The following is a 137379-nucleotide window of genomic DNA, read 5'->3' as shown; positions in this document are numbered from 1 at the left end:
ATCCTCTCACCAAGAGCTTTTGCAAAATAATGAACAACTCGTTGAACTGAATTTCCTCTCTTGGAAGACAAGAAACCACACAAGTTAAGGGATTTGCTCGCATTATCAAATTGCTGATTTTCAATCTTGTCAGCCGAAGCTAGAAGAAGTAGTGCAAGTTCCATGTCTTTGATCTCCTTGCCAGAGGAGCCAAACTGAGCAACATGGCCATCAAAGAAATGGTTAAGCAAGGAGAGATCAATGTGCTGCTGGCAAGAAATTTGGATGAACCTTGCTCTTGCTACCCTCATGACTTCTTCAGTTGATAATCTACTGTCAGGAACCATAGTTCAAGGCTTCAAGTGTAGCAAAGCTTGGCTATTCTTGTTTTTCTTCGTTCCAACTCTTCAACTTGGTCCTTTAGCTTTTTTCTCTGGAGAGGTATTTAATGGCCTCCAATTTGTTATTTGTTATTTTTTAAAAAGTACTGCTTCATTTCTTCAGAACCAATAAAAAATTGGAAAGATTCCAATAAAGAAGATGATTCACATTCGGAAACAGGAATTAATTAACTTTCCTTTGAAGTATGTTATATCTGTATTACAAAGGTAGATGAGTGGAAGTGGATAGTTTCTTCTTGTCCCCATTAACAAGACAATTGATTCCAATTCTCTCTCTACCTTGTGAATTTTCTTTTGATGGAGAATAGTCTGACCAGAAAAATTCTTGAAGCTATCGGATCAGCCTGCAGTGACATTATGCAAGGATATTCTATGAATTACTAGAAAACAAAATACTTCTTTAGCTTATACAGGTTGTCTTCATGAGTCTAATAAGAATCTTAATTAATTAGAATGAAACCAACAAGGCTCGGGCAAAAAATTACCTGAGAGCATCAGCCGGCAGTACGTATGCAGCTTTATATGATCAGAAAAATGAACAAGTTAAACAATTAAACTACATGAACAGACAGAAAAAAGCGTTTCAGTTGAAGACAGATGGACCATTTCTTTCATAGCAAGTGACAACATTAAATCTTAGATATGACCATTGCTGTTATAACTTTGAAATATCATGGTTTTGTCCAAACCTTGGAGAGTGATAAGAAAATGGAAAAAAGTTATTTATATGAGAAACTTCCAGAAAACTTTGTGCCCTGCTTAAATTTATTTTTAGACATTTCTTGTGATTATATGAAGACACAAGGATCGGGCTCATTCAGAGAAAGTTTATGTTGGCTACTTTCTACATATCTTTTTCTTATAAGCCGAGAAAAGAGGCTTTGCATGTTAATTTAACTTGTATGGTTATTAAAATGTGGATGACTCAATCAAAGCTTGAACATATATATATTTTTTCATTTGGTGGCTAAAAGTAAAACATAACACTTTCCAGTTTCCACAAAGCCTGCAACATAGTTTTAGAGGCATGCTCTATAGCTGCTCACACAGGCAGGCATACCCACAAATCTATTAAGCATACTGGAAAAGGAGGAAAAAAAAACACTTCTGTTAACAGGAAATATCATTCATACAAATCTCAGTGAACAAAAAGTTAAAGAAGTACAAGCCTGCATCTAACAGAACTTCCAAACAGAAAGGGAATTAATTGGCGTTCCCTTCCATCCAGTAATTAGGCACTTGCCATTCATATCAAGGGTGCAGTAACTCCCACAAGCGAACTTCTTGACCACTTGAATTGCTTGATACAAGGACGTCATGCTTAGCTCTGTCTCTTCCATTCCAAATTCTGCTAAATAAGCCCTCCAGTAATCAATCTTTACACACTGAAATGTCCTCTCCTTCCCTTCCTTTGCAATACTATTTGTTATCGCATAACTTAAGTAAAGACCTTCTGCTCCCATTCTACTTGGATCAGACCGGTCCATGCATGCTTCCAGGCAATCAAAAATTGCACTAAAATAAAGGAGAGTTTCAACAAAACGATCTTTAAAAGCTTGTGAATTGTGGTTTGCCTCCGGTTCTGTGATCACCATTATTTGTGGTCGAAGATCTCTTATTACCCTCATTAAGGATTCCAAGCAATTAGGTTGTGCTAACAAGTTCTTAAGAAAGAGTGAGGAGTAGACGGCAATGAATTCTCCATCTTCTAACTCGAAGGACTCTTTCTTCAGATCATTTATGTTGAGAACCATAACTAGGTTGAATGAAAAGGGTAAGTTCACAGTTTCGGCAAACTGTGCCAGCCTCTTACCAGTCTCCTGAATTTTACTCATTGATGTTGTCCCAAAAGCAGTTATCTTAAGTAGTTCAGTGGGACAATCATTCCGAGCCGTAAGAGCCTGCATCAATGCTATCCATTGCACCCCAGAATCAATCTTTAGATCAATGACATGAAGCCTTTTTGAATCGGCTGCGCTTTCCACAATAGCTTGGATTCCGGTTAATTGTGCAATCTGACAAAAGGGCATTCTTTGGTGACATTCAAGAATGGCAGGGCTCAAGCTCACCATTGCCTCTTCCACATTTGCTGAAATAGTAAACAATCCTCTGGGTGTTATTTTTCCAGTTTCTCGATCTATTCTCTCTCGAAGTGCTCCAGTGAAATAGTAAACGATCCTTTGAACTGGATTCCCTGTAGCAGAAGACATTTGATCACACATACTGAGCATTTCACTCACGTGATCAAATTGCTGTTGGCCAACCTTCTCGGCTGCGGCTATAAGAAATTGAATGAGTTCCACGTATTTCACACCATCACTGGTGAGAACAAAAAGAGCACAACCAAAACACAAGCTGGAGAGATTGTCAGATCTTTGGAGATGGTATTCGAGAGAAGTTGTTGTTGCGACCTTTATGATTTCTTCTGTTGATAATGCCGGGACATCAGCGCTGTTGCGTTCTATGATATTGCTTGGTTCTTCCAATTTTTCCTTGTTTAGATGCTTCACTCGTTTTTCGTACTGTTTCAGGACTTGAAATGCTTCTAAAGAGAATGAAGCTTGATTGTCCTTCCCTTCCCCTAGGCTTTGAGGTTTCAGATGGGATTTTCCCTTGGTTTCAAGTCCTGGACAACGAAAACCCATGTCTCCTTCCTGTTCTTCTTAAGAAAAGGTCCGTTTCTTGCTAGACTATGTGCTAGATTTCCTTGAAATTGAATCTCAGGGCCAGAAAAATGCCATTTACAATCACAAAATGGAAACTGGTCTGCTGCTTTCCCTCTTATATCATAAACTAGATTGATTAAGTAGCCTGGGCACCATGTTTTATGGACGGATGATCGACATCAAATGTTTTGTTCCTATTCCAAAGTGAATGGAGATAACAACAACTTTGATATTGACATGTCGATTTCATCCATGCTGCCAGCTAATTTGTCTTGTGAGGTGAAAACAGAAACGGGTGATTGTTTCTAAAACTCTTCAAGAGACTGAAAATGTATCTGCATCCAAACAGCAGGAAAAGACAAAAAAGCAGAGGGGAAATTTTAAGTTTAAACTTAAATTTTCTCCGTAGAAGTTCAGGCTTCAGCAATAGAAACAAATATGAATATAGAACACGGCGAAACCAGCAAGAAATATGATATTGCTTTACAGCAGACATAAACCAACCAAGGGAGAAAGAAAACTTACAGCAGACATAAAAAAATAACATAGACTATCAACACGATACAAAACAGCCTTCCAACGCAAAGCAAAACTACGTGATGCGGAACAAAAAAAGATTTGAAGCCTAATGAAAAAGAAAAGAAAAGGCCAAAGAAAGAGAAGAAAAAGGCAGAAAAAAAAGAACGTAGGTTGGAAAAGTCTACAACTCTGCAATTTTTATTCAATTTATCAAAACTTCCCTTAATGTCAAGAAAATTACATATAAAAAATAAAAATCTAGCCTTTGCTTCCCCCCTGATTTCAATGAAATCTGAGAGAAGCATATCAACTTTAGGGTCAGAGCTAAGAGATTTACTTTTTACTATGAATGGAACACATTGAGGAGTTCGACGATGATGGGTTAGCACACTCTCTGTTTGGTATGTCCTCAACACTTGGGACAGATGTTGATAAAGAAACTTCATGCCGCTCAGCATGAGGAGATGATGGATGAGATTCAACTTCAATAGATCCTTGAAAATCGTTCTGCTCAGCTGCTATACCAGCCTCAACTTCCTCCCAAATTCGGAAAACCACACTGTCGAAATTATCACAATTGTTCTGCTTATTGAGACCAACACCTTCACTTCCTACATCAGAGTCTGTTGATTGTGGCGACAAAGATTTCCTAGCTAAAACTTTGTTTTTGGAAAACCAATTGTCAAGCATCTTATCGCAAGTCTCTTCCCTAACACTTACTTTATGAACCTCTCCATTAACACTGATCGTTATAGCCTGCTCTATGAAATCATGATCACAAGTAGTGATGAGAACTCTGCTCACATCAACTATTCAAATCTAATTAATGTCCGCGGCAACTGAGTGATACTTGTCAAAAAGCATCCAACCTGCAATGTATAATATTAATATTAAATCATAATTTACAAGAAGCAGAATGATATTTGCATATTAAGATAATTCCATACTGCAGACTATTAGAGTATCTCCTCTAGGAGTTAGCTTAATTCAATAGGTTTTTATATACTTGCTCAACTTTCAGTATTTTATTTTGCGAACTGATTCAATTAACAGCTTAGCATGGAAAACTTTTAAAATTACCATGTAAAAAGTGATCTTTGATGAAGCTGAGGCTCGTATTGCTGTAGAAGAAAAGTTTCTGGAGCCATGTTCTGAAAACATGTGGTGTTTAAAGCCATGGCATACTGCTAGCAGGAACATCTCAACTGGAGCATGTCAAATATTTATTTTTTCAGTTTTCTATCTGATAATTGTTAGGAGTAGCTGATTCCTTTTTTCAAAGTTTTGAATTCTTCATACAGATATCCATGCCACAAGGAAATAATGGAAAACTACCATTACAAATTCTTAAAAATTACGGTTGGTTCTGCTCCAATAATTATTAAACATTTGGTGAAGAGCTTAAGAGTTTAAAACAGCAATTAATAACTAGAAATCCATGGTAAATGATCTCTGGTAGGCATGGACATGGCTACTGTGTAGGAAATTCACATCCCTCACTCCTTTGATTTCTTGTCAAGCAAACTTCCAAACAGAAAGACAATGGATTGGTGTACCCTTCCACCCAATAATTAGGCTTTTTCCATCCATATTAAGTGTACAAGCCTTCCCACAAGCTAATTTCTTGGCCATGATGTTTGCTTGGCATGTAGATGACATGCTCATTTCTGCCTCTACCATCTCAAAACGCGCAAAGCATGCCCTCCATACATCGATCTTCACATTCCGAATATTCCTCTCCTCTCCCTCTGCGACCAAGATTTTCCTTATTCCCTCACCAAAGTAAATTGATTCCGAAATCACCCTGTTTGGATCATCCCGTTCCATACAAGTGTCGAGGCAATCAAAAAATGCACTGAGGTAGAAAAGTGTTTCAACAAAACGGTCTACAAAAACTGGGGAGTTGTGATTTGCCTCAACTTCAATGATAACCATTACACGTGGATTGATGTTTCTGATCACTTTCATTAAGGAATCCAACCGGTTTGGAGATGCAATTAGGCTTGCTAGGTAAAATTCAGAAAATACAGCCACTGTTTCATCATCATCCAGCTGAAAGTGATCTTCTCTGAGATCCAGTATGTCTGATACCATAACCACATTAAACGAAAAGGGCAGGTTCATGGTCTGAGCAAAACTTAACAACCTCTTGCCTGTATCCTCGATCAACTGCTTTGAGGTAGTCCCAATGGCAGTTATCTTGAGAAGTTCAAGGGGCCATGCTTCTTGAGACACCAAAGCTTGCATGAAAATTGTCCATTGCAGTCCACTCCTGATTTCAAGATCAATTATGTGAATCCTCTTTGACTCGATCGTATTTTCCACAATGGCTTGAATTCCAGCGAAGTGTGAAACCTGGTTGAATGGATTTTGTTTGTAAAATGCCATGTTGCTGAGACTTGGAGTCATAATTGCCTCGTATATATTGAATGACTGCTCCTTCGACGTGGATCTTCTTGTTTCTTGATTAATTCTCTCTCGAAGAGCTCTAGAAAAATAGTAAACTAGTCGTTGAACTGGATTCCCAGTGTTGGAAGACAAGAAATCACATAGGTCCAGCATTCTGCTTGCACTGTTGAATTGTTGATTGCTTAATTTCTCAGCAGAAGAAAAGAGAAGTTCGGCAAGTTCCATATTTTTGGCCTCGCTAGCAGAAAGGCTAGAGAAAGAAAGATCAAATGGATGGTTGAAGTGAACATCGGTATTGGAAGACTGGATAAACCGTGCTCCAGCTATCTTCATGATTTCTTCAGTTGACAATTCTTGCTTTTTGACCTTCGGGGTTGATGGATCAATATTCGGCTCAATTCGTCTTTCTATATCGTTTAAACGTTTGAGGCCATTTCCATACTTTTGTAACAGCTGAAGTGAAGCTAATGAAAATGGGAGTTGCTTTTCCTTATTGTGTTCAAGAAGATCTCCAATTCCACTTTCAATTCCTCTTAACTTTGAGATTTCCTCCAAACATGTTTCAAGCGGTGGAGACATGAATGAACTTTGGGGATCATTTCTCCATGACTGTCCCAATTCTTCATCAGCTCCATAGAAACGAATTTCTTGTGTTTTCTCTCCTTCCTTACTATCAAAGCTTTTATGCGTTGAATTAAACGCATCTTGGACTTCACCAAAATTGCATTCCTCAAGAAAGAAACTTTCATTTGCCATCTCAAATTGGAAAGGAGCTCACAGTTTTCTTTCCCATAAGGAATGCTAGTTTTATTATAAGTAGATAAAATCAAAGGTACTATAATTGGACTGGAAGACATGAGGTTTCCTTTGGCTTTATAATATCCTCTCGGTGAGTGGACGTTTCCTATATTGTATTATACTCTAATACGTGACATATGTTGTTTCATCCCAAAGTCGTCAAGAACAGTCAGTTTGACATTGATGTAATCAAGGCAGCTTGCACTACAGATGGCAAGTATGTGGTAACTTGCAGCCAAATATTTTAAAGAAATATCGGTTCTAACGAGACTGGCAGAATGGACTGAAACTGAACAACATAATTCAAGCTGACATCATACTCAGAATCTTGCGAACAATATTCTCTGAAAGATTCATCAAGAAAGCACAAAAAGTAAACAACATAAGCATAAAACAGATAGATGTTAATTACAAGAACTAAAAGCAAAACCAATAATGTTTGGAGGCTCAATCAGGCCGTTCCAATATCATACTTTAAGTACTCACTAGTTACTCGGTTACCAAATCTCATTGGATCTTTGGGATTTCAGCCAAGAATTATCCAAAAAGAACTTGCCTTTTTTTTATTTCAGCCAATAATGCTAAATTGATTTTATTTTCCTTATTTGATATGATATTTATTTCTGAATTATTTTATTTTATTGTCGCTATGCCTTGATTTTTCCATCATACTTCATCAACATTTACCAGCCCAGAACTGGAAAGTTGTGGCCACTTTTATTCTGGAAGATGTGTGGAACAGTGCTATTTGTGCTTGCATTTTTATCCAAGTTTAAAGCACTATATATTAACCCAAACCCCGAGTAAACTTCTTCAAATTGCATTGCAGTCAACCTTTACCTTAAAGAATTACTTGCAAGAAATTATAAAACAAAGAAAGAAAGGGCATGAAAAGCAGAACTTGAACAAAATTCTTAGAAATGAAACAACCATTGACTTTGAGCAATTGGATAGTTAACAAATCACAATTTCTGTGATAAAAAATAATATAAATAATATTTTAGGATCTCACTAAACGATTTTAGTTTTTAAATTAAGATGATTTTTTGATATGGTATTAGAGTTTTGATAACTAAACAAGCACAAGTTTAAATCTTACCACTTTTATTTTATTTTTTAATTAAAAGAAATATGTTAAAGAATAATATAAATTATATATTGAGATTCCATTTAACAATTTAAGTTTTTAAACTGATTATTTAACGGTTAGGGCAACATTTATTGAACATTAGATGAACAACTTCAGTATTATGACCAACTAGTAATAGCTGGAAATGAAGCGGTAAACGATCTCCGGGACTAGGCATGGACAGGGCTGCTGTACAATGAATCAATGAATTTTATTGATACTGGGCCTGGTTAGAAATTATCCATTCAGTGCATTATTCGCTGAGTAGATGCTAATTTTAGCAAAAATTCTTCCAGAAACCCCTTTCACAAGAAGCTCATCCATTGAAAGAATGGGATCCCTGAAATCAAGCTTACTCTTATTCATATGTGGGCCTTGCCTTTGGAATTTGGGCAAAATCATTTTCATCTGTAAAGTGAATACAGCACATATTATAAATTTTTAATTCAGTTCAAAAGAAAATTCATTAAGAACTGCCTTTAAACAGTCTGTCCAAAAAATTAAAAATTCAGACAAATTCTTATGTAACAGGATTTTTCCACCAAAAAAGGAACAACTGCTAAAATCTGTTGGCAATTGAACAAACAAATCCTTACTAGTCTTGTGACATGAACTTCCAAGTGGAAAGTGAAAGAATTGGTGTGCCCTTCCACCCAATAAGCAGGCTTTTCCCATCTATATCAAATGTACAGCAGCTCCCAAAAGCAAATTTCTTGATAACAAAGTTTGCCTGATGCAAGGATGCCTCGCTCAGTTCTGTCTCTACCATTCCAAACTGTGCAAGGAATTTTCTCCACACATCAATCTTCACATTTCGAATCTTCCTTTCCTCTCCCTCACTAGCCACAATATTCCTGATTCCTTCGCCCAAGTAAATGGATTCTATAATCATCCTGCTAGATGGATCATTATGTTCCAGACATGCATCAACACAATCAAAATATGCACTGAAGTAAAAAAGAGTTTCAATGAAACGATGGACAAAGACCCTCGAGTTGTGATTTGCTTCTATTTCAATCATCACCAACACACACGGATTGATACTCCTGAAAACTTCCATTAAATGACCCAGCTGATTTGGCTGCACAATCAAGCTCTTTAGTGCATATTCAGAGTATACAGCTAGTTGTTCATCGGCATCTAACTCAAAGAGATCCTCTTTGAGATCAAGCATGCTTGATACCATAACTATCTTAAAAGAAAAGGGTATGTTAGTTGTCTGAGCAAAACTCTTTAAACGGTTACCTGTATCCTCAATATGTTGCTTTGAATTGGTCCCCACAGCAGTTATCTTGAGAAGCTCAAGAGGGCATTCATTTCGAGACGCTAAAGCATGCATCAAGACAGTCCATTGCAGCCCATTACTGATTTTCAGATCAATTACGTGAACCCTCTTTGCCTCGGCCATGTTCTCTAAAATGGCCTGGGTTCCAGCGAAGTGTGGAGCCTGGTAGAATGGAATTCCTTCATAGCATGCCTGGATAATGGGGTTTGGAATCATCACTGCTTCATAGACATCAAATAGGTCACTTTCCAGACTCTGAGATGCCACTTTTCCTGTTTCTCGATCAATTCTCTTTCGAAGAGCCTCGGAAAAATAATAAACTACTCTTTGAACAGGATTTCCAGTATTGGAAGACAAGAGATCGCATTGATTTAGCAATCTTCTGGCACTGTCATATTGTTGATTGCCTACTTTTTCAGCGGAAGCCAGCATGCATTCAGCAAGCTCTACATTTTTGGTCTCCTCGTCAGAGAGACCAGAGAAAGAAAGATCATAAGGATACTTAAGCAGGGAACCAACACCAGCCACTTGGATAGAAGACTGAATAAACTTCACTCCAGCAAATCTCATGATTTCTTCAGTTGACAACTTCTGGCCTGCCAAATTTGCATCGCTTGGTTCAACGTTCAAACGTCTACGACCCTTTGTATAATCCTTTAGCAGCTCAAGTGTGGATAAAGAAAACGGACGTTCATTTTGCGTCTTGGGGACTCCAATATCTTCAATTTCCTCCTGGATTTCTCGAAGCATTGCAATTTGATATGGACATGCTGGAAGCAGTGGACAAAGGACATCGAGCTCCAGATCTTCAAACTGTCTGTAATCCAAAAATGGCTCTTTCTGCTGTTCTAGCTGCTCAAACTTAGAGGACCTACATCCTCCTTCTGAGGAATCTTTGTGAGGGAGTACATAATCAGAAGAAAAACAATCATTACTCCCAGTTCCAAACTCTTCCCAGTCATCCGGTTCATATTTCCCTCTATTCATTCCTTAGTCACACACCACAAAAACTGGACTCCTAGAATGACAACATTGGATTCGCCTAGAAAACTAGCTCCCAGTTTTTTTTTATTTTCTTTGAGCAGAAGTAAACGCTTACAGTTTTGTTTCTCAATTCTAGTTGTGTATATCGATTATCACAAGGTACTAGCTTTATTGATTGATTAACGAAGCAATAGTTGGACAAGAAGACAGAACAATTTTACACGTCTCGCACCAAATGCCCCACTGAGGGAACAGTTCTCATTATAATATGGTGCATTCACTAGGTTCTTACTAAATGTAATCAAGCAAGGTTATTTGGAAGCTAACAGGTAGATGCAATCGGGGCAGCTAGCACCCTCTGTTCAATACTTTTGGGCCCCACTATGATGTGATCTTGCAAAACAACAATGGCTGAAATTCAAATTCAAGGATCCAAACCAGGGCAGCATCACATTCTCAGAACCTTTCAAACCATTCCAGGAAATACAGCCAGCAAATACAAAGGCTAAACAACATAGAGTAGAGGTTGATTAACTAAACGATCCAACAGTTTTGCTTAGATTTCTATCTCTGTTGTTGCAAGATAAATTTGTTCCGTTTTGACAACTAGAGAGGTTGGACAGAGTTATGGACGCAAAATATCTGGCCTCTAGCTGTTGGCTGCAAAGCTATTTTATGTAAAATACACGCACACACGCACCTGGATGCCATGATAAGGAATATAATAAAAGCAGTCTCACTAATGGCAAATCCTTTATTTTCTTCTCTGCCATGAGTGCCACTAGAAGATCCAGCTCTTCCACTTCATTATCATATACTTGATGAAGAGTTTCTATCATCTCTTGATCATTTGTGAGGAGGGTGATCATCTGTGAGGAGGGTGTTTGGAGGTTTGTAATGATTATTTTTTAAAGTATTTTTGTTTGAAAAAATATTAAAATAATATTTTTTATTTATTTTTTAAAATATATTTTTAATATTTATATATCAAAACGATTTAAAAATATTAAAATTAATTTAATTTAAAGTAAAAACAAAATTTAAATTTTAAAAAAAAAGTCGGAAAATCATCATTCCATTCTGAGATGGATATTAATAGAAGGGCCCTACGAAACTCATTGTATCTTTGCAATTTCTCTCCCTCTCCCTGTAAACTGAGTGACAATTCGTTCATGGAAAAAAAAAAAAAAAAGGTTCTATGAGCTCCGCGTTAGTTACAAGCATAATAATTCAGTATAAATTATAATGACTTTTCGAAAAATCATAAAATTATAAAAACCATTAAAAAATTTAAAAATATTACAGAATTTTCTTATATCCAAAACACACATGTTTGTCATTGATCCATTAATTTTAATTTATTAAATTCACTACAAGTATTACAGTGGTAATTTTTTTAAGTCGTTGTTTAAGCACCGAAAAATACCACCAAGGATTTCGAATATTCAATGTTCCGAAAAATACAACAATATTTTCTTTCTCTTGACAGATATATCGTTTATGTATTTTTTTTCAAAAAAAAAAAAAGGGATCCAGTGGGAAGTTCCTTTGTCTTGTAAAACTTGAAAGATTTAAGCGGACACTGACTTGCAACTTCCTTTGGTGCAACAAGCTCGATCTACAACATTAACGAAAAACATTCATGAAGATCTGATCTTTAATATTTTGATGTAAAAACCGATGTATATATATGAAATCATCCTTAATTAGAAGTATATATACTCATGAGGTTTCTGCTCTGTTTCTACTTACGTGTGTTAAAACTTTATTTGGAACTGTGGAAATTCCAAACAAAAGTCGTTCCCACCTGTGAGCTTGTGGCTGCCACGTATCCTGTTAATGGTCATCGAAATTGGAAAAAGATGAAGGTTCCTCTTGCTATAAACTTGTATGAAAGTATCAAACTATATCTTTGTGAGAAATGGCTGGCTGAACCAGATGACCGGTTCGCTTGATGGTTTCGGTCAACCGATTGGTTATTTAGATTGATCTATTAACCGGATAATAGAATTACTGGTTTTTTTATATTCGGTTAGCTTAGGACTGCTTGTTCGAGATCGAACAAATAAATATATTTCAGTTTTATATTTATGTTTTAGTCTTAAATCTTAGAGTTATAATCTTTTATGTTATCTGCTTTGAGTTGTTTTTTAATATATTTTTGTATTTGTTATAGGTTTTGTTGATATTCCTCTTAATAATCATCAGTAGTTTCCAATTCTATATTTGTTTGTTTTTTGCTTTCATTTTATGGGTGAGTGTGATAATCTTTAATATGCATATAATATAAATAAATTTTGTATGTTAATTATATAATGAGTATGGATGATATTGTTAAATATATATGTGTATATGTGTGTGTGTTGATTTATTTCCAAAACTCATCAGTTTCTTGAATAAATATTTGCATTATGCTGGATTAAATTATATTTGATATGACATTCAGTTGCTTTGATAATTATATAAATATCTGTTATGACTGGATATCGGACTTATCAGTAACTTCATACTAATAAAGCGTAATTAGTCTATAAGCACATAGTATTCTGTATATCTAACTGATAAGAGAGACATCATTCTTTGGCGACTGATCCTCTCATGATTATCAGGGCCGCAAAACTCATCTATTATTGAAATCTTAGGGTTTCGTCTGTTATCTAATCCAATGGCTTTGCCTGATCTCTCACATGTATTACATTACCATATGCTATTATACTTAATGTATATCTATATGTTTGTTTCAACCCTTATACTTATAAATAGCTAAAATGCATATTAAATGTTATTTTCTCGTTGAGTTGGTTGAACTCACCCTTTCATTTTAATACTATTTCAGATTATTAACTCTCGTTAGCAGATTGACCTTTAATTAAGAGTTCCTACTATTTTGTTTGTTGATATATCTTGATTGCTTTCTCAAGGTTTTTTTTATTTTTTGTGATTTGATGTCTTAGATATTTTATTATTATGTTATTTTCATTCAAGTTTAAATTTTTATTTCAAAGATTGAATTTTATTTAATGTAAAAGGTATTTTGAATTATAAATTATTTTTTTGATTTTGAGGAATATTTAAAATATTATAAAATACTGTCTAAATTATATATATATATGATATTTGTGTTCTGAAACTTAGTATAAATGAGGTGTTCCTGTAACGTCACTCTTGTCATGAACTTTGAATTCGGGTAGTGACAGTTCGGTTGACATGTTTGATGCACTCAAGGCGCCTCATATTGTCTACGATGTAAATGCCATTCGGATAACAGCAAAATACAGCATAGATAACATCTAAACTTCAATGGTAATTTTAAAGGAAGGGTTGGAATCCAAACAAAACCTTCACCGGTATTGATTTTAATGGTAATTTTAATCTTTTATTTGTTCTTGATGGAGAACAGTTTAAACACACAGCCTGCAGTTGAGGGATACAATGATATATGTGAAGGTATAAATTGTTTGTGAACAAAATTCATTTTAACCTGTATGCTTGTATGGATGACTATAACAAGGATATGGAAGAACTTCAATGTCAAAGAACGAATATCTGGGTTAAATTTACTAACACCGTCAGCAGGCAATACATGCAGATTAAAAGAAAAGAAGCTAGACAACTGCACAGCAGTCAGAAGATAGCCCTGACAGAAAGAAGGCTTTCTTCAGAAATAATTCTCAAAGCAATAGAGAGAGTCACAAAATTAGATAAAAAAAAATCCATTGCTTATACCTTCATCAACTGTACAGAGGACCAAAGACATGATTGGTACAGTGGTGATCTTAGACTGGCATGTGAAGTACGTTGGGTCGGAAAAAAAAGATTTTAAACACAAACAAATGTAAAATATAGTATAAGCATATGCATATGCAGTTTTTTTTGTTGCCAAAAGTTAATAGCCAGAAATAAGCTGTTTGATCAGTGAATGCATAACTTGGCTAATAAAAGAGGGCTATTTGGTGTATGAAAAGTCCGTATCATTTCAACCCTTTTCGATTCTTGTCGAATTTCCAAACAGAAAGAGAATGCATTGGTGTACCCTTCCACCCAATAACGAGACTTTTCTCATTCATGTCAAGTGTACAAGCACTCCAACGAGCAATTTTATTTAGCAACAGGCTTGCTTGGTACAAGGATGACTTGCTTAGTTCTGTTTCCACCATTGCAAAACGAGCAAAGAATGTCCTCCAAACATCAAGCTTCACGTGCCGAATCTTCCTTTCCTCCCCCTCAGTGGCCACAATATTTCTGATTTCTTGACGAATGTACTTTGATTCTGCAATCATCCTGTTTGGACTGTCACGCCCCATACAAGCATCAAAGCAATCAAAATAAGCACTGTAGAAGAAAAGGGCTTCAATGAAACGGTTCACAAATGATGGTGAATTGTTGTTGGCCTCAACTTCCATGACCACCACTATACGTGGGTTGATATTTCTGAACACTTTCATTATGGAATCCAGACGATTTGGCAGTGCAATCAGGCTCCTCAAAGAATTTTCAGCATAGACAGCAACTGCTTCCTCAGCACCTAGCTCAAACAGATCTTTCTTTAGATCTAACATGTCCGATACCATGACTACCTTGAAGGAGAAAGGTACATTCATGGTCTCGGCAAAACTCATTAACCTCTTACCTGTATCCTCAATCAACTCTTTTGAAGTAGACCCGATGGCACTTATCTTGAGAAGCTCAAGGGGAGATTCATGTTGAGACACTAGAGCTTGCATCAATACTGTCCATTGCACTCCGTTCCTAATTTCAAGATCAATTATGTGAATTCTCTTAGCCATGTTTACTTTCTCTACAATAGCTTGGATTCCAGCGAAATGTGCAACCTGGGAAAATGGAACATTTTGATAACATGCTAGGATGGCAGGATTCAGAGTCATCATTGCCCTATCAAGATCAAATGAATGCGATTTCTCAGGCCATTTTGGTGTGATTCTACCTGTTTCTCGGTCAATCCTTTCTCGAAGAGCTTCGGAAAAATAGTGAACTACTCGTTGAACTGGACTTTCTCCATTGGAAGACAAGTGCTCACAATAGTTTAGAAATCTGTTGGCGCGTTCAAACTGTTGATTACCTACTTTCTCAGCAGAAGCTAGAAGGAGTTCAGCAAGCTCCACATTTTTTGCTGCTTCCTCAGAAAGGCCAGAGAAAAAGAGATCAAACGGGTTGTTAAGCATGGAAGCAGTATCAACCATTCGGGAAAAGGATTGGATGAACTTTGCTCCAGCCATCTTCATGATTTCTTCAGTAGATAATTCTGTGCCAATCACTTTTGCGCGTGGTGCACCACTGCTTCTCTCAACTGTTCTTTCACCATCAAATTGCCGATCACCATGAAGCTCTAACGAGGCTAAGGAAAATGGGTACTGATTTTCCTTCCAGGGTTGTAAACCATCTTGAGTTACTGCTGGGATTTCATCAAGCTTTTCTATACCGTCCAGAGATGTTTGAAGCTGTGGAGAAAGGATATTGTAACTATGGTCGTCAAGAAGTCCGCAATCTAAGTATGATTGTTGCTTCTGTTCTTGATTCTGATACTTGGAGAAAAAGAATCCTTCCCCCGTTGACACATCTTGATAAAAACCATAAGCATCGCCCCCAGCCTCAGCCTCAAATCCATAGAAATGACTTTGTTTCCTTGTGTTCACTCCTTCCACACTCTCACGACTTCTACTTTTAGAGCTCAACAAATCTTGAATCCCATCAAAACTGTAATCCTGAAAAGAAAGCATGGCTTCTTCTATCTCAAATCAAAAACTAACTCACAGTTTTGTCTCTCAAATCTTGGTGGTATGTATTACTAGCATAGGCGAAGGTATGGCAAAGGCTGGGGTGGGCTTTAGCCTAGGTTAAGATTTTATCAATATTTTTTTACTAGTTTTATGTAAAACAAATTTGTAATTTTCAATTAAATTATCAAAAAATTCTGAAAATTTGCGTGGAGCCTTCTAATATGATGTTTTAGCTTGTGTTAAAATTTCATAATTTTTGGAGAAATTTAGAAATATGATGAAAAATCATAATTTGACAAGTTTTACGTTATTGAACGTAATTTTCAATCCAACCATCAGATCGAACTGAAATTTTTCAAGGGATCTTAAAATATGTTGAATAAAATCTGGTTAAAATTTTAGAATGAACGGAGCTTGGTAGTGCTAACAAAAAAAAAGACCGTCAAATAAAAGCAAAATGACTCATTAAGAGTAAAATAGTTATTTGTCATTAAAAAATAAAACAAATCAGCTCCTCCTTTCTTTTACATGTTGCCGACTGGGCAGAAGCATAATAGAAAAAAAAAAAAAAAAAAAAAAGGCGAGAGAGAAATAGAAAAAAGTAAGGGAAAAACATAAAAAAAAATCTAAGGAAAAAAATAAAAAAAATAAAAGAATAACCTCGTAAACTTACAAAGTTCAACTTATAAAACACTAATTTAGGGAAGAAACAAGTGAAGGAAGGAGGAAATGAAAGAGAGAAAAAATTTAATTACTTTGTTTTTCAGTTGACATAAGATTGTTATTTTATCCCGGTTGAGGGGTTGTTACAATATCGATTCAGATTCGATTATAGATGAATTATATTCCACAAAACATTAAAGGATGTAACTTTAATAGTAAATTTATTTTTACTTTCGCTTTAATTTTATGTATTTTTAAATTTATTTTTTAATATTTTGGGTAGTGTATTTGAATTAAAACTTTACTACTAACTTCAAAAATTCATGTATATAAGTTAATAATCAATCTTAAAAAATATTTATATATTTATTTAATAGCCTAGGATAAAAAAAATTCCTAGATCCGCCTTGATTACTAGCTTTGTAAAACAAGATTGTTGTTTCTGTAGTCTTCTGATTCTTGATTCTTTCTTCATCATGACGTACACTTTGTATTGCATATTATAAGTTGGACAAATGGACAAGTTCCCTGCTCTAAAAATCATCTATATAAACCAGGCGGGCAGCCTAAACCATGTCATTTGAATAACTTGATAATTCAAATGCCTACTGGATACCATTGCTTTGAAAATTAACAACACATTTTGTCCATTTATATGATAGAAACTCTTTTAAGAGCTTAATACAAGGATTAAAATCCAAAAAATGCATTCAAAGGCAAATTCAAGCTGATATCATACTCTCAAGAAAGCGTCAACAGCAAATTTTTTGAAAGGTTCAGCCAGGAATGGTACAAAAGCTAAAAGAACACAGGCGTAATTAATTAAGCAACAAGTATCACAGCTTGACAAATAATATGGTTCGCGTGTGTTTGTGTGCATATTTATATACAATTAGAAATATTAAATGGGAATACGGACAGGAAACTAACAACGTAGCCTGAATCAAAGAGATTTGCAAGAATTAACATTGAAATTGCCAATCTGACAGGTTTGTCTGCATTTTTCATTTGGTTAGTCCTCTGACTTCAAGAAAACTCACCTGGGTTGTCATTATCCAATGAAACAACCAGACAGGACCAGACCAGGTCAAGACGGGATATCACTATCAACATTTTTGGCCTTTGGCTATTTGCAAGGTGATTATATCATAGTGCAGCAATAAAAAATCATACTGGTATTAAAGAAACCTGTATTATGCTTGGTCTAGCAATTAGATGGAGTGCGGTATGAGCGCAGCAATGTTTTCTCGAATTTTTGGTCGGTACAACCCAATGTGTTCTCTTTCCTTGGTCTTCGAGATTGAATAATTATAGGTTGCATAACAGAAAAGAAAAAAAAAATTGGTTGGGAGGGGCTGGGCATGTCGCATATGTCTGCCGGTCTAACGCGTGACATTGGATTCGAGGCCTGTGGATTTCTTGGGGCTAAGTTTTTTTTTTAAAAAAAAAAAAAAAAACTCCTAGACATCCTATTAATCGGACATGAATGGCCTGCCGTTAATCAAACCAAATAACAACTAACAAATTTTATATATATATTATTTGCATTAAACCTAGCTTTCTTATGTTGATAGTTTAGGAATTTAGGTTTACCCTCTCTAAAAAAAACTGAACCTGCAACCTTGCTGATTTTCTTTTTGTTTCACGGACCTCCCCTCAAATTGATAGATATGGATTTGTTACGAATCTGGGATTGGTTGACAGAAGGAACACCAGGACAGTGGCAACAGTTACAGAAGAGGAAGAAGTGCAGTGAAGTTAGTTAGGAGCGGGGTGGTTGAGTTAGTTAGGATTGTGTTAGGTAGTTAGATGGGAGGGAAATTAGTTCTCTCTCCCCTTTCTTTCTTCTACGTCTCCCTAAATTTCTTTTCTTCTTCTAATTCTCTCTTCAATTCTCAAGTTCTTTAGCTTTGTTAAGGTGAGAACCTTGGTATCAGAGCCAAAGAGTCCTTCGCCGCTAATAGAATTTGACAGTAAACACATCTGATGTAATCCATGGTGAAAAACAATAGGATCAAAGCAGTGGAAGAACATGGTAGGAAGGTGGACAAACAGATACAACACTTGCATGAAAAACTATAAGAAATGGCAACAGGGAAAACCAAGAAGAATGAACAATTTAGCTTGCGGTTGGATACTATAATGGCTACTTTGAAGTCTTTCATGGCCAATAAGGCAGCAGAGAGGGAAGGACGCAACAACTCAGTTCCTGATGGGGCAGATCATATGGTGATAAACTTGAGATCATGAGGAGGAAGCAGTGATGGCTCACGTGGCACTAGATTCTTCACCCCTCTCTTTGACCATGCTTATGCTTCTCTTTCTAATGTTTCTCAATATTCTCCCTCCTTCAAGACTGGCGACTTGCAGCTTGAAGAGATAGAAAATATTCCAGAGGATATTCTGAAAATCAGATAAGAAATTGAGTCTGAGTTTGTTGGTGACCATCAAATTTGGAGCCACGAAGATGGCAGCCCTCAATCTCAAAGTCGTTATTATGAGCTAGACACTACCGTGATTGGCTTGGTAGGTCAGGACCTCTTGGATCAGAGGAGAGATCTTAGGGAGCAATTCAAGGAAATGAGTTTCCAAATAGGCAAGGCCAGTTAAACTTCGAGTTTGCAAGGGCTCAAATCAATGCTGATCAAGGGGTAGGGTCTGCTCCTGCTCTGATCAAGGCTGAAGTGTTATGGATAGCTCGAAGAGGGAATTTCTCTTAGAAGGAACCCATTTTGAAGACAGTGAAAGGATTAAACAAATTGACACCATAGAAGCTTGATTTTCTCCAAGGGCAACCGATCGATTCTGGAATTACAACACCACATATTTTAAAGGGTGTTAACTCACTAATATTTGACAAGGCAATCCTGGAGCCCACATTGTGTCCTATACCTGGTGCAGTGGGTATGATACCTGGAATGCCTGGGCTCGATGCTGACAACCGGAAAGTTCCTCGATCTCGAACAATGCCATGGGGCAATAATTTTGGCTCGAACCGGTCCCCACTAGGCGTATTCCCTCTTCTTGTTCTTACTTGAAAAAAAACGGAAGATCAGGAAGAAGGGTTCTTACTTAAAAAAATTGAAGATCAGGAAGGAGGGCAATAGAGTTGTGGCTATGGGGTTATCTAATGGTCTAACATGTCAAAGAAAATCCTATTTTGGAAGATTGGAAATAAATCACTAATCAATTTTTCAACTTTTGCAGGTTATTAGAAAGTGTTTTCTATTATTAAATTATTTTTAAGTTTATTTTTCAGCTAAATACTAGAAAATAGTTTCTAATACTTCAAACATTTCATAACCTCACGGCAACTTTCGCTGACACTTCATCAAGAATACCATATTCTCGAGCATATCCTTCGTATTAAAAGCGTGTTTGATATTAAGGTTGTTATTATAGTTATAATTTGAAAAAAAATATTTTATAAAAAATATTTTTAATTAAAGTTGGTTTGAAAAAATATATGTTTGGTTAAAACTGTGATTGAAATTGAAATTGAACAAAAAGTAGTTTAATATATTTGATTAAAAAAAATATTTTTCAAATTAAAGTTATAAAATAATTATAATTATATATATAGATGGTTTTTAATTTAAATATTATAGATTTAACTATTGTTATTACATCATAAAATAAATAATATTGATATCAAATATTTTTTTTATTATTCCATTAAACTACGTGCAATTTCATCACGTTCGAAATCTATCCAACAAGAACTACATTTTCCATAGTTTATTAAACGCACAACAACATCAGGTAAAAATATCATCAAAAATAAAATTAGGATTGCAATCAAATTCTGCAAATGCTACGTCATCAAACGATCTCCTTCTAATTTTTTGAATAAAACACAATTAAAAATAAAAATAAAAACTGAATTTTTTTAACTGGGTTGGACCCGGCAAGAACAAAATTTGGATTGCAATCAAATTCTGCAAATGTTATATCATCAAATGATCTCCTTCTAATTTTTTGAATAAAACTCAATTAAAAAAATAAAATAAAAACTGAATTTTTTTTAACTGGGTCGGACCCGGCAAGAACAAAATTGGAATTGCAATTAAATTCTGCAAATACTACGTCATCAAATGATCTCCTTTTAATTTTTTGAATAAAACACAATTAAAAAAATAATTTTTTTAACTAGGTCGAACCCAGTTCAATACATTTAGTTTTAAACCAGACCCGGTCAATCCGGAACAATAACAAGAACAGTGGAGAGTGAATCCACTGTTCGCGTGAACAGTGGAGTTCTTTCTCCACTGTATTCCGCATGTTTGCAAAAAGTAACAAAGAGCTGCTTTTTGCAAACAAGCGGTTTTAATTTATTTTAGCCAGCCCCACGTAAACAATAAGCATGGTTTTTATGTTACCAAACGCTTAACAGCTGCGGTTTGCTTAACCGCGCAGCAGCGTAAACAAACACCTAAAACTTCGAGGAAAAAAATCAATCCATGACCCCGTCCTTTCAGCGAGGCCCAATTCGAAGCAGCCCCAGCCCATAAACAATGCCTTCAAGCTATGGGATCCAATAACAGGAAGCCACGTGACCAGTTATGAATTGAATGACGTGTCAACAAAAATCGTCGTCTTCGTTGGCTCCAGCTCCACAACACATGCAAATATCTATTTAACTTCTCCTGTAAATCTCCGTTCTTATCAACGCACAGAACTTAAATAGTCTCTATACGACCGGTCTCTGGTCAGCTAATCGAACGGTAGTATTTGTAGATCGACCAGATCAGATTAGACGACCTAAAGGAAAGTAATGGCAGTGGACAAGTATAACCTCAAAAATCCGTCTGTGAAGAGGATTTTACAGGAAGTTAGAGAGATGCAATCGAGCCCATCTGATGATTTCATGAGCCTCCCTCTTGAGGTATGTTCAATTTGAAAATAAATTATTTATTAATTTTGTGTTTTTGTTATATTCTTTTTCATTTTTAATAGGAGAATATATTTGAGTGGCAATTCGCTATAAGAGGACCAGGAGAGACTGAATTTGAAGGAGGGATTTATCATGGGAGGATTCAATTGCCTGCTGAGTATCCATTTAAGCCTCCTTCTTTTATGTTGTTGACGGTAATACCTCATGAAGAATTTACCCTTGTTCTTTTTTATTTTATTTTTTTGAAATTTTTAATGGGTTGATGACTTTTTTTGTTCTTGTATTTGTTTTGACAGCCAAATGGGCGTTTCGAAACGCAGACGAAGATATGCTTAAGCATATCAAATCATCATCCTGAGCATTGGCAGCCATCGTGGAGTGGTAAGTTTTTAATTTCTATTGTTGGCTTTATCAAATTATGTTTATAGATAGCTAAATTATCAGGTTGCATTAATGACGATTTTATTAAATTTGGTATGCAAAGAGGATTTGGCGAATTCTCTTTAGAACTAAGTTAATTGAAGTGCGTGAATGAGTTCGATTTTGATTTGCCAATCCAATCATACACAGAAATGTGCCCTACGATTAGGCTATGTTTAGGCCTTGGTTGAAGAAGAACAATTTTGTTGGCCTCTATCTGTTTATCCAGTTTACTTGAAGAACTAATATTTCTCTGTTTGTTACTTCATGTTAACATATAACTGGCTGTGGCCATATTTTTTATGTTTACTAGGAAAAGGCTGACTTGGTGTACTGGAATGACAAGTCATTCCTGGTGTAAAATGTTAACCTTGAGCTTCCTTTTTCTTCACTTGCTTAGGTCTAACACTCAAGGACACAAGTCTCTGATACTTTTTAAAAGTTCAAAGGTGTTGATACTGTAGCCCTGCATTTGGCTAATGTTTCATGGTATTGGTTATTGTGGTTGGCAGTACGAACAGCTCTACTAGCACTTATTGCATTCATGCCTACCAGCCCAAATGGTGCATTGGGCTCACTAGACTACAAGAAAGAGGAAAGGCGTGTTTTGGCTGTTAAATCTCGTGAAGCAGCACCAAGATTTGGGACTCCTGAGCGTCAAAAACTCATTGATGAGGTTTGTCGGAGCTTATTTTTTTAATTGTGTTTTTCTTCATTTGTTACATTTTGTGCTAATGAACTGTTTGATGGCTCAGATTCATCAATACATGGTTGGTAAGGCACCATCTGTTCCTCAACAAAACTCAGTGCAGGGTTCTGAAGAACACCCTGGCAACAATGAGGGGGAAGCCCAGGCGCAAGATGCTGGAGTAGCAGCTGCTGCTGAAGAGCTTCCAAATCCAGCAGTTGGTGAAATTCAGGAAGAAGGTGAAAGGGTCATCGAAGAAGTGCATGAAGCTCCTGTTAATGTGAACCCTAGTCCTACAGGAACCAGTGTATCCAGAGAGATTCCTGCTAGAGACCCAAGTGATCAGCTACTGCAAAGGCCAGTGACCAGGGTTCAGAAACCAGCTGATGACCGGTTGTTCACATGGGCTGCTGTTGGACTAACCATTGCGATTGTGGTTCTTTTGCTGAAGAAGTTTATGAAATCTAGCGGATATGGCGCTCTCTTCATGGATGGATCTTAGAAGCAGTGATATTTCATTGAACGATTTGTAGAAAAAAGAAAGACGGGGAGAAAAACCCACAGCATTTTTATATCCAGAGAGCTTGTATTTCTTAGTATATATCATGATCTGTTTTACTTACTCCATTGTTGTAATTAATAATGTGGAGGCGCGTTACCTTTACATTGACAAATTTGTAAGTATTTTAGTTATCTTTATTTGATCGTTGTAAACGTCTCTAATAAACGTAATCCCCCATCGTGTGCACTTCACAGGACCCTAACCATCCAAGTTGTTGGACCTCGCAATTTTCCATCCTCGGCCATTTTTCTACTAGAGGAATGCAAGAGATGAACATGTGTGCATGCCGAAAGCAGAGAATCAGGGCTAGTCTGCAATGAACTGAATTTGGGTCTTAGCCATTCTCTTAGACGGCCATAATTAACTTATCTGTTGACATTCGGATCTCCCTCCTTGACCAAAGTCACCAAACAATCTATCGGGTAATGTAACTGGACAATCATACACATTTTTACCAGGAGAAACCGGACAATCATAGAATTCTCTTTCAATGACTGGGTGCATTCATATTTGAAAAGGAAAAATATATGACAAAGGAATGCTATAAATCATATTTGACTAAACCGACCTCACGCTGAGACTAATCATGCTGTCTTTGCAGCAACACAAGGTTACCAAATATACAGCCATCGATTTCTTTCAGTGACCTGGGAAGAACAGCTATGATATCAGCAGGCAATTAAAGGCTGCATCTTTTCATGTGTTGCGTTTTAACAATGGAGGCTACACAGGGGAAGCTTCGACATCAAGTCTCGATATTTCTAGGCATTTGTACAATTTGGACCTGCACATTTTTCACGTCGTGGAGGATAACTGCAAATCAAATCGCCACATTGTAAATCCCACAAAAAAGTTAAGGATAGTTATAATTAACAATCAACAAAATGCCAATGCTTACAGTCTGCAGAGCAAAATAAATTGCCAACATTTACGGTCTACAGAGCATTCTAGAGACAAAACTTGGGGGGATGAGAAGGTGAACTTGTACCTGCACGACACTGAATTAAATATGCGTGGCAGACCAATGTCATCAGAGAAAATAACCGTTGTTCCAGCCGGACCAATGACCCATCTAACAGTATTTGGTCCAAGCGATCCATCTTGGCAGCCTTTGCCTGAACCAGGTAAAATTTATTCTTGATTAGAATGCTGCTAAAGAACATGGGATGGAGAAGATAAAAGCTGCTTGTCTATTTTCCAAATACCTGAACCACTTCATCATGCCGCTTCTTAATCTTTTCTTCCTTCTTTCTTTCATAATCCAGGCAGCATATTTTTCTGATTGCCTCAGCCTAAAATATATGAAGTTAGACTGTTCTCCCATCCATTGCCAATAAGTTGTAAAACTACCATATGGCATGCTTAGCAAACCTCAGCCTCCCTAGCTGCCTTCGTTGATTGTATTATACGCCTCTGTGCAGCCTCAGCTTTCTTTAATTGCTGCTCTACTTCAGAGAGCTTAGTCTTTTGTTCTGCCATCAACAGACCAATAAAGGAAATAAAATAGGTTTAGCATCAAGCCACTGTTACTCAAGGTGTAAAATAATTGTATCTTATATCATTCCCTATCCAAGATGTAAAATGAGACTGATCCAAAGAACATAGAGACAGAGAAACACTCCCTTTTAGGAGGGGGTGAAGGTAAACCATTTGAGAACTCAAGAAGACTGGTGCCAGGAACAAGAAAACCATCTTTGGCTGTCTGAAGAGCCTGATTATGTGTTATTGTAGTTGATTCATTCCTTCCTCCAACGAATCCCAGCTTCTTGATTGTGTATCTAGGTTCATCAACTGATGTTGGTTCTTCTTCTTGCACGTAATCCTTATCCTCTTGCCTACCATCTGAAACCATTGATATCTCTCTTTTTCTCTCCTTATAAGCACTGAGTCTTCCAAGGTAACGTACTTCCTCGTCTATGTTATCATCTTCATCAAATTCCACATCCATTGCACGCCTCTTAGGAACTTAATTACTCTTGCGAACTGCTTCAAAATGGAATGTTCTGTTCACATCAACACTTTCACCAGACATCTTTCTTCCCGAAGAATTTCCCTTTTTAAAACTAGAATCCTAGAATCAGCGTCATCAAAACGTAAGCATCAACTAATGCACAGTTTACACCACAAAAACACGGTATAGATATTTATTGAAAAGGGGAATAGGGGTGGAGAAGTTTGAAGACTATATCAAGACCATTGCTCTTTTAAAGCCAAGGTATTAGTACATTCAACAAGCTATTGTGGCAAATGTAAGACTAGAATAACCCTAATGAGTAGCTTATGAATTATTATAGCACGGAATTTGAAAGAGGCCTCGTCAAGAGAGAAAGGGAGATAGAAGATTACAGCAATCATATATCAAGTCCTTCGAAGAATTGTAAAGGAGTTTCTTTTGATTATTTTTCAGATTCCATATGATTAAGCTTGGTATGTTGTGTTGGAATTTGGAACATTAGGTTTGTAGTTTGTAAAATCAGTGGAACAAGTGACAAGAAAAGGCGGTCCCTGAAATATTTTTCTGGATCAAAACTTGTAAAGAACATCTTAATATTCTTGAAAGAAGTGATACAAGTATACCGGAAGATAAATTAACTTCGTAAGCGAAAGTTGAAGTGGTTGTTTGCATCAAAGCCTCTGATTTAACCCCATATTCCCTTACATATTAAATACTATAACAAAAGAATAAAATCGTGAGAAATAAAATTTTTTGAATTCATGGCTTGAATAAGTTGATTTGCTGGAAGGAAACGAGCATTATTTCACGGAGTTTAACCATGGTTTGTCTTATATTTTCGAAACTACTTGTATTTTTTTAAAAAAAAAAAAAACTTGTAACCGAGCGTGCCCGATGGTATAATATTTAACCGAAAAATAGCCCTTCGACAAAACAACCTCAATTGTTTTGTCGATTAGAATATTGACTTGAAGCGATCCTCTCTGAATACTACGAAGGATTTAACCATCGCTCCTATCGATCTCGTTATTAACATGGTGGGTGAGCCTATCTATTAGCACCATCACACGTTGGATAATTCCGCTTAATGTATGTTTAGAATGCAGAGAGCTGTTAACATTTGATGGGGTCTGTGAGCTCTACACACTATTCGGAAATCTGTCCAACTTCAACAAGTAACAAACAACATTCAACATCCTTATTTGATACAGCAGAATTTCACATGCCATGCAAATTAAGCTCCTAGACAGCTAAAGAAATCCAAGCTCAATCCAAAGAGAACATAGCGATTATCCCTCTTGGAAAGGGTAAATGGGCTTACGGTTCGTGGTCCGACTGCTTCACGACAGTAATTGGGCAGGATCCATTATTCACCACATAGTTGCTTACACTACCCATGATGGCCCTGCAAAAGTACAAACAAACAACAATTAAAAAAAAAAATTCCATGCTCAGGTTAGGTCAGGCGGTCCAGCCAAGGGACCTCAATTATTGCCCAAACGAACTTAAACAACGCTAGCTGCTACAAGTTCAACACAGAATATCTACCTCCATCTCTTTCTATATCACTACCATTAGAGATCTGACCACAAGCACGAAAAAAGGAAAACAGCACTTGGGCCCATTGTTTAAAAGCAGTTTTCTTTTCAATACTAGACGTGGAAAAAGAAAAATTCGATGCGCCTCAGAAAATTCTTTCCGTCCATCACTGTGGATCATATGCAGTGAACAAACAGGATAGGAAAACCTTATCTAAAACATTCTTGCCTGCAAAGTCCAAATTGAAAAGGTCTAACATGCTTCATATCTTGGCTCATTGATTTCTCATCATTAGCCAATTGAAAGTATGCGACATCACAAGAATTAAATTGATTTCCATTGAAGACAAACACAGAAAATATAAAGAATCCACGTTACAGTTTAATGAATCAACGAATTGAAGCCAAATCTATGATGGGATTATTGTACCTCTTAACCTTGCCAAGTCCTCTGTTGCCAATTACAAGGCAACTCAAAGGGATCTTATCAATTGCTTCACATATCTTTTCACGAGGGTCTCCCCAGTAGATCTTCAGCACCACAACGATCTACTTACAATTCGACAACATGGTTAATACTCTATTTTAGGACTTGCAATATTATCACAATAATTAACTTAATTAATGATTAATCCATGATTTTGACGATGATTATGCTTATATACAAACCTCTTTCTGGTGAGCAACAGTGTTGAGAAGATCAAGAGTTTCAGGATCAGGCTTCAACCCGTATTTCTTCATGGTCACGGGATCAGAAAACTCTGATAGAGGGATCATAGCTGCAGAGAAAGCAAGTAAACGAACACCCTTTAGAATCAAGATAAATAACACAAGCACAAAATATGACCAACGGTCAACAGATATAACAATCACAAAACTCCCATTACATCAAACCCAGTAAAATGGCAGTCAAATTATCCAAATTAAATTGAAACTTTTCCTTTTTGTTAATTTGAAGAGTCAGAATTTCCAAGAAAATAACAAATATAAAAGGAAAAGGAAGAGATGAACATCAAAGGAAAGAAAAATACTAAGAACAAAACAACCGATGGAATATTCCATCCTTAGACGAATCGTCCTAATATCACACGACAACGCATTTTTCTTTCAAAAATGAAAGATTTTCCCGGAAAACAAACAGAAAGTAACATATTAAAAAAAAAACAGAAGAAGAGACAGAGAAGATACATACGTGATCCGGTGACTTCCCAGAGCTGCATCTCGCCATCTTCATAGTAACCTTCAGGTTGTACAATGACCAGGACAAGGTGATCCCCGTCACGGATAATGTTATCCGCGGCCCATTTTAGTGCTTTCCTGCTGCATGATGAGAAATCAACGGCTACACCCACTATCTTCTCTCCTGCCATCTCTCTCTCTCTCTCTCTCTCTCTCTCTCTCTCTCTCTCTCTCTCTCTGGTGGTCAGTTTTGGTTTTCTTTTTCTTCTCTCTCTTCTCAACCTCTTATGATATTCCAAAGACCACGGTAATGTTAATCAATTATTATTATTAACAGAGCACCAAAGAGGTGAACCTCCACGTTATTAGTTTTAATAGTTTTTTATCTGTATTCTTTTTTTAATGTTAATTATTAGTTAGCAGAACACTTAAGAAAATATTTTTTTTATTTATACACCACATCACAAAATTTTATTTTTTTTATTTTTATTTTTTATATTTTTTTTAATAATTAATTTGTTAGAAATTAAATTTTATAATTTTTTTCTATTTATTTTGTTACGAGGTTATCATAATCTCATAATATAAGTTATAAATTTAACTGTTTAACTTTTTTTTTTCAATTTTAATTATACCGTTCAACATTTAATTTGTTAAGAATTGATTTTCGCAATTTGTTTTGATTTACTTTTTAAAGGTTATCTAAGTCTTATAATTTATGTTATAAACTTAACAATTAACCCAATTGACTCATTTTGTTTTAATTATTTTTTTTAATTTTATCCTTTAATATTTCGTTGATTGTGAATCAGACTTCGTGATTTATTTTAATTTACTTTTTATGAGGTTATTCCAATTTTATAACTCAAATCACAAGTTTTGAAGGTTAACATAAGTTAATTTTAATCATTTTTCTAATTATTTTTTTTTAAATAATTTCACCACTCAAACATTTAGTTAATTGAAAATTGTGTGCACAATTTGTTTCAAATTGCTTATATGAATGAGGCTATCTCAACCTCATAACTCGGATTATAGATTTAACGGGTTAACCAAGGTTGACCTAAGTTATTATTTCGGTTTGTTTTCTACAAGATTATCTCAGTCTCATAACTTGTGTCATTGGTTTGGCAAGTTAACTCGAGTTGACTCGTATAGTTTCTTATAATGTTTTAATTGATTTTTTTTCATTCTTACCCTTCAATATTGGGTTGAAATAGAATTCTACTTCATAATTTATTTTGATTTGCTTTCTACGGGGGTATTCCAGTCTCATAACCTAGATCACGGGTTTCGCAGGTTAACCCTTGTTAACTTGGGTTGATTTTTCAATTTGCTTTCTATGAGATTATTCTAGTCTTGTGACCCATGACATGGATTTGCCGAGTTAACTTGAGTTTTTTATTTTTAAAAAAATTGATTTTTTTATTTTATTATGCAACACTAAGTTGATTATGAATTAAGTTTTATAATTTATTTTGATTTGCTTTATATGAGGTTATCTTGATCTTATAATCTGGGTTGCGGGTTGACAAGTTAACTTGAGGTTTTCTTTAGATTCTCTTTTTTATTGTTTTTTTTTTCAATCTCTTCCTTCAACATTTGATTGATTGTGAATTATGTTTTATAATTTGGTTCGACTTTTTTTTTATGGGGTTATCATTGTTTAATGACCATGGTTGTGGATTTGACAACCTAAACTCGAGTTAATCTAATATGTTGTCATTTCAATACTTAAAAAAAGATGATGTCCTAGAGTTTTTTTGTATCAAACTATGTTTTTATTGGTCATTCAAGTTATTTTGAACTCACCATGTCAATCAAGTTACATTGACTCTACCCCCACATGGAAAATTTTTTATTTTTCTGCCAGAGAAATACATTATCATTTACCTGAGATCTTTTTTTAACATTAAAAAGCTTTGATCTAACACGACAAAGCATGCACCAATGATCTAGTTTTAACTAAAAACAAGGCATCCATCCATGCATGACACTCACTAGTCCTGAACTATAAATTCTTGCAATTATCTCTCATTGTAACTGAACATGTTTGTTTTTATGTTTTAAAAATATTTTTGAGAGAAATTGAATTTTTTTTTTCATGTTTCAAACTATTTTTTAATATTTATAAATTGTTTTGATATACTGATATCAAAAATAAATTTTAAAAATAAAAGATATTATTTTAATATATTTTTAAATAAAAAATATTTTAAAAAACTATAAACAAGTTTGTCAGTAATTAATGGAGTTCACTTATGGTGACTAGTAATCCAACTGTGTTGAGTTGTGAATTTATAGAACCTGCAGGATTATTATTTTTCTAACGTTAACGACAGCAAGTTCAGCTAACTATGAATCGAACTTGATTTAAGTTTATTGATGTGAGTTTATCTTATATTAATTTATTTCCCGCCCTCTTACCATCAGTGAGTTGGATTAAAAAAAATTGAAATAAATTTTTTTTTAAATTATTTGAAAATTTTAGCCATTATTATTAAATTTGATATAATAATTCAAATTTGATAACTCTCCACCCAAGTCTTTACTTAATCAAGATTTAAAATTAAATTGTGTGAGAATTGTCTTAACATGATCTTTCTAGCTTGACAAGTTCAAAGTAAAAATGACAACAAAAAAAACAAAGAAATAAACTAGATTAACTCTAGTCAACCTGCAAAAGTTTTCACTAGAATTATGAATTTTACTGGTCAAATTATTTTTTTTAGCTTAATACATGATAAAAAAATATAAAAAATAATTTATTATTAATTCAATACTGAATAATAAAATCAAGAAAAAATACAAGTTTTTTTAAAAAAAATCACAAAAATGGAAATAGATTGATTTTTGCAACTTGTACTCACACCAACAAAATTATTGGGGACGAGTAGTGGTGTGTCGCCACTTCTCTGTGCCTCTTTAATAATATATTAATTAGAAACTAGATATTAAGTTCCACATAATACTATATGCTCTTATAATGGACCTCATTCTTATAATAACATTACACGTATAAGATATGAATAAAAAAAATCAATATTTGGTTTAATTGATAATTGGTTTTGATCAATATTTGGTATCCATGTCAATGGGCTTCCCTTCGGATACAGGCCCTCGACTCCAGCGACTTGTCCACTTTTTTTTTAATTAACTAGACTGGTAGGTGTTATGTCGCATGTCATTTATTTTTTCAAATGCAATAAAAATATTTAAATATTATTAATATATATATATATATTAAAAATAATTTATAAATTCAAAATCTGACATGTATTGAAAGAAAATTTTCAAAATATTAAAAAAACAACAGAATGAATATCGTTTTAAAATATTAAGAAATAATATAATAAATCAATCTAGATTAAAATTAATTAATCTAGGTTAGTTAGTCAAATACACAATTATCACCCGTAATTCGGTGCGAGACAACCGTGCACAGTTGCACGCTCTGTAAGCGGAAAATAAACAGATCATCTGGCCAAGTGGCAACTTTCACTCGGGGAGGGCCGGGAGTCTAGTCTTTTCTACGCCACGCGAGAATCGCGACTAACGTCGGAGAGCAGCCTCAGTGGAAACTCTAATCCACCCTGTCTTGGGTCCTCCTTCAACGTTCTTATCACTGTGTAGCCTCCACCTGACTTGTTTTTAAAATCTCTCATTTATTTATGGGCTTTGATTTATTTGTAATCAAGATATATGGAAGCTTTCTTCTGTTGGGATCTTCGTCGGTCGTGTAATGGGTTTTTGAAGTTTGCCTGTGTAAAATTTATGGCTATGTACAAGAGTGAAATGAAGGATAATTGAAAACACTTGAAAAGGAATTATTTTATTAACATTTTCATCAAATGGTAAATAGCAACATTTAAGCCATCAAATGGTAATTAGCAAGATTTAAGATGCTTAAGAAATTCTAAAAACGATGAAGAACAACAATAAGTACGGAAACTAAGGTTCCTACAAGGGCGAGACAGAAGGCCCAAATTGAAACAAGAACAACTAAACGTCGCATAGGATTTCTACGATAACTTCGCTTAAATTCCTCAAACCGTAGATGCCAAGTCGTCCTGGTGCTTTTATGCCCTTTCACTTGTTCAAACAACCCATCATAATAAGATTCACTCAAATTCACCTCCTCACATGACTTCTCAAACAGTTTAGCAACCTCTTTCTCGGTGACATCATAGTTTGTGAGAATGTCTTTTTTTTTAAGTAACTTCACATCTTCGTCACTTCCAATTAGGCTCTTCATGAGAAAAACGTAGGAGGTGATGTGTTGCACGCTGTCACCTGAACAATGCTCTAGCGCAATGAGATTCTTGAAGAGACTTTCCGTGTATTGATGGATTAGTACATTTGGGATTTCAAGGACTCCGCTGACAAACTTTATGTCCAATAAGTTTTTTGTTCTGGCCCTCTTGATCCTAATTCCTGCTGCTTGGAGTTCTGTTGCGCAACGAAAATGTTTCTGATCTGACTTGGTTCCCGGCACTCTTGGGTATCTTGGAAGCAGACAGTGGCAGATTAAGTCGAGTATATGGTTCCCTTCCTGGTTAAACTTCTGCTGATGGATTTGTGGATCTCCTGGAATCATATACTTGAAGAAATGAAAGGCGAGCGTGGCGAGGGAATGCGTGCATTGTTTAGGAGTTGGGACCACTTCAAATAGTCTTTGAAGAATGAATAAGGGAATTTGATTTTCTAGTAACATCAAATTGGATCTCAAATCGAAGAGCATTCCAGGAGTGGTGAATACAGGATCATTGCGGCGTCTTAAACTCTTTATAGAGTACTTCAGGAAGAGTTCAATGATGAAACAACCATCAACTAACATCATTTGCAGGAATTCATCATCTGTGACGTTGATCTCTTCTTCATAGCATGCACGTGCTCTATGTTCCACCTCCCTTAGAGCTGTGAGACAATCATCCAGGGATGCTTCCAGGTCTGGCTTTCGACTGAGGAGTGCATACATGTACCGCCACTTGTGCTCTTCCATGGTTTCCAATCCTTGCTTGCCATGGTGGTATGGACCAATTGAAACTTTGTCAGGGATGTATGCCTTCTCATTTGCATTGCGAATGTTTTCCTTGACCCTGCAAATGGAATGCGAACAAGAAATCGTCTCCATTTTTCTTCTGATAGAAGCTAAGAGATGGTCGCCATGCCTGATGTCAATTGAAATATGGTCTCCGTTTCGCGTCTGCCTTGCAGATGAATCGAAAATCTCCATGGTCAAATGAACTCAAAGCAACCTGCAATTGCAGCTTTGTGAAAATGTCTCCTCTACAACTGGTGAGATTATCGGTTTCTTGACAGGTAGCAGATTTTTTTTTTGATACTGCATTAGATGGAAAAAGATACTCAAAACAGAAATCTGGATCTTAAAACAATCCAGGTTCTTAAGTTCCTGTTTAATCCCCCCCGGGCCTTCTCAGCAGGTAAAAAAAAGTTTGCTTGCATGGGTTTGCTTGATATACTTTTTGGCAATTTAGACACGCTATGTGGAAGCAAAACCTCACAAGGAAAATGAAAAAAAGTATGTTTTAGGGCCACGTACCTTGCTGTTGTGGCTGTAGAGTTTCTCGAGGAATTACTTCCAACAAGGAGAAGCTGACCTAGCCCTTATGGTGTTTACTCGGCCACTACCAGATGCCAAAGTAAAAGGTATTCATTTGCTATAATGTTGAGTTTAGTAGATGTAGATATAAAAGAATCCAAGATGACTTGGTGAATGAAAGGAATAGATTATTAGTGTCTGCATTCCAAGCAGAAAGGCATCCTGGGAACTGTTGCAGAAAGCGTGTGGCTTCATTCAAAATAAAGTTAAACTGATTACTTAAGAGCAAATCCAAGAATTTAGTGACAGTTCTTTACCTTTTATTACAGAAATTTTGTCCCAAGGAAACGTGAGTGAAAATATAAAAAAAAATAAAAGAAAAGAAATCAAGACAAGCAGAAAGGCATCGATGCTGTTTAGAAGAGTTTGTTTAATAATAATTGTATCCACTTGATTGTTTTTAAAGAATGTAAAAACTCACAACATGGAAACCTGAGGTTCTGCTTTGTTGCCTGAACCAGGGGAGGGGGTGAAAGCAGAAACCTGCATAATCATGACATGCTGGAATTACTGATACTTTGACTTTTGGCTGTTAATAGTATCCTGTTGGGGAGAATGGCTTTGAGTTCCAGCAGTCTCTTGTGGAAGCTCTCTATGGCCTGAACATACGGGATAGGCTGCGAGCGCTGATCAGTGTTTTGAAGATCCTATCAGAACAAAACTCTAGCAGCAGTAGTGGTTAAAAGGACTGAGGGCGATCCTTTGAGGATCGCCACCACTTGTTCATCCGTTTCACCAATAACTATGATTTTTGTGATCTCGACTTCCCATTGTTCAGAACCGCAATTTTCTAGCATCCTTAACTCACAACTTTTATCTGATTGGAAATCAAGATGCATTTCAATCTCGTTTTCATGAAGATGCTCCATACTTTTTTAAGCTAAATTTTGTATACAAGAGAAACTTAATGATTCTGATTTAGACAGTGTTTGCGAGTACGGTAATATAATTTTTCAAATTGTTTTTTATTTAAAAACATTTTAAATTAATATTTTTTTATTTTTTAAAAATATTTTTGATATCCACATGTCAATATAATTTTGTTCACACTAAAGTATTTTTAATTTTATATTAAAATAATTTTTTTTATTTTTTAAAATTATTTTTAATATTAATATTAAAACGATCTAAAAATATAAAAAAAATATTTAAAAAAAATATATATATATTAAAATTAAATTTTTTGGAATTCTAAACACACCTAAACCTAAAGAGAGGAGATACGTTTCATGAACCTCATAAGCTACCTTGACAGGGAAACAGTATTTCGAGTTTCATACATGGTTTTTTAAAACTCGTTTTTGCATTCAATATGGTGTTGCATTACTAATTGAATTTTAGATTGGGATCGCTAAATGAAAATTATGCAAACAATGTCTCGATTAAGGAAAAATCCAGTTAATTTGCGTCTCGTTCTCCTGATTTTAAATGGTCAGATGTTTAAAAGTATATTATTGATTGATTTTTAAAATATTTTTTTATTTGAAAATATATTAAAATAATATTTTTTATTTTTAAAAAATTATTTTTAATATTAATACATCAAAATAATCTAAAAACATTAAAAAAATTAATTTAAAGTAAAAAGAATAAAAAATAAATAAATATTTTTCAGAAATACTTTTAAACGTGAAAGTAAACAAAAATAAGAATTTGCAAATTAATCACGTGCACTATGATGATGGAACAGCATCGTTTCAAAGCAGTAGGATGCTCTTAAAGATTAAAAAAAGAATGATGAATTTTTAAGGAAATAAAAATAAAAAAAGTTGCTGCACTTTTACACCTAACTGACAACCATGGCATGATTGCCTACTTGCCTTCTTATCTTGTTCAAGGATCACAGAGAAACCGCATCCATGCTGAGCGTGATTCTTGCCATATTTTCAGGAAATCTCAGTGCAAATTGTTTTCTGTCCAATACTATTCACACCTTAATGCACGAGTGATCTCCCACGGAATTGCATCAGCCTCCTGGGTTATACTCTGACTGGGTCCATAACCCTGCCCCTGGCAATTCACTAATGCAACTATGAAGCTCTCATTCTCTAGAGATGAAGGATACATGAATTGCTCATCCTGTAATACAGACGAATAATCAAGAATGAAGTGAGCAACTACAACCTTTCCAAATAAAAGAATTATAGTCCAAGAGATTCTTCGTAACTAGATTTTGAGATGGTCACTATGCTTACAATTACATTCAGCACTTCAGATTGTCATCTCCTGCTTAACTGTTCAAGTGTCATGGAAATAGGTTTGTCAACCGAGGAACCTAGGAAACAGCTGGAACCGTTCCTCGGTTGAGCATGGAGCAGCAAATTGGACAGCCATGAATTGCACCAAAAATGATTGGGAAATTTCTTTTAATATTTATTATTGTTCAAAAAATTACCATGCTTAATGCCTTAATCTATGCATGCATGAGTGGATGCAAATGTGCATGTCTAATATGCATTCATGCAAATGACATCATTTTGATACCATCACATACAGACAAGTTCGTAGAACAGAAGCAAGAAGCCGTCTTATGTTGTGTAATAAAATGAATCGGTGAGCTTGGTCCTTACCTCGGGAAGATCATAAAATTCATCAGGGGATATCTGAAGCAACTCTGTAGCAGTTTGACCGACGCACCAAGCAAACATCTTTCCAGTCTCATCTGCAAGAGTGATTTTCAGGTGGAATGTGCGCACAACTTCAGCATCACAACTACAATGACAGAAGCTGCATTCAACTTCCCCACTAGGCATCTTGTTAACAACATGACTGCAAAGAGAATGTGAAAATCTTGTATTCACATGACACTGATCAACTTGGTCAAGTCGAACTCGACAAATCTGTTAACATGTTTTTGGAAAAATAACAGCATTAGCAGCTGAAAGCATAAACACTCCCTTTTCATTCAAGACAAACATCCAACAGATGGTTTACTATATCAACAATACTGAACCTCAAGGTCCTTGAAACTTTAGTATAACAAAGGAAAGTTGAGATAGTCAAATATAGTTGTCAAATAATGGTTGTATTGCTAATGACTGCATAAATTTGAAATGGGGTCGGGAGATTCTCTGTCACCACTATGCATGCCATTACCACAATGAAATGATTACTTCTTTTACCCCTATTACATTTGGGCAAGCAATTTGTTGTATGTTGTGGTCATATCTAGGACATTAAAGTCATTCAAGCTGACTCAGAATAGACAACAATAAGCATATAGAAACATAAGTAAAAAGATCATTCAAGAATAGGAAACCCAAGCCACTAATGGTGAGAACCTACATATGTACAACTGGCTTCACTGGATAGATCAGAGAGGCATGACAACTTATGAAGACAAGACGAGTTCAGCAATGCTGGCAAGCAACTAAGGTTTACGAAGAATGCCCCTGCTGCATTATCATACCATGTTGCTTCAAGGCTGCAAGTGAAGTAAACAATGATGAAAAGAGATTCTTGTAAGACAATAAACAGCCAGAATGGACTAGAAACCACAGAAACTCATCCACCTAATTCACGTATGCTAATCAGCTTCAATTAACGAAGATAAGTGACTATATTTTCAACATACTCACTCCCTATGTTTTCTCAAATGGCACGACAATCCAGCTAAATATACTGTGTGACCAATACCCAATCTCCCAAATGACCTGAGAAGCAGGTTAGTATGTAAAAGAATTAACTTCTAGAGGGAATCAATTTGTCATATAGCCCACAGTATTGATTATGCTCGTTCTTGATACCAGGATCTACCAAAGTGTAGCTTTGCCCAAATTGCTCCCGTTGCATCTTCAATTTTTAAGGAGAAAATAACTTCTGGAGTGTTTCTTTCACGGAAAATGTCTGTAACAACACCATAGAGGCTGACGCTGGTCATCTTGTCATGAAGGTCAGTTACAAACGACTGCAGCACTTCGAAAAAGTGAGAAGAGTTACTAATAACAATCGAATTAATAAAAGATGGCATGTATGAAAAGGAAGCTACATAAAAGCATTATCTCTGAGGTCTACCATTTACATGCTTCAAGCAAGAAAATTATACTGAAACAAAAATGAGTGCAGATAGGAGGGCATTAAACTTGAAGCAGAGCAAAAATAAAAAAAAGGAGATAATATGTTTCCTCCTATTCACAACAAAAACAGCAATGGTGATATTCTACATAATTTATGCCCTAATGTTCTCTGGGTATAAGAAACCAGTGACAACTAGTTATAATGTCAGCACTTGGAGAACTAGAAACCAATCACATTCAAATTGATGCATTCTTCAATGGACACGTGCTGCTGACTCCCGAAAGATAAAGACATGTAGGCCATCTGCTTGAATGAGGAGTTAGAGATACTCACTTGAAAAGGATAGCTACTGAAGTCAACGGACCCCTGAGAATCACAGGGCAATGCCACTTGTGAAACCTTAAAACCCTGAGCAGGATCTACCGTACTCATCAGTCTTGAGCCCTGATATCGATTCTGTGTCGAAGGTATATATACCTGATAAACAAAGTAAGACAGAAGTTAGCTCTGAATTCCAAATGATAATATATCAATAAAAAATCACTGTTGACTTACCTGTTCCTCGTGTTGCAGGAAAGGTACCAAAAACAGTTGTGTTGCACTACCATATTCAAGACAAAGTTCATGGCTTGTTTCAATGGCACTCTCTGCAGAACTTGCAATATATGGTCTATCAAGTGCAAGCATACTTCCAACACTGCAAGGGCATAGCACCACAGCTTATAGGCATCAACAGAAGAAAATACAATATGAACACAGAAAAAGTCCAGTGGAAAGAGCTTACCTGAAAAGATTGGCAAGGAGAACCTGCTCTCCCCACAAGAGAAATTCTAGCCTGACACCATCGTTATCAACAAGAGTGATTTCTTTCCTCTTTACACTACCAGATATTCCTTGAATTTCCTTTGACTGAATAGATTCGATCCTGCATATAGAATGGAACAATGGTAAGAAATTTCTGAACTATATACTGTTTCTTGAAGCATTACAACAAATAACCCTGGTCGTCCTTGGTTATAACATTTATTGTTCAGGAAAGGAAAAAAAAACTTGTGTTCATTTAGCAGCTTTTCTGTCAGGAAACCGATTTTATCGTTTTCTTCGACTCTCATATAAACGAATAAGCATGAACTTTTGTGAACAGTTTGAGAACTTGAGACAAAATCAAACCCAATCTTGCAACAAGCCAGCACAAGGTTGAGCAATAAAAAACAAAAAACAAAACTTACCTTGCATATAATGAATACGGAACCCCGGTGCTTGCATCATTAAACGAAATGGAAGAGAAAGAATCTGAACAAAACTGAGCTGCTATCAGCATAGCATCATCATCCTGATCCTGCAATGTAGAAAATCAAGTTAAATGCTACAGAGGATCCCCGACACATTATCTATATATAAAAACAAAGGACAAAAGTTGGTTCTTGTTTGAATTTCCATTGAAAACAGAAGCTGAAGAGAAAACAGCAGAGAAGGACATCTTGGAAATTACATCATCTAACAATATCACAAGATATTCTGTCGGCAAAAGCCGGGTGGAACCAGCTCCTTCTCTGGCTGTTCGAAGATAGCATCCTGTGAGGAAAATTTCCCTCCCTCTTTTCAAAATCCCACTGTGAGGATCCACCAAGTCATAGTATCTACATAAAAAGGTAGCACAACCTAAGCTTCAGATAAAACTGTAGATTCACAAATAACAATAATCATCTGATGCCCAAGCAAACCACGATGGGGAAGACCAAAAAATTAAACCACCAAAAGCATATATTAGCAGTCTGTATAACTTGAAAATCCACACTAATCCAAGAATAGAAAAGTATGGTTTCTAACGAAAGAAGTCACAAATAGGGCATAAATTACAAAAATGTGACACCTACATAATTATATGAACCGTGTAAACCACATCACTAGAACAATTAAGGCACATAAACCATGATAAGGTACGCTAAATTGGGCAGTGATTTACCTTCGGTGGAGATAAAGTTCGATAGTATTCGAGCTCCAAAAATCCCCTAAAGTAAGCATATAAATATTCGTCCCTAAACAATAAACACCAAAATTAATTCCATAACAACATCTCTATCATCCTAAAACTAGATGCTCTAATTCTTTTTTTTCAGTACCTGGTAGAACAAAAGCATCGACAATAACAGCTTCCAAAACACTATTTAAAGACAGAAAATTCTTCTCATAAACAGAATCAATAGTCACGGTATTTGCTAACTTATTTCTCCTGTGTTTCTTCTTTAAATGACTGATGATTTCCGGTCTCTTCTTCGATGCGCCGCTCCGCCGTTGGTCGCTCCACGCCTTCAAAACAAATCGATCACATTATAATAATTAAAAGAACTCTTAAGTAACGAAAACAATATAGTAATAATTTATTAAAAGGAACCCTAATAATTACTTGAGAGAGATCTGAAAGGAGAATAGCAGAAGTGACACCACTTGAGTAAGCGATACAAGTTTTGAGGATCCGACTCGCTATCCAGCTCCAACCCGGTCCGGTGGACTCAGATCCGTTTGTACTCGGATCGTAAATTTCTTCATCTTCGTCGCCTTCAACGGGAGATAAAACGGACCTGGCGTGATCGATGAATGCGAGAAACGGGTCTTGATTTTCTATGTCCATTAGTGAGTCTTCGTTTGAGTTATTGAGTTGATTCGTGCCTTTAACTCGCTGATTTGCGATTTCAAAAACCTGGATTCTCCGTACTACTTGGGAGGGAATTTGCACTGTTACGTTGCGTTTTGGCGCGGGAATTGTTTTTTTTTTGGGGATGTTTCAAGGTTGGGTTTTTGGGCATAGCCTGCTTGCTTACAGGTCCAAATGGAGTGCTTTCAAATCACGAGACTTTTTAGTATAAAAAACTAGATTATATTAATGCATGTAGCTTATGGGTCAAATGAGTTTCTTTGACGTAATATATATTTATAATATCAATATATCAAAACAAAAAAATATATAATAAATAAAACTAAAAAAATATCAAAATTTCTAAAAATATGGTAAAATATCCATTATAGTTTTGAAACCTGGTCTGCCCTGACTGGTCGATCCGGAACCCGAGGCTGGAACTGGGCCGGATTGAAGAAAAAATAGAGGAAGGAAAAATCCGGTGTGACCTGCAAATTGACCAGGCAAAACTCAATAAAAAATCCAGTTGCAACTCGTTAATTTTTAATTTTTTTCTAAAACGACGTCGTTTTTATTTTTTAAAAAAATTGACCCGAGTGATCTGATGACCCGGTCAAAACTCTAAACCCAGACATTAAACCGAACCGGCCTCCAGGCCTGGTATGAAAACTATGATATCAATACACCCTTAGTAGCCAGAAACAAATATAAAATGAATAAAATAGCTTTTGATTGTAGACTGAAATGGAGATTTAAAAACCCCCCTTTTTTTTAATCTGAAGGCAGAAATGAAGTCAATTCTTATCCCTCAAAGAAAATAAAGTATAGCCGAGACATGTATTCATGGCATGAATAAATATTTTATTTTTCAAAAGCATACCTTTAAAACAATCTTGATTTTAACTTGTGCTGTTAACTTCAAATCCAAATCATTAAACTTCTAAGAGCTGATTTAAAAATAAAATAAAAAGGAGGGAGGAGAGAAGTTTTTGCCGAACAAAATTCGATGATTGCTCTCGTTACAAGGAATTAGTAAACACTAAAATTATAGAATTTCAACGAGATATTTGGAAGATGCATGGGTTAGAAGTTAGGAGGTTGATGAGCACATTTCCATGTAATTGTTTTTGTAACAAAGAAGACGATAACATGATATTTGAAAATAACTACAATACAAATTTAATTCCCCAAATTTACAAACACATGTTGAGCTGATTCCTAAAAAAAAAAAACTACACTACAAATTTATTCTGTATCCCATGCATGATAAAAACAATTAATTTACCGAAGTAATTTATAATTTATCTATTTATTTCGAAATTTACTTCAAAAATTAAAGGCATTCTCAAGCAGTAATAAACACTTGATAACTCAATTTGAAATGCTGTGACAGGATAATTTTTTTTTTTTAATACCAACTATACCTAGTGCCCAGCTCAATCTTTAAATTAAACCATATAAAAATCATAATGTAGCCCAATTAACTTAATAATTTAAAAAAACTTAAATAATTGAAAAAAAAACATATTTGATTTTAAAAATATTTTTAAGTTGATGTATTTTTTTGAAAAAAATATTAAAACAAAAATATATTAGATTAACTCAGGTTAAACTACTAAATTCTTAACCTGGATTATAAACTCCACATAACTTAATAAAAAAAAAAATTTAACTATTTTTTATTTAATTGCATGATAAAAAATAAAAATCATTGCAAAACCATACACTAACTAAAAATCAAGATATTTTTATAAGAACAGAATAACTCTATAAAAAATAAATCAAAATAAATTATAAAGCTTAATTTTTAATAATTATGTTTTTTATGGAATTATTTTTTATTTAATAATATAATAACAAAATAAAAGCTCAAAAAATTAAGCATCAATTTAAAGTCAACAAATTTTTCTAAGATAGCAATATTTCGATAGAAAATAAATAAATAAATTATTTTTTTCTCAACACCATTTTAACAATATAACAGACCATTTGTTATTTAATAATATGATAGGAAAACATAGAAGATCATTAAATGAAGCATCCATCTAATATCAAGATATTTTTTTTAAGACGTGATAACCCCATATAAAAAGAACCAAAATAAATAACAAATTTCAATTCCAGTAAACCCAATGTTAAAATATAGAAATGAAAAAAATTGAAAACATGCTACTATTCAAATAAACAAAACCATCCCAGGAAATAAATCAGTACAACCGTTGTTAACAACAAACTATCGGTAACAATAACAGGACCTGGTAAGGGTCGTGGTAGATGTCTCCAGTCTAAAAATGGAAAAATGGCCCTTTAATCCCCAAAATAAGTCGGGCCAATTTAAACCATTCTACACCCCCACTCACAAAAAAACTAGTAAATTATCAAAAGAGGCCTGCACAGTGAAAGTAGAAACAGAAGTATGTAGAGAAATGGCGTAGCACCCAGAAAACCTTGATAGAAATGTCAAATAATCAGTATCTCAGAGAGCAGCCACAGCACTTGCGAAAACTTTATGCTGAACTCAGTTAACACTGCTCAAATTTCACGTTTCAGTGTCACGCCAATGATCCCTACTGGAGACTTGGGCCGATAATGTTCATCTGTGTCCACCTCTTCAATTTCCTGATGGAACATTGCAGATAAAAGGTTACTAAAAAATGATGCAGCAAGAAGGCAGAGGAACAAATCACTAGTGAAGAACATGCTTTGTACCTGCACCACATCCTCTCCCTTTATGGCCCGTCCAAACACCAAAAGCTTGTCATTTAGATCTGGAATGGGTGCAGTTGTAATAAATAGCTCAAATTCTGTGTTGTCTCTAGTTTTTGAGGTTCCGATCATAAAAGCTTCGTGCTTCGGGCTGGTTATCACAATTAGAAATTATCATTGCAGGAAACAAAATCCAAATTCCGTAAAATGGTAGACATAAAATCTCAAGCAAGAAAACCTTGTAGCAAGCCTACTGTGAAGCTTTGCTTTAGTGGTCCAATCTTCAGCAGCACCAAGGCCTTGGCCATGCCCTGCTTGAATTACATAATGCTTGATCACGTGATGGAAAGGCATCCCTTTGAAGTACTCTTTTTGACTACAAAACCAAATTTGAAGATTTCAGAGTAAAACAAAGATAAATGAATATATAATTAAATCGAAACAAGAATGAAAAGAGAAAGAGCATCATCATAACTACATTACCAAACTAATAATTGATCAAATAACTGGTGTTCTGCCATTACAACAAATCATGAAAAAAAAACATTGTAAGTAAATAGAATGGAATTTCTAAGCAATCTCTCATTTTAAAATTTTCTAAGCAATCTCTCATTTTAAAATAAAAAAAAAAAAGCCAAATTCACCCAACACATTCTTGTTATTGCATGCTTAAAAATATCGGTTCAACGAACTATGTTTCTGTTTAATGGAACCAGTGGATGTAGCTAGAAGAATACCAACATATGTTGTTGCTTACCACAAGTCAAGGAATTTGTCCACTATCATTGGAGAACCATCTTTGTACAGTTCTACTGTTATATAACCTTTTGATGTATTCAGAATCTACAGAGGAATGAAAAATCAAGACTTAAATAACTGCAAGGAATTCCAATCACATTATGGCAACACAAGTACCATTTTATGCAAGTGATACAAACAATTAGTCATAAAGACATTAAGATAGAAGCAGAGATGTTAAGAAGGGCTCAAGAAGAAATAATAAATCAATTGCATCTAAAGGACTTCCTCAATCCTCAATGACAGTCAGAGATACATTCTATGTCTTTAAAATATCCGTTGTCTGTTGTAGTAGTTTATCTAATCATGCTTCATGCAGGAGGAGACTGTCCATCGGGCACACATTACATTTCAAATGCTGCTTGTTATTATAATAGTAGTATCCATATACCACGTGTTTTCACATGCCCACTCACACTCACACAAAAGTGGCTCTTCCAAATAGAGATTTAACCTTTCTTGTCAAGTAAATACACTGTGACCAGCACCTCAACCAACATCTGCTACAATCAACTATCACAGAATAAAAATTGCAGCAAGATAACGCAACAACTTACAGCATAACCAGGGAGATCATACTTCTTTGAATCTGCAAGTGAATTGGCAGTGTCCTGAATAACATAAAATGGTATCAGCTTTGAATAGGATGGATTTACTTCAATAAAAAGAAAAATTATGATTGTATCAACCACAGAACCCCTGAATTGCTAGATGACAAAGAAACTACCTGACGACCTTTTTTTAAAAAAAAAAAATAAGAAGAAAAAATCCTATTACATACCTCAAAAGTCGATAGACCACTTATTGGTTGGTTCCTTGACCTGCAAATAACATGTTAAATCAAAAGAATAATTTCTTAAGAAGATCCATAAGCAGATTCTCCTGAGAAAACTGATGACAATGATCCACAAAACAACAGGTGCCACTGAGAAAGGAAGGGACAGCAAACCTTTGTGACCAATGCTTATATGTTGCAACTACGGACAATACAATCACCACAACAACTAAGTTACAGAGAAATATAGTAGTGGCACTGATTCGAGCTGGCCCCTTCTTCCTTTTGCTCTGATTTAGCAATGCCTGAGGTTTTATCCTTGCCATGAAGTGTAACTTTGACTATATTTTTACAGACAAAAAAAGCCTGTAAATTGCAAGGACACTCAATACTGGGCCAGGTAAAAAATAAATCAAATCTATAGAATCTTTAAAAATGAAAACCAGTGCACCACTAATTCCAGTCAAATACTTTAATCCCGGTCCTAAAATAAAACTAGGTAGTGAGCAGCATCTGTAACCTGCCTCTGCATAACATGCAAGCATCTATAACACCACTTTCTTTTCTCGTCATTATTAGATCAAGTATATCAACTTGCATTTACAATCCTTAAAAAATTACTTCAATGTCAAGAACAAGTAATTCTATCAATCAAACCCGACTGTAAAATTACTGAAAAGGTAGCCTTACTATATACCTTGTATAAGTTTTCGTGTTTACCTAAAATCTATCTTCACTCTACCAACATATTCAGTTAAATATACACCCTTTAAAATAATAGTAAACTTCAATCCATTCCAGGGAAAGCAAATTCCAATATCTGAAAATCGAAGCCAAGGTGCAATTACCGAATTCCACATCCAATAGAAAATCCGTGTGTAATTCTTGCTTTGTAAGCTCAATTAATCAGATTAAACAATTTTCTTTTCTGCATGTCAACTAAATGCAGAACAACAAAATTAGAAAATCCGTGTGTAATTCTTGCTTTGTAAGCTCAATTAATCAGATTAAACAATTTTCTTTTCTGCATGTCAACTAAATGCAGAACAACAAAATTAGAAACAGCAAATCCCTCTCAAACTATCGAAAATAGGATTTCTCAGCTCAATAAAAGAGAATTAAAAGGCTACACGTTCAATTCCGATCCAAAATTTCTCTAAAAGGTTGGGAACCCTAACATTTCATGGACCATCAAAGCATAAAAGTAATAATCACGCAGTACATAAAGAGTGAAAATTAACGAGACCGTACCTGACTTCGATAGATAGAATTGGCAAGTTTAAAGCGTGCCACAGCCGGTGATGTTAATAACTTTTCTACCACTTGAAGAAGGAGATGATCGGAAACCTGAGAGTCCGTTGGGATTGATTAGCAAGAGATTAGATGATGGTGATTAGTTGGTTAAGTTTCCGGGTGGTGTGGGTTCCACGTCCAAGATTCAATTTCAAAAACTGACCGTAAGCGAAACGGACGGTTTTGATGAAATCGAGGTGGAGGACGATACACGCTTACGCTTCAGTCATGATGACATGGTTGTAATTTGGATATCACTTGGACCTGGCCTCCAGTACAGTACGGGTTTGTATACTTTCTGGCCTAACTTTAAAATAAGCCTCAGATTTTTACCCTTTCTTATGGGTTATCAAAAAAAAAAAAAAAACAAACAATTATAACAATAATCTTTGGTTGCTAAAGTTATATTCATTTGTATACTATTTGTTTTTGCGTGTTTTTCAAAAAAATTAGATTTTTTTTTAAATTATTTTTTTAAATTTAGATTGTTTTGATTTTAAAAAATAAAATATTATTTTAATATATTTAAAAATAAAAAATATTTTAAAAAATATCTATCAACATCTTTTACATAATCTACCGTAACTAATAATAAAAAAAATCTTCCTCCAAGCCTTCATAAAAAAATCTTTCTTCTCCTAGTTCAAACCCTCCCTCTAAACTACCGCTTCTCTCTAACAATTTCAATATTTAATATTTTCATTATTCTTCAAAGCCCGAAAACTTCTTCCAGTTGATTCAAGTCTTGCAATAACAACAATCTCTAGCTTTACAGTTCTCGAATTTGACAGTGAGCTCTAATGAATTTTATATCGATGATTCGCTTCTCTCGTCGTCATTAATTACCGCTTTCAAAACTTGCTTCCGAATTGAATTTATAATTAATCACTTCACTTGATATAACCGAGATCTACAACTGTTTTCCGATTCAAGCGGTACTATTCTGATAAAATCTAAATTTATTCATGACATTTCTTTATGTATTAGATATTAAAATACAAACTAAGAATTAAGAATCACTAACAGTGAGATTTCGACTTGTCTATCATCTGGGATTAGGGAATGGAATGGAGAATGAACGAGGATGGGAAAGGCAGAGGAAGAGGCGCGATTGCACAAAGCCAGTGCAATTAACTATGTGCGAATACAGATTCTGGATTGCAGTAGACGCCAAGGCAACATGGTCCCATTTATATATTTCAATCGTCACTGATTGAATCTGGATAAACTGCACAGAAAAGTGGCAGCGACCATGGAACGCTGGTCAGATCAATACCCCCACACTCCTCGAGAGAGATGGGATCGGAGTCTTTTTCTTGTAAAGATAAAAAAGATAACAAATTTATATGTTCTTCTGATCCGGCTCTCAGTCTCCAGCTACGGATTATAAGTGCCCCACTTGTTTTTCTGTCCTCTCTGCAAAAAGGTTCAGAGAATTGGACAATAAGTTGTTTGTGGGCCCATTTGCATAGTGGCGGGAAATGGACCTGCTTTGTTAATGGGTTTCAGATACTCTCTGGCCTTATACGAATCACCAGTCCAGGCTTCAAATGCAGAGTGTTGTTGATAGATAATCCATCCATGTTTTTCTCGTAATTAGCAAAAAAACTTTATAACATTTCTAATAATAATTTTGATGACTAAGATAAAAGCATAGTAGTTTTAGATTCTCAGCGCAAATAATCTATATCTAGTTTATTTAGCGTGGATAGTACTAAAAAAACAGGTAAAAAAATAGTTATTATAGCAGGTTTTCATTTAAATTAAGGTTGGTATTTATTTTTTTATTTTATTATAAAGGAGAGGAGAAAACATAGAGCTACATGTTTTCTGAGGGTAGTATTTATAGTTTGTATGGAAGTATAATTGTGGTTGTTTTTTAAAAAAATTTTTACTTATAAATATATTAAAATAATATTTTTTTTATTTTTTAAAAATTATTTTTTATATTAGTACATTAAAATGATTTAAAAACATCAAAAAATATTAATTTAAAATAAAAATATTATATTTTTAAAAAAATATTTTTAAAACACAAAAATTACATAGCTACCACATAACTTACAAATTCTCGTAATCCTGTGCTTATTTAAAGTTATTTACTGTCACATGCTAGCTAGGTTATAAATACTAATTTTAATTTGGATGGAAAAATAACATGACATATAAAATGAATAATTTTTTTCATTAGTTTTCATCAGAAACAGTCTGCATTCAATAAATTAAATAGATAAAAACTATTTACGCCTTGATCATTTAATAGTTTAGGAAAACATTTCCCTGATGTTTAAAAAATACGAAAAATACATGCAAATGAAAGGATGTAGTAGACTGGTTTTAATTTTGGATTATTTCGTCTCGAGAAAATAAAAAAAAATTGTGAATGTTTGTGTTTATTAACAGAAATTCCAAGTAGTTGTCAATAATCCCATAAATATGGGCCAAGGCGCCAAGCACACGAGAGCTGAGGATGAGGACAGAGGTGCATCGTGCTGGTAATTTTCCACCACAAAGAGGGATGAATCTGTTACAAGCCAACCAAAATCCCACGACCCCACCACACCCTCTCACTTCCCAGCTACAGTATCCACACAGTGAAAAGAAAACGAGTCAGTGAGAGAGAGTCCGAGCGTCAGCGATCAGAAACTTCCCAGGCAAAAGAAAACACTTTCACTTGAAGACCACGCCTTCTTCCTCGAAGATCCTTTCAATGATGATGCTTTAACCACTGCCCAGATTAATCAGGTATCAGGATCCTTCCATTTTCTCTCCACCTCTCACCCACCAAACAAAACCTTATTTATCTTCCTAATTATTTTTCTTTTATTTTTACGCAGATTATTCTGATGCATGGATTCAGAAGAACACACAAGCGTTCCAAGGCACGTCGTTTAACCTCTTCTCAATTGCTGCATTTTTCATTTTATTTTCTTAATTTTTAATTTTTAGAGCAACACGGCGATCGACACTGGAAGACAATTTCTCACCGTACGATGACGCATCACTCTCGCTCGGTGAAGCGAAACAAGACTTGGAATCTTTGAAATGGCAGGAGTGTTCAGACCAATCTATCGAGACCGTGCTTTACAATCACAAAACTAATGATGAAGTCAAATCCAACGGTCATGACGATGCTTTGAGGAGTTTTGTGCGGTTGTCGCAAGAAGAGGAGAGATCTAGGAGGATGAGAGGTGTGAGTAGCATTGTGGATTATCGGTGCGATGCCTGGGCGTCCTGGTGGCGGTACGGACGTGGCTATTGGCTGTGTAAAATGTAAATCAGTGGGGTCCGTCTTTGTACGTGGATACGGACGCTGGGAGTTCCGATTCGGTGTGGGCGAGAGCTAGTTGTCAATGTAAGTAAAAACTGAAAAAGATTAATGATTTGCATGATTAGAGTAGCGTTACAATATCATGGTCCCATAGGATTGGAGGGTTAGAGAGTAGCTGGGTGGTTGGTTTTTTACCTTGTTTGAAAATACGGTTGAATTATTTTTTTATTAAAAATTATTATTTTTTCATGTTTTTAGATTTTTTATGTGTTAATTTTAAAAATATTTTTTAAAAAATAAAAAAGTATTATTTTAATACATTTCCAAATCAAAAATATTTTTAACTATAATAATTATCACAATTCTAAAAAAAAATTTTTTTTTGCTATTATTCCAAAACTGAACATGAAATGAGTATCGTATTAATTTTAAAAAAAAACCAAACTAAAACGGACAAAGTGATTTTCATTAGTTTAAAATACTGTACATACACTCAAAGTGCACACTGTTGATCACAACTGATTTTTTTCATTTTGATTTCCAAACTTTTTTTTTATCAATTGAGTCCTGTAATTGTAAAATTGATAGCCAATTGTTTTTTGTTTGTTGAATAGAAGCAAGATTTAAAGAAAGAAAACCTGGTTGAAAAGGCATTAAAAATAAGTGATGTGATCGAAGGGAGTATGAGAAGTTCAATTTAATTCTCTAATTTTTTAAATTATATACTTTCAATCCTTTAATTTTTTTCAATTTTAATTTTAATACATAAAATTATTGTTTTTATTTTTTAATCTCTAATTTGTGAGATAAGAGGGGGAGCGTCACTAGATTCTAATGTAGGGAGTCATTGTTTTCGTTAAATTATAAAAATAGTTAATCTTAATGTCCTCAAGTTTTATTTGATAAAAGGAGTATGATAACGGTTATTTTAAACTTTAATATTATTTAAAAAGTAAATCCAAGTCGACCTAAATCTAAAAAGAGCAGCGACTTGTTTTCTACCTTGATAGACAATATATCATCTAATTATTTTTTTTAAAAAAAATAGAAGTAAGGAATAGGTTGTCTACTTCTTAAAAAGACTAAAGAATATATGTCAAACCTAAGCATGCCAGCCTTGGCTTGAAAATCATGCACTTGGGTTTTTCTTTCTAGAGATCTAAATGGTTGAACCTGAGATTTTCATGTGTTTATTTTTTTATGAGTTTAGCCATAGTATTTAATTGTTTTTTTATTGTTTAATATATTTTTTTATCCCTTGATTTCACCAGTGTTATTATCAATGGTGTATTTTTTTTATCTAAATTAAAAAATATATAATTTTATCATTTGTTATTATTTAGGTTTTTTTTAAAAAAACATGTTTGCTTTTATTATAGTCTCACTTGTCATGGTAAAGATTAAAATCAAAGAGTCTTTTTCACGGTAGAAAACACTTTACACGTGCAAATAAAATATTATGGACAATTATAGTGTTTTTTTATATTATTGCACAAATCTTAGAGATAAAGGCTGAAAAAAAAAATTGTCGTCAAAATCAAGTTAGGGGTTTGACATTGACAAGTGCCGCCCTAGTATAAAGAGCTTCACAAGACAATTTCGTCGACATTTAAAAAGACCACCATTGAGTCATGAACACACTAGTTCTTGAAACACACACGTGTGTTGCCTCTATTTCCTTTATATCAATTCAATTTAATCACAAAATTAAGCTTTTCTTTTTTTATTTAGTCTCTAATTTTTTATGTTTTTTTTTATCTAATCTTGAATTTCATCCAATTGGAGGCTAAAAAATAATTGATTAGGACCTAGCTAGAAAGAGAATAAATAATGAAAAAACAAAGAAACTCATTGCCCAAATGGATCACCTTGTTAGAATTATATTCATGACATGAATTGTTAATTTGATGGGTTAATTTATTTTTTATCGAGATTGATACAATATAGTATATTTTTTAAAATTATATCTTTATTTTTTTTTATAACTTTTCAATGTAGTTCCAAACTTAATCCAATACGAGTTCAATCAAAACTCATTCAAATCCTAACTAGAAAAGGAATAAGAAAAGAAAAAAAAAGACAAATTATGCAATTAAGTTAATTCATTGTTGTTGTGTCTATCACATGGATCATAAAATCTCATGTGCTAACTAAGGTCAATATAATATATCATTGTCTTTTTATTTTTCTTTTTTGATTTAATCACTTGATAGTTGTGACATTTAGGTTACGGTTAAATTAAAATAAATTTTAAGTAATGAAATTGAGAAAAAAATAAAATAAAAATTCAAAATAAAATATATAGTAATAAAAAATCAATGATCAACTTTTTATATTTTTTAAATGTAGTTTATCAAAAATAATAATAAAAAATTGTAGTATTTTTTTAGAAAGTATTACTTTTAAATGATAATGAAAAATTTTTCAAAATAATTTTTAAAAAACCCTTTTTTTTTTTGAAACAATCTATGATTGAATGAGTTCTTCGTTGGTACCTCGAAGTAATATAAGATCATATACCGAGAGAGGTTGTGATCCACGTTAATAAGTTTATAACCACTGAACTCACTTTTTTCAACGGTGTTTGACTCCGAGAGGAAAGAACGAACAATTCGAACATAAATTCCTACTGGCATCCCCGGCTGAACCACAATTCGGTATATCATGAGCAGTTAGCAAAATGTGTTCTGATAAAGTTTCGTCCGTGGATTCTCAAATTCAGTGGCGGTGAGATTGTTTGTCACAAAATCTTTTTTCTGTCTTCTCGTTTCTCTCCCTGCCTAAATCTTGGATCATGATAAAGAAAAAGAAGAATCTCGAAGTGTTGATGTAGATGCCCTTCTCGCTATTATCTTAAACTCGAATTTAAATGGAGAACGCATACACCGAACAAAGAAAAAAGTCCGGTAAATGCCGGAGATGAAAACTCTTAAAAACCGACGGAGAATATATATATAATAAAACTAATTAAAAATGAAAAAGAAAAACGAAGGCACCCTATGTCCACACGTGTCTTGGACATACATGTTTAACAATTTTGTTTCTATTGCTTAGGTGGCCTGCACAAGATTATACGAAGCCCAGACCACTTTTAACTCTCTCTCTCTTTTTTTTTAATCTTTCGGTCTGTGATAACAAGGGGGCCTCTCTCTAATAAAAAGGCGCGCCTCGCTTGTTTTCTTCCTTCTTGGAGATGGCCGTAAGAAACTAGCTCACGACACCAGTCAATTGAGTTGTATGAATTTCAAAACATATGTACTAAATGGATATGAATTTATTTTCAAGGAATAGGACACGTGTTGGAACTATAGTGAGCTAGAATTCCTGCTGTATCCACGCGTCCAAGACGTCAGTGTTGGGACAAAAAAGACCAGTACGTGTCATATACATCTTCTGCATAGCTCTTTTTTTTTTTTTTTTGACATGGATATCAAACAGTGTTGCCTTTTTATTCCTTCTTATCCCCACGTACCACCTTGCTAAAACTTGCTGGTAACTCTCCAGGGAGGGTGAAAAACGAGTATAACACACATTTTACTCCTACCCTTACCCTTTTCACAGAACTATCAGGTGTCCATGTTTGCTACACAGGGCACGAAGACGAAAAATCAAGATTTTAATTAGATTGTGCGAGTAAAGGGGAAAAAAAACAAATGAAAGCGTGCATGTTGGGATCTGGGAAATTTGCCATTCTGCATGATTTAGGATATGTATATATTAATATATAGAATCCTAAAATCATCGTATTAATTGTATTATCCAGAAAAGCAAATTACTATGTGTTAACGGTTTCTTCTCCACGACGACGTTTCAATCCACAATCAAACTTCAAGTTTAAAAGAAAGCCAAAGCGTGTTTAATCGTGTTGATAGGTTCAGTGTTTACAGTTTTAAAATTTATTTTTATAATGAAGTTTACATGCAATTATTTATTGACATTATAATAATTAGGATTTATTAAACCATCCTATTGGAAAAAAAGGATCTGTCACGGTTTCCAATCATCGACCGTGCTAGCGTCGAATAAATTTGAGATAACAAATTCATTGAAGGTTCAAGTAAAATAATAATAAAAATCTTAAAATATACGTAGAGGTAGGACTCCGATTGATGAGTATCATGATGCCTTTTCAAATTAGAATTGACTTAAAATTTTAGGACAACATACCAGATAACTTCCCATCAAATTTCAGTCTAATCCAACAATTAAATTAAAAATTATAACTATTACTGTAAACCTGAATAGTTTTACATTTTATATCAAATTAAATTGTCAATTTTTTTTAAATACATATCAACTATACATATAAATAAAGTCTACATAGCAAAAAAAAAAAAAAAAAAACCGAAAAAAACACGACGTCCTAGCTAGTTATGCATCCCGACTCCCCTTTTTCGGGGGGCTTTTTTTTTTTTTTTCCCTGTTGGCATATGCTAAAACATTGATAAAAGTTCAGTGTCATAGTATAAATTATATTTATACGTCTCCTCTCCATCACTCGTTTTCCTGACTTGCATATCAAGTGTTTCTGACAGAACATTCAGGTCTCTGAGACGTGGGACATGTACTTGACCATCCCTCACCTCTTTCTTTTCCTTCCTTCGTCTCCTCTCACATTATCTTTCCTGAAATATTACACATTACATAATGTCGCTGAAAAAGGAGTGGTACGAATAAATTGGAATCTCATAGATAAATAATAGAATTGTAATATTTAAACTCAGTTTCTAAGAATATAATATCATATTAAATAATTATTTAATTTATCTTAGAAATTTGAAATATTAAATAGTGTTTTAAAATAATTTCATATAACTCTATTGTATAAAGTGAAACATTTAATCATAATGTTTTTAAGAATAATATAGTGTAGTTAATTCATTGTTTTATGGGCTCGCATGAATTAAAACTAAAACAGATTATGTAAACAACACACGCGTATAATTAAACACGTCACATTGTCAAATTACAATATTTTTTTTACCATTTAAACAGAGCTAGACAAAAAAAAAGTGATGTAATTTGATGGTAAAATATTTTTACCTGAAATTGGGCACGAGGTTGCTCAAAATCTAAAAGAAATTGCTCATTTGGAGTAGGAAGCTCTCTGCTGAGAGCAAGAACACGTTTTCCGGTCTTGTTCTTGAAATAAAAGTAATTAAGTAATAATGATAAGAGAATAATCCTTGAATAAAATATAAATTTAAAAATCATAGCGGCTCGTGAAACTGAACCATCAGGTTCTTCGAGGCTGCTTCGCCGTCAAACGAGAATTAAAAAGTATTCATGACTAATATTTTCATTTTTTTTTTTGAAGGTGATTGATGGGATTGAGAAGAGTACTGAAAGAGATTATGTATGCCCAAATAGATACTGAAGAGATCGATAATGATAGCTCGAGCTCGGCGAAACTGGTAATCACACGGGGAGACATCAACTACTGCTAGCGGTGTCGTTGTTGTTACCGCCACAGCCACTACTAATCTTTGGTTTCGGTACATTTTATTATGCGCAGAGTGAGACGACTATGAGCGGGAGAGAATGAATCCTAAGCTCTCTCTCTCTCTCTCTCTCTCTCTCTCTCTCTCTCTCTCTCTCTCTAGTTTATCCTTTCGGGTTTTTTTTCCAGCCCCGACCCGAATATTAACTGGGTCTGTATGATTATTCCTATCCCTCTAATCATATGGATTCTTTAAACGAGCTAGAAAGTTACAAGACAAAAAACCAATCATAGAAGCGAGACTACTTTGCAACAACAGGTGGGATCTGAATGAAGTATCAAATCAGGGGGTCTGCAAAGACTTCATAAGTATGCCCTGAATGATTGATACATATTCCTTTCATGGCCTACCTGTTTCACATGGTTTTCTATTTGAATTTCTTAGGCTTTTTGGTGTTTGCTCCATCAATCAGTGTGGCAGCAGAGAATAAAACAGCAAAAACAACAAAATGAATAATAACAAATGAATAACACAATGCGCACATCATTGGTGGCACTGCCACTAAACCTAGCCGACATCTCGTTTGGAAACGCCAGGAAAGAAGAAGCTTTCTTATGTGTTTTCACACTCTTGACAGAACACCGCTTACCGAAAAGTATAATAAATTAATGATTCTATGCCCAGCAGGAAGATTTATCATGTTTTCATTTTTCTATACCGGGTTTAATTTAACGAAACAAATTGTTTCTATAGCTATTTTTTGAGACTGTCACAGCTAATATGTTTATGAGAATCGTTTCCAGAACTTCTCGCAATTCATGAAAGCTAACCTATGACACGACCTCCCTTCTTAGTTCTTACTATTTAAACCAAGCCTTTAAAATAAGTTATTGTTATTTAAAAGATCGTGATCTGATTTATTAACTAGATATATATATATATATATATATATATATATATATATATATATATATATATATATATATATATATATAATTCTACTTGCAAACGTCGAGGAAGTGGGTATACAACAAACCTACCACGCCATCATAAGAAGAAAAAAAGAGAGAAAATCCTCCCAACAGACGTTCCATTCAGCTTGTAATTTATCTATAATTTTTTGTGAGATAAAAGAGATTCGGACTCAAGTTCAACTTATAATTAACAACAGGTTGCTAATATTAATCATAACGATCAAACTATTGCAATTAAGATTTAAATAACCGAGAGGCCTGTGAGCAAAGAAAAAATAATGCATATATGGATTGCCAACTCCTATTTAAAACTCCATTACAATATTCTGTCTTTGTAATTATTAACAATTTGTTTTATAAGTGGAACTCGAACTTGAGTCCCGATCTCTCTTATTTTTCAAAACCATCGACAAATTACTTGGACAAAACTTTAAAAGGGCCCTGCATGCTTTTGAGCAGCAGCAAAAGCAAGATAATCATATATATATATATATATATAAGTGTAGGGTAATGCAATTATTCCCTTGTACCACAAAACAAAAACTCACATATCAGAAGTTCTTTTCATAAAGACATCTGCTGTCTATCTTTTGAGCTTCATACATATTATATATGCATGTGTGAATAGATCAATGGATGAATAAGCCCCTGAGCTGGTTTGATGACAACAGTACTAATTGTGCCTTTTGTGTGGATAGATTAATGGGATAAAGAAGACTAGTCTAGAAATTAAGCAGCCACCATATAATTGTGCCCGTGTTTCTGTTTGTTTTATGAAGGACTACAAATCTTATGTCCTCATTTCAACTGACATGGAAAAAGTAAATAGAACATAGAACGATTACAAAGATTCAGAGATTCTGGGAATCATTTTGGTAATATTACTGTTCCATTTTTGTGACACAGCATACATGCATATATTGATAGCTTACTACTTATCGCCCTAAATCTGAAGAGTAAATATTAACCTAACTAGTAAGAAAATTAACCATATAGGTGGATTTATGGCATCCCGATCACACCAACAGTGTACACAGTCATGGTTAAACTGGACGGTGTAACATTGACAGAGCCAGCTAGAAACAAACAAAAGGGCAAAAGGGCATAGATATATGTAAGAGAAAGAAGAAGTTAAATTAAATAAAGAAACAAATAGGACTTCTTCATTATATAAGAAAGTAATTGAAGAGGAGGTTGTGGCAGCTAGCCTATTCAAGAAAGATTCAAACCATTGAAACAATTTTATTTCCCATTTGAGATCGAGTAACAAGTTATATACTTGCTTTCTTTTTAGCCAAAGATCATGAGTGGCAGTATAGAGAACAAGGTTGTAATAAGGGAATACAATGAAGACAGGGATATTAAAGTGGTGGGGAAGCTTGAGAGGAAGTGCGAGATAGGATCTAATAAGGAAGTTTCCATTTTCACCAACATGATGGGCGACCCTCTATCTAGGATTAGGTTCTATCCTGTTCATGTTATGCTGGTGGGTGAACTACAGCTACGGATTCTCTCTCTCCATTACCAGCTTTCTCCAAATCAAATTATACGGAATATGATCTTGCTAACCTATAGTGAAATATTGATCATTTGTCTTTCTTCTGACTTTCTCTACAACTAAGGAAATTAACTCCCTTGTCCCCAATAAGACATATGTAGCTAGCTTTCTTGATTGCTAACTAGCTAGTCGACCACTGATATGCTTGAAATGGCCTACAGGTTGCCGAGCTGCGTGAAAATGGGGAGCTTGTCGGTGTAGTGAAAGGATGCATCAAATGTGTGGGGACTAGATTTGGAGCATCATATGTAAGGTTGGGCTGCATCCTAGGCCTTCGAGTTTCTCCTAGACATCGGTATCTTTCTCCCCCCCCCCCCCCCCCCCCTATTACTTGAGTATATTTGCAAGTTGACTGTTTTTTTCATGGTTAATTTCCTGAACAAGGGAACTTATGTTGAGCATGTTGAAAAAGCTAATTTGTTGCAAATATCATCGAAAAACTTATTTGTCATAAAACCATCATGATATATAGTTTATCATCTTCTTATTTGTTCAAATATCTTGATAAAGATAATCCCATCAATATTGAAAGCTAACGGAATACTAGCAGGCTTAAGTAATTAATAATCTTGAATAACGAAGAAGAATTTTTATTTTTTTATAAGCCAAGATGTAGAACACAAACACATGCTCGTGACTTGTGAGCATCCTCATGCATGGAGATATATAGGAAGTTCTAAGATGTTAGTTTGCGAAGAGTTACCATATATATATATATGGGCGGATTTAATTTAGCAGCTACTTGGCTTCTTTTTGTTCTTAATAAGGTGAAAAGAGCAGATTTGAAACGAAATTCTACTTTGTCTTTCCTGCTTTGTATGGATAGTCCCAGTTGATAACCCGTTTGCTTAGTTAATATAAAGATACTTTGAGAATAATCCATCTTTTTTTTCTCTCATAATGCCATACTTCCTTGCCTGTGTTTTGTTATAATGTTTATACTAACTAGACGAGATTACGTTTGAGAAATCAAAGACATTCGATGATGCATAAAAGTACTTGAGCATATAAATAGTATATGTTAATTTGCTTACATTATGCTAATTTATGAACGTGTACATTTGTGCAACCTAATTAATGTAGACGAATGGGGATCGGGCTGGAACTTGTCAAGTCAGTTGAAGAATGGCTGATAGGAAATGGGGCACACTATACTTTCCTAGCAACTGAAAAGAACAATGTGGCCTCTACGAATCTCTTCAATTCCAAGTGCAATTACATGAACTTTACCTCATTGGTCATATTTGTGCAACCAGCCAGTCTTCCTGTAAAGGGCCTGTCTCAAGACATAAAAATAGAGAAGCTGCAAACAGACCAGGCCATTTTTTTGTACAACAATAAGTTCAAGAGCAAGGACATATATCCAACCGACGTTGATGCTATCTTGAAGGAAAAGCTGAGCATTGGTACATGGGTATCTTATTTTAAAGAAGAAGAATGGATTACTTTGCACAGTAATGAAAGGAATGAAGACATCATCACTAGAACTCCAAGTTCTTGGGCTATGTTTAGCATATGGAATTCTTGTGAGGCGTACAAGCTTCATATAAGAAAGTCTCATCATCCGTTCAAGTTTTTTCACGCAACTTTAAGCCATGCAAGAGATAAGATTTTCCCTTGCCTTAAATTCCCAATATGTCACTCGCTACAGAAACCATTTGGGTTCCTCTTTCTGTTCGGGCTTTATGGAGAGGGAGAGAGGCTCCAAGAGCTCGTGAAATCCATATGGAGCTTTGCATCAAGATTGGCCGAAAATGTGAAGGACTGCAAGGTTATTATTAGTGAGCTAGGGGTCTCTGATCCTCTAATAGAGCATGTGCCCCAAGAATCCTCCATGTCTTTCATCAATGACCTCTGGTACCTGAAGAAAGTGAATGACATCGCTGATGACAGCGAGGAACCTGTGGTCATGGGGCAAGTAACAGGGAATGTATTTGTTGATCCAAGAGACTTTTAGCACACCGTATAAACCTTAATAATCTTAAAACTTAGAGTTGCATAACTTGTAGCTAGCTAGGTGCTAGAGCTTCGTGCTGTTGCTCTACATGTTTTTTCGTCGTGTTGAGTTTGTTTCTGTCATGCCTAGTACTTCACACTCTAGAAAACGGCATGTGTGCATGCTCGTGCTGAAGAAGTCTGTTTAAGTTAAATAATACTATCATCATGAATGAGCTCAAACATTATACTGGCAGGTTGATGAAGCTATGGGCGAGCAATTTGGTTTTAAATTGAATATTTTGGTTTCAAATTTTAATCTTGAAACTAAATCCATTCGAGTGGTTTGTTAATTAATAGCTTGTTTGATTTTGGTTATAGTGTTCTTGAGCCTTTAATTTTGGTTATAGTTCATGTGTCACTCCCCCAACACTAGTGCCATTATAAGTTCTATGGAGTACGAGGGGAGTAACATTAATTATAAATTAATATAATGCCGTCATCAGCACCCCAAATCAAACCCCGGACATCTATAATAATTTAATTTTGTCCATTATTTGAAATTTGTACTCTTTAAAGAAAAATTATTGAACTTTTGTACTATTTTTTGTATCCATCTACCTCTTGAACATGTATTTTATTTTGTTGCCGTCTCTTTATTATTATAGTATATATTTGAGACTCTAGTTGTGGTTATTTTTTAAAATATTTTTCACAAGAAAATATATCAAAATAATATATATTTTTTATTTTTTTAAAAAAATTATTTTTGACATCAGCACATCAAAATGATCTAAAAATATAAAAAATATTAATTTAAAGCAAAAAATAAATACAAAATTTTTAATATTTTTCAAAAACTTTTTTAAAACGCAAAAACAAATAGGATTATAATATCATTAGTTTGCGAGTTGACGTGGCACATTATCCTTTTGGATTTTCAAGTATGAGATTTCAAGCAAAACAATTTTAAGAGTACAAGGAGTAAATTATTATTTCTTAATTCTTACTTTTCATGTTATTATTTTTTAAAAAAAAACCTCATCCTAAATGCGTAAAATGTGTCATACAACCCCGGAGTTTTTTTTTTGTTATAAATATCGTTATGATAATTTTAAAATAATAATATACAAAAAAGAAAAAAAAACTAACATGCAATTAAAACAAAAACAAAATGGAGTAAAAATATGTTTTTGTCAAAATTAATATGAAAACAATAGTAATATATATCGAATCGGAACTAATTATTTCGGTCAAAGAAGAAAACATGGTGCAGTTCCTAGTTTTTCTTCGTTTTTTTCTTAAGAGAACACCCTAATTTTTCACTTTTAAATTGTTCAAAATATTAAGAATTTCTTAAAGACTAGACCCAATAACTAGGACGTCTATGGTTGATCAATATCACCCACCATCATGTTTTTGTTTTTATTAATGGCTTGTTAGGTTTCTTTTTTCCTTTATTTTATGTATTATTTTATTGTTTTTAACTTATCATAACAATTTAAGAGAAAAAACTCTTCACAATTTTACAACGCCACTAGTATATATTGTAACCTTGAGGACAATGTATATGTATTGCATGGTTGGATGCATGCATGATGCACGTGAGTTCAAATCCAACTCGGAGCTAGCTAGGTTGAATTATTAAGGGAGATGATCCATGTAATTAATCTCCTTGTCGTGATGATTATTACTTAAAAAAAATAATAATCCCAAAGCAGTTTTGGACGTTTACCTAGCTAGCTAGCTAGCTAGATTAAGTTTCTTAATTTTCTATAACCGGTTTTAAACTAATTAATTATTTACATTTAGATTCAAGTATGTTGTGTAATTTTAATACTCGATGAACGATGATACCAAAAAGTATTGAAATCATCACTTCAGTTAGGCTTACAAAATATATAAGACAATTTTGCATTCGCCAAAAGTCAAGGACTGGATTTTACAACCGTATATTAATTGATCCCATGAATTTTTAAAGCTAATTTCTAATTAATTATAAAATAATTAAAATAAATATTCGAAAGAGTATGGAAAGTTTAACATCCAGAGAAGAAAATGTATTTCTTGATTCCTAATTTATGCATTCTTTGTATTTGACAAAAATATCTTTTTTTATTATTAAAAGCATCATTTTTTTTTTAAATTCCAAGATAATTCAAATAAATATTCATAAAATAAATATATTTTTTTATATTCATAAGAAAAAAAATACTTTTGAAGACAAAAATCTCATTTATTAATTAACTAATTTTTTATATAAAAACATATAATTTTTTTTATCAGTAATATTAACTTGTTTTTTAAGCAAAAACTTATCATAATTTTTTTAAAATTAAAAAATAAAAACAATATCTTCATAAAAATTATGTAGTTCCATGAAAAAGATCAAATAATAATTAATTCATGAAAACCATATAAAAATAACAATATTTTTTTTAATTCTAATAGAATATTCATGTTCAATTTCCTTACAATTTATTGTGTAACATACATCTATAAAATTATTAAAAAATTTACTGAAAATATAATCATAAAAGCTCTTATCTCACATTTAAAAAGTATGGCATAATCAGATGAGTTCTTAATTGACATTTTAATTATTAATTTAAATAAAGATTTATCTCAATTAAAATTGGCACTTTCTAGGAGAGAGAAACCCAAGCTCTCACGCCTAGTACTTTTTTACATATTGAGCAAACGACGCGTCATGTGCTTGATATAAAAATATGGCAACACATAGCTGTCATCCACTACAATAATTTACTAGCTATCTCGGGTTAGCTGAAAAGGGAGTTTTTTTTTTTAATTCTAAAAGCTCTGTTTTTAGCTTTCTTTTTTACTAGAAAAGAAAACACCCAAAAACATCATAGAATCTTACAGCGGGAATCATGGCTTTTATAAAGTAAAGCCATTTCAATTCAATTATAATACAAGTCAAGTATTTTCCTGTCGAACAGCCAAAAACTTGCACGTGTTTTCTCCCTTTCAAAAAGGAAAAAACCTAGAAACCTTAACTTAGAAGTAGAACAGATTTTGGGCTTTCACGAGCTAGAATAAAAGAGGCATCGCGATAATCGTTTTTGAAGCAACAAACTCTGAAGATGATCAAGTTAGAGGCTGGAACAAAACGCCTAGTACCTATCTGGGGTCACTCTGAAATCTCCGCCCTAGAATTTGACTGGGATCATAAGGGGAGCACTGAAATCTCCCACATCTATATTTCTCACGATAATCATATCCGTTTTATTCAATTTCAGTATGTTGAAGAGAATGGAGTCCTGTCCAAGCTTTCTCCGATGCCCGTTAAGAATCCTTATGGTTGGAGATTCAATGTTGTAAGCCTCTCTTTGCTCACTCTATATATATTGTACATTGATTTGAACTTAGATCAAAGTTCCCTTCTCTTAAAATTTTATTTGCTCACTCTACGATGCATCATGCTTGTTTGTTAAATCAAATCAAAAGGGGTCTGGATTTGATATTTTGAATCACTACAAGATTTTTATTCGTTGAATTTGGAATATATATGTGAATGTTAAATTTGAATAGCAGGTTAAGCTTGATTATCCGCGTGAGTTTCTCAAGGGGATTAGTGGCGATTGGAGTAATGGAAATGTGAACTCATTGACATTTACTACGAACCGTGGGACCTATGGTCCTTTCGGTTGCAAGGCAGAAAATGGTACTGAATTCGATTTTCAAACAGGAGACGAGCCTCTATTTGCTGGATTGCATGGATCCTTTGATGACGACGGTCTTAGAACAATAGGAATCTATGTGAATCCAGAACAAGCCAGTCTCTGAAAGTTATCATAGATCTGGATTAGCTGATAACTGTCAATCTTAATGATTCGTATCTCTCTTTTCTCATGGACTTTTTACCCTCTCTATTGTTCTAATTACATCTTGCAGTGAAATATTCTCCCTTCCAGGAGTCCAAACTATGTAATAGCCCTTCATCATTCTTGAATTCTAATAAACCAAGTTTTAATGGGTATATCTTTATCAAAAAATGTTGGATTAAAAAAGATTTACAAATATAAATTTTCTAGAATATAAACATGCTTTGGTGAAGACATGATGGATTTGATGCTAGCCAGATCCAATCACAGTTGGGCATGGTAGTATATCAAGCCTCAGATACAATGGTCTTGGCAATGTACCAAGCCGCGGGCACGCCTAACACTGCCAAGTCCTAGGCACACCTAAGAGAATGATCATCCTCTCTTAGTACGCTAAAGGGAATGAACATCTTCCTTGAACATGCTGAAAAGAATGACCAGATCATCTTTTCTAGACACGCTGAAGTAAATGGCCATACCATCCTTCCTGGGTATGCCTAAAGGAATGTGCATCTTATTGGAACACTCATAAGACAATGACCATCCTCTATAAACACACTTAAAGAAATGATAAGACCTTTCTCCCTTGACACAATCAAAAGGATGATCTTTATTCTTTGGACTCACCCAAGTAACGGACCCGGCCTTCCTTAGGCTCACTAAGAAAAGGACCTTGTCTCCCTTTAAGTCTAGCGTAGGGGAAGAGCTTAATTTTCATGAGGTTAACTACATTTGATGTCTTGGATCATAATTCTCTTACACTTTTTAGGTGTATAAAAATCCTCCAGGACCCCCATTATATTTTCTTCAAATATCACTACCACAATATTTAGATTTACCGATAGAATTTTCCGTCGGTATTTGCACTATCATTGCGTTGATAATTAATTTACCAACGAAATCACTAACGAAAATGCTCCATCGATGAATCTTGCATCGGTAATTTTTTGTTCGTCGGTAAGTCCGTTGATAATAATAAAATATTATTACTGATGGATTTACGAATGAAAAAAGCGAGCAAAAAAAATTACCCGCTTCATTCTATTGGTATTTTCCTCGGCAAAATACCGTATGTAATTCCGTCGGTAATTATTTAAAAATATTTTTCAAAAAATCTATTTTACAAAACTATAAAATATTAAATTAATATAAATCAATACTCTATAATACTTAAAATGCTTGGAAAAAAAGAGAAAAAAATCAACTCAAAACAATTTGCAACAAATAAATTCAACTAAAAAAATTCATATGAAAAAAAAATTAAAATCCTATAAATAAATCAACTAAAAATTGATCTCATATGAAAAAAAAATCCTACAACAACATTCATACAATTAAAAATAAAATAAAAAACAAATATAGTGAAAAAACATGAAAAAAAAAAGAAATATTACCTTAATGTAGTTGCAACTGAAGCTAAGAAGAGAAAAAAAAATTCGTAAATTATACTAATTAAAAAAAATTGAGAAGAAAAAAAAAGAAATGAGAAGAAGACATATCTGAGTATGGAGAAGAAGAGAAGGAGTTGAGGAGAGAAGAGAAGAAAAAGAAATGGATATTGATGTTTTTTACATATGGAGGAAAAGAAAAAGAAGAAGAAAGGAGACGGGTCTGTAGTGAAATTAGGGATTCTAGGCTTTTTATTGGGGTGTTTTCCCGACGATTTTATCGACGGATAGTTAAATAATATTTAATTTTAATTTTAATTTAATCTAAATTTTTCAGAAAACCGCCAAATAACACCGATGACTTTTCAATCCATCAGTGATTTTGTTTATAAAAAACAGTAATTAACCGTGCAATTGAGAAGTGAACAGTTCCAGAGTTCTCTGGAAAATACTAACGAAATTTTCTGTCGGTGATTCCCTTTGTAATTAACATGATGAACAATGTTCACAGTTTACCAATGGTTTTGCCGACGGATTTTACCGATTGTAATTTCCTTGGTATATACCGAGGGAATATTGCCGCTGGTAAAATCTATCGGTATATTTCCGTTTGTATTTATCAATTTTCTGGTAGTGTATTAATACAAATGTAAGGGATAAATATCCCTCATTAAATGCTATAAGGATAAAACTACACTTCAAGCCCTCGTCTTCACAAAAAAATGACTCACGAGCTATAAATATATCATAAGACCTTTAAAACAATGGTTCACAATCTTAATTCTCTACTTTATATATATTTGCAGAATATCTATCTAGAATATTATTATATTTTTTCTTTCTAAAAAGATATTTATCTAAATATTAAAGAACTCCCACTTCCATTAAATAGAATCCTTTATAAGTATTGGTTACGAGCCACCTTGACTCATCAAACATCAAATATAAGCTATCAATTGCCATGATCAGAAAGAATAGATAGAATTACTAAAACTAATTAATTAACTAATTATTCAATTCAAAAATCTTATCCCAAAACTACCTGCATTTTTTTTTTGAAACTCCATCTAATTGCTGGCGAGGCGTTGTAATTGAAAACAAGACCATCCAACAGTTCTTGATATACACACCAAATTTACTAATCGTCCATGGAAAGGAACTTTCAACTTTATAGTGACCTGAAAACTTGCATTCGTTTTTCGAGATATTTAGCATCGAGGATGCATTTTTGACCACTTTGATCACCTGCCTGAAGCCCATTTATCCTATTGTTATAGTCCCACAGACAGATTCAATTGTGAAATTAAGATCGAAATATTGGTGTTTTGGTTATTGTGAAAAGGGGCATACCAAAATCTCCCCCATTTTTGTCTCATTAAGATGAGGAGGTCAACTCTGTTCAATTCCAATACCATGATAGCAAGGGAGCTTCGGTGCTTTTCCGCCATTCGGTGCAAGCAATTTGTCGTCGCACGCCCTTCTTCCTCTGAAAGTATTGTAGAATATTTAGACTGTTAAAATAATCACTTGCTTTTATAACAAAATATTTTTAAATTAAAAATATATCTTAATTAAACGTGGACCGTTAATTTCATTTGAAACAGGTTACACTACGTCATTCCGAATTTCTAACAGGGGAGAAGGGTAATTGCATAATTAATTCGTGTCTTAACTGGCATTTACTACACAAATCATGAAAATTATGGGCCGTTTTGTTGATATATATATATATATATATATATATATATATATATGATTTCAACCTTAAAAGAGGAGGGGCCGAAAGTTTGGGGGATTCTATGAAACGCGTGATGAGGCTCGGTTCGAGGTATTATAATTTTTATTTTTTTTTAAGAAGAACTTATAAAACCTTATTAATACTAAATAAATAAATAAATAAAATAGAAAAACCTAGTAATGATAAATAAGAATATAAAAATTGAAAAAAAAAACTTTCCAAACTAAAAAATCTAAAAACAATTAAAGAAAATGTTTTTTTTTCTTCAAAAAGCTCTTGCAATATATTTAAACAACTCACCATAAGCATCTTTATCCGGGTTTTTCTGCAGGAAAATGCTCTTCTAAGTTTTATCAGGGAATCTATTCTCATGTTTTAGGTTTTTTTTTTAAAAAAAATTTCTTCATCAATGTCGCTATGTTCAAGAAACGATTGCTATGTTTTTGGCACTGCAAACTGGTCTGAAAAGCATAGAAATGAGGATTACAATTTTTGTAATGAATGGACACTATCAGGCATTCTTCTTGAGCCAGATCTCCATGCAAATTATGACTGTAAGTCTTTCCCAATCTGCGCTCGCGCCACCATTATCTTGACGGGCACCACTTGATCACCGATGGGCATAAAATACGTGTCCTGTAGCAATATTCCTTTTTGCCCGGCCGCTTTCCTTTGTGTAAGAGCATTTTTAATGGGTGTGTTAAATGAAAAGTTAAATATTAAAAAATATTATTTTAATTATTTTATGTTTATTTTGCACGCTTTAAAGAAAGTACAAAATTATTATTTTAATTATTTTAATATTATTTTGCACTGAAGTTCAGAGTTTGTACACTTTATATGAAAAGTCGCGTAGCCATCAATATTTGTAGCTTGCATTCAACGTGTCACAATCCAATTAGGAGTCTGGAAAATATCTATTTTCTTCTTCTTCTTCTAATAACTGATATTTGATTCCCGCACACAAACTAAGAAGAGTTTGCCGCTCAGATGAGTGATGGTTATTTGGAGCATAATTTTCCCTCTTGCGGGGTAATCTCTCTTGAATTTATTTCAAATCGACGAAAATGTTGTTCATATGCCCTCGGAGTGCAAGGCATTTGAGTTTCGAGGTGGTGAAGCGGAAAATCAATCCAACACGGGACATGAATTCGGTGGATTTCATGGATCCAGTAGATCGAACCCAAAAAAACCAAAAACAAAAAATCGAAAAAAATACGGATTGAAAAAATGCATGAATTAGATTTTTTTTCATGTGCAAACTACTAGTGCCTGTAGTAACTCGGTTGTTGTTGTGACAAGGACGGGACATTGCATGGTAAATAACGCCTCTAGTTAGCATTATATAAAATAGATTGTTTGTGGCTGTTACATCTGTAATTTAGTATCAACAAATTTAATCTCGGATTATCTTTCCATGTGTTAGCAGTTTACAAATCACTGTGTTCTACGGAGACATTCTGCTATAGTTACAGCGATACTGTACTAAATAATATTTTCGATTTTCAGACTATAAGTTTCTTGAACCATGAACTTCAGTGCCACTTTAAACCTGCCTCTTTGAAACGACAGCTAGAATTTGGCACCGTTTTTGCGATTGCTTTTTACTGGTTTCCATATACTTCTTGGTGACTTGCCTCTCCATGGGGCCGGATTTGCAGCAGATGTTTCCAGGTTGACATCAAACTTGGTTGCATCAAGAGACAACCTTTCTTTAATGAAGGAATCCAAATCCAGTCCACTACCCCTTCCTTCTTTATCATTGCCAAAGCTGTTAGAGGATGGATTACCGGCTGAGTTGTCATCGACACCTTTTTCTTTACCTCTTGATATATTTCTCAAAGCTTCCTGTGCCTTCTTGTACGGGTCCTGATCCATGTTCAGGAGCTTCTTTATGCTGTCAACTGCTGGGTCAAGGATATCTAAAAATCCTGTAACCCATGAGACGTCATCTACAACTTCGGTACGCTGTGCCAAAGGATGAAAATATGTTAAATTGGCCTCCAATTATTCAGCATTAAAACAAATAAATGCAAGTTTACATCCAATCCAATTTCCCAAGCAGCATGCTTGGTTTACTGATGAAATGATAACAAAATGATGAGAACAGGACTGAAGGAAAGAACAATGATGATTTTGATTAGATGACCAGGTCATCCAAAATGCGGGTATATACAGCAGAAAAACGTCCTTCTGTGCTAGATCTTGTCATTTAGGGTACAGAAAGGCGATTACTGACCTGTTGAAAGTAGAGGTTCCGAATTTCCTCAGCACGCACACTGTTTCCTTGATCGTCCTCCAACTGTGCCCATGTCATCCATGTTACATAACTCTGAGAATTTATATTCAGGGATGATCTAAATAATCTTCGAGCTGCGGACAGGTTACCAGCTCTTTGTTCTAGGACACCCCAAGCCTGCAATGGATGACAATTGAATAAGACACTCAAGTTGAAATGGATAAAAGTCATTCCAACATTGTTGTTAACCATGCATGCATTTGAATTCATGCGAATTACCTGTAGACATCTAGCTGCACTTTCAGTGGTTGTGTTAATTGAAAGAGCCTTTTGATACAACTCCCTTGCAGTGGATATGTTGCCTTCTTTCCATTCCATCCATCCCCAAGCCTAAATTTGGAACATCAAACAGTCATATAAATTTTACAGTGATAGAGTGTATAAGTGTTTCAATAATGAGAAAAATAGAAACAAGAATAATTTGCTATTTATGTTTGCATCAACTATGCATGCAACAAGAAGGAATTTCGAAAGAAGAAGATATGACACAAAACTGATCAACTTTGATTGCTATATCTAAGTATTGTATGAAGAAACATCTTACAATCCAAACGGGTTGGTGCCTTGGGTCCAATTCAGATGCTTTCCTGAACAATACTCGCGCAAGATTTGCAGTAGAATGTCTATATTCCAATAAAGCAAGAGACTGAAGCAGAACAGCATCCCTTGGATTAAGTGCGTGGCCTATCGTTAAAAGTTTTCTTGCTTTCTCAATATTTCCAATATTAGCTTCAAAAACTCCCCATACGTGCCATGCAAATCTGTTCTTAGGACTTGCTTGTACTGCTTTCTGCAGATTAAATTAGAAACAAGAATATCACAGAATGAAAGACTGAAAAGGAAGCATGCTGCATGAAAACGTGGAAAAAATACAGCTTAAAGCAAGGAATACCTCAAAGAGTTTCCTTGCGACAAGATTGTTCTCCTGTTGCATTTCTAGTTGTGCCCATGCCTGAATCAGAAGATCTCAACAAATTGAGGACTAAATAATTTATGAAAGCAACATCACAAAATCTAAGAATGTTTAGGATGCCAAGTACTTACAAGCCAACTGGCACAGCTTTTTGGATTACACTTAGTTGCTTGCCTGAACAAGTATTGAGCCTGCTTATATCGATTTGCTTTAGCTTCCAAAAGTGCCAGTGTCTGGTAAACATACTCATTTCCACCACAAAACTTAAGGCCTTTAGCAAGTAATTGCCTTGCCTTCTTAACATTTCCCTGTTTTAGCTCTAGAATTGCCCAACCATGCCAAGCAGCTACGTGTCTTTTATCAGCAACTGTGGCGGCATCGAATAACTCTCTTGCTCTCCTAATATTACCCATTTTATTTTCCAAAACAGCCCAGCACTGTTCCAAGGACATGTGCTGGTTAAATCCAAATACGAGAAATGAAAGTAGAATAGGAATGCAGTTCATCCTATGATATGTTTACCAACGTTGAGCCAGCGCTACTAATTTTACAACATACATCACCATGCTATCATTCCATGAAAAAAACCAAAGAATGAACCAGCATCATATATATTGGCTATACCAATATTAGGCACCTGCAGGATGCTGATGTGATTGAGTCGACAAAATGCGCGACCACAAGTTTGGAATTAGGGAGTTTTACAACAGTTAAATCTACGCAACCTATTCAAGAAGCTAAATGATCATACAGTGACGTCATTTACTATTCTCTGTGTTACATGAGTAGATGGGATATTCACTGAATGCAGAAATCTATCAACAAATTTCGCAGAATTCAAACATTGCACGACTCAACTGTAAAATTACCGCAATTCCAAGGGGCCAGTGGCAGAACAATGTAAGAAATTAAAAAAAACCTTCAAGATTCCCTCTTTTTTTGACAGTTACTAGTGAATGGAAAATGGAAATCAATACCAAGATCAAACTCAGGTAACAATTGACCTTGCCACCTAGAACCAATAGCTTAAGAAATAAAACAAGAGTGAATGCCCTAGAACTTGCTTTGGGGACATAAATAAGGATCAAAGCATTTCATAAGCCCTCAACAATTACCAAATCGATCAAAAAAGATTAGCATTAAGAGTTGAATCTCGTTTGTAGTCGGAAAGAATAGTTACACGACTCTAACCTGCCAAACGTAAGGATTCTCTCCTTGAGTTGCCTGGCACCCTTTCTCATACACAGCTCTTGCTGCTTCTGTTTTTGATTGCTTCCCCAATATCTTCCCTAATGCCACATATGGCTTCCCATCTTCAGGCCAATAACTAATACACTTAAAAAACCACAAAGAGAAACCCATTTTTAACAGCACCAATATTTTCCTCAAAAAATCAACCAAAGTTAATCACAGCAAACAAAAACAAACCTTTTGCAGTATCTCCTCAGCTTCTTTATACTTAAAACGCCTAGCTAACACCTTGGCCTTATACAAAGCCAAGTCCAAATTCACATCAAGTGGCTTCTCCTGAGGACCGGAACCAGAGGACCCCACTCTCTCTGGCTCAAAAATTGGCATCTTTTTTGCAAACTCCTCAAGGCCCACATCAATGATTGTCAAGGATTTAGTGTTATCATCATCGCTCTCTTTCTCACTACTCTCGCCGGAATCCTCACCGGGAACCTCCATTTCCGGCCGGCGAACAACCAGCATTCCCTCCAAAGAATCTCTATTTGATTCAATAACAACATTGCTTTCCCGGTTGCTAAGCTCACTGGTTCTTGATGATTCTAAGGAGAGAGGTTTTGGGTCTAGAACAGGAGGGGATTCCTTAGAGGAACATGGTATAGTTGTTCTTGTTTTGGTATGGACTTTGAAGTAGAGTTTGGAATTGTTGTTGGGGTTTTGAGAGGGAGAGAAGAGAGTGAAAGCTGCTTTCGAAGTAGAAGTGGAAGAGGAAGGAGAGAAGAGGTGCATTTTCTTTTCTTTCAAATTTCTGTTTTTGTTAACGGATGGAAAGGAAAGTGGTCGAGAGAAGAGAATACTGGGCGGGCTTTGTGAAGGAGAAAGAGGTGTGGTGTGTAAATGACCACCGCGGCCTTTTGGACTTGAGGTGGCACACTAGCATTTTTTATTTTTTACAGTTATATGAAGTCTTTTTTTTTGTTTTTCGGGTAAGCACGAGACATGCAGTGACTTTGAGGGTACTTTAGTCTATGCAATCAAGGGACGTCACTGGCGTAAGAGCAGCCACGTCGCTCAACACATCGGGTGGCTTAGCTCTCTAATCTAGCTTGCAGATTTTTATGCCACGTGGACAGCTTCTGTTGGTGGGAAATCATAGTCTATCTCATGCTATCTCGGGACACAGTGATACGAGCGTTCAAGACAAAGGAATTAGTTTCTTTGGGACACGGTGATACGAGCGTTCATGACAAAGGATCTATTGTTTTTGTATTTTTTTAAAAAAATTTAAATTATTTTTTTTCTTCACTTCAATTTTTTTTTGAAATTGTTTTAATATTCTATATCAAAAATAAATTTTTCAAAATAAAAATAACCATAAGTAGCTTGATCTCACTGGTAGAACAAAGTGTGAAAAAATATTCCCACTGGTGAATGATGGAAAACAAAGTGTGAAAAAAATAAACAAGTGCGAACAGTGGCACAGTGCTATGCAACAGTTCACGCATCAACCTACAAACTCAACAGATAAGCATCATTTTGAGAGAATAAACACGCATCCTGACAGAAAGGGACTGAGAAAGACGAACAAAAAATATTCTACAACTAGAAGATTCAGCATCAACGCTTGTTACTATGCGTTAAGCATCAACGCTTGTTACTATGCGTTAAGCATCAAGTTTATCCTAATCAATAAATATTAACTTGAAAGAAAATAATGATCAAGCTCTGAATATCATACAACCGAGACTTGTCGTAGCCATCAATTAAATATGAAATTAACACTATGATGAGCATCATAGACGTGTATCAGCACAATTAAATAATGCATGGCATTTATTAAATCAAGAAAAATGAAATATTTCCACCGGACCTCCACATAATTTGTCAGTCATCGAGTAGTAATTTCCATGATAACTTGCCTGCTTCTATCCATCAATAGACAGTCTGAGGTAAACCTGGAGCCCCAGAATGGATGATTAAGAAAGGATAAATGCAATGTACCTGCGAACGCCTAAGTTCCACCCCATCGTCTTTTTCTGGCTGGCCTATCTTGGTTAGCTGGAACTGTATCGATTATCACTTCAACTTGGGGTTTGGAAGTCTTGTCCAGTTCCTTTTTCTGTGCAATTGGATCCTTAAAGCGCTCCCTACGTTTTTCCATCTTTGCTATCGTGTCCAGTATCCGTTTACTGTCAACTGCCCCATCATTCTTGTTTCTATTGGAAGCATTTTCACAGAGAAAATTTCTATTCTTCGCATTGCAAGTTGGAACCACACTTTTAAAAGCACATTTTTTTGCCAACTTGCTTTCCATGCTTGATTCTTCTGCCATTATCTGGCCGTCTTCAATGTTCAATTTTTCATTTTGCTCAGTAACTTGAGATTTACCGATCCATTTCTCTTTATCATCACCTCCAGTTTCAAGAACATCAGTTTGGATTCCTGTCTGGGATTCATTGAAATCCTTCGAACACATTGGCTCCTTGGCAAACTTCAGATCCATCCTTTTAAACATACTTTTCTGCATTAAACTTCGACCATTAGAACATCTTTCAGGGAACTTCATAATATATTGCCATAAGAAAATGTTAACCATGTATACCTAACTACGATATTGATAGAAAATAAAACAAAAAACTATGGAGAAAATTGAATGATTCAAAGAATATATCAAAATTGTAAAAATTCTAGATCACATTGCAGGAGAACCCAAATAAGCAAAATCCTGAAAACCATTAAGATAGCAAATCTGTGCAGATATTTTATAGCAAGTCCACAATCATATGAATTAGTCATCAACTCTGGCATCTTAAGAAACAAGCTACTAAAAATTATACATAGATTGGCAGGATATGTATGCTGTCTTCAGATGTAGTAAATTCCCTATCTTTACAAGACAGCATTAGACACCTTCTCAGCCTATGCTGAGTTAAATACCCATTTACAAACAGTCCATCAAAATGACTACTGCTACAACAAGAACCCAGTCGTTCCCAAAGCTTAATTAATATTAGCATTCCATGGGCTGACCTATATTTAGTTCTTTTCCAAACATATCGACTTTCCTAGAACCAAAGGCAAGCTCTTCACAAACACACTGAGGAAGTCTTGGCATTGAGAAGGTCAGATTCGTTAGAACCCTATCAAACAAATCCTCTCCTTGCAAAATAAATGTAATCCATTACAAATTCTTCACAAGAAGACAAAAAAAAAATTTAAACCATTCACATTATAAAACTGGTTATGCAACATTACGAGTGCTGCTTGTATTTAGTAGCTCTTCCCTCAGCGAAGACAAACCATGAAATAACAACAGAATTTGATAAAAAGAGATACTGGTTGCATACACAAGCAATAAATTAGCAAATAACCTCCATGGTGTCAAATCATGCAGCTAATAGGAAATGATAATCTACCACATAATACAGAGCTTAAAATCACAATGGACTTGGTGTATGAAAAAGAAAAAAAAAAGGATAATGAACAAATGGACAATATTTCACATGATAATGCAACAACATGCGCCTAGGACAGGATTGAATAGGATAATTGAACATCCAAGAGCAATGCATGAAACAATAAGTGCAAATTTGAACATTAGACAAATCTCAAAAAGAATTCACTTCACAACAACAATGCAACAAGAGATGATAACTCTTAGCAAGGAAAACAGTTTGCTAATGTCTCTATGCATCAAGACATACCAAATCATTATCTGAATCAACTAAAAAAGACAGATGATGAATAAGCAGAAAAGCAGGGGTATAGTAATCATAAGGATCAGTCACAAAATATATGAGATTGCATAACGGCGAGTGAAATGTAAATGCTGGAACATGCTGTCAAAGAGATGGCTAATTCAAAAACTCAAAGAAATAAAAATTATCAAGTAGAATTGTTACAATCTGCAACAACCATCAATCAGATAAATTTTCCCGATATTAAGTAAATCACAGATTCCCCACAAAATTCATAATTTAGGAAGCAATTATCATGCCATTGAGTTATCAAAAACAATATTCCTTTTATTGGAGTAAACTATACACCAGAGTATTAAGGGGGGCAGAGGGATGCAATGTTGATAACTTGATAAATATTTAAAAACTTCACCCGAGAGGGTAATCAATGCATCTAAGAAAAAAACTATAATTACATTGCCCTGTCGTTTTGGAGGTACTTTACATTCAAATTCACAATAACCTTCTTCAGTGCAAAAGAAACTATGTAATGGCTTTCTAAATTTCATTTGCCAATCTGCCCCTACTATTAACAAATCTTAAATATAAGATCCATGACGGAAGCATGCTAAATATACCAAAATATCTCACTTCGGAAGTGGCAAGTATATAAAGTGTAGAGGATATAAAATGTATGAATGATCACCAGAAGAGCATAGCATGCAAATCACATGCAAATATACTTTCAGAGGAGAATAACATGCAATATCAGGTACAAGCATTGTAATAGTGGTTTATCAAAATCTGATTCCTAGAAAACTAATATTTTCCCGACAAGCTTGTTTCATTTCTCAACCTTCTGACGTCTCTACAATAACAAACAAGGACATACTATTGAAAATTCCATACTAACATCAAATGGAAAGGTAGCATGTTAAATATCAATTCCATAGCCATAACAAGAAACATCACACTACACTTGCAGTGGGGAAATTGCAGAACACGATCAACTGCTTATTACTGAGTGTTTCTTTATCCTGAATGGCTTATTGACAATAGAGGATGGGAAGACATGAAAAAATTCTTAGTGAGCTTCACAAAGTGAATCACATGGAAATTTTAACATGAGAAGACATGTCGGATAAACACACAATGAGATAGCATTAACAAGAATAAAGACATGCTCAAAAGAAGAGCACTAATACATACAAGTACAGTTGTACAAGGTTTTGATCTCAGCTTCCCTAAGTTTACCTTTACTTCTCCAACATTCAAGTCAACTGGATCACAGCACCTCCTGACCATCTTCTCATGCCCCCTTCTATACATCCTACCAGGATTTCTATTGACACACCTAGCATTACTTCCTTCTCTGATCATTTTGTAGCTATGCCGGCTAAAATCCATACCATTAACCACCACCCCACCAGTGGCAGATCTATGTTTAGCATGAATTTTTTCATGTGTTGAAGTTACTCCATAGAAACATGGTTTCCTTTCAACATAAAAATCACCAACATGATGCCTTAAAATAGATTTATCCTGTTTCCACTTAAGTACTCTAGATCTCCTGCTATATTTTCTCCTCTCCAAATGAACCTGATCGTCAGGATAAATGATACCATCTTCAGCATCAATGGTATCGTTAAAACTACCATCCCAACCACGATCCTGGCCTTCCCTGATGCATATTCGTCTCTTTGGTCTCCTATATCTTTCAGTTAATCTGGAGTTGAACATAACACTTCTTGACGGCAACATCTCCTGCCACCTTCCATCATTGGATTCATAAGTTTCCCTCTGATACTTGGAGAAAAAATGTTGATGAAGTGGATCACAATAATCTTCTTCAGTTTCCATGTTCCATGAACTATTCAAATCCATACGGGGATCACAGCCATATTTAACCCTTCTACTGGAAGGATTCCCTTCTCTCCCAATAAAGTTGCGCCTTTCACATTTTTCATTCAAAGAAAACCTTTTCTGGTTGGCCAGTGGAACAGATCTTCCACAATTTTCTTGCATTAAGTCATCTTCATTTTCATGACCAAGCAAGTGCATACTGTGAGTGCTCTTCTGAAATTGGATGTTTCCACTCTTCCTTTTCCATAGAATTTCTCTCTCTTTGTGATTGTTGTACTTGGAAACCAAATGTCTTGGCCTCCAATAAGTGGGAGGAATCACGTCCTCCGGAAAGAGTCCTCTTCCAGAACTATACAAATCTTTGCACGTATCTTGATCATCTATTCTACAGCTTCGTTCATGGAAAAATTCCTTCTCATTCCAATCCCTTCTGTTCTGTGGAATCATCTCATCTTTAAAGCTATGATTATATTTTCTATGACAGTGTTTTTTGTAAACAGCCTGAGCATGGTCATCCCTGCACCTTTTACCATTGTAACCACAAGAAGGGTCTTTCTGCCGACTATAAGAGAAATCTTCTCCATTTCGATAATCAAAATCATGCAGATTTTCAATCTGTCTGCTACAATCAAGGGATGAGCGATCCCTAAGTGTGGGAGAGGTATAGCTATCATTATTAGGAAGGATCCTCCATTCAGGAACTCTATGGAGTCTCCGATTGTGATCCTTCCTTTCCTCCCAAACAGGTCTTTTATGACTTGAACAATTTTGGATACCTGATGTTCTTATAACACCATTTCTTTTAGGGCTCTTATGGTTAGATGTAACAGATTCCTGTAACTTGGTGCCCAAAGATGGCTTTCTTAAGGGACCAGGAGAATCTTTGAGAGGATGACAGATATTGTCTCTGGATGCTTCAGAATTACTGTCAGAGTAGGATAGACTTGGGCTAAAATAACTGTAATCACTCAGTGATAGTTCTGGCTCACTCAGAAATTGATCTGACTTACACTCCTTCCTGTCAATTTCTTCCTCTTCCTCGTCTACAGTTTCCATTTTTTCAGCAATGCCTTCTGAAGAATGGGCATTTTCCTTTTGATGGCGATACCCATCCGCATTAGAAATCTGGTTGGCTTCATAATTATCAGTATTCGGAGACATTTTATTGGACACCGACATTGACTGGAAACCCCTAATGATAACAAATTAAAACCATTAACATCATCAGTGGCTCAACAAAAGCACTGGAATATAAAGAAAGCTAAACTTCTAATGTAATAGCCCTTCAATATATGTCGCCTGAACGAACATGAAAATTAAACATCTTAGACAAAGCAACATCATCTTCTATCAACCAAGTCTCTGCTTCATTATATTACATTAAGCATAAAAGAAATGCTTATGAGACTTTTAGCCTCCGCTTAAAAAATAAGAGATTCAGTAGATGCAATATTACTAAACTGAGTATTTCTATTGAACTCCAGAACCATAATAATGAACATGAAAATTAATCTTAGACCAAGCAACATCATCTTCTATTAACCAAGTCTCTGCTTCATTATATTACATTAAGCATAAAAGCAATGCTTATGAGACTTTTAGCCTCTGCTTAAAAAATATGAGATTCATTAGATGCAATATTACTAAACTGAGTATTTCTATTGTTCGATTTTGATTGCCAAATCTATTTCTATTGTTCGAACTCCAGAAGCATAATAAAACTCTAACTCGCATCCAAGACGTGTACCATGTTAGATTTTGATTGCCATAAAGCCACCATATTCAACCAGGAAAACAAATCCAAGCCAAACCAATTGTACAGGAAATATGAAGATAATTCTAGATATTTAAATGGTTAAAACTTTTTCAGAGAGGAAGACCTGAGATTTCCTTCCAGAGACTCCGCAGAGGGTTCATCTCTACTGGCACTACCAGAAGAGCAGGCATCTCTTTTATCATCAACATTTAAATCCCTTCTTTTTGATGCTCCGGGTTCAATGCTATCTATATGGCGTGATTGCTCCATGCTGGACTGAGAGGAATTGTCATTGGAGTCCTGCACATTGATCTGTTCCAAATCATGCAAAGAATTAATCATTATATATAGAGTAAAAAAATGTTGTAAGAGAAGTCAAACATATTTAAAGTAAAATCCAACCTTTATAACAACATCAGAATCCCAAACACGTGGACGCCTTAGATCCATGGTTGGTTGACGTTCACCAGTGCTGTCTTCAACCTGAATTGCTCTGCCTTTTCGCTGAAGCAATCAAAACAATTCATTAAATAACAGCATACAAGAAAGCATACTAGACATTCATAGAAAAAATAAATGTAGTCAATGTGGTAATATCAAAATAAGGAATCCTTAATTTAGGGGTACCAATCCCAGCTGCTTCCCTCCCCTATCAGCATATTCTGATGAAGAATCAACTTGACTAATATGGTCAGCTATAGCTATACTATTCTGCTCAGGTCTGAATTCATAAGCCTGATTTCAGGCAAATAGAATATATTTGGAATTCCAGCATTCAACTATGATTTCACAATGGCCATGAAAAGACCCCTAAAAAATAAAAATAACTCACCTGGGTAGATTTTGAAGAATGAAGAATTGACATTGCACCATGCATGTAAGACTGTTGCCCATATTGCTCCTACAATGCATCTCACAGAGTTTCAATGATTAGTGGCCAATTGCCAGTTAACAAAAAAGTGGTAATGGCAATAATACCTATCATAAATCAGTTGGGCATATCTCTGTTCTTTTTTTTTCCTTTGCAAATGAGGTGTTAGAACTCTTTGATCATATGACTATAAGGTCAATTATCTGACCAAAATGAGTATAATGTTTCAAAAATTTACCAATGACATGCAGTACTGTTTCCAGCTATCCTCATTGAAACCAAAATTGAAGAAATTGGATATATCAACTCCAGGATACCTCCATTGCTTTTCTTCAAATGCATCAATATTTACATCTAGTATACTCCTGTTGAATACAAGGAAGCAAGATTTTACTTAGTATTACTGGAGAATTAGAACTCTTGCATTCAATACAAGAGTACAAAAATTCCCTTAATCATTCATCACTGCAGCAATGGCAGCCTCATAAATGTGAAATAACATTTACCCTTATTTAGAACATTAAATCATTTTGTATGTGCATTGCTGTGTGCTATCTCATAACAACCCTAAATAAATTGTATTTGCACAGAACTGGAGTAATGGGGGTATTTACTAACCTATACCATGGAAGTGAGTAACCATATCCACCATGAGATAGTACTGAATTGGTTGTAGCATGAAAATTAGCAACCCGGCCTGAATTTACCTTGTGTTGCTTGCACCTGTTATCTTCCCAATTACCTCTAGCAGAGCTGGAAGAACGAGATGCCACCCCAGCAGATTCATTGCCTTTTTTATTGCTCGGAAATGATGATCCATAAGGTCTTACATTCTAAACAATAGCAGGAGAACAAGAAAATAACTAGGTTATTTTCACATCAAACTTCCACCTCTAGGAATACTATCGTTATCAAAAATAAAAACACGGAACAAAATATCATATTAACATGTCATTCTGCAATCAAACAAACTGAAAATCAAAACTGCTGATTTTGAACTTTTTTACATTCTTGGTCTTGTACAATACCCGGACAATTCTCAAAAAGACACCATCTACATAACCATCAGTCATGTCATTGCAGTTAATAAATCAGAACCAAAGATCTAAAGCTACAAATTAAAAATCCAATCACCAAGATGAACTTCAAAACAAACTAATTAAACAAAACCCAAAACAAACTCATACTAAACTCCAGCTAAGAAAATTACAATATTTCCGTAAAATTCAATATCTAATGTTAGAAACAGCAAATTACACTTCATATCCATAAAAATTCTAAAATCAAGTATTTCGACTAAAGTCCAAAAAGTACACTCCTAGTCTCCCACAAAAAAATAGAGACAAAAATCTGAACTGAAAAACACATAACACCATTTCCATGAAAACTCAGTACCTTATAATGCAAATGAGGCAAGTGATGAATACCCCTTACTCCATTCCCACTAGCACTACATTCTACTCCATTTTTAGCACCAACAAAATTACCACCCTCCCCTTCTTCCTCCTCGAAACCGCCACCGCCATTACCATTACCGTTCCTTGCTCTGCCAACTTCAAACCCTTTACAATCCTCATCATTCAAAACAATATTCAGATCATCTTCACTATCACTCCCATCACCAACCTCCTCCAAAACCCCCAACTTCTCTTCGTTTAATTCCTTGGACACCGACACCAGGTTCTCTTCTTTTTCGCTTTGATTAACTTTTTTATGATCACTGCCTTCATTTCCTTGATGTGATTCTGATTCTGTATATAAATTACTGGAGTTTGGTAATGAATTGATAACTGAACTCGCTTGAATCACAACATCTAAGTATAAATCACCGAAATCATCACCAGTTAAATCATCCATTTGGAAACCCTAAAGGTTATTAAATTTTGTGTTAAATGGAGAGACCATTTTGTTGATGGTTTCGAAATGAGTGAAGAAGAGAAGTGGAGAGTGTGTTTATGAGAGGGCTAAAACCCTACCATGGGATAATCCATAAACCCTACCCATACTATTCAGAATTGGATATCGTAACTCGGTCCTTGTATTGTTAGAAAATAACAAGTTAGTCCCTCAAGGTTTGTACATTTTTAATCACTTTCCAGTTGCTCATGAATTATTTAGTACCGCTTACGTAGTAGCCTCTAAACAAACTAATGTGAATGAAATTGAAACAATTAAGAAATTGAATAGCAAAAAGAAAACTATAATTCTTGCACACCTAACTAACATGGTTTTTTAAAAAATAAAAGAAAGGCTTTGATTGTGATTTCGATTATGTTTTAAAGTATTTTTTATTTAAAAATATATTAAAATAATATTTTTTTATTTTTTAAAAATTATTTTTTATATTTACGTATCAAAATATTTTAAAATACTAAAAACATATTAATTTGAAGTAAATAAAAATTAAAATAAATTTAAATTTTTTTAAAAAACTTTTAAACCATAAAAACAAGCCACTTTTCAGCACGAATTTGATATTTTACTGCTCACAACTCTGTTTATGAATCTTGTGTTTGAAAAATGAAATACTATAAAACATAAACAAATAGTGTCTTGAATGATACAGGTTTTAGAACTGCTAAAACAATCAAGGGAATCGTCTCACAAGCCTACAGTCCTCGTGAATCTTGCATGATCTTCTTTTTTTTTTTTTTAATATCAGAGCTCACTCAAATAGATTCAGCATGATTGAAACCTTCTTAATTGAATTTAACTTAGAGCATGTAATGAAATTTTATGTTTAAAACCTTCTTAAATATTAAGAATAAATTACAAATTTAATCTTTAAAAATATTAATTTTGTGTATTTATTTAATGTTTTGTTGTGTTTTAGTTTTTTTATCAGATCACTAAATCGGTGCTTTGGACCACTCTATTGATGGAATCAAAATATTTTTTAATATAAAGAAAATTAATTGGGCACCACTGGCATGCTTTTCAAAAGTAACTCTGAGTTAAAAATTAAATTAGATTTAATAAGTTTGCTTTATTTAATTATATGTAACAAAAATAAATAGCTTCGACAAATAAATAAAATAAAATAAAAAATTAATCACAATGACATGCAAAACAAGAAATGCAATATTTGAAAAGATTCATATAATCTCACATGATAACAAAAGATTTAAATGAAATTTTAATAAAACAATATCTAAAATATATTTTTAATCAATCCAAGAATGTAAAAAAAATATATCAATAGCAAAATACTAAGGATGAAAATAGAAAAAATATTTATTTAAAAAAATAAAAAAAACAGCATGGATTACCTGTCAAACAAGCAACTCAGATAAGAGAATGAAATATCCATGTAAAAAGTAAATTAAAATTTTTTTTAAAAAAACTCAATTAAAAAAAATAAACAACTTGAATTAACTTGTGTTGACTTCTCAACCTGCTACTCGAGTCATAAAATTAGAATAACTTAGTAGAAAAATAAATCAATCAAAATTATAAAATTTAATTCATAACCAATGCAATGTGAAAAAAAAATTAAAAAAAAAAAACTACTTAAACAAACCCACGATACGAGTCACAAAATTATAATAGACTTATAAAATGAAAATCCAAAAAAAATATAAAGCTAAGCAAATTTAATATTTAATATTGTAAAATAAAATTAAAAAACAAATATTTTAAAAATAACAATTGAAATAATTAAAACGAAATTTGATATAAAACTGCCAATCAACTTTGCCAATTTGAAAAGAGTTATTCGTGGAAAACAATGAGAGAAGAGAGGAAATAGTAAAAGCATCTCCAACGCAGCTGTGGAGAGCTGAAAATAAAAAAGTTATATCTTGATTTTTTTTATTTGTCTTTCATGCTCAAAGAGAAAGTCAAATAAAATACTACATAAAATATCTTTCTTTTTATATATATTATTTCTATGTATCTTTTAAAAAAACTAAAATTAATAAAATGAGGCCAATAAATAAATAAGCTAATTAAATATAGCTATAAAAAAACATCAAAATCATTAAGAAAAAATAAAACATTTATTTATTCTATTTTAATAAAATTAGATTTTTAAATGATTTTTTTTATTAAAGTGTATATAATAAAAAAAATTATATTTATACTATCTTAATAATTTATCTCTTTAAAATAGCATATTTCATGGAAAATGTTTTAAGAAAAAGAAATGAAAGAAGAATAGCTCGTCGGAGCCAAACCAAAGCTCTTCCATTGACACTCGTTGCTAGTTAAGGCGGAACTTTCGAGACGATTCCAACAATATCTGGGAAAGACAGCTGTTAAAGCTTCAAATTTGCGGCACGTGGCGCCATATCATGGTGGACTTCCTCACTTATTTGCGTGAGTGCTACACGTGTTAAACACCTTTTTCCTCACTCATGGTGGACTTCCTCACTCATTGGGTTCTCAGGTTCAAATGCTGTTGAATCCAACAGCGATAAAGGCTTGCTGGACCTAAACGAGATCGAGAAGGTTCTCACTGATCCGAGAGCGGATGACGTGAAAGTTATAATAAAAGTCATTTTAAAAAATAAAATTGTTAATATAGTTTTTTTGAATAGTATAAATATATTTTTATATGCATTAAAAAAAATCATTTTAACAATTTATTTATAATTTAATATATTTAATATTAATATTTTTTATTTTTTATTTTTTTGAGAAAAATTATGTAGACGATAAAATAAATCCTTGAACAATCTATTTTAATACTTTGAGCTTTTTTTTTTATAGATATATTGAAATCACCTTTCTTTAACTGAAAAACTATTTTGATTTTTTACTTGGCTATCTCTTTGAAACTGCAAAATCATTGGAAAAAAAGCTAAAAAAAGAGTTTTTTACTTTGGCTACTCTCCCATTAGGGATGCCCTTACATTGTATTACTGGGTAGAGCAGGAGGGTTTGTGTTCGTTGTTTTGGATATTGGTTGATAATGGTTTCTTTGGTGTTTAAGAACAACATGTGTTAAGATGTTTGTTGATTTTTCCAAGCATTAAGATTCCCGTTCATGTCTTGAGTTTTTTATTTGCACGGGCAGGCTAAGCAAAAGCAAAAGGGTGCTCGGCGAATGACCCTCCCCGGCGTAGAAGGGCAAGAGGGAGGACAGTGGATTGTCATTAACTCCGGTTTGTTTTCCTCTCTATAATGTTAGATGCATATATTGTTACTGAAAAAGAAAAAAGAAGAAGTTAGATATATTGGTATTTTACAATCAATGCAGCCCAAAGTTGAGCTGGTTAGAGTTTCCTTTCTCGCTGCTTAAAGGGGAAAACTGGAATAGACTCTGTCAAATAATTCTTGCATAGTCGTATGTGTTCTTATTGAGTTTGTACCTTACTCAATACGGGCATCAATTTCATGCTCATAGTAACCCTACGAGCAAGTTGAAATTGACTTAAATTCTGTTAGCATAATTGTGAAACATTGGTACTTTGATGAACTCTTAAGGTGATAAACGAGGTTTGTTGATTCATAGAACCCTGCTACCTTCTCTGTCCTTAGGTAAGTTGATAGTTCATGTTCTTGATGAGGAGGCTCGAGCAGACTACGATTTGGAAAGTCTTTGGACCTCAGAAACATCTAAAGAGGAGCCAGTTCGGGTAAAAGGTAAATTCGAGGATTACAAATTTTAAACCTTTCTGGTCTTTATCTGATTTTTTGCCTTCCCAACACGCACACCCACCCACCAACATGACTTTGTACGCTGGGTTCTCTTCTTTATCTAGAAGATAGAGGAATGCATTAGCACGAATCGAGATTGTTAGTTAAATTATTTTTAGCTTTTCAGGAAAATTCAATATGCATTTAGCAGAAGAGAAATCCAAGTATAAAAAAGCAATTGAGCTCCAATCTTTAGCAAGATGGTTTAAAATTTTATCCCGGTTTCTAGAGCGAGAGATGTATGCAAATTTGAGAATAATCTAGCTGTAACTGCATCTCTTTTTTTAATCATTTCCACCTTTTATCCATTTTGCGTCTTCTAAATCTGACAGTAGCTTTCTGAGTATTTTACCCGTCGGCTTGAAGGGGAGAGACAGAGTTAAGAGTTTTCTAACCAATTTAATGAGCACTCTGCACTAAATATTCTCTGTGGTTAAGTTGCTGATTAATGTATTGGTCTTGTGGAGTTCTATAAACTTGCATATACGTGTATGTATAAGTTTCTGCATGTGTGTAATGTTTTTTCTGCCTGGGTTTTGGACGGGATAGGTCCATGACTCTGTGGTCTGTGGGGCAATCTATTGATAACTGTCATCTTAGTTGTACAGCAAATTGTTTGAAACTTAGAATTCAATCTCAATCCTTATTTGGAATGGCTTCTTACCATGACAGGGTTTCCAAACTTTTTTTTTAAATTAAATAATGGTCGTTTATGAATAATTTTCTGCAGTTTTTCTGGAGCTGCTCGTGCGTATTAATCTAGACTTTTTTTGAATTGTCTATATTGTTTCATCTTTTCTCGGAATCTCTGTTCCATCCTTTTCCGTGCAAGGATCGTAGAAAAAGAACGAGGAATTAGCTCATAAATCACAAACTAATAGTAATAACATATGATATAGTGTTTCTTTGGCTTACATTTCTACTGATACAGATTTATAGCAAGTTAAAGCAGCTCTTACTAGTGATATCCTTTAGGCATGAAAGGATTTTGGTGAAATCAAGTACATAAATGGAATTTGAAGCCAATCAGTGAAAATAGAATGCCTTGTTTCCCACTACATGCAACTGTTAACTACTTGCAAGTACCGTTATCTTCTTCTTCTTCTTCTTCTTCTTTTGTACATGAAATGGGAAAGGCAGATAGGGTATCCCACTCATTGCAAGGCACATCATGCCCAAGCACTGACACACATCTAGAGGAACCTGTCTGCCAACTACTGTGTATTGTACTCAAACTGGTTTGTATGAACCAACTTTCTTCTTCTGAGTGAAGTAAAACACAGTTGCTGCAATAACAGAACCACCAAAAATCAATGCACCTGCAAGACCAAAGAACACTGCACGTCCGTCACCAGAGTAAAGGCTTATCAAAAACTTTTTTCCTTATCCCAGTTTGAGATACTGACCTATGGCAACGTATATGTAATTAGGTTCTGGTCTAACTGTAGTTAGTGCACCTGCGAATTCACACAATACTAAATTCTCAGATTCATAAGTTCAAGTAGTAGGGGCTAGTAAATAATATATGTGCTTGCTATATAAACATATGTTATAAAATTATGTGAAGGAAAGTACCCTGGTCATAACAGTTCGTTGAATGCCTCCTGTTGGTACAAATGCAAAAGAAATTCTCGTGTAGACCATTGTTATAACCACATAATCCACCACTAGCCTCACAAGATTGACATGCTCCATCAAGTTGCTTCCAAGTCAACTTGAAACCACCTTGCAATGCCCGACCAAAACCCTGAACCAAGTCTCTATAAACTGCCTCGTCACTCACCAGGGCACTCACAACTGACTCGCAATATCTATGCCAATCAAATTCTGGTGTTGCTCCCTCCAAGAACACATATGACTGCTTAATACCATACTGTAAACATGCTATATGTGGAAGTGAAGGTGGATACAGTGTGCAATTATAAAAGAAATGCAGCATTTTATTGCCTAGCGTATAATTGAACAGTGAAGGAGTGCTATTTACTGTGATAGTATCATGGGGTACTTTTGGACAATCTGCTCGTCTTATTTTGGTATGGTGAAGGGTAAGAGATTTACTGGAGTGGTTGATGTTTGTAATAGGATAAAGATCATTGGAGAGATAGATCATTGGATTTTGGTCACTGCAAGAGATATTGAAGCCTGGGTATCCACAATGCTCAAACTGTTGACTTTGGTGCCAAAAGGGGTAGCTAATTGTGATGCCATTACCACCGCAGTCAAAGGAAGGGCATGCTGTGATTGGTGATTGATCACTAGAGTCACCATTGATGGAGGTGTAGAGGAAGACAAGGAAGAGAATAGAAGGAAGACGAGCTAGAGAGGCCATGTTTTAGAATGGAAATGCTTGTTGATGAAATGAAACTGGCAATTAGAGGCCGACGGCATACTATAATTGATTTGGGTCGATCCATTGAGTTTTAACTAGTTTATTGTTGTTGTTTTCTGGTCAGGGTTGTTAAAATATGATAAAGGGAGGTCAACGAAGCAAGTAGAATGCTAAAATTTAATAAAGGGAAGTCAGCGAAGTAAGTAGAAATGATACAGAAATTTTTGGAATAAGTCATTAATTTATAGTTCTTTTATGGATGATTCCCATTCATGAAAAATAAATTATGCAAGACAAGGTACATCATTATATGCTAAATGACTATTATCCTCAAGAGCACCAACATGATGATGAAGACCCGATAATGTTTGGTCCGCAGGCTCTGTAGCGTTCGGTCTGAAGTTTTAAGAGGTAAACTATCCATCTTTGACTCTTAGGCATGCCCCATAAGCTTGGTGGTTCTGTCCTGGAAAAAAAAACCATCTTTGAGGACTTGACCTCTTAGCTGGGCACAAATTGGTAAAGTCATTAGGAGACAAGAGGAAGGAATTTGTCAAGCCCAGCTACCATCCAACTCAAGCCCGTAGGCACACAAAAATTGATAAACCTCCATGGATGGTTGCCCACAATAAGAATTATTAATTCACAGTCCACAAAAGCTATTTAGGGCCACTTGCGCTCATCCTGTGGCTTATTAGACCAACCATGTAATCAATTCTTGGCTTTTTAATCCTTTTCCGTTTCAGGCAAAAAAAAAAAAAAAAAACAGAGAGAGAGACAGAAACCACATGCATATTGTTCCGTGGAGTTTGTCCCTGCCAAGCCTTAATCGAAACCTGTCATTTACTTAATGACCCTTAGATTTTATGGGGGGGGAAATGAGAGATGTAGCTGACTTTGAGGGGGTGTTTTGGTCTGGTAAGATACTGTACAGACTAGTGAGTAGACAATAGCACTGACATCTCATGCAAGCCACTGCTCTGTATCCTGTACAAAGTGATATCATGTGCATATCATAGCACAGACAGTCATTTATGTCCGAGGCTAGATAGCCTGCAACCTGGAGCTGGTCAGGTTTCCTTCCAACTGTAAATGATGTAAAGATTCTACAACTGCACAAGCAAATGGTGATCTTGTTGTTCCTTAATTTTAGCATTTTAGGTGATTTTTATTGGTTTCTTTGTTTCTATAGGAATGGTTTTTTTTTTCATATTGTTTGTTTGTGTTTATGACTAATCTATCAGTTATTGTTCGGCATATATAGCTGCTTCATCTTAAAAATTTGCAAGTCATGCACCTTGATAAAGATCTCAATAACTCTATGAGGATATTAATTGTTAAGTATATAAACACTTCGTTGAAATTCATAGGGAGGATTGACGTCAAGCCATCGACATGAAATTGGGAGAAAAGCTCAGGGGCAGCTCAGGTTCAACATAGACAGATCGCATATATATAAAGCCTGACCAAACCTAGCCAGGCCTATACAAGCAGCAAAGTGAAAGTGAATGTGAATGGAGTGAAGAACAAATTGATTTGTGAAAAACACATCAAAAATATAAATTAACATGTCATGATATACTAGTAGAAGTTGGTGACGATACAAACAGATATATATAAGCATCTCTCAAAGTAGAGACACCACTTTTGGGACCCCACAGTACACGGTGCAGATTGTCAACACCTGTGTTTTTGGTTGTGCTCCTTCAAATATTCACTTCCATTGTGGCTGGTTTGCCTCTGCAAGAATGGTAAACCAAGAACCTTCAAAAGGCTCTCTTATGATGATTGCTTGGTCAATGGAGGGAAAGCTTTGAAGACTAGTCAGGTTGTCAGATTCACATACTCAAATTCCTTCATGTACGCACGCCAATTTAAGTCTGCCAAGTTGTGTTGATAATCCTAGAAACAAGGTCTTATCATGGAGAGATAAGAGAAAGGATTTCACCATGTACAATTAAAAAAAAAAAACCAAGACCCCTGTCCCTGATGTTCACAAAAAGAAAGAAAGAAGATTTCAATCCCTGACATCCATGAAAATGAAAATAGTCTCAGCTTTTAGCTTTCTCAATATTGTCTAGATCCTTTAATGCACAGTCCACTGAACCATGAGTTCCCCCTTCTGAGATTTTAAACCAGCCTTTTGTTCCTTGAACATTCGTTACCATTTTGTTATGGTATATGAAACTGTAGATATTGTTTTATGATCCGCAGAGATGTTAATATTTCATCATTCTGAAACTAAACTTTTTCGAGTCTAAAAGCTGATGTTTCTTTAGCTGCATGATGCACAGTTGTGTCTGAAAAAATGGTGCTTTCTTGGCAGAAGCGTGTGCTCTTATTGCGGTCTTCTTTTCTATTGCTTTAATCAACACCAACTTGTGAAGGCGAGAGTGAGAGAGTTGACAAAGGAGGTTGCACGGTAGCATCAAGGCTCGTTGCTCGAAAGGAAAAAATAGACAATATGTGCGCGCGCGCGCGCGCCAGCAGCAGCAACCAACCAACCAAGGGAACCCTTGTTGGAAAAGTTTGTTGGGATATCGATGTCGTTTTTGAAGACTTGTTACAAACAAATGGGGGTTTGGAATTGATCTCTGTGGCATAAAAATTGCAGCACAAATGTTACAATTTTCCATGTTTTTGTTTTTCTTGAGTGGTAGCTTGTGATTTCTATGCTAGCTTTGTAAATTCTGACATGGTGTTTGTTGTGGACTGAAAATGTTGATATTGATTTATGCTCCAATTTTTCTCTGCAAAACTAATTGCGGAGAAATGAATATTAAATTTCCGGCAAGTTGTGATGTTAACAGTTTAACACACCACTCCAGACTTGATCAGACTAGGTGTTCAAGAATACATTTCAAATTGTCCTATACTATGACTATCATACTCGTACATTCCTCATACTCCTACAGAATCAAGAAACTCAACAGGGCATAAATGGCAAAAGAGAACATTAAGGAAAAAAGAAAAATAATTTTTCCTCATCTTCCTTTGGGATTTACTATTTGTGAAAAAAATTCGCTAGTGTATGGCTCATCATTTCCCTCACGGACTCCAGTCTCCTCGACTCCAGTCTCCTCAACTCCAGCCATCTCTCTATGAATTGAATAGGTGTCTTTTGTTTCACTGTCTGCGACCAATTTAGCTCCTGCAGAATTGTCTTGCATTTGTAGAGAAAATTCAAGATTCCACAGCACATCACCCATCGAAGGGCGATTGCATCCATGATCAGCCAAACACTTGACTGCTGTCTCAGCGAATTTGTTGTAGCACTCAGGGTCTATGTCTTCCTTTATATGTGGATCAATAATATCCCAAAGAGTTCCCTTCCTTTGGCAATGTAGAGCCCAATCTGCTAGACTAACTTGTTCTTTAGGCGAGCTAGGATTAAGGGCTGGCCTACCACATAATACTTCAAAAAGGACTACCCCGAAAGAGTAGACGTCGGATTTTTCTGTCAATTGTTGCCGACGGAAGTACTCAGGATCCAAGTATCCAAAGCTACCTTTTATTACTGTACTAACATGTGTTTGTTTAAGATCAGGTCCAGTTTTCGACAGGCCAAAATCGGAAACTTTTGCGACCCACTTCTCATCCAAGAGAATATTTGTAGTTTTTACATCCCTGTGAATGATTGTGTGCCTTGCACCGGTGTGGAGATAGTGAAGCCCTTTTGCAGCACCAATACATATCTCCAATCTTTTCTTCCAGGACAAGGCTGGATTGTTGCTCTTGTAGAGATGCTCCCTAAGAGTACCATTTGCCATATAATCATAAACTAGAACCATTTCCCCTTCTTCTTCACAGAACCCAATTAAAGAGACTAAATGCTTGTGTCTCAGCTTAGAAAGCATCTCAATTTCGGTCTGGAACTCGTGAACTCCTTGTTCTGAAGAAGGGTTTGATCTCTTGACAGCTACTTTTATCCTTTGGTCAATAATGCCTTTGTAAACCTTCCCAAATCCTCCAACTCCTATGACTTGAGATTCGTCGAAGTTCTTGGTAGCATGTTTAATCCCTGGCAACGAAAAATGGTGACATAGGCCTTGTGCAAGGGTTGAAAGATGGCTATTGCAACTGCTTTTACCAGATATTGTTGATCTGCTAGCTGATGTGTGGGAATTTCCATAGAGTGGCAACCAATTAGCACTACTTCCAGACTGACTTCCATAATCAGTCCTCCTCTTTCTGTAGACAAAAATGGAGATAGTGGCTGCTATTGCTACTCCAGCACTCCCACCAAGAATGCCACCAACCACTGGGACAAAACTGGATACTGATGGTGAAAAACCCTTTTTTGCTTCGGCCTGAAGCATCATCGGTGATGGCACCGGATTTGGGCCAGCCAAATTCCCTCTAGAGTCATTAAGCTTAAAAATCTCCAATCCATTAAGAATCGCATCATAGTATTCTGGCTTAATGGACACACTAGGATGCAATGCCACCCATAATTCATCACCACCACTCCGATCACTAGCATAAAAGGCATAATCCTTGTAGATTGGCACTCCTTGAGATCCTGCCCATCCTATCACGTCACCACCTTCTTGTGCTGTTCGGTTATTGACATAGATATCGAACACTCTCTGGTTGACCTTTGTTTCCTGATATTCACAGAAATGGAACCTAAAAGCGTACGTAAAATTTGCATCAACCTGAAATAACCATGTCAGATTATAATTCTGATTCACTTTCGAATCCGGCCCCATTGTTCTTGCTGTGCTGTAAACATCTAAAGGTGCAATAGAATTTGGTAGATTATCAGTAGGGTATTGAATGCTGATGTTAGCTTGAGAAGTGACGCCTCCGGCTGCACCAAATAAATATGGTGTATCATCATACCATATTCTTGTAAGGCCTGAGTCCTTGTTGGAATGAACTGTCCACCAACGTTTAACCTAAACATTGTTTGCAAAGTAGAGCTTCCAACATCAACAGTTTGGTCACTGAAACCAACCAGTGCCGCGGGCTGGTAAATATCTGGCATTGGAATCACTTCAATGCCATTAACAAAAGCATATGAATCATTACATTTCGAAGAGGGTGTGAAGGTAAGATTGAGAGTGCCAGAATCAATTGGTATTAGAGAGAATTCCCTGATAATATAGGCAAGCGTAAGGGCCTGTGCCGTAATGGAGACACTGAAATTGTTAAGGAGGGTGAAACTATTTGCAGTAACAGAGAAATAAGAATTGTTAGGATCAAGAGAGCTATAGGTAGAAGGATAAAAATGGAGCCTGACCCAAAGGCGACTCTTTGTAGGAACAGAAAACTTGTATGTAGATTCAGATGTAAATATCCTTGCAGTCATGTAAGGAATCGTGGATGGCAATGAAGGGTCTTGGTTTTCAGCTGTTGATGTTATTGAGTTACCTGACGAATTGATGTGTTTTGCATCAGGTTGCCAATCCCTGCCATCACTATCCGTGCCAGCACCGGAAGCACCACAAGCGAGGATATAAGAATCAGAATCTGATTCTGATTTAGAGTATTTGCTTGTAACAGAAATTGTGTTTAAGCAGATAGACAAGAAAATCAGAGAAAACAAGATTTGGCTATTGCATTTCATGGCTAAGAAGAAATATATAACAAAAACAGGGGAGCTAGAAAATTGAAGGAAAATATTCGCTAGTAGGCAAGAATGAATGGAGATGTGGGCATTTTGGGGTTCAAAACTGATTACTCCATTGATATAAAGTGCGTTTTGTTTTCATTACCGGTTGATATTTGAAGGTTTACCTGGAATATGCAGGGCAAGAAGCAGAGAGAACAGAGGATTTTCTTTTTTCTTTTTTCTTTCGAAGATGGACATTACGATAGGAGTGGCAGTTAGAGACTAATGGAGAGAGAGAGAGAGGGAGAGAGAGAGGGAGAGAGAGAACTATAAACTGCCTTACTGCATTGATTGCCCTTAAAACATGGGTGTTTCTTTAGTTTTGATAGTTTCCCTTCACTTTATATATAACGATTAACAAGACCATGTGCAATGATTTCATTCTTGGTGTTTTCTATAATAACAGTAATGAACTCCTACGCTCCATTCTCCGACAATCTCCTGCATTCAATGAAAGAACCTAATTGTTTTGTTTTTTTTTTTTTGTGAAATGCTATTCATAAAATTTGTAACTCTGTGAGATGCGTCCACAGGCATGCAATTCAGTCGTTTATTTTAGTGCTTTCACTCTTCATGTTTATAAAAATAATTTTATTTACTTCTTTGTTAATGTTTGAATATACATTCATGGCATTTATAGTCGCTTGGTATTTTTTTAAAACATACTTTTAAAATACAAAAATAGCTTGGTATTTTTTTAAAAAATGTTTTTAAAATATAAAAACAGATTCTTAGTTATTTCAATTAATAGTACTAACATCATTTAGATTCATATTAATCGAGTTTAAAAAAATATATGGCTATACAACAACAATAATCTTATTTCACAAGAAAAAAAACAATAAAAATTAATGGCAAGAAAATTACAAGCTTTCAATGGAACCGATCGATAATTTTCATATGAATTTATATTGAATGGCTCGTATTTTTTTAAGTATATTCTTGCTATTTTTATTGTGAAATTACATTACTTTTGTATCTCACTGGGACTTTTAGTTTATAAATGTTTAAAGTGAAAATATTTTTTTAATTTAAAAATATTACCGATCTTAATATTTCTCTTTCTCCAATAAACTAGAAGAATTTTTTTAATACATGGAACTCAATCTTGTAATAAAGAGATAACTATTTTTGAATTGATGCCGTCTTGAGTTTAACTTTTAAAGATTTTTATTTTTTTTAGTTTTAATTTTTTAAAAAAAATTTAGGTTTTCTAAATATGATAATATTGAAAATAAATTTTAAAAAAATAAAAAAAATATTTTAATATATTTATAAACAATAAAATACTAAAAAAAAAAACTATACAAGCCCAACATAATAAACCGAAAATAACTGTGGTGGATTTTCCGAGACGAACAAAGCCTGCCAACCAGTTTCTCTGGGCAACGAGAGAAGCCCAAAGCCGAAAGACCAGACATACAATAGAAATATCTTTTGCTAACCGCGAAACTCTGTTAGGAAAACAAAAAGATTGGGCATTTAACGGATAATAACCTATCAACCGCTCTGTGCCTTTTGTCATGGCTTTGTGCTTCTCCATTAATGCCACAACGTTACCTGAACATCATCATGGTTGCTTCTGCTACTATTTTTATTTATTTTGCTTTATAATTAATTCGTATAATATAATAATACTCCTAGAGTGCCTTCATTTTTTTGGTTTCAGGGAAAGTGAATTATAGGAGCAACAAAAAATGTCTTGGAAGTGTTAGAAATCTTGTAAGAACAACCGGGGTTGCTTCAGTTGCATCTGCTCCTCAAGAATCACTGCAAAAGGGCAACTGGGTCAAGCTTATCTGCGGTGCTAGCTTTGAGGTATGTGAAAAGCCTTAAACCCTAAACTCTCGTATATTCAAGACACATTTCTAATTGTCAAATTAATGATTTGTTTTCTTATTTTACCTTTATTTTAGGATGTTGTCGATGTCAGGAATCTTTCTCTAGTTTACACTCTAGCTGGAGGTAAAAAGAAAACTCTCGAACCAGTTGCTGTCCGTTTAAGGATTGGTTAGCAAACTTAAGTTCGTGAATGTTAATGTCTACGCCGGTTCTTGATTATTTGTGCATGAACGATTCCGCAGTTGACTGCATTGATTGCGCTGCCGATGCATCTATTGTGAATGCTGTAAACGAAGGAATTGAAGCAGCAAGGGAGATTGTTTACCTTCGAAAGCCTTGGGTAATGATTAGTGTTAATGATGATGAAGATCTTCACTTTCGTAAAGCTGGTACGTGTTCCCTTATCTAATTTAGATTAATTTCATGACTTAGAAATTGCAATTAATCGAAAGGATCCTATATGTAACTGATAAGCTGTTGGCATTTTTAGAAATTCCATACAACGTCATGGGAACATGCAACTGTCGGATGGGATTGAGATTTGTTTTTTGGTCTTATTTTAAAATCCATACACTATATTTGTTGATATCATTATGAAGCATCAATGAATGAGTCTCGAGATATTTCACAAACTTTCCTGATGTTCCAAGTCCAAGCCGATAGACAGCAGCTTTTCAGTGTGAATGTGTGGCCATATCTTTATGACCATGATATTAAAATTCTGTTCGAATGTGAAATTGGCCTTGGATAAAGTGCAATCTTGCCAATCCAAGAGATGGGTAATTAATGACCATGCAAGGGAGCATGAGCTTTGTGCCATCATCTGATTGTGATATGAGTTCAGTGTTATTCTTAACAGAATTTGATCCAGAGGAGTGTCCATTGGACTGTTCAAGGCCCTGTGAAACCATTTGTCCTGCAAGTGCAATATCATTACAGCAACATCAATCAACAACAGAACTTTCCCATGGTACCGAAACACTCAATGTATTAAAGGTCTTTGAATGATATATTTTCCAAAGTTTATGAATAGTCACCCCATATTATCACCGCAGTTGGTATATTTGTTTGAAATTGACATTGATATGCAGGGCGGAGTGATAACTGAACGCTGTTATGGCTGTGGTCGTTGCTTTCCGGTTTGCCCATATGATAAAATAAGTTAGTAGTTTTTGTCCGTTGATATGCTACTCTTTTCCAATACTTTGGCCTTCCATTTTTTCAACCCCGTGATAGAGTTCTTCAAAAACTTTTCAGAAAATCACAAACTTCTAGTAGTTTCCCTGTCTCATAGCTTGCAGTATGTCCAGTTTAAACTAACATGTGCAAATTGATCTAGGAATGGCTATGTACACAAGGGATGCTGCCGCTACTGCTGAACTTCTTAAAAGGAATGATGTAGATGCCATAGAGATACATACAGGTGGAAGGTACAATTCCAAGACCGATAAACAATATATAAAACAAATCTAAAAGGCTATCCAGAAGTCCTTTATATCAAAGCATCTACTTTCTCCTTCGCTTTTGTATCTTGGTTTTCACATGGCCTGTACTGTGCAATTATATTATGTTAGAGGGAATATGAATTCACCCTTCGACCCTGTGGAGCAGGATGATTATTTTTCCCTAATGTCCATTCCTCTTTATCTAAGCAGTGACTTTCACATCGTCATCCCTGTCAATTTTTCTTGTTGTAGGCAGACTGCCCCCTTTGAGGGACTCTGGAATGATTTGGGAAATTCAACTGGATACCTGAAACTAGTAGCAGTGAGTGTACAGCTTATCACTGATGATTGATCTAAATATTTCTGGGCCTATTGTGGATAAAACATCTATCATATGTAACACGAGCTAGCTGGATGTCATACTGAGTTCGGGGTGATTGCATATTAATATTTACTCCCTGCAGGTTAGCTTACCATATGCTGGAGATTCAACTATATCTTCAATGAACACCATCTACACAATGATGGAACCTCATCTTCCTTGCCTCAATTTATGGCAGGTGTGTCCTATGGATCTCCATCTATTAAATATGTTTCAATATTATCATCATAAACCATAAAGAGCCTCTGATAATCCTTATGAACTCTATCGAAGTTGGATGGCCGTCCCATGAGTGGAGATATTGGCCGAGGTGCCACAAGGGAATCGATTGCATTCGCTGCTTGTTTGGCTGCTGTGAAAGATAAGCCTCGTGGTTTGTGCAGATTCACTTTGCTGTCATTTTTTGCAACATTTTATAGCTTATTTTGTGCCGTTCCCACTTCCCACTCAATCATACGAGTAAAGTTTGCATTTCACCATTATATGATGTAGGTTTCTTTCAATTGGCCGGTGGCACAAATGCTCACACGGTTGAAGGGTTGAAAAAGGAAGGGCTTTTTCAAACAACACTAGTTGCCGGTAATTTTATCACCCGGTTCTTCTGTCCTGTAATCTAATAATCACTCTTAATTGTTTCTTTATTTTACTTCAACCTTTTCTTTTTCAGAGAATTCAAAGGATAACAGATCAATGCCTACTTCACTTGCTTCATCACATGCTTTAATAGGTGGCATAGCTTACGGGGGCTATGCACGCAAGGTCAGTATTTATTTTCTCCTAGTTTCACTTCCATTTTTTAAACTATTACATTTGAAGTTTGATTAATGAAATATTTATATCTCAACAACTTCAGATTGTTGGAAGGGTCTTGAGTTCCATGCGATCACAGCATGGTCTTGTCCATATTGAGGATTATCCAGAGCATCTCTTGCAAGCACTTGCAAATGCCCTTGATTTGGTTGGAACAGTCAAATGTTATGATCCCTGCACGTAGGATTACTGAAGTTACCTGGGTTTCCAAATTCACAATTCCAGTAACTTGATAAGTTTACAAGATTGCAAATACGGTATGCAGCCTGGTTGTGCTAAATTGCTTGGGTCAATTGTAAAAATATAGACAATTTGATCCAGCCATGATGCATGAACAAACCCTGGTATATAGTAATGGATACTGCTAGTATTCCTTAAATTTTAAAAACAAAAGGAATTGTTGGATATCTTATGCTGTTGGGTCCAGGTTACAGTCCATATAGCATGGTTCATAAAATTTTAATGAACTGCATAGCCATTTTGACCATTTTGAAAACCTGAGCAAGCCTTCTGAATTCAAATCCTTGATCATGCATCCTCGTCATACTCGATAGAGCATGTCAACTTCGTAAAAAGATATGTTATCCATTTAGTGTCTGCATGGGAGCATGTCAACAATTAATCCTCTTTTTTTTTTTCTGGTGCCGGGAGGGTAGTTGTGTTCCATTAATTTTTATTTTTATTTATTTCAATTCATCATTAAGAACGCTGCTACTCGGAAACAAAACATGATCGATAACATTACACTTCCACTACAAAATGCTATATATATATATGCGTTAGTGCTGTGAGCGGAAAGGGTGGTTAATATGGTTATATAAGATGAAAGATGTGAGAAAGTTCGAAAATACGAAATATTAATAATTTAATAGTTTTTCAATATTAATATATTCTCACAGAAAACACTTTTATCATACTACCAGGTGGCAAACACTTTAATTGCTTTTAACTGATCTTTGTACTCTAGGTAATTTTAATTTTAATTTTTTTAGAAAAATCTTCATCTGAGCTGATAAAAATACTTTCTTATGGAAAAATTACACCCAGCCTGGCTTATTGAATTATTTTTTTCACTTGATGTTAAAATTTTGTTTTTTCATATTTTTTAACAACTCAAGTCAGATTTAAGTTTCTGACATGAGAAATATCTGTTATTTTGAGAGAAAAATATTTGGAAAAACGGTCGGCTTTCATGTTACCGGTGATCGAGCCCTTTCTTTTTCCAAGGACACGGCAGTTCCATCTTTCTTTCAAGTCAAGCTACCTCGTTGGATAATTGAATCTACCCGCCCATCCCCTAACCGACCCCGACCCGACCCGACCCGACCCGACCCCACCCCAACCTCCCTTCTTTTTCTCTCTGCACATCCAGCTTGAAAGACAAACCGATACTCCATCCTATTTGTATTAAAAACATGTCACGTTTGTTTCGTTTCATTAAAATTATTTTTTAAATTTTATTGTGTTTGTTTATAATTAAAAAAATTAATTGATAACAAATATTTTTAATTGAAAAAAATCTGGATTGATTTTCAGATTATTATTTTTTCTAATTTGAACAGAAAATATTTATAAAAAATTTATAAAAAATTATAAAATATATTGTTATTGTTATTTTGTTTTGAATTTTTTTTAATTATATCTTATAGAATTTAATTTAATTTTTATATTAACTTTGGTTCTTGATTGATATTTTTTTTATCTTATAATTTTTTTAATTAAAATTTTTTATTTATTATATTTAGTTTTTATTTTTTTCATTGCTATTTAATTTATTTGAAATAACTTATAAAATTATTATTTTTTAATTTCAATATTTTTTTAAATCCTTTAGGTATTGCAATTGGAGGAGATGTGTTCCCATGATCTACTCTTTCTTATCATGGTATGCGGTTCAACAACATCGCACAGGTATATCATTGTTTCCATTTACTTGCATTTAAGCAATAGTGCGGTTTTTTAGTTTCTCTCTTGTTGACAAAGCTGGCAAGTATCCAGTGCTAATTTATGCAGCCCATGCAACTCTCTGCTTTGACCATTAACTAAGATTTAGCAAATCTATAGTTTGTACTGCTGCTTGTTATCATTTTGGATTCCTTTTTCTCTTATTTGATCTTCTGATCCCACACAGGTTAAAATGATGGTTGTACTTGAGGAACTTGGTGGACAGGATGAGTATTCTCTAGTTGAAGCTCTAAAACAGGGAAAGGTAAACAAATTAACCAATGGTTGTTTGGGTCAGTAGAACTTGTGCACGACTATTTAAATTAGAATATAATTTGGTCATGCTCGGTTGCCGTACTATATTGCACTAATGTATTTTAAATAGCAGCTGCCATTGCAGTACAAGAGGGACTTTTTCTAATCTCCCTTGTGACATTGTACATCAGGGTGCTAAAAGTGGTGGTGAGATGGAATCCGCTCAAGCAAAAAATCAAGCACTAAAAGATGCCGCAGCTGTTGTTCCCACTTCATATGAAGCTTTTGAGACTGCAATTAAGGAAACGTTTGAGAAACTGGTTAGTTTATGTGTCCTCGAGTAACGTTCCAAACTTGGTTAAAGAAGAGAACTTTCCAAACCAGAAAAGGTACACTCAAGTTCACCAAATGTGCTTGACCTGCTTTAAGAATGTTATCTGGTTATTTCCTCCTAGGTTGACGAAGGAAAGATTACACCTGTAAAGGAGTTTACGCCTCCACAAATCCCTGAAGATCTTACCATTGCAATCAAGAGCGGAAAAGTCCGGGCACCAACCCATTTCTACCATCTCTGATGAAAGAGGTACTTTTAACCAATGCTTCCTGAGTTACTAGTTGGTTTAAATGTTTATTGCTGAACTCTTTTTTAATCCAATTTTGCAGGTGAGGAACCGTGCTATGCTGGCGTGCCAATGTCTTCCATTGTTGAACAGGTTTATGGTGTGGGTGATGTCATCTCTCTTTTATGGTTCAAGCGCAGCCTTCCACGTTACTGTACCCATTTTATGGAGGTACGTTTCTCATAATTTTTGAATTGTATGACCTTCCTATACATTTTTAACTGGTCATGCTGAGCTTTAAGTTCAATGTGGCTCTTCTTGCCTTGTTTCATTATCATTTAGGATTTGACATGCATTTAGAAGCAGTAGTTGGTCTAGCTGCTTCATTCACTGATACATATGACCTCAATCAGATATGCATCATGTTGTGTGCTGACCGTGGTCCCTGTGTCTCTGGTGCTCACAACACTATAGTAACAGCAAAGGCAGGAAAGGACCTAGTTTCCAGCTTTGTCTCAGGTACACTATGGCCATGAGATGATTTTTTTTTGTTTCTTTGTTGAAATCTCTCCAATTGAATTGCTGGTAAGGGTTTCTGAGAGCATAAAGCAGAAGGAAAACTGAATCATAATCTCCTGAGACAGGCTTGCTCACAATTGGTCCCCGGTTTGGAGGCGCCATTGATGATGCTACTCGGTACTTCAAGGATGCTTATGACAAGGTAAAGTTTAATAAATTTTGCAAGTACATTAGAAATTGGCCTCCAATGTAGCTGATAGTTTGTAGAGACAGATTAATTTGTGTGCCATGTCTTGTCAGGGTCTAACACCCTACGAGTTTGTTGAAGGCATGAAAAAGAAGGGGATTCGTGTTCCAGGTATCGGCACAGGTACAAAAATTTTCCAGAATTACACTGCTTAAATGCTTTTATTGGTTTCCATTGCTAATCTGAGGGATGGAGTTCTTATTATCTCTCTTTGGAAAAGGATCAAGAGAGGGGACAACAGGGATAAAAGAGTAGAGCCTCTACAACGGTTTGCTCGCACACATTTCCCTTCTGTTAAGTATATGGAGTATGCTGTTCAAGTCGAAACCTACACTCTTTCAAAGGCCAATAACTTGGTCCTTAACATCGATGGCGCGATAGGGTCCCTTTTCTCGGATCTCCTTGCAGGTAGCAGAATGTTCACTAAACCAGAGATTGATGAGATTGTTGGGATTGGCTAGTTGAATGGGCTCTTTGTGTTGGCACGTTCCATTGGTTTGATTGGGTGAGTTGGATTCCAATTCAAAATTTTCTTGTCACATCCTTTTAGACTTTCTTATGCTTCTCGTTAGGTTACAGCAACCCTTGATATTGACACATTGTTGGTGAGATTACGGACATGATTAACTCTTTAATTACAGTGCTTCTAAAAGCTGAGCTCCTTTTAGTCCCGTCGTAGAATTAAATGGTTGTCTGGTCGCTTGAAGGATATGACTTAATTGTGACAAAAGAGGGCACAGTGTTTGTGTTTGAGGTGTCTAGTTGTAGTAGCAAATGCCTGGCTATTGTAACAAAAAAGTTTCAGTGGTGGGTCACGGGACCCCCCAGCAAGGATGAGTGGCAGAGACCACCGTGTGCTACTATATGCTACATAAATGCTGCATCTGATCCTACAATTGATTTTTGTTTCAGGCACACCTTCGACCAGAAGAGACTGAAACAACCTCTATACCGTCACCCATGGGAGGATGTTCTCTACACCAAGTGAGAGACTTACAGATAGCAGGTGCAATGCTTACCTGCTCCGCACAAGCCGTTTCTTTTTCAAATTTCTCGAGTCTGCAATTTGCTGAAATGTCTGTTCAGTTGTTAGATTAGCGTTGCACTGCAGCTAGGTGAAGCGTGCCATTGTATACAAAGTAGACTCTTATCATTTATCAAACAGATGTTTCTATAAGGCCTAAGCTTTGGGTTTCGAGAAGGAATAATAACAGAGTTACTGGGATTTAGGAGCAAAGAATATCAAACACGAATTGGATCATGCGGATCAAACAGATCAGACAGTTTGGGCCACACGAACCCGTCCGTGCAATAATTTCACACCTTTATGTTAATCAAAGATGCTTTAGTTATCTTTCAAATGCTCTGCGTGTTTTTTTATGTCAGCATCATAGTTCTGGTGGTCAATTCTTGCTTCAAAGTTAAAATAAAATAAAAACGATGGGAGCGGTGTAACCAAATTAAAGGACAAAAAAGGTGATTGAATAGTCTTATAATCTCTCACGTGGACAGGAAAATGAGATTGGTCATGAAGGGAATATATCACATGGGCTGGGAACTTGGTTGTCTCCTGCCCTTAGATAATAAAGTGAAAATTAAAAAAAATTGGTGGCGTCCTTGTTGTCTTGCTTTCTTCCTCCATTTTGTGAGGGTTTATTCTACGCATTGTGAGGATCTCTGCATTGGGTTCTGGAATAAACCCCAGAAAATAAAACAAAACATTCGAAGACCTTTCGTCTTGGTAAAAAGAAAAAAAAAAAAAAAGTGAAGGCAGGAAATCACAGTGATTATCATCTCTTTTTTTTTTACTTAAAAATATATTAAAATAAAAAATTTTAATTTTTAAAAAATTATTTTTAATATCAGTATATCAAAATAATCTAAAAATATATAAAAAAATCATTTTAAATTAAAAAAATTCAAAATTTTAAAAAAACCACATTGCAGAACTCTTTTAATATTATAGTCATATATCAATGAGAAACTGATTAGTGTTTAAGCCCTGCTTGTGGGTTGGAGGGTGACCAGATTTTTTTTTATGTTTTTAATGTATTGAAATTAAAAATAAATTTTAAAAAATAAAAAATATTATTTTAATGTATTTTTTTAAAAGAACTTAAAAAAACAATATTTATTGTAATTCCAAAAACCTATACGAGAGGCAGGCAGTGAATAATTTTATATACTCGAAAAAGAACCGTTTATTATTTAATTGCAGACCCAGGACAGCCTCGCCTAAATCAGGTGGAAATCGGAGATCCCGTCAAAGATTATGGACTCTCGACGTTATACATGGGATCAAGAAACATGCTTCAGATAAGATTTATTAATACTAATTGTGTTTAAGGACATGTTTTTTTACTTTACGTCAGTCATGTTCATGTATATATTTTTTTGGTTAACTTTTTATATAAAAACTGATTTTTTTTTTAAGAAAAAGACATAACAATCGAGAGTTTGGTGGTAATTTTTTTTTATCCTTAGAAATTATTAAAAAAAAATTAATGAATGTACAAATTATTCTAGGATACCATTTAAAATTTTAAGATAAATAAACTTGTTCAATTAACTATTAAAAAAAAGGGAGAAATAGTCATGTCTTCGGCCTATTTTAGGTCTTAACAATAAGTTGATGTCATGGGCATGAATAAGTTCCTAGAAATTTCATGGCTGTTTTGATTTCGGGTGTGTTTAAAAATGCGGTGCAAACTGTATTTTTAAAAAATTGATTTTTTTTATTTAAAAAAATTTATATTTTTAAATTGTTTTAATATACTGATGTTAAAAATAATATTTTATTTAAAAATATATTAAAATATATTTTTTAATTTTTTACATTAATATATAAAATTATAAAAAATATTTAAAAAATCAATTTAATATCTTAACCGAGTTTAAAACACTTTTTAAAAATCGCAACCAAGAATAAAAAGCATAAGCTCTGCCACTGAAGCCTTACCTGATCGTTAATTTTAGAACTCGTAAAATTAATCGAGTTACACGCAAGCTGTTTATATATTTATATTAATAAAAAAATTTCACCACACCATACAATAATTTTATTAAAAAAAGAAGAAGAAAAGAAACAATAAAAGGACGCAATGAATCTTTCTCGTTAATGTTACTTTTCGGTTTTGTTAATGGTGTCTCCGTATCATCTTCAGATTAGCTGCTGTTGGACATATATAGGGGACGACTAATAAATTTCTCCTCTAGCCAAGCCTTAAGCAGGGGCACAGTGCTGAATTCATTTCTTTCCGGCGAACTAAACTCTTTCTCCTGCAAATTCACAAAACAAAAACCTTCTTGTTTTGATTTCCTTCCCATTTCCCAAAGGCGACGATATAAAAGACAAAACTCAAAAATCTCCCCACTACGCTATACTATACTAACTGCAATCCAACACGAGATCTGAATCTTTTTTTTCGGTCACTCTCCACCACTAAATATATCTGGTTAAACCAGAGCAACCAAAATCTTAGCTGGAGAAAAAGAAATGGCATCACAATCACAAAGGCAAAGCAATCAGCCGGCCCATAATCAAGCTCAGTCTTCGGGTACCAGTAACATGAGGCAACACCATCACGCCACAGAATCAGTAAGCAAAGCAATTGCACAATACACAGTCGATGCACAACTCCATGCAGTTTTTGAACAATCTGGTGGCACTGGTAAGTCATTTGATTACTCAAAGTCTGTTAGAACTACTAACCAGTCAGTACCTGAGCAACAAATCACAGCGTATTTGTCAAAAATTCAAAGGGGTGGTCATATTCAGCCATTTGGGTGCATGATTGCTGCAGATGAACAGTCTTTTAGGGTCATTGCGTATAGCGAAAACGCCAAAGATATGCTTGGTTTAACTCCACAATCAGTCCCTTCTTTAGAGAAACAAGAAATTCTCTTTGTTGGGGCTGATGTAAGGATTCTTTTTAGGCCTTCCAGCGCCGTTTTGCTTGAAAAAGCATTTGGTGCAAGGGAAATAACATTGTTGAATCCAATTTGGATTCATTCCAAGAATTCCGGGAAGCCCTTTTACGCAATTTTGCATAGGATTGATGTTGGTATTGTTATTGATTTAGAGCCTGCTAGGACTGAAGACCCTGCTTTATCTATAGCAGGGGCTGTTCAGTCTCAGAAGTTAGCAGTTCGTGCGATTTCACAATTACAATCACTTCCTGGTGGGGATATTAAGTTATTATGTGATACTGTTGTGGACAGTGTGAGAGAGCTTACCGGGTATGATAGAGTTATGGTTTATAAGTTTCATGAGGACGAGCATGGTGAGGTTGTCGCTGAGAATAAAAGGGTTGATTTGGAACCTTATATCGGTTTGCATTATCCTTCCACGGATATACCACAAGCTTCGAGGTTTTTGTTCAAGCAGAATAGGGTTAGGATGATTGTGGATTGTCATGCTATACCGGTCCGTGTTATTCAGGATGAGGGGCTTATGCAGCCTTTATGCTTGGTTGGTTCGACTCTTCGTGCTCCTCACGGTTGTCATGCTCAGTATATGGAGAATATGGGGTCGATTGCTTCATTGGCCATGGCTGTTATTATTTATGGAAATGATGAAGAAGCTATCGGTGGGAGGAACTCGATGAGGCTTTGGGGTTTGGTTGTTTGCCATCACACTTCTGCTAGGTGTATTCCATTTCCGCTTCGTTATGCGTGTGAGTTCTTAATGCAGGCTTTCGGGCTTCAATTGAACATGGAATTGCAGTTGGCATCGCAGTTGTTGGAGAAACATGTCTTGAGGACTCAGACTCTCTTGTGTGATATGCTTCTCCGCGACTCTCCTACTGGCATTGTTACTCAAAGTCCAAGTATCATGGACCTTGTGAAGTGTGATGGGGCAGCTCTTTATTACCAGGGGCAGTATTACCCATTAGGCGTAACCCCAACTGAAGCCCAAATAAAAGATATTGTGGAGTGGTTGTTGACCCTTCATGGAGACCCAACTGGATTAAGCACTGACAGTTTGGCTGATGCTGGGTATCCTGGGGCAGCCTTTCTTGGCGATGCAGTTTGTGGGATGGCTGTTGCTTATATTGCTGAGAGAGATTTTCTTTTTTGGTTTCGGTCTCACACTGAAAAGGAGGTCAAATGGGGTGGTGCGAAGCATCACCCAGAGGACAAGGATGATGGGCAGAGGATGCATCCACGTTCATCATTCAAGGCATTCTTAGAGGTGGTGAAGAGCCGGAGTTTACCATGGGAGAATGCAGAAATGGATGCCATTCATTCTTTGCAGCTTATTTTGCGAGACTCATTTAGGGATGCTGAAGCAACCAATTCTAAGGCTGTTGTACATACCCAGCTCGAGGATATGGAATTGCAAGGTATGGATGAGCTCAGTTCGGTTGCAAGAGAAATGGTTAGACTAATAGAGACTGCAACTGCTCCGATATTTGCTGTAGATGTTGATGGCCGCATAAACGGGTGGAATGCAAAGGTTGCTGAGTTGACTGGACTCTCAGTTGAGGAAGCCATGGGGAAGTCTTTGGTTCACGATCTTGTTTATAAGGAATATGAAGAAATTGTTGACAAGCTTATTCATCGTGCAGTAAAAGGTACCCACTTTATATCTCACAATCCCAATGAATCTTTTTAAGTTGCATCCGAGCATACAGGTTTGCTCCTTTACTAGAAATAAACCTTGGAAAACATACATAGTTTTGCAAAAAGCTGGAATTATAAAAGCCAGAATTGAAATGTAAAAGAATTTCAAACTTTCAAATCCTGGAATTAATTCTATGCAATAAAAGGTTTCATTAAATTAAGAAAACAGCTGGCTCACTCAGAAGTGTCACGTACAGCACCTTGTAATAGTTTCATTTGCACAGCATGCCTGAATAGTCTCCTGATTAAATGATTCCAATGAAGTGATGTGTATAATTACTTCTTCTTGAATGCTCTCCATTGATAAGGCAAGATGAAATGTTGATGCAAAAGCACTGTGGTAACGCACAATTTCTTCAAAATCAGAGATAAATAAACAAGGAAATTAAGGGTCGTGGGCTTTTCTTAAGGAACCAGCTAGTTGGGAATTGCAATACTACAAATGGAGAACATTTTCGTAGATATCATTCACCAGGATCTTGGGCACCACATCTAGGTCAAAATGGCTCAGGCATTCACCACTCAATAGCCTTGCGGCTGAAGTATTCTTTGTCTAACTATCTCTTAAAGTGGATAACTGGATAGCTGCAGTCTTGTATTTAGTTATCCAGTGAGCTTAGTTCATTGTATAGCTAGCAGCTTGGGAGCAAATACCTAGCTTCCTTATTACTGTAGAATTCATAAGGACTAGATGCATTGCTTTGTGTTCATGAGATCTAGCTTTCAAGTAAATCTCTAGGGTCCTGAATGTTGAGGCACTCCCAAGAACTGAGTTTCCATGTCTAAAGAAGCTGCTGGTTGAATTACTCTAATTTCCAGGGAACTTGCACATTACATCTCTTCTGTATGAAAATAGTGGCTCTAATTAAAATAGGAAAGGCCTAAAGCTCCTAATAGTACTAATTATATCTAATGTTACTTTACCAGTAAACTTCCAAGATAATAATAAAGTCTAAACTAATAAAATTTTTTAAAAAAGAACGATAGTAGCACCAAAATGCTTGTTCCTTTGGCTGCATCAATAACCTAGAATATTATGTGTTATTACTACAATAACTCAGTTGTGATTAAAATCTAAACAATGAAAATGCACATGCTATGGTTTTAAATAGAAATTTGATAGATGCCTCACCACAAGGTGCTAATTTGGACAGTGCCTTGATCATTCTAATCAGCAGTTTAACCATAACAGTAGGACTAGCTTTAATATAGGTTTGAGGAACTGAAAACACATAAAACATGAAAATTTAGTTTGTTTTCGAAGGTTTTTTGGATTTTTGATATCCTATTATACCACTTCTATTTAACTAATGCAGGCGAAGAAGATAAGAACGTGGAGATAAAATTGAGGACCTTTTGCTCTGAACACCAGAAGAAGGCTGTTTTTGTGGTGGTAAATGCTTGTTCGAGCAAGGATTACATGGATAATATAGTTGGGGTTTGCTTTGTTGGTCAGGATGTTACAGGTCAAAAAGTGGTAATGGACAAATATGTCCTTATACAAGGTGATTATAAGGCTATTGTACACAGTCCCAATCCTTCGATCCCTCCAATTTTTGCTTCAGATGAGAACACATGTTGCTTGGAGTGGAACACTGCCATGGAAAAACTCACAGGATGGTCCAGGGGCGAAGTTGTTGGGAAGATGCTGGTTGGGGAGGTTTTTGGCAGTTGCTGTAGGCTCAAGGGTCCAGATGCACTGACAAAATTCATGATTGCCCTGCACAATGCAATTGGAGGGATAGATACAGACAAGTTACCCTTTTCATTCTTTGACCGGAATGAAAAAAATGTGCAAACTCTCTTGACAGCTAACAAGAGGGTTAATATGGAGGGAGATATTATTGGAGCCTTCTGCTTCTTGCAGATTGCAATTCCTGAGTTGCAGCAAACTTTGAAAGTTCAGAAACAGCAGGAAAAAAAAAACTTTGCAAGGATGAAAGAGTTGGCTTACATTTGCCAGGAAATAAAAAATCCTTTGAGTGGTATACGCTTTACCAACTCACTTTTGGAGAACACAGACTTGACTGAGGATCAACAGCAGTTTCTCGAGACTAGTGCTGCATGTGAAAAACAGATATTGAAGATCATACGAGACATTGATCTTGAGAGCATTGAAAATGGGTGAGTTTTCCTTAAAGAAATTATCACAACTTAATATTGACAGTGAGGTGAGTATTTCTGCTTTGGTACCATTCTTTTAGAAATATATATATGACATGAAAGCCAATAGATGATGATTATCCTTGAATGTTCAAACACTATACTAAAGTTATCGACATATTTGTTTTGGCACTAGGTGATGTCAGTTTGATGCAGGTTCCATTCCCTTGAGTCCATTCCCTTAACAAAATAGCCTTTAAATTTGACTGTGGTGCTCTGTTTTTAGTCGTCTAATACTATTGAATTTACCATCCATGGATGCCGAGATTGTAAACAATATTGATTTCTTTTCTGTAATTTTATTTCGGGTATTTTTAGTAATTCCAGGTGATAACTTCGCTTTTGACAATCTGTATAATCTTTTTTAAGTTAATCATGAGCATTCAAGTGCATTTTCTTTAATTTTTCATCTCAATCTCCAGCATACGTACATTCCTAATTAGAGAGAATCTCCATTTGCTTTTGAATTAGTTCACTGGAGCTTGAGAAGGCTGAATTTTTACTTGGGAGTGTCATAAATGCTGTTGTTAGCCAAGCAATGCTTTTGCTGAGGGAAAGAAATCTACAATTGCTTCGTGATATTCCAGAAGAAATAAAAACGCTGGCAGTTTATGGTGATCAGGCAAGAATTCAACAAGTATTGGCTGATTTCTTGTTGAATATGGTGCGTTATGCTCCATCTTCAGCAGGTTGGGTGGAGATTCATGTTTGTCCAACACTGAAGCAAATCTCTGATGGACACACTCTCGTGCATACAGAGTTCAAGTATGTTCTCCTCAACTCTCTTGCAAGTTAATGATAACAATATTTATACTGATAGAGGAAAAGCCAAAAATTTACGATGGCTGTTACTTTTTTTCTTTATTTTCTTTTAAACCCCCCTTGTGATATTCTGATAGCTGCATAATGTTTTCCTTGAGTTTAATTATAAATGCCACTTCCTTATTCAAGTATTTTTCTTTTGTGAGACTGATGATTTTTACTGTATCTTCTTTAGTTAAGTACACTCGAATCTTGTTTATTCTTCCCCACTCCTCATGACCAGCCATGCATCCTAATCTGACTTCCAAGCTGTAAATCTCAACCAGAAGGTAGGTTTGAGTCAGTCAACAGGTATAGAATTAGACTTGATCTGCCATTAATCATGACAATCACCATTCCACAGAACAATAATTTTACAATGTTGAGATCCAAACTGGCTGCTTCCTTGAATCTGTGGACTATTGGTTGTATCAATAAGGAAGGTTGATGATGCTGTAGTGAAGAGCTATCTGTGATTTCTGTTTGTTGTCGACATGATAATGTGGTTTATATGAAGTCCAATTTATGGTGCTTCAGTTTGTACGCCTCTGTTGGATAACTGTATCTCCTCCTTTGCTGTCCATCATGTTATATACACCAAGAAAATTTAGATGATGGTTGCAAACTACATTTTGCTACTTGTTCCTTTCTTTCTCCTCCTTTGTTAAAGAACGGAAGTCTCGTTAGTGCACTTCATTACTAAATTGACTAATATTGTTTATTATTATTTTCTTTTGAAGGATTGTTTGCCCTGGTGAAGGTCTTCCTCCTGAATTAGTTCAAGACATGTTCCATAGCAGTAGATGGGTTACTCAAGAGGGCCTAGGGCTCAGCATGTGCAGGAAGATCTTAAAGCTAATGAATGGTGAAGTCCAATATATTAGAGAGTCAGAAAGATGCTATTTCTTAGTTGTCCTCGAAGTACCCATGCCTCAAAAAGTTGGAAGGGGTGCTGCAGACTAGGATGCTTGGCCTGCAACATCCACTAAGGAGGTTTCTCAATTGCAAACTGACACTCGTTATGCTGCACCGTGAGGGGATGGTTCCAAAAATCCAGTTTCAAGGTTTAAGCGTGTGCCAGGGCCGCCTGATTTGGTTAAGTTATCCTGAAAATACAACTGTAGTCTGTTGCTCTCTATCCACTTACAATATGGTTTTTGCTTCTTTATCGGCGCCAGTCCAGATCAATAACTTACACATGAGGTAGCTGCTTACTTTCTAGCCTATTAATTCGAAGATCCCATCGATGTAGATAAGCCAAATTATAATGCTGTGGTATGCTGTCATTGTTATAAATAAAGAAGCATCAAAAGGATGTCATTAGATTGTTGCAGAGGCTTCCACGATAAGGCCCTCAAAGGTTGTATATATTCGCCTGCTGCAAGTATATACTGTATGTACCCTAGCTTCTGAAATCCCCGGATAACTATAACATATTTATCTGTACGAGGTTGCTCCAGCTAGAGTCAGTCTGATAATTCTTCATTTTCTCTTGTTTAATAAAATCAAATGTCCTGTTCCGGAATGTAGTTTCAGGATTTGTATTGTCCCCCCCCCCCCCCCCTCCCCTGATTGAGGATTTTGGACAGCGTAGGTTTGGATCCCTTGTTTTGTAATTTGGTGGTGTACGGAATGGTCACATACATGCCTCGCAGGTGGTGGGTTTGTGCATAAATTTCTTAATAAACAAATAGTCTAAGTTTAGATACATCGTTATTTTAATACCGATTCCTCATGCATAAATTTATCAACCCCCTGTTTTTCTTGAATTAATCATCCGATAACCCCAAAGGCAAGAACTCATGTTCTTGTCCCCTCTGCCTGCAGGGTTATGGATACATTGAATTACTCAGGAAAGAGGACGTCACCCATTTAAGATGTATGTGCTTAATTAACTTTTGCAATTTATTTTAATCCCAGTAAGTTTGCTTGATAACATGAGTGCTGCCAAGACGGTGAGTTCTCAACCTTGTCAAAAAGGATTCAACTCGAAGATCGAGCCATGAAAAAGTAAATTAGCTCACATTAGTGATAAAAAAAAATTAAGGTACAGGTTTTTAGAATTTCAAAAACCAAATTTTAACTTGGTTTTATCTGAAACATCTAAAATAAAATTTTAAAAAACCTTAATAAATATATTTTGAAGCGTAAAACACCATCTAATGAATTTTAATATAAAAAATAAACTAAAAAGAAAACAAATTAGCGATCCACTTTTTTCCAACATGTTTAATAGACGGAACAACCTCCATTGAATTTTTTTCTCCAAGACAAACCTATTGAGACCAAGTTTAGTTATTTTGGTGGCTTGATAGTTTTTTCTGTGTTCATTGTTTTGAGTGACATTCTCTCTCCTTCCTTAACATCTAAGGAGTGAGATATAAAAAATAAAATGAAATTTTAAACTGAAATGTTAATAACATGGACTAAATATGTATAATTCAAAACTTTAGAGATAAAATTGAGTTTTTAGCGCATTTCTATAAAAATAAAAAATTATTTTTTTATTAATGTCAATTTTAATTTTTATTCTTTTAATTTTTCTCACAACAAATTTAAAATGTATTTTGTGAATTTAATATTTAGTTAGACATTGAAACACTCCATGACATACCGGGTATGCTAAGAGATAAATAGAAACGGATATGAACACATAAAACTATGAAAATTAAAATTAAAATTAAAATGATAAAATTGAAAAAAATAAATAGAATAACTAATCCATGAAAAAAAAATAGTAAAAGATTTAGTGACAAAGAGAGGAGGAAATTGGCTCTGAATAGTGGGGTGAAGTGGCTAATGTGAGAGGATAAAATGATAAATAGTAAAGCTGCAGTAAGATAACTTATTAATTATAATGACAAACATGTAAAAAGGTAAGAAATTGAGGGACCAGGAAAGGGAAAAATCAACTCTAAATAATGAGGTGAACTGGTTAATATGAGAGAGGATAAACAATATATCCATTATAAATTACCCTTTTTTTTGGTATGCCGTGTTAATTTTGATAATTGTTCTTTTAAATTTTCATAACAAATTTAAATCTATATTATCGTGAGATAAAATTTTAATTTAACGATCAAATACTCTATCATACATTGGATACATGAAATAAATATAAATAAAAACACAAATTAATATATGAAACCATGAAAATATAAATTGGAAGGAAATGAAGTGTAATTGTTAGAGAATAATATAAATTATATTATGAGACATTATCTAATAGCTTAAACTATTAAGTTGAGATGGTTCTTTGACATGATATCAGAGTCTTGATGACCAAACAGTCACGAGATTGAATTTTACCATTCTTATTTATTTGATAAAAATTAAGCACAATATAATGTGAGTCTGTACAAGTTTCAAGTTCAAAAAACTTTCATTTGAAATGGTATGTTAGAGAATACTATAAATTATATTTTAAAATTTTATCTAATAAATTGAGTTATCGGGGTAAATGGATAAACAGTAAAGCTACACTAAATCACTGTGCAATGTTAATGCTAGTAATGACATCTTTAAAATAGAAAAAAAAAAATAAAAAATAAGAGGGTGAGTTTATTTGATTCCGCCTCTTGTCTCCGTCGCCCCGAAAACCACTAGCACGTGCATGCACGACCTTAGTCACGCTGCGCACGTCTCATCCGTCCACTCTTTATTTACTTCTGTGGGCTTATCCTCTTAAATTACCCTTTTTCTTTTCGTTTTGTCACCTGGAAAATAAGGTGAAAAGGCTTAATAACTTCGACGTTCGGATTTCTTAATCTGAAAAGGCAATTGACTTGCTAGTTGATTACCATTGTGTCCTTGTTCTTTGTTTATATATATATATATATATATATATATATATATATATATATATATATATATATATATATATATATATATATATATATATATATATATCATGGGGGTGTTGAATTGCTTGACAGGCCACCTCTTTCCCCATCCAATCCTCTAACGGTAAGACTTTATTCCACAGTATCAATCGGCAAAGGTAGTCTTAAATCCGAAATCTCAAACAATGGCATGAAAATTTTAGATTAAAGAGAGTTCCTCCCGGACCCAAAATCCTTTTGAATTCCTTTTTTTTTTTAAAGCATGTTTTTGCCCTCTATACCAGTGAGAAATAAGATTTTAACGCGTGGTTTAGAATACGATTCAAATAGCGTTTCACATAAAATTAATGTTTTTTATTTGAAGTTATTTTTTTATATTTTGAAATTATTTTGAAATGTCAATATTAATAATAATTTGTTAAAAAATATATTATTTTAATATATTTATAAAAAAATATTTTACAAAATAACTATTATTATAATACCAAACTATTCCTCGGCAGAGGCAGAGGTCGAACATCACGCGCTCTGCGGCCATGAGAAGCCTGAAATTTACTTTCTTTTTTCTTGCGTGGTCCTTAAATCAATAATTACGCCGCAATACATCGAGTGTTTAGCTCCCGAAAATAAAACTCCAACCTTTTGATATGTTTTTACTTTAGCTTATTGTCAAGCTTACTGTTATTTGACACATAAGTATATATATAATTAGAACACCCTTGCTTCCAAGATCACGATTCTATCAATGATTCATGCGTCAAGGAAAGGTGCGATCCATCCATCCAGAAGGTATGCAGGAGAGATCCACGCAGGTCAAACCTGGAAAGAGAAGATCTAATGTTGACGTCTAAACTGAATATGTCTTAATCATCTGTAAATCAGATGTTTGGTCTCGGAGTGTATCTAGAAGAATTTACCACGGAGGGAGAAGAATGTTTCTTGTCTTATCTTCACAATCACAGCTTATCTTCGTCTATAAATAGGAGGGCATGGCTTCTTCTTGCACGGTGCTCTTTTTATGCCCTATCTTGCCGTCTTTTAAATACATGTCCGTGAGCTCTTTCTATGCCCTATCTTTCCCCGTTACGTGCCATTCTTAATAAATCTTCCGATATGGTTAGCTCCAGTTTTGGAGGCGAGTAGCCAACTTGCCCTGTTTTTTGCTTTCTTCCCCCAGGCCCCAGCAGAGAAGGAAAAGCCATCAAAAAGAAAGTCCCTGGAAATACTATTTTTAAGAGAAAAAGTAGAGTAAAAAACAACAAAGCAAAAGCTGCAAGAGAGCATGCAGGGATTCTTTCTTGAGTTTTTATTTATTTTTAATTCTGAATTAAATTTGTATATATCAAGAGAATTTCTTCCATGAAGTGCAGATGGTTTTCTAATTATACTTATCATGAGTGTGTTCTGTCTAATTTCTATACGAACTATAATTTAATTTGAGAGAACTGACCTCTCGTGATCAAATGAATATTGCCCTCTTTTTTTTTAATTGTTGATTTTTTTTTCTTTTATCAAAATTAAAATCTCAAACAATTTCTTAGAAAAAGTCAAATCCCATTTAAATGGATGCTAACGATTTCACTGGACGGTGAAAATAATTACTGGGTAGAAAAATTCAGTTGAAAGCAAAATAAATATTTTCGTGTTACTTAAGTTTAGAGAGAGAGAGAGCGAGGGGTAAAATAGTTTAGAGAAAGAAAGTGAGTCTCGTAAAAGGAGCAGAGGAATAATAATGACAGCAAACCATAAAAACCAAATGAGAGAGAAAGAAAAAAGCCTAATAATTAAGCTCTGAAAGTGATATATATAAAAAAATAAAAGCAGAGAGAGAGGAAAAAAAAAAGAGAAAACGAAAAGAGCTTCTTGACCCCTCAAAAATCCTCTTCTTTAAGAAATCAAGACAAGCAAGTCAGAGATAGAAAGAAAGAAAGAAAGATTAAAATGAACTGATTTATTGAGAAGCCAAGAAAATGGAAAGCACAGCACCACAAGCAGAAGAGCTCCTAAAAAAAATCCAACAACTTCAAGCGGGACACCATCATCTTCAACAACAAATGTCAAAGCTCAAGCTTTCCTCTACTACTACCGATCCAAAACCAACCCAACAAAGGTCCCATTCTATATCTCCACAAAGGTCTGGTCCCAGGAATCGGGTTGCTGGTGGGCCAACCGGGTCGACTTTTGAGGCTGCTTGGAAGAAGGGTTCTGCTTCATTTAGACATTCATCGCCTTTACAGAGAGAAAGTAGAAGTTTGAATAGTAATAATGTTAGCGATGGTCACAGTAATGGTGGTGGAGAAGGAGGAGATGGTAATAGAGGAGGACCTTCTTCTGTGAAGTTTACTGATAGACAATATTTGAATATATTGCAGTCCGTGGGACAGTCTGTTCATATTTTTGATCATTCAGGTCGTATTATTTACTGGTAAGTTTGCCATGTTTCTTAAAGATTTCTTTCTTCTTTTGCATTTTCGTTTCACATCTTTGTCATTTGGGGCTGTTGTTTGTGTGTATGGTGTGTTTCTTTTGGTTTGAACTTTGGGTGTTGTTGTAACTGTAGATGTGTTGGTGGTTGACTATGGAAATTGTGATTCCGATTTCTGATTTTGATTGGTATTAGATGATAATCCCTTTTAATCTGAGTTGTAATATAAATTTTTGTGCTTTTGAACGAGTTTCGCGTGAATTTTTTTTTTTGCTGGGTTTTTCCAGTTTATGCGGAAATTGAAGGCATTGATTTATGGGGTTTAGGTGTATTGTTATGATTGTGCAGGAACCGAACAGCCGAGAACCTTTATGGTTATTCAGCTGCAGAAGCTCTTGGTCAGGATGCTATTGAGCTGCTAATTGATCCTCGGGATTATGCAGTGGCAAATGGTATTGTTCAACGAGTTAGTATGGGGGAGAAATGGACAGGGAAGTTTCCGGTTAAGAATAAAATGGCGGAGAGGTTTACAGTTGTTGCTACTAATACTCCTTTATACGATGATGATGGTGCTTTGGCTGGGATTATTTGCGTGTCGAGTGATTCACGACCTTTTCAAGAAGTGGGGGTTGCATTGTTGGATTCGAGGAACTTGGAAGCAGAGTCAAGCAATAGTTCGCCCAGGAATATCGTCATGAGCAAACTTGGTCTTGATTCTCAACAGCCCTTGCAAGCAGCAGTAGCGTCAAAAATATCAAATTTGGTCAGTCTATTAGTTTTTTTGTGTTCTTATGTATTTAACTATACAGCGTTGCCTGTCTTGATTGTTATAATCACCAAAACAGGCATCCAAGGTGAGCAACAAAGTCAAGTCCAAAATCCGGCTGGGAGAGAACAGCATGGATCGTGAAGGAGGGAGTGGGGACAGTCACTATTCTGACCATGGGTACTCAGATGCAGCTCTATCTGACCATCGGGAGGATGCAAATTCTAGTGGAGCTAGTACGCCGAGAGGAGATGTACATCCATCTCCTTTTGGTGTATTTTCCCATCTTGACGACAGGTCACCAGCACAATCATGCAGAGAATCTGGTGATGAGAGCGAAGGAAAGCCTGCAATTCACAAGATCTTTACCTCAAAGGCAGAAGCATGGATTGGTAAGAAAGGGCTGTCATGGCCCTGGAAAGGGAATGAAAAGGAAGGCTCAGAAGCAAGGACTACACGTTTTGGGTGGCCTTGGTTGCAAAATGATCAAGAGAGTGAAACATTTCATCAGAGAAGTCCCTCTTCCGGTGCAAAATCTGAAAGCCATGTCAGTGAAAGTAATCGGCCTGCCAATAATGAGGCCTCTGGGTCCTGGTCTTCTTCAATTAATGTTAACAGCACAAGCAGTGCCAGTAGTTGTGGAAGCACCAGCAGTACTGTGAATAAGGTGGACCCGGACAGTGATTGCTTGGATTATGAAATATTATGGGAAGACTTGACTATTGGAGAGCAAATTGGGCAAGGTAGTTATCTTTAAATTGAAAAGTGTGCTTCTAGAGTATCGACTCTAAAATGTCCTTTGGTTGAGCTCCTCTTCTGTATTTAATCTTTCCTGAACTTGAAATTTTTTGCATCCTCATTGAATGTCTAGTGACAAATAACAGTGATCTGTCATAATGCTTCTTTAGCTTTTATCTTTAAGCTGAGATGTTTTGCTTGACTACACTTCATTTGCATTCTCACTTTACCACTTTTACTTTATATTCCTGCAGGTTCTTGTGGAACTGTATATCATGCCCTGTGGTACGGATCAGTATGTTCTCTTGCTCTTTTCCTTTGAAACATCTTTATTCTCAATGACGCATAATCACAAGATGTATATGAATTCAGATACTTGAGATAAGATACAGCATTGTGCCTGCCATCTATCCTAATCTAAAGCTTTCATTTCCGTTCATTATGGATAATATGAAGGGAAGCAAACTCAAGTTAAAATTGCCTAGTCTGAACTTTGTAAGCATATATGTCTATGACATTGATATGTCTTACATAAACCACATAAATGGGATGTTATGTGCATTTAGTGTATACATGACACTGCTTTCTTATTCTTACAGAATATAAGATGCTGCCTTGTGAGCTAGGATCTCTATGAAGCTTTAATTGTGTTTCGCATTGAGTGGAATGAGGAAAAGAAGCAAAATGAACTTTGTGGTGGTGATATTTTATTTATCCTTGGTTGAGCAAAACTCATTTTGTTTCAGGATGTTGCTGTCAAAGTATTCTCCAAGCAAGAGTATTCAGATGATGTTATAATTGCATTTAAACAAGAGGTGGGATTCCAGTTATCTCAACAAAATCTTAGTTACAATTTCTTGCTTCCTTGTTAGCCCAACAGAATCATAGTTACAGTTTCTTGCCATTTAAATGCATGTCAAATTGGGATGTTTCTAGTATGTTTCCAAGCATCTTGCTATGCATGCTCCATTTTAACCAATTCCATTTCCTTCTTCTTTTTTTACCTGCTACAAACTGGTCCGTGTGTACATAATTTCCATTGTCTTAAAATTGCCAACGACCTTGCAATCATTGTCATATTAACTTTTTTATTAAAGGTCGTTTCTTTAGAAGATCTTATTGTCTGCAATGAATATCAATGCTTGGGTTGGTGTAGACAAGTGACACCATTTAACTGAAGGCTTTGAAGTCTGTAAATATGTAAATTAAGATAATAAGAATCAAAATGCTGGTCAACTGGAATATACTAACCTTAGTTGGAGACATATGAGCAATACGAGATTTTCTTAGTGGATTTGCTTAAAGCTGTATTATGGTTTACTGGTATTGTCAAATCTTGATTTCAACTAGTTTAACAATGCTATGCTAGGTCTTGCCTGAAGGATCAGGTAATTTTGGGATTCAGATTTGGGAATATATCATATCTTGCATTGTTATATAATGAAGGATGCTCCCCTTCCCTGTTTTAATATAACATCAATGCCCCTTTTCTTTTCATTCATGAAGGTATCTCTCATTAAGAGACTCCGGCATCCGAATGTTTTGCTCTTCATGGGTGCTGTGACTTCACCTCAGCGTCTCTGCATTGTTACAGAGTTCCTCCCACGGTAATTTTGAACTCCATCTCAACAACTATGAATGATGAGCTTTCAGTTTTATTACTTTTCAGTGTGCCAACTAAAAAATGGCACATAATTTTTGTAGGGTGTCATATGATTGAAATTAACTTGTAAATTCCTGAAACAGAAGATAATGTACTTTTCAGTAACTGTTCTATTTCCCGTTGATGCAGTGGAAGTTTGTTTCGCTTACTGCAGAGGAACACAACCAAACTAGATTGGAGACGGCGTGCTCATATGGCATTGGATATAGTGAGTGGTGAATTTTTTAAGAATATACTTCCTGGTAGGAATTATTGCTTGTTGTAGTGCTAAAACTCTTGGGCCTGTAAGGAATGCTGAAGGTTGAGGATGTCTCTGAATTGTTCCTTCTATGATCCCACCTCGTTGGGACCAAAATGGTGCAATGACTGTCTTGTTTTCTTGTTGAGGATCTCTATGGTTTTTGCATTTGTTTGGGGTTCTTGAGGTGTTCTGATTGATTTTTAATAATGAAGTGTATCTCATCCTTTATTTTATTGTTTGAATCCTCTACAGGCTCGAGGTATGAACTATCTTCATCATTATAACCCGCCTATCATTCATCGTGATCTGAAGTCTTCAAATCTCTTAGTTGACAAGAACTGGACTGTAAAGGTTTGTCATTAATTATAAGTATTTTCTCATGCAATTTGTTTGGTTTTCTATTTAACTTCAGGTTGAGACATCTTGGATATCTTCTTCTTTTTTCCATTGAGGTGAAAATATAATTATATTTGACCAGGTTGGAGATTTTGGTTTATCACGTCTAAAGCATGAAACTTATTTGACAACAAAGACCGGGAAGGGAACGGTACTACAACTTTTGTTACTTATCTTATCAAAATAGTCATTCTGTAATTGTTATGATTAGGCTGCTTAAAAATTTAAGGTCAAATTCTCACTCTACTACCTTTATTTTGTCATTGTAGCCTCAATGGATGGCACCTGAAGTTCTCCGTAATGAACCCTCCGATGAAAAGTATGTTCTACCCTTTGGGCTGGGAAAACACTAAACTTTGAAACTTCTGATTGAAGTGTATTCTGGAACCACCCTAAGCTTGAAATTGATTTCTTTTCTGCTGTTTGGTTTCCTTTAGGTCTGATGTATACAGCTATGGAGTGATACTCTGGGAGCTTGCCACTGAGAAGATTCCTTGGGATAATCTCAACTCAATGCAGGTATAGTTCTCACTTGAAAATTTCTGAGGATATTTCTCTTAGGAAAGCAAAGACTAAACTGTTGTGTATGCTAATATACAGTCGTTGAGTGCTTGAACAGTAGAATACATTGCTGCCAGCACCTGCTCTGGATGTTCAGGCAGAGCCTTTTAAAATTTTCAATTCGGCAAATAATAAATAATGCTAACATGGCACTGCACATACGAACTATAGTTTGTTTTGTGTACTTGCAGGTGATTGGAGCTGTAGGGTTCATGAACCAACAGCTTGAGATTCCAAAAGATGTGGATCCACAGTGGGCTTCTATAATTGGAAGTTGCTGGCACAGGTGCTTATTTTCTTCCACTTGATTCTAAAAGAAGGGCTTTAAGAGTTAAGCAAATTGACCCTTGCTGAAGGTGCTTCTATGGTTGGTTAGGGTGGTTATAAGACTTCCACGACTTTAAATTAATCGACATACAAATGCTCGACGATTTCTGCTTATAAAATAATGAGGATTCAAAGTTTTGATCCTAGTTGGCGACTCTTAGTTCTTTTTTCTTTCTATTTTCATATTTTGGCCCGCAGTCTTATGTTTGTCCTGTATTATCATGAATGTATTAACTTTTTGGAACTACACATCAGCATATATGTAGATGCATGAATTAATACCCTGGGTAGAGCTAAATGGAAGATGCAACCAACACCAAGTGGTCAAACTAGGATTTAATGGGTTGGCTAGTAGATGTGTATGAAATGCTTATGATTATAAAGTTATGATGGTTGTCATGTTTGACTTTGGCTGTGGAGATTTTTCAATTATTGTTGGAAGTTATCTGATGTTGTCTTGTGGATTTCATTTTGATGGTGAATATATTATAGAATAATTATGTTTGGTCTTAGGTATTGATTAAGACGTAGTTATTCTGGAAAGTGAAATCATTTGTCTTGCCACCCTTTTTTACAGTTCTCAATTATCTATATTCTCAATTTTCAAAACTTTCTAATGGTTGAATTCATAACTTTGTCTAAACCAGTGATCCACAGTGCCGTCCAACTTTCCAGGAATTGCTGGAAAAGCTCAGAGATCTTCAGAGACAATATGCCATTCAATTCCAGGCAGCCCGTTCCGCAGCTGGAGATAACACACAGAAGGAACTGTAGGTCAGATTCATATGCTTGTCTCATTAGCATGGCCACAGATTGGAATGACTTTGCTTTCCAAAAGGCTCGTGTCTACCCCCAAGTGCTGGTGAAGAGAATGTTGACTAGGATAGCCCACGGATTGCCGCTAAAGGCATGTGGTATTGGCATGGAAAAGCTCGCCCCAGATAGACTAAGAAAAGGAAGGGAAGAGGAGAGGGTAGTTGGCATCATTGTGAGCTGCCTGATTTTTTATGGTGATTGGGTGGGTTGGCTGTTTGTTTATTTACTGACATGATTAAAATCTTCGACATCCGTCAGTGGTGCCGCGTGATTGGAATTGTGTTGGTTGGATTCATGCAAACCCATTAGTGATTTCAATGTGAGAGATGTTTAGGACCACTTAGAAAGCTGTCGGAAAACACAGTTTTCAATTGATCAAATAGGAGTGAGATCAGATAACTGTCTTTCCTCGGTAACATTTCTCTACATGCTTGTTTAAAAGTGATGGATTTTGTTGCCCTAATTTTTGCATTTCTATCTCTCCCATTCGGGCAATTCTAGAACTAAGCACTCAGCTTGCATGAATTAATCCGAGGTTTCTTTTTATCTTTTTTTGTATTTGTAAAAGATGGTGTGATTTAAGTTGGAGTAATACCCTTTGATGCTCTTCTAGTTGAGGGTCGGTTATACTTAGTTTGACTTGTGTTTGAGGAGGGAGAGACGGAAAAAAAAATTTATCATCAAGGGAAGCGAACCGTCTTATTTGTAATGATAAAATGGGGGAGCAAAGCCAGTTAAAAATACAGAAGATGCTTTGCCCCATTTGCAGCTACACTACAAACACGCTTTGCCAAGCCTCCGATGGTAAAAATCGTTTACTAAGATGGCAGGTTACTTATGAGTTTCAGTGCGTCTAAAAATGCATTTTCAAGATGCTTTTAATTGGTTTTGATATTTTTATATTAAAACCATGCATTTTCAATTTAAAATCATCTTCTGCGTTACCGAACACATGTGATGAGCAATAGTTCTTCCTCGACGTTCCCATGTATGGTGGATTACTGATCACAGGAAGTGAAAAAAATGTTAGGCGAGGATATAAATCTATATAGTAGGGAATCGCTGATTTCATGGATACAGTTTTTGAAAAGCATAGCAAGCATGTTTACAGAGACCATCAACTCCAAACATTTTATGCAAAAAGGAAAGGGAAAAAAAAAAATTAACTTCCACATTGGCATTCAAAAAGAATTCTTCATGTAGCTAGTTCTCAGAAAAATTTAAACCCCCGGCGTTCCCAATGTGTTTCTAGTGAAGAAGATGTCGAATAGCAGCAACAGCATCGCCCTTGTGCTCTCGTAAGGTTCTCTCTGCTACCTTCTTGTCCAACTGGTGTCGACATCAAAGAAAAATGCTATAAGCCACTGGCAGATGCAAATTGAAATCCGCTAATGCAAATGGAAAAATACTAGGAAAGTAACCTCTAATTCATTTGCAATTATGTCAACATCAGCTGCGTTGATCTTCACAGCAGCCAGTTCTTTCTCCCTGTCAAGCAGAACAAGAATAATGTTTAGTTGAAAAGGCAAAGACATTCAATAGGTAACAGCCCAAGAAAAATGGAGATGTACAAAAAGATGGGAATAAATTTCCAAGAAAATAGTTATGCTGCAGTGCCTACTGCTTTACATACGAAATATTGCATGATTGAACTTCTGAGCAAGGCACAGAATTCTGCGATCGAGAGATCTGAAATACCAGCTCAGAGGGAGAAAAAAGACTCGCATCTATGTGTAAACGAAATGACTAAAAAGAATAAATAAAAGTTGTTGAACAAATGCTATGTGGAAGTATTTATCCTATACAGGAACTCAAAACACATATATATTGGATACTGATACGTTCAATGTAATACACAAACCAGTACATCACAGGATGGTCTCCGATGTCATCAAACTATGATGAACCCATTGAAGTTTCAGTCTTTCAAGACAAAGTCTTCTAAATATTTGCTAAGAAATACCCGTTAAAGATTGACATACCTAAGAGTTCTCTTTCCCCATATCCTTTTGATTACTCTGTAACTCTCATTTAAACTTCAAAACAAAGCATTAACACATCGTATCCACCTGAATAAAATTAAACCAGGGCTGAACATCATTAAGAAACCCGACCCGGCTAAAATAATCTGTTTGTATTATTATGTAAATATCATAAATCATGTCACGTTCAGTAAAACATATCCATTTGTAGTGACCAAGTCCAGAACATTTGATTTAATAATAAATAAAGAACAAGCTACTGCTCTAAATTATTTAGCCAAACCCCCTCCCCCGAATAAAATGAAAGTTAGCTTCAAATTACTACAGAATATTCTCGGTCGATCAAGAAAATAAATAATCCACGTACAGGCAAAGTCTCTTAATAAGACCGTCGACTATTAAATGCTCTAATAATCAAGATATTAAGTCTACAGTTACAGTCAAATAAAATCGGGTACCTCAATCTCATAGCATTGGCATCAGCTTCAGCAGAAGAAGCAATGGAAGCCATAGCTTCCTGAACACGGGTAGAATCAAGTTGGCGATCTTCAACACGGTCAGTGAGTTTATCAAGTGCTTTGCTTTGTTGCTGTAAATCTTTCGAATCAACTACTCTATCTATTCCTCCTTCGTCCCCACCTTCCATTTTTTCAATTTTCAAGCTTTTGCTTTCTTCTACTTAATTTTTTTAGCTACTAAAACCCTAGATTGCCTCACCCCAGGGCTGTTTGTTTTTCTTTTCTGGAATAGGGAGGAGGTTAAAGTTAGGAAAGGACTAAAGTAGCCCTCACCTGACCCGACCACCTTCCAGCCCCGCAATTTTGTGTTTTTTAAAAGAGATTTTTTTATATATATTAAAATGATATTTTAAAAAAAAATCTTAATTTTACTTTTTACATCAACTTAAGTCATAGAAATATATCAATTTAATATTTTTAAATTAATTATATTTTTAAAATACATTAAAAAAACAAAAAACCCTACCGCACTCCTTCAATATTCTATCAATTGGAGGCTATTGAATATGAAGTTGTTTTTTTATTATTATTATTTTTGTTTGTGACGAGTATGCTTGGGCTATCATTCACGTCTTGAGGATTAAGATTTTCTATTTGTTGTTAATAATAATATTAGTAGTATTAGTAATAAATAAATAAAAAGTTAAGTTGTCGGACTATACATTATTATTTTGTAAAAAAAATAGTATTCAGGTGTCATAAACATATTTTAAAGCAAGAATAAAATTTTATGACTTGAGTTATTGTCCTGATTAGCCAATTAAAATGTTTTTATTTTAATCATTTGATAAAAAAATAAACAATAATAGTAAATTGACAAAACAAAAAAAATCACTATAATAGAGAAAACAAACTTTTTTTTCAATAGTTAAAAAATAATACAGTTTAATTTTTAATCAATTAAATATAAAATGATAGGATTAGATAAGAAATGAACAAATAATGACCTAGATAAACCAAGATTAGCATGATGGACATATAATATGTGCGATAAGGGTTGAGCCAGCCTAGGAGCACCCGCTAAAACCGTGTTCTAAGTCATGACATTAAGATGACCTGTTATAAAATAAATCAAAGAAAACAACAAATCTATTTTTCTAAAAAAATGTTGAACTATGAAATCGAAAAAAAATTAAAAAAATAATATTAGCCCCCTTTTTAAAATTATGATCTGGGTTGTTAGATTGAGAGAACCTTACATGGAAAAACCACAATCATCAATAAAAAAAATGTTAAAAGATGAAATCAAAAAATAAATCACATAAAAAAGTTCAAGAACAAAAAAATAGTAATTAAGAGAATAAAAATAGAAGGCAACTACAAGTATTTTGCTGGAGGGTGACATTGAAAAGAAAAATAATTATAACAAAATGATAAAAAAATCAAAAGAATAAGAACAAAATTGAAAAACATAATATACTATAAATTTAGATTGAGTTATGAAATTGAAAACCAATAATTTTTTTTTAAAAAAAGGCCCATCAAAAAATAAGAATTAAAAGAATAAGAACCAAATTGACAAAATATATATGATAAATTGGAATCGATGTTAAATTGAAAACATATAAAACCTTAACAAAACAGCCAAGAAAAAAATAAAAAAAATAAAAAATAAAAACTAAAATTAAAATACCAACAACAAAGAGGATTAATTTGTGATTTACATGGAAAAAGAGATAAAAGAAAAAAAAAAGACCAACAACAAACTGCCCCAACATCATTAACACGCATTGTACCAACAAGAAGAGGACATGATGTTGCTTCATTGGCACAATAAAAATGGATTTTTTTGGCTCATAGAGATGTTGCACGTGGGCCGTAAAGTGTGCAGGCGCCTTCCATACACATATAAATTTTTAAATTAAAATAACATTTAATCTATGTAAAAATATTAAATTACCCTCCATAAAACTAGTAACAAAAAAAAAAACATGGTGGAAATACCAAAGGCCATATAGATACATGTTTTTAATTTCTTTGATTTTTTGAGTAGAGTTGTCATTTTCTCATGTAAAAAAAACAAAAAGGATAAAAATACCCTTATCTGTCATTTAAAAAGAATGAATTTGAGGACCCTTAGCTGAGATATTTTACCATGCTTTAAAAATTATCAAAAACACAAATACTTTTGGTCAATCTTTTAATGACTAGTGCATAGTATGAAAATACCAAAATATGCCAATCACCAAGACATTTGTGTTTTTTCTAGGAATAGCAAAATGATAATTAAATTGTCATGATAAATAGTAATACGAGCTATACGTGTAGTGGTTTTCCCTCCCCCTTCAGTTTTTTTTTAATTGCTGTGTTGTGTTTTGCTGTACGATCAGGGGCCCAAATTGAACTCCTTCAAGAACACCAAGGACCAAAGTCAACTTTTTGCCATTTTAAAAACTGAAATATGAAGAAAAAAAATTCATGACCAAGATGTAAATAAATAGAATTACATGGGCTAAATTCATGCTTCAATAAATCATACTTTCACCTGGATTTGCACTATAATTACATGGGCTGCAGTAAGCCCTCTGCTGACCACTGAGCACAGAAGAAATCGAGGTGAGTATTTATACATCCAAGCCCACATGAAAGAGTTACCTGGATCTGCACCACGTGGCGGTCCGTACCCACAGATTTATTGAAGGTACCATTTATGATTTAACCGTATATTTAGTAAAAAATAAATATATTGACCCCTCAGTTGCGAGTTAGTTGTCTTTGTCTTGATCATTTATCACGTGATGAATATACTCCTACATCATGAATAATTAAATTTTAATTAAAAATAAAATCTCTAGAATGAATTATAAAACTTAAATTTAAGAGGCAGTTGAGGTTTGATAATCATTTAAATTACTATAAAATAATATTAAACCATTTTCAATATCTCGTTTAAAAACTTATTCCCTTGACTACTATAATTAATTGATAAGAATTAGAATCTTAATAATTAAACCCGTATCCTTATCATTTTTAATCAAATTAAAAATTAAGTATACAGTAACGTAGATTCCATACCAGTTTTAAATTTAAATAATTTTTTCTCAAAAATACATGTTGAAAAAACGTAAAATTACTATTAATATCTCATGAGTTTTTGAATTAGACAATTTCTTTTATTCGGACTCTCGTCACCATTGTGCATGTCAAGTACATAAACAGTACTCTTAATGTATTCACAAGTATTTCGAAGTATAGTTCAAGCACTTGATCATAATTTGGTTCCCAGTATAGTCGTAGCTTTCAAGATCTTAGCAGCCACAAAGAAGAAACAAGCTGGAGGAAGATAATCACCGGGGAGGAGGGTACACGTCCGTAGGGGAGGGGCTGGTCGGCCGGGGACCCAGTCCAGCTGGGTATATAGATAATACTGGCGAGTCGGTTGTTTTTTAAATTATTATTTTTTAAAACAGCCCTGTACTGTCGGTAGTAATAGTTAATTAAATAAAGTTTGAAAAATTATGGCCGAATTTTTGCCTAGCCAAAACGAGCATGGAATTGACCGTCACCAGCCTATTTGCCGCTGCGGTATCTGACATTTTTAAGTAAAAAGTCAGCAATGTCATAAATACTACGAAGATTAAATCTTGTACTCACTCTCTTTTATATCTTGACGGTCATACTGTATATATTCTATGAACAATTTTTTTTTTAATGACGAGATCGAATTCGGATCCACACCAGTTGTAGAGAAATTTTATCTCATTTTCCAACCAATTAACTAGTCCTTCTATTATGATTTTTTTTATTAATCAGATATTTAGATCAACTTACGCGTACCTCAACTAATTTTACGAGTCCTGAAATTAACGAACATATAAATTTCTAGTAGTTATTATATTAATAATTATAAAACCCAAACATGAAATAAAATCTTTTAATCTAAGTTTTTACTGCTTAACAACTACTGGATATTTATTATGATTTTATTCCTAGGCCAGTTAATCTGTGCACTTCTAAAATCAAGATTACATCCATGCACGGTCATGTCAAAGATCCAAGCCATCGAATCGAGGACTGTAAAAATCCACGAGGGAATGCAATCTTATGACCTCGAACTTGCGTAATCGAAACCTGAACGAGAGAAGTTAGATCGAGGATGTGTATATTTTACCATCTATATATGTTAATTTACCCTAAGAGCTCTAATTAAAAGAAATTAAAGAAGCCGCGCATAAAAAAAAAAACTGAGTGTGTATATGTAATAGCATGCTGTCCTTACTTTACAATGGGTTAATATTTTTTAAAAAATATACGAAAAATATTTTAAACTTCTTGAATCTGAAAAATATACCAGACCCAAACGATTTAAGTTTAACGGGAATATCAAACCCAAACGACAAGAGTCTTGGGTCTGACAACCAAACTAAACTCAAATAAATAACAAACAAACATAGGACAATTATATACTTTAGTTTTCAGAAGAAAAAAAATAAAGAAAAAAACAAATAATTGATTACTGACATCAATTTAACTATGATATCTTTACGCGCGACGCACCGTGTGGAAGAGATTTGTGTATCTATCTAGACGGTGTATGACCAGTTTGGCTACCGGGAGGTCAAACACCTCTTTAATGACGCAGACGTCGCCCATTCGCTGAGGCATGTGGACACGCGCCAACAACTTTTCGAATAAAAAATAAAAATAATAATACAAAAATACTAAAATACCCCTCATTATTCTCATAATTAAAAAAAAAACTAAAAGGGCTCAGGAAAATACTGACATGTGAGTGAATCTACTGTGGATTCCAGCAGTGTTTTTCGTTATGATCTCTTTATTCTCGCCTTTCTTCTCGCGTGATTTGGTGCTCTCACTAGCGTTCTTTTCTACACTTGCAGCCTGATTTTGTTTGTTGTAGTTTCGTGTTGGGACGCGCCAGCCACTGAGCATTGAGGGCTCCTGTTCATGAGTGGATGTGGCTGGCGTAACTGATTGCTTTTTGAAGGGCTGGGCTGGGATCAGCCATTTCCTTCTTTGGTTAGTGTAGTGTGCCATCATTGTGCATTAAATGCACACACCCCTTGCGATGTGGCTGGTCTTTACTATAATATTTTATCTACGCAATATATAATTGCCTCGAGTGATAGACACACGCTAATATAATTCAGTATTGAAAAGGTATATCCCGTGGATAATATTATAAAATTGGATAATAAATATGAAAAATAATTATAGCAGATAAAAAGTGAATATATTTTAACAATTATTCTTTGGTTGGTTGGTAGAAACAACTAAATAATCATCCATAAGAAATAACATGGTGGAAAAATCCGACAGACACAAACACATGAAATTTATGAAAGAAACTGGGCAAAAAATTAAAAAAAAAAAATTGAAGGGGTGATGAATTTACTGTTTACCTATATATATTTTATTATTATTAAAAAAAAACTAAAAGGGCTTAGGAAAATACTGTGACAGGTGAGTGAATCCATTATGGATTCAAACAGTGTTTTTCGTTATGATCTCCTTATTCTTGCTTTAAAGCTACTCAGTGTTTCATTGTGGACTGCACAGTGCAGTCCACAGTGAAACACAAAGTTGGTTCTTTATTTTTTTTAAGCTGAGATGTTTTTTTTCCCCTTTTTTTTTTTTGGTTTTTTGAGTTGTCTTTTATTTAGGTTTTTTAGCTATTTTTTTTTGTTTTTTTATGCCTTTCGGGTTTTTTCTTTCTTTCTTTGTTTTTTTCTTTTAATAATTTTTTTATTTGATTTAGTTTGTTAATGTTAATTTTTTTATTTAGTTATTAGATTTTCATGATACGGATCCCGGGTTTAACAGGCTAACTTGGTTTGACGAGTTAACTCGGATTTTTTTTTTTTTTAATTATTTTTTTTCGTTTACTTTAGTTTGTTAATGTTAAATTTCTTTCTATTTAGTTATCAGACTTTCATGACACATATCTCAGGTTTGACAGGTTAACATGGTTTCACGGGTTGACCCAGTTAATTATGGGTTAACCTGTCCATTTTTTTTGTTTTTTTTCTTTGAATAATTTTTTTAATTTAATTTATTAATGTTATATTTTTTTATTTAGTTATCATACTTTCATGATATGGATCCCTGGTTTAATGGGTTAACCTGGTTTGACGAGTTAACCCGGAGTTTTTTTTTTTTGCTTTTTTTATTTTTAATTAATTTTTTTCATTTAGTTTAGTTTGATAATGTTAAATTTCTTGCTATTTAATTATCAAACTTTCATGATACATATCTCAGGTTTCACAGGTTAACCTAATTTCACGGGTTGACCCAGTTAATTCTGGGTTAACCCGTCAATTTTTTTCTATTTAGTTATCAAACTTTCATGACATAAATTCTAGGTTTGACGGGTTAATCTGGTTTGAAAGGTTAACCCAATTAATTCAGATTTTTTTTTTTAATGTTGGTTTTTTTTCTTTGTTTTTTGCTTTTTAATTAATCTATTTAATTATCACACTTTTATGGCACAACTTTGCAGCCAGACCGACATCCAAGGCTTTTGGGTCTGGTGTTGCAGCCAGAGTTACTTCAACTTAAGTCACGTAAGTTTAATATTATTATTAATATTATAAATATTACTCCTAGGTCAAGCGTTGCAGTTATACCCAAGGCTTTTTGGTATATCTTTGCAAAAAGACCAAACACTCTTAGATCTTGGTCTTTTTTATATTTTTTATGCAAGAAAAAAAATTAACCCGTGGCGTACGCCTTTGTTTTTTTTTCTTTTTTTTTTTCCTTTTTAAGCCTTCCATTGTGGACTCAATCCACAGTGAAAAAGCTAATGCCTTTAATTTTTTTTTTTGGCATTTTTTTTTGTTTTTTAATTTACTTTCTTAATATTAAATTTTTTTATATTTAATTATCAAACTTTTATGACACGGATCTCAGATTTGACGGGTTAACCTGGTTTGACTGATTAACCCAGTTAATTCAATTTTTTTTTCTTTTTCTTCATTAATTTTTTTCTTCCTGTAGCTTTTTTCCTCTTTGCTTTTTCCTTTTTAATTAATTTTTTTTTTAATTTAGTTCATTAATATTAAATATTTTTTCTATTTAGTTATCACACTTTCATGACACGAATCCCAGGTTTGACAGGTTAACCTGATTTGGCGAGTTAACCCAATTGATTAAGATTTTTATTCTTTTTTTTTATTAGTTTTTTTCTTCTAATTTCATCTTTTAATATTGTATACAGTCCATAGTGAAAAGGCTGATACTTTTTGTTTGTTTTTGTTTTTTTCCTTTTTAATTATTTTTTTCCCTTTTAATGTGGTTTGTTTATGTTAATTTTTTTATATTTAGTTATAAGACTTTCATGACAAGGATCTCATGTTTGACGGGTTAGCTCAGTTAATTCATATTTTTTTTTCATTAGTTTTTTTCTCCACATAAGTTTTTTCTTCTTTGTTTTCCCCTTTTTAATTATTTTTTTTAATTTACTTTGTTGATATTAAATTTCTTTCTATTTAGTTATCAGACTTTCGTGACATGGATCTCAGGTTTGACGGGTTACCCAATTAATTTAGATTTTTTTTTCTTTTTCTTCATTAGTTTTTTTCTTCCTATAGGTTTTTTTTTAAACCCAGTTAGTTTTTTTCTTTTTCTTTTTTTACCTTTTTTATGTCTTTGACTGTAAACTGCACAATGCAGTCCATAGTGAAAAGGCTGATGCCTTTTATTTTTTTTTCTTTTTAATTAATTTTTTTTGTTTAATTTAGTTTGTTAATGTTAAATTTTTTTCTATTTAATTATCAAATTTTCATGACACGGATCTTAGGTTTGACGGGTTCACCCAGTTAATTCTGGGTTAACCCATCAATTTTTTTCTATTTAGTTATCAAACTTTCACGACACGAATTCAAGGTTTGACGATGTTAACCTGATTTGAAGAGTTAACCCAATTAATTCATAATTATTTTTCTTTTTCTTCATTAATTATTTTCTTTATGTTGGATTTTTTTCTATGTTTTTTTCTTTTTAATTAATTTATTTAATTATCATATTTTTATGATACGACCTTGCAGTCAGACTCACATCCAAGGCTATTGGGTTTTGTATTGCAGCCAAACCCACTTAAACTTGGGTCATGCAAATTTAATGTTATTATTCATATTATAAATATTACTCTCGGGTCAGACGTTATAGCCAAATCTCAGACTCTTGGGTATAATTTTACAAAAAGACCTAACACTTTTAGATCTTAGCTTTTTTTAATATTTTTTATAAAAAAAATTGACCCGCAGCATCGCGCGGGTCATCTAACTAGTTATACAGTCATACCCAAATAGTTATGATCAGTTTGGCTACCGGGAGGTCAAACACCTCTTTAATGACGCAGACGTCGCCCATTCGCTGGGACATGTGGACACGCGCCAACAACTTTTCGAATAAAAAATAGAAATAATAATGCAAAAATACTAAAACACCCCTCATCATTCTCATAATTATACACTATACCCAAATAATTTTACTATCACAATTTACAGTAATTTATATCTAAAACTACAATGAAAATCCTGCACTAAGCTTTCTTTATAATTTTCTTGTAAAACCGGCCTGGTCCGCCTTCTGAATATATATATTGCCATACGAATCCAAATCTTCGTCATTCGTTGTGCGCGCGCGTTTGCGTGGAGATAGAAGGGGCGGTGAGTGAAAGAGAGGTACTTGCACAACAGGTGAGTAGTTGAGAGCTCAAGGACAGCATCTTAATGAGCTCACCGGCCAATAAGTGCCACGCTGAAAGAGAGTTGAATTTTGCGCCATTTCGTTAAAACAACAATCCCTAGAGTCCGTGTATAATGCAGATATGTTGATAGAAAGAAATAAATCTTGATTTAATCAAACTGCGTCATTAATGCTTTACTATTAGCTTGTCTTCAGTATAAATAAGCTCACCCTACCGGTGGTCTTCTCATAACCAAGCAAAACATTCCCTCCTCTAGAGAAATTTGAAAGATGGTGAGATTTTCAAGCAAATATGTTGGCGTTTTAGCTGTGGTGTTTGTGTTAGTGTTGGGGTTAGCAGAGTGTAGAAAAATAGAAAAAGATGGCTTAGGAGGTGGTGCTGGAGGAGGTGGAGGCTTTGGTGGTGGCGGTGGCCTCGGAGGAGGAAAAGGTGGAGGAATAGGTGGCGGTGTTGGAGGAGGGGGTGGTGCTGGCGGTGGCTTCGGAGGAGGCAAGGGTGGAGGTGGAGGTATTGGAGGTGGCAAAGGCGGGGGCATTGGGGGTGGTGTAGGTGGAGGTTCTGGTGGTGGCCTCGGAGGAGGAAAAGGTGGCGGTGTTGGAGGAGGAGGTGGTGCTGGCGGTGGCTTCGGAGGAGGCAAGGGTGGCGGTGGAGGTATTGGAGGTGGCAAAGGTGGAGGCATTGGGGGTGGTGCTGGCGGTGGCTTCGGAGGAGGTAAGGGTGGTGGTGGCGGCGTTGGAGGTGGCAAAGGTGGGGGTATTGGGGGTGGTGTAGGTGGGGGCTCTGGTGGTGGCCTTGGAGGAGGAAAGGGTGGTGGTGTTGGAGGAGGAGGTGGTGCTGGCGGTGGCTTTGGAGGAGGCAAGGGTGGCGGTGGCGGCGGCGGCGTTGGAGGTGGCAAAGGTGGGGGTATTGGGGGTGGTGTAGGTGGGGGCTCTGGTGGTGGCCTTGGAGGAGGGAAGGGTGGCGGTGTTGGAGGAGGTGGTGGTGCTGGCGGTGGCTTCAGTGGAGGCAAGGGTGGTGGTGGAGGTATTGGAGGTGGAAAAGGTGGAGGCATTGGGGGTGGTGCTAGCGGTGGCTTCGGAGGAGGCAAGGGTGGCGGCGGCGGCGTTGGAGGTGGCAAGGGTGGGGGTATCGGGGGTGGTGTAGGTGGGGGCTCTGGTGGTGGCTTCGGAGGTGGATCCGGAGGAGGTGGTGGTGCCGGTGTCGGTGGGGGTGCAGGAGGTGGAGCTGGTGGCGGCTTTGGAGGTGGCAAGGGTGGTGGTGGAGGCATTGGAGGTGGAGCTGGAGGTGGTGGTGGTGCAGGAGGAGGATTTGGTGGAGGAGCCGGAGGTGGCGGTGGATTTGGAGGAGGCAAAGGTGGGGGAGGAGGTTTTGGTGGCGGGCATTAATTCCTAAATTAAGCGCGCTTGTAACGTCGCGCTTGTGCATGGGATATTTGCAATCGTATTATGTATCAATAGTTTTATCATGTTGTAACCTAGCAATGAAGATCTTAACACGAACGAATAAATAAAGCTTCTATTATCTTGCATCATTTTCTTACACACACACACATTCAATCCTTTACAAGAGGAAGAAATTGAAATTATCCGCATCGCTTTATGCAAGCGGAAATTCTCTTGGAAGTAGAATCGAAATTATAAACAAGAAGCTAGAAAAGCGAAAATCTGAACATATACTATGAACTTGCTGATGCTTTGCTTCCACCTCCAACACTTGGAGTTGATGGTGTGCGTCATATTAATTTTTGCCAAGAAAGGGATGACTGTTGAAGAATCTGTTGCCATTATGGGTACAACTCCAAATCAAAACATTCTGGAACGTCTGTATGATCTCAAAGCTCGTGGTGCAGAGGGAATGGAACCTGGATTTGAGGCTTTCTTGAGGTTTAACTGTCCTCGAGGCTCCCTAATCTCAAATTTGACCTTTGTCCAAAACGATCTTACCACGTTTGTTTTTGACAACCAGTACTATATTAATGCTGAAATGGCAATGGATCCAAGAACAGCTGGTATTGTCCAGCATTTTGCAAGTGGCCAGGAAGGTTTCTTTCGTGGATTTTCTTCTGCTTTTCTGAAACTCTCTTCTTCAGTAGTCCTAACAGGAAGCCAAGGTATCATTAAGAAGCCTGTAATGAATTGTACTGAGATGCATTTCAGAATTGTAGGACCAAACATGGAAATGAGGCTTACTCCCTCTTTCAATGAATTTGCCTTCGTTGGTTGTGGAGAAGCATGTTAATGATATTTCTCATGTCTTATTCAAAACATGACAAAAATAATAACAGTTTGCCAAAATTGAATATTAGCAGAAATACCAGAGCTGCCTGTTCCCTGTGCATTTTATCCTTTCTGAAAGGCTAGAAAGTCGAAGGTGTTCCATATATTTTTAAGCAATGGGGCCCTAACGAAACTTGAATGCTGATACAACTTAGCAGAGGACTCCATATGCATTAGGTGGATTTAATTTGATCAGTTGTCTGTTTGAGAGAGAATGATTTTCTTCTAATTCAGATAAAAAGATGGTCATTCCTTTTCCCGTTTTTTAAAAAGGTAGCGTTACGTTTGCCAAACGATCCTATTTTCCGTGACCATCCAAGAATTTAGCAGCTGTTGAATATTTATCGGTGATGTGTTACATATTTAAGCTGTCATACATCAAATGCTTTGCTGCAACAAGGTTTCCAGTTTCAGTGAGATGATATGGATACCAAAAAACGTAATGGATTCTGTCTGGACAAATTAGTGATCTATTTCCACATGCAAGAAGTCCCCCATGGAATCCTAAAACGTGTCCGCAAGCATAGTTTGCATTTTTGAAGCCCGTGAAACAAAAATAAATAATCAGCCACATTATAAATCATGCAAAATTTACGAATTTCCAATATGAACATGATGCACAACATTCACGCACCATATGAGATGTTGCTTTGAATCTTTTGCAGTAGTGTAAATATATATTAATTTGTGCATAATTATATGTTTTGATCCTGGAAGATCTTAGTAAGCTTTTCAACCAGTAACTTCATTTATTGATGGCTGTGTCCTTCTCTGAATCAGTTAGCTCAGTCTTACAACAAAAAATTGAAGAGCTTACCGCAAATCTTTCAGGATCAAGATATATCTATGCTGATATTTATACTATATGGTGCGTGTTTGTTGCAGTACATTATGTTCATACTGGGAATGCTTAAAGTTCTGCATGATTATAATTGACTTATTATTCATTTTTGTTTCACAGGCTTCGAAAATGCGAACTATGCTTGCTGCCATCTTATAGGACCTCATGGGGGACTGCTACCATGTGGAAATATGTCACTAGTTTGTCCTGACAGAACAAAGTATGTCTTTAGGGATCCTTATCATCTAACTGAAACTGGAAATCTAATTGCAGCAAAACATCTGATGCACGGCGGCTTAAATTACAGATCGCCGATGAATATTCAACAAATTCTGAATTCTTGAATTGTTCACATAAATGACGAGGATTCCACAATGTGATGCTGAGTGCTTGTAATGATTGTGAAAAGGAATGTCCATCAGTTTATTGAATAAAGAGAAATTTACTGTCCCTCAAACTGCTATTTTCAAGTCCAAAAAGAATCATACAAAAAAGGAGTTTTTTTCTAAATTCTTCAAGCTACATAGCCTCGTAGATGGTGTTTTTACCAGCAAATTCTTTATCTTTTAGTTAATCTTTATTCTCGGTTTAGAAAGCACTCAAAATCCATGTTCTAAATTTGTTAGTTGTGCGAAAGTGGGGATTTCACAGACTTTGCCCATTGATGGTGTTATCTAACTGAGATGAATTCCCTGATTATAGCTAGGGTGACCCTTTGCCTCTGGAATATCATTGCTTCCACAGTTAAATAACTTTAAAAGAATCATTGCTACGTGGAATAACAATAATGCATTATGGGTTAAAAATGCTCATCGCGGAATTACCAATTCCTGGAGGCTGGAGGTCTATACAGGCATCACCCATTGGTATGAGCATTGTCAGGCATGGAGATAAGTGATCCTGCCTTTTGAGAGGTAGTTGCCTGCCTTTTACATGGACGCAAACAGAAACCCGTCCCAAAGCAGAACAGAAGTGCGAGCCATAACACCTTCTATACCACTTTGAGTCTTAAAATTCTATTTCAAATCTTAATTTTTGTTGCATGCATTTTGTAAAATTAAAATCTCTCTCTCTCTCTCTCTCTCTCTCTCTCTCTCTCCTAAATAAACATCTAAAAAACTTTTAGCAGTGTAACTCAATTGATTAGATTTTAAATTTATTTTTTAGATGTCATCAGTTAGAGTCTCACAAATCTCATGGTCATTAAAGACTTATATGGTCGTTAACTTTAGGGCTTGTAAGATTAGTCGAGGTATCCGCAAGTTAGCCCAAACAATTAATAAAAAAATAAAAATAATACCTAAAACTAAAGCATTATATTCTATCTCCAGTAACATTGAAATAATATGTATTGTAAAGATAATTAAAAAATTTAAATTATATGTTTTGTACTGGGTATAGTTGTTTTTAAAATAATTTTTATTTAAAAATATATTAAAATAATATATTTTTTTAGTTTTTAAAATTTATTTTTCACTTCTTCACATTAAAATAATTTAAAATTATAAAAAACTAGTTTGAAAATAAATTTCAAAAAATTTTAAAAATATTTTTAAATTAAACAACAAATGACAATATTGACAACTTCATAACACTCGTACACTTACCGCTAATTTTTCTAGTTAAGACAAAAATTAACTATGTGACCAATTCTCTGCAGTGTTTTGAAACCCGGACCGGCCCGGCGGGTCGACCCGCGACCCGACCGACCCGGGCCTGGAACCGGTCCGGGTGGAGGTAAAAACTCCTCTGGGAGTTGGCCCGGCGAAACCCGATCGACCTGAAGGGTCGACCCGGAACCCGATCGACCCGGGTAAACCCGGGTGTGACCCGGCTGTGTTTTCTAATATATATATAAGTAAAACGCCACCGTTACAAACCTTTTAAACCATGAAGAGTTGAAGACAGAAAACCTAATTTCTTCAATCTTCAAACCTATATCTGGTGCAAAGAAGAGCAGAGGAATTTAAGTTCAAGGCAAGCTTGTTACTTGTTTGGCTCTCTTCAGTTCAGTTCTACGAATCAAGGTAAGATTAAGCTGCTGTTATCTCTTTAATTTTTTGTTCGCGATCTTCTATGCACAAAAACATGGATTCGCTCGGATTTTGACGATCAAAATGCTGAGATTAACTTTCTCCCCTTCTGGTATGAGAAAGCAAGTTTTTAAATACAAAAATTTACATCTACATATACAAGTGTTCTCGATCAAGCAATCCCATCCTCATATTAGAAAGCTGACAAGCTATATGTCCTTTACCCACAAGCCATTCATCATGCTTGCGAAGGCAAACGTTAAAAAGGAGGCAGCCATTGACATTTTCTTTTAACCAAACAAACAAATAAAATAAAAAACAAAATGCTTTCCTGATGTATTAAAGAATTATTGAAGAGTTTTAGCCATTTTCTGGCCGAAGCAATAAGGCCTGTAACCAGTCCGGTTGTCAAAAGTGACAGGGAGATACTCAAAGTCGAAGTCAAATACTTGATGTTAGAGGATTTAGAGCATGAGAAGGTTTACTTGTGTATGATTCTGAGTCCAGGTAGATGCAGAGCAATTGCTATCTTTCTTTGGCAGCCACAGGGAGGATTTTAATTTTCCTTCGCCACTGCAGGCACAAATCTATGTACAGAATTACCTTTCAGTTGAAGAGGATCTGACAGAGTTTGCAGGCTCATTACTTGTTGATCCAAGTGAATATGACACTGAAAATGCTGCACTATTTCTCCCAAATGACCATAGCTCACCAAGGTCATCAAGGAAAGC

General features: G+C 35.1%; 22 protein-coding genes, 1 long non-coding RNA gene and 2 pseudogenes across 31 annotated transcripts in view; 10 read left to right on the top strand and 15 right to left on the bottom strand.

Moving 5' to 3' along the window:
* LOC133696671 (DELLA protein GAI1-like) overlaps positions 1-326 on the bottom strand; it is a 1332-nt gene extending 1006 nt beyond the window's left edge. The window contains exon 1 of the mRNA XM_062118918.1: positions 1-326. This exon is cut by the window's left edge and continues 1006 nt beyond it. Coding sequence (XP_061974902.1) covers positions 1-326 — 326 coding nt within the window.
* A 1229-nt stretch (positions 327-1555) lies between these two features.
* On the bottom strand, positions 1556-3025 carry LOC133696670 (DELLA protein GAI1-like). The gene has a single exon (XM_062118916.1). It carries the CDS (start codon positions 3023-3025, stop codon positions 1556-1558), a length of 1470 nt encoding a protein of 489 aa, XP_061974900.1.
* Positions 3026-3898: 873 nt separating this feature from the next.
* LOC133696668 (DELLA protein RGL1-like) lies at positions 3899-6730 on the bottom strand. The gene is made up of 2 exons (XM_062118914.1): positions 5091-6730; positions 3899-4361 (listed from the first exon to the last, which is right to left on the bottom strand). The coding sequence occupies exons 1-2, from the start codon at positions 6728-6730 to the stop codon at positions 3899-3901; spliced, it is 2103 nt and encodes a 700-aa protein (XP_061974898.1).
* Positions 6731-8224: 1494 nt separating this feature from the next.
* On the bottom strand, positions 8225-10300 carry LOC133695714 (DELLA protein RGL1-like). Its single transcript, XM_062117645.1, has one exon. It carries the CDS (start codon positions 10171-10173, stop codon positions 8497-8499), a length of 1677 nt encoding a protein of 558 aa, XP_061973629.1. The 5' UTR covers positions 10174-10300; the 3' UTR covers positions 8225-8496.
* Positions 10301-14141: 3841 nt separating this feature from the next.
* On the bottom strand, positions 14142-15908 carry LOC133696664 (DELLA protein RGL1-like). The gene has a single exon (XM_062118911.1). It carries the CDS (start codon positions 15906-15908, stop codon positions 14142-14144), a length of 1767 nt encoding a protein of 588 aa, XP_061974895.1.
* A 5286-nt stretch (positions 15909-21194) lies between these two features.
* On the top strand, positions 21195-23300 carry LOC133697052 (ubiquitin-conjugating enzyme E2 32-like). The gene is made up of 5 exons (XM_062119385.1): positions 21195-21456; positions 21528-21659; positions 21762-21846; positions 22398-22561; positions 22641-23300. Exons 1-5 carry the CDS (start codon positions 21346-21348, stop codon positions 23073-23075), a joined length of 927 nt encoding a protein of 308 aa, XP_061975369.1. The 5' UTR covers positions 21195-21345; the 3' UTR covers positions 23076-23300.
* Positions 23301-23594: 294 nt separating this feature from the next.
* Positions 23595-25300, bottom strand: LOC133697054 (uncharacterized). The gene is made up of 4 exons (XM_062119387.1): positions 24507-25300; positions 24341-24427; positions 24124-24250; positions 23595-23948 (listed from the first exon to the last, which is right to left on the bottom strand). The coding sequence occupies exons 1-4, from the start codon at positions 24612-24614 to the stop codon at positions 23881-23883; spliced, it is 390 nt and encodes a 129-aa protein (XP_061975371.1). The 5' UTR covers positions 24615-25300; the 3' UTR covers positions 23595-23880.
* Positions 25301-26236: 936 nt separating this feature from the next.
* Positions 26237-28088, bottom strand: LOC133697053 (universal stress protein PHOS32). Its single transcript, XM_062119386.1, has 4 exons — positions 27820-28088; positions 27297-27406; positions 27058-27176; positions 26237-26494 (listed from the first exon to the last, which is right to left on the bottom strand). The coding sequence occupies exons 1-4, from the start codon at positions 27995-27997 to the stop codon at positions 26407-26409; spliced, it is 495 nt and encodes a 164-aa protein (XP_061975370.1). The 5' UTR covers positions 27998-28088; the 3' UTR covers positions 26237-26406.
* A 3577-nt stretch (positions 28089-31665) lies between these two features.
* Positions 31666-33697, bottom strand: LOC133697040 (UPF0481 protein At3g47200-like). Of its 2 annotated transcripts, none has more exons than XM_062119364.1 (2): positions 33370-33697; positions 31666-33150 (listed from the first exon to the last, which is right to left on the bottom strand). In XM_062119364.1, the coding sequence occupies exon 2, from the start codon at positions 33040-33042 to the stop codon at positions 31723-31725; it is 1320 nt and encodes a 439-aa protein (XP_061975348.1). In that variant the 5' UTR covers positions 33043-33150; positions 33370-33697; the 3' UTR covers positions 31666-31722. The 2 variants fall into 2 exon arrangements, with proteins under 2 accessions (XP_061975348.1, XP_061975350.1); XM_062119366.1 differs by having other exon boundaries at positions 31666-33064.
* Positions 33698-35123: 1426 nt separating this feature from the next.
* Positions 35124-40265, bottom strand: LOC133696691 (uncharacterized). 3 transcript variants are annotated; one of them, XM_062118956.1, is made up of 13 exons: positions 39854-40265; positions 39570-39756; positions 39413-39485; positions 38939-39086; positions 38676-38785; positions 38231-38371; positions 38002-38143; positions 37780-37923; positions 37176-37336; positions 37008-37082; positions 36715-36853; positions 36000-36269; positions 35124-35508 (listed from the first exon to the last, which is right to left on the bottom strand). In XM_062118956.1, the coding sequence occupies exons 1-13, from the start codon at positions 40076-40078 to the stop codon at positions 35353-35355; spliced, it is 1971 nt and encodes a 656-aa protein (XP_061974940.1). In that variant the 5' UTR covers positions 40079-40265; the 3' UTR covers positions 35124-35352. The 3 variants fall into 3 exon arrangements, with proteins under 3 accessions (XP_061974940.1, XP_061974941.1, XP_061974942.1); XM_062118957.1 differs by lacking the exon at positions 37008-37082; XM_062118958.1 differs by lacking the exon at positions 35124-35508 and having other exon boundaries at positions 36059-36141.
* Positions 40266-42233: 1968 nt separating this feature from the next.
* LOC133695833 (peptidyl-prolyl cis-trans isomerase CYP21-4-like) lies at positions 42234-45937 on the bottom strand. Of its 2 annotated transcripts, none has more exons than XM_062117792.1 (8): positions 45615-45937; positions 44538-44729; positions 44370-44409; positions 44146-44199; positions 43548-43633; positions 43029-43166; positions 42794-42941; positions 42234-42703 (listed from the first exon to the last, which is right to left on the bottom strand). In XM_062117792.1, the coding sequence occupies exons 2-8, from the start codon at positions 44687-44689 to the stop codon at positions 42617-42619; spliced, it is 705 nt and encodes a 234-aa protein (XP_061973776.1). In that variant the 5' UTR covers positions 44690-44729; positions 45615-45937; the 3' UTR covers positions 42234-42616. The 2 variants fall into 2 exon arrangements, with proteins under 2 accessions (XP_061973776.1, XP_061973777.1); XM_062117793.1 differs by having other exon boundaries at positions 44538-44704.
* Positions 45938-48126: 2189 nt separating this feature from the next.
* Positions 48127-49067, top strand: LOC133697981 (uncharacterized). The gene is made up of 2 exons (XR_009842971.1): positions 48127-48401; positions 48494-49067. It is a non-coding gene; the product is annotated as an uncharacterized LOC133697981 (long non-coding RNA).
* Positions 49068-56645: 7578 nt separating this feature from the next.
* Positions 56646-58911, top strand: LOC133696186 (probable N-acetyltransferase HLS1). Its single transcript, XM_062118291.1, has 3 exons — positions 56646-56828; positions 57062-57195; positions 57984-58911. The coding sequence occupies exons 1-3, from the start codon at positions 56646-56648 to the stop codon at positions 58855-58857; spliced, it is 1191 nt and encodes a 396-aa protein (XP_061974275.1). The 3' UTR covers positions 58858-58911.
* Positions 58912-61762: 2851 nt separating this feature from the next.
* On the top strand, positions 61763-62835 carry LOC133697814 (inactive protein RESTRICTED TEV MOVEMENT 1-like). Of its 2 annotated transcripts, none has more exons than XM_062120607.1 (2): positions 61763-62173; positions 62388-62835. In XM_062120607.1, the coding sequence occupies exons 1-2, from the start codon at positions 61940-61942 to the stop codon at positions 62640-62642; spliced, it is 489 nt and encodes a 162-aa protein (XP_061976591.1). In that variant the 5' UTR covers positions 61763-61939; the 3' UTR covers positions 62643-62835. The 2 variants fall into 2 exon arrangements, with proteins under 2 accessions (XP_061976591.1, XP_061976592.1); XM_062120608.1 differs by having other exon boundaries at positions 61765-62173; positions 62391-62835.
* Positions 62836-67122: 4287 nt separating this feature from the next.
* Positions 67123-71135, bottom strand: LOC133697437 (protein high chlorophyll fluorescent 107). Its single transcript, XM_062119980.1, has 8 exons — positions 70447-71135; positions 70210-70353; positions 69150-69455; positions 68998-69057; positions 68650-68895; positions 68325-68435; positions 68046-68222; positions 67123-67774 (listed from the first exon to the last, which is right to left on the bottom strand). The coding sequence occupies exons 1-8, from the start codon at positions 70993-70995 to the stop codon at positions 67379-67381; spliced, it is 1989 nt and encodes a 662-aa protein (XP_061975964.1). The 5' UTR covers positions 70996-71135; the 3' UTR covers positions 67123-67378.
* Positions 71136-71882: 747 nt separating this feature from the next.
* Positions 71883-80332, bottom strand: LOC133696033 (FIP1[III]-like protein). The gene is made up of 8 exons (XM_062118047.1): positions 79769-80332; positions 78992-79206; positions 78612-78738; positions 78335-78403; positions 77905-78006; positions 77627-77814; positions 75138-76938; positions 71883-72727 (listed from the first exon to the last, which is right to left on the bottom strand). The coding sequence occupies exons 1-8, from the start codon at positions 80228-80230 to the stop codon at positions 72218-72220; spliced, it is 3474 nt and encodes a 1157-aa protein (XP_061974031.1). The 5' UTR covers positions 80231-80332; the 3' UTR covers positions 71883-72217.
* Positions 80333-83022: 2690 nt separating this feature from the next.
* On the top strand, positions 83023-89126 carry LOC133696289 (protein Iojap-related, mitochondrial-like). Of its 2 annotated transcripts, none has more exons than XM_062118439.1 (3): positions 83023-83478; positions 83855-83959; positions 88637-89126. In XM_062118439.1, exons 1-3 carry the CDS (start codon positions 83421-83423, stop codon positions 88708-88710), a joined length of 237 nt encoding a protein of 78 aa, XP_061974423.1. In that variant the 5' UTR covers positions 83023-83420; the 3' UTR covers positions 88711-89126. The 2 variants fall into 2 exon arrangements, 1 of the variants encoding a protein (XP_061974423.1); XR_009842649.1 differs by lacking the exon at positions 88637-89126 and adding an exon at positions 84346-84679 and having other exon boundaries at positions 83034-83478.
* Positions 84869-86426, bottom strand: LOC133696288 (LEAF RUST 10 DISEASE-RESISTANCE LOCUS RECEPTOR-LIKE PROTEIN KINASE-like 1.2). Its single transcript, XM_062118438.1, has 3 exons — positions 85589-86426; positions 85420-85470; positions 84869-85332 (listed from the first exon to the last, which is right to left on the bottom strand). The coding sequence occupies exons 1-3, from the start codon at positions 86340-86342 to the stop codon at positions 85244-85246; spliced, it is 894 nt and encodes a 297-aa protein (XP_061974422.1). The 5' UTR covers positions 86343-86426; the 3' UTR covers positions 84869-85243.
* LOC133696287 (receptor-like protein kinase ANXUR1) lies at positions 89065-92149 on the bottom strand (annotated as a pseudogene).
* Positions 92150-93403: 1254 nt separating this feature from the next.
* Positions 93404-96845, top strand: LOC133696784 (uncharacterized). 2 transcript variants are annotated; one of them, XM_062119062.1, is made up of 13 exons: positions 93404-93534; positions 93629-93777; positions 93876-93924; positions 94044-94190; positions 94661-94788; positions 94893-94962; positions 95141-95231; positions 95499-95568; positions 95711-95806; positions 95902-96001; positions 96121-96207; positions 96296-96387; positions 96482-96845. In XM_062119062.1, exons 1-13 carry the CDS (start codon positions 93483-93485, stop codon positions 96620-96622), a joined length of 1272 nt encoding a protein of 423 aa, XP_061975046.1. In that variant the 5' UTR covers positions 93404-93482; the 3' UTR covers positions 96623-96845. The 2 variants fall into 2 exon arrangements, with proteins under 2 accessions (XP_061975046.1, XP_061975045.1); XM_062119061.1 differs by having other exon boundaries at positions 94661-94797.
* Positions 96846-98570: 1725 nt separating this feature from the next.
* LOC133695777 (ATP-citrate synthase beta chain protein 1-like) lies at positions 98571-101192 on the top strand (annotated as a pseudogene).
* Positions 101193-103083: 1891 nt separating this feature from the next.
* LOC133697134 (phytochrome B-like) lies at positions 103084-110081 on the top strand. The gene is made up of 4 exons (XM_062119513.1): positions 103084-105539; positions 106905-107712; positions 108223-108516; positions 109293-110081. Exons 1-4 carry the CDS (start codon positions 103460-103462, stop codon positions 109513-109515), a joined length of 3405 nt encoding a protein of 1134 aa, XP_061975497.1. The 5' UTR covers positions 103084-103459; the 3' UTR covers positions 109516-110081.
* Positions 110082-114201: 4120 nt separating this feature from the next.
* LOC133696948 (serine/threonine-protein kinase STY46-like) lies at positions 114202-120790 on the top strand. 2 transcript variants are annotated; one of them, XM_062119245.1, is made up of 13 exons: positions 114206-114819; positions 115168-115582; positions 115665-116328; positions 116578-116618; positions 117070-117138; positions 117830-117930; positions 118116-118194; positions 118480-118578; positions 118706-118774; positions 118893-118942; positions 119061-119142; positions 119376-119470; positions 120159-120790. In XM_062119245.1, exons 1-13 carry the CDS (start codon positions 114365-114367, stop codon positions 120283-120285), a joined length of 2346 nt encoding a protein of 781 aa, XP_061975229.1. In that variant the 5' UTR covers positions 114206-114364; the 3' UTR covers positions 120286-120790. The 2 variants fall into 2 exon arrangements, with proteins under 2 accessions (XP_061975230.1, XP_061975229.1); XM_062119246.1 differs by lacking the exon at positions 120159-120790 and having other exon boundaries at positions 114202-114819; positions 119356-119423.
* Positions 120791-121376: 586 nt separating this feature from the next.
* LOC133696949 (uncharacterized) lies at positions 121377-123062 on the bottom strand. Its single transcript, XM_062119247.1, has 3 exons — positions 122768-123062; positions 121749-121815; positions 121377-121656 (listed from the first exon to the last, which is right to left on the bottom strand). The coding sequence occupies exons 1-3, from the start codon at positions 122953-122955 to the stop codon at positions 121576-121578; spliced, it is 336 nt and encodes a 111-aa protein (XP_061975231.1). The 5' UTR covers positions 122956-123062; the 3' UTR covers positions 121377-121575.
* An 8705-nt stretch (positions 123063-131767) lies between these two features.
* LOC133696662 (glycine-rich cell wall structural protein-like) lies at positions 131768-132883 on the top strand. Its single transcript, XM_062118909.1, has one exon. The coding sequence runs from the start codon at positions 131768-131770 to the stop codon at positions 132881-132883; it is 1116 nt and encodes a 371-aa protein (XP_061974893.1).
* Positions 132884-137379: the final 4496 nt, after the last annotated feature.

The sequence above is a fragment of the Populus nigra genome, chromosome 6 (genome assembly GCF_951802175.1).
Source record: "Populus nigra chromosome 6, ddPopNigr1.1, whole genome shotgun sequence".
Classification (NCBI taxonomy): domain Eukaryota; kingdom Viridiplantae; phylum Streptophyta; class Magnoliopsida; order Malpighiales; family Salicaceae; genus Populus; species Populus nigra.
The sequence above is the reverse complement of the archived record's forward strand: the minus strand, read 5'-3'. Positions and strand labels throughout refer to the sequence as shown.

Excerpts from the sequence above, each read along its gene's own strand:
- LOC133697437 (XM_062119980.1), bottom strand. The coding sequence starts at position 70,995 with ATGCACCTCTTCTCTCCTTCCTCTTCCACTTCTACTTCGAAAGCAGCT. Across the intron at positions 69,456-70,209 it reads AGAATCCTTACGTTTGGCAG|TGCTGGGCTGTTTTGGAAAA; the intron begins GTTAGAGTCGTG and ends TCCTTGGAACAG. Across the intron at positions 68,436-68,649 it reads GGCACCAACCCGTTTGGATT|GCTTGGGGATGGATGGAATG; the intron begins GTAAGATGTTTC and ends TTCCAAATTTAG.
- LOC133697053 (XM_062119386.1), bottom strand. The coding sequence starts at position 27,997 with ATGGCAGGAGAGAAGATAGTGGGTGTAGCCGTTGATTTCTCATCATGC. Across the intron at positions 27,407-27,819 it reads CTGGGAAGTCACCGGATCAC|CTATGATCCCTCTATCAGAG; the intron begins GTATGTATCTTC and ends CTTTCTCTGCAG. Across the intron at positions 27,177-27,296 it reads CTGTTGCTCACCAGAAAGAG|ATCGTTGTGGTGCTGAAGAT; the intron begins GTTTGTATATAA and ends AATTGTAAGTAG.
- LOC133696670 (XM_062118916.1), bottom strand. The coding sequence starts at position 3,025 with ATGGGTTTTCGTTGTCCAGGACTTGAAACCAAGGGAAAATCCCATCTG.
- LOC133697040 (XM_062119364.1), bottom strand. The coding sequence starts at position 33,042 with ATGGAGATTTTCGATTCATCTGCAAGGCAGACGCGAAACGGAGACCAT.
- LOC133696662 (XM_062118909.1), top strand. The coding sequence starts at position 131,768 with ATGGTGAGATTTTCAAGCAAATATGTTGGCGTTTTAGCTGTGGTGTTT.
- LOC133696784 (XM_062119061.1), top strand. The coding sequence starts at position 93,483 with ATGGCTTTGTGCTTCTCCATTAATGCCACAACGTTACCTGAACATCAT. Across the intron at positions 96,208-96,295 it reads TCAAACAACACTAGTTGCCG|AGAATTCAAAGGATAACAGA; the intron begins GTAATTTTATCA and ends TTTCTTTTTCAG. Across the intron at positions 96,388-96,481 it reads ACGGGGGCTATGCACGCAAG|ATTGTTGGAAGGGTCTTGAG; the intron begins GTCAGTATTTAT and ends CAACAACTTCAG.
- LOC133697134 (XM_062119513.1), top strand. The coding sequence starts at position 103,460 with ATGGCATCACAATCACAAAGGCAAAGCAATCAGCCGGCCCATAATCAA. Across the intron at positions 105,540-106,904 it reads TATTCATCGTGCAGTAAAAG|GCGAAGAAGATAAGAACGTG; the intron begins GTACCCACTTTA and ends TAACTAATGCAG. Across the intron at positions 108,517-109,292 it reads CTCGTGCATACAGAGTTCAA|GATTGTTTGCCCTGGTGAAG; the intron begins GTATGTTCTCCT and ends TTTCTTTTGAAG.
- LOC133696948 (XM_062119245.1), top strand. The coding sequence starts at position 114,365 with ATGGAAAGCACAGCACCACAAGCAGAAGAGCTCCTAAAAAAAATCCAA. Across the intron at positions 118,579-118,705 it reads ACAAGAACTGGACTGTAAAG|GTTGGAGATTTTGGTTTATC; the intron begins GTTTGTCATTAA and ends ATATTTGACCAG. Across the intron at positions 119,471-120,158 it reads ATTGGAAGTTGCTGGCACAG|TGATCCACAGTGCCGTCCAA; the intron begins GTGCTTATTTTC and ends TGTCTAAACCAG.
- LOC133697054 (XM_062119387.1), bottom strand. The coding sequence starts at position 24,614 with ATGGCAGAACAAAAGACTAAGCTCTCTGAAGTAGAGCAGCAATTAAAG. Across the intron at positions 24,251-24,340 it reads GGCATGATGAAGTGGTTCAG|GCAAAGGCTGCCAAGATGGA; the intron begins GTATTTGGAAAA and ends TACCTGGTTCAG. Across the intron at positions 23,949-24,123 it reads TTTAATTCAGTGTCGTGCAG|TTATCCTCCACGACGTGAAA; the intron begins GTACAAGTTCAC and ends TTTGATTTGCAG.
- LOC133696664 (XM_062118911.1), bottom strand. The coding sequence starts at position 15,908 with ATGCTTTCTTTTCAGGATTACAGTTTTGATGGGATTCAAGATTTGTTG.
- LOC133696949 (XM_062119247.1), bottom strand. The coding sequence starts at position 122,955 with ATGGAAGGTGGGGACGAAGGAGGAATAGATAGAGTAGTTGATTCGAAA. Across the intron at positions 121,816-122,767 it reads GCCAATGCTATGAGATTGAG|GGAGAAAGAACTGGCTGCTG; the intron begins GTACCCGATTTT and ends TCTGCTTGACAG. Across the intron at positions 121,657-121,748 it reads TAATTGCAAATGAATTAGAG|TTGGACAAGAAGGTAGCAGA; the intron begins GTTACTTTCCTA and ends TGTCGACACCAG.
- LOC133695833 (XM_062117792.1), bottom strand. The coding sequence starts at position 44,689 with ATGGCAAGGATAAAACCTCAGGCATTGCTAAATCAGAGCAAAAGGAAG. Across the intron at positions 43,634-44,145 it reads ATGATCTCCCTGGTTATGCT|ATTCTGAATACATCAAAAGG; the intron begins GTAAGTTGTTGC and ends ATTCCTCTGTAG. Across the intron at positions 43,167-43,547 it reads GACAAATTCCTTGACTTGTG|TCAAAAAGAGTACTTCAAAG; the intron begins GTAAGCAACAAC and ends TTGGTTTTGTAG.
- LOC133696033 (XM_062118047.1), bottom strand. The coding sequence starts at position 80,230 with ATGGATGATTTAACTGGTGATGATTTCGGTGATTTATACTTAGATGTT. Across the intron at positions 79,207-79,768 it reads TGCCTCATTTGCATTATAAG|AATGTAAGACCTTATGGATC; the intron begins GTACTGAGTTTT and ends GCTATTGTTTAG. Across the intron at positions 78,404-78,611 it reads AACAGTACTGCATGTCATTG|GAGCAATATGGGCAACAGTC; the intron begins GTAAATTTTTGA and ends GATGCATTGTAG.
- LOC133697052 (XM_062119385.1), top strand. The coding sequence starts at position 21,346 with ATGGCAGTGGACAAGTATAACCTCAAAAATCCGTCTGTGAAGAGGATT. Across the intron at positions 21,457-21,527 it reads TCATGAGCCTCCCTCTTGAG|GAGAATATATTTGAGTGGCA; the intron begins GTATGTTCAATT and ends CATTTTTAATAG. Across the intron at positions 21,847-22,397 it reads TTGGCAGCCATCGTGGAGTG|TACGAACAGCTCTACTAGCA; the intron begins GTAAGTTTTTAA and ends TGTGGTTGGCAG.
- LOC133696288 (XM_062118438.1), bottom strand. The coding sequence starts at position 86,342 with ATGGCCTCTCTAGCTCGTCTTCCTTCTATTCTCTTCCTTGTCTTCCTC. Across the intron at positions 85,471-85,588 it reads AACGAACTGTTATGACCAGG|GTGCACTAACTACAGTTAGA; the intron begins GTACTTTCCTTC and ends GTGAATTCGCAG. Across the intron at positions 85,333-85,419 it reads TTACATATACGTTGCCATAG|GTGCATTGATTTTTGGTGGT; the intron begins GTCAGTATCTCA and ends TTGGTCTTGCAG.
- LOC133696668 (XM_062118914.1), bottom strand. The coding sequence starts at position 6,730 with ATGGCAAATGAAAGTTTCTTTCTTGAGGAATGCAATTTTGGTGAAGTC. Across the intron at positions 4,362-5,090 it reads CATTGTCTTTCTGTTTGGAA|AGTTCTCATCACTACTTGTG; the intron begins GTTTGCTTGACA and ends TGATGTGAGCAG.
- LOC133697814 (XM_062120607.1), top strand. The coding sequence starts at position 61,940 with ATGATCAAGTTAGAGGCTGGAACAAAACGCCTAGTACCTATCTGGGGT. Across the intron at positions 62,174-62,387 it reads ATGGTTGGAGATTCAATGTT|CAGGTTAAGCTTGATTATCC; the intron begins GTAAGCCTCTCT and ends AAATTTGAATAG.
- LOC133695714 (XM_062117645.1), bottom strand. The coding sequence starts at position 10,173 with ATGAATAGAGGGAAATATGAACCGGATGACTGGGAAGAGTTTGGAACT.
- LOC133696186 (XM_062118291.1), top strand. The coding sequence starts at position 56,646 with ATGAGTGGCAGTATAGAGAACAAGGTTGTAATAAGGGAATACAATGAA. Across the intron at positions 56,829-57,061 it reads ATCCTGTTCATGTTATGCTG|GTTGCCGAGCTGCGTGAAAA; the intron begins GTGGGTGAACTA and ends AATGGCCTACAG. Across the intron at positions 57,196-57,983 it reads CGAGTTTCTCCTAGACATCG|ACGAATGGGGATCGGGCTGG; the intron begins GTATCTTTCTCC and ends TAATTAATGTAG.
- LOC133696691 (XM_062118956.1), bottom strand. The coding sequence starts at position 40,078 with ATGGACATAGAAAATCAAGACCCGTTTCTCGCATTCATCGATCACGCC. Across the intron at positions 39,087-39,412 it reads GAACTTTATCTCCACCGAAG|ATACTATGACTTGGTGGATC; the intron begins GTAAATCACTGC and ends CTTTTTATGTAG. Across the intron at positions 36,854-37,007 it reads CATTTGAGAAAACATAGGGA|CCTTGAAGCAACATGGTATG; the intron begins GTGAGTATGTTG and ends CTTCACTTGCAG.
- LOC133696289 (XM_062118439.1), top strand. The coding sequence starts at position 83,421 with ATGACCCTCCCCGGCGTAGAAGGGCAAGAGGGAGGACAGTGGATTGTC. Across the intron at positions 83,479-83,854 it reads GTGGATTGTCATTAACTCCG|GTAAGTTGATAGTTCATGTT; the intron begins GTTTGTTTTCCT and ends CTCTGTCCTTAG. Across the intron at positions 83,960-88,636 it reads GGAGCCAGTTCGGGTAAAAG|TTGTGTCTGAAAAAATGGTG; the intron begins GTAAATTCGAGG and ends CATGATGCACAG.